This window comes from Manihot esculenta, chromosome 6, assembly GCF_001659605.2.
Source record: "Manihot esculenta cultivar AM560-2 chromosome 6, M.esculenta_v8, whole genome shotgun sequence".
In the NCBI taxonomy this organism is placed as follows: domain Eukaryota; kingdom Viridiplantae; phylum Streptophyta; class Magnoliopsida; order Malpighiales; family Euphorbiaceae; genus Manihot; species Manihot esculenta.
Genome location: NC_035166.2, coordinates 2,957,657 through 3,101,835, shown reverse-complemented (window position 1 = coordinate 3,101,835; position 144,179 = coordinate 2,957,657). Strand labels below are relative to the sequence as shown.

The 144,179-nt window shown below is 30.5% G+C and overlaps 8 protein-coding genes and 1 long non-coding RNA gene across 12 annotated transcripts in view; 7 read left to right on the top strand and 2 right to left on the bottom strand.

Moving 5' to 3' along the window:
- Positions 1-12,078, top strand: part of LOC110617126 (mannosyl-oligosaccharide 1,2-alpha-mannosidase MNS1) — a 24,077-nt gene extending 11,999 nt beyond the window's left edge. The window contains exons 10-14 of one of the 2 annotated variants that reach the window (XM_021759736.2): positions 7,918-8,026; positions 8,109-8,207; positions 9,482-9,562; positions 9,640-9,810; positions 11,433-12,078. In XM_021759736.2, the coding sequence (XP_021615428.1) occupies positions 7,918-8,026; positions 8,109-8,207; positions 9,482-9,562; positions 9,640-9,810; positions 11,433-11,663 (691 nt within the window). In that variant the 3' untranslated portion in view covers positions 11,664-12,078. The remainder of the gene's footprint in view (positions 1-7,917; positions 8,027-8,108; positions 8,208-9,481; positions 9,563-9,639; positions 9,811-11,432) is intronic. The other variant, XM_021759737.2, reaches the window with a different exon arrangement.
- Positions 12,079-26,706: 14,628 nt separating this feature from the next.
- LOC110618200 (protein SMAX1-LIKE 4) lies at positions 26,707-31,177 on the top strand. The gene is made up of 3 exons (XM_021761302.2): positions 26,707-28,313; positions 29,262-29,475; positions 29,557-31,177. Exons 1-3 carry the CDS (start codon positions 27,031-27,033, stop codon positions 31,078-31,080), a joined length of 3,021 nt encoding a protein of 1,006 aa, XP_021616994.1. The 5' UTR covers positions 26,707-27,030; the 3' UTR covers positions 31,081-31,177.
- Positions 31,178-34,741: 3,564 nt separating this feature from the next.
- Positions 34,742-52,329, bottom strand: LOC110617572 (protein TRANSPARENT TESTA 9). 2 transcript variants are annotated; one of them, XM_021760450.2, is made up of 21 exons: positions 52,059-52,329; positions 51,503-51,554; positions 51,341-51,417; positions 51,121-51,254; positions 50,904-51,000; positions 50,677-50,734; positions 45,381-45,489; positions 45,165-45,288; positions 44,907-45,084; positions 44,436-44,755; positions 41,862-41,950; positions 41,714-41,784; positions 40,185-40,295; positions 37,880-37,945; positions 37,585-37,722; positions 36,887-36,992; positions 36,725-36,796; positions 36,550-36,608; positions 36,017-36,176; positions 35,618-35,784; positions 34,742-35,389 (listed from the first exon to the last, which is right to left on the bottom strand). In XM_021760450.2, the coding sequence occupies exons 1-21, from the start codon at positions 52,109-52,111 to the stop codon at positions 35,069-35,071; spliced, it is 2,562 nt and encodes an 853-aa protein (XP_021616142.1). In that variant the 5' UTR covers positions 52,112-52,329; the 3' UTR covers positions 34,742-35,068. The 2 variants fall into 2 exon arrangements, with proteins under 2 accessions (XP_021616142.1, XP_021616143.1); XM_021760451.2 differs by having other exon boundaries at positions 44,436-44,749.
- Positions 52,330-62,671: 10,342 nt separating this feature from the next.
- On the top strand, positions 62,672-69,674 carry LOC110617667. The gene is made up of 3 exons (XR_002488418.2): positions 62,672-62,958; positions 64,037-64,118; positions 69,155-69,674. It is a non-coding gene; the product is annotated as an uncharacterized LOC110617667 (long non-coding RNA).
- Positions 69,675-83,747: 14,073 nt separating this feature from the next.
- LOC110616447 lies at positions 83,748-84,273 on the top strand. Its single transcript, XM_021758792.2, has one exon. It carries the CDS (start codon positions 83,800-83,802, stop codon positions 84,004-84,006), a length of 207 nt encoding a protein of 68 aa, XP_021614484.1. The 5' UTR covers positions 83,748-83,799; the 3' UTR covers positions 84,007-84,273.
- Positions 84,274-93,132: 8,859 nt separating this feature from the next.
- Positions 93,133-93,641, top strand: LOC122723779. The gene has a single exon (XM_043957233.1). The coding sequence runs from the start codon at positions 93,164-93,166 to the stop codon at positions 93,365-93,367; it is 204 nt and encodes a 67-aa protein (XP_043813168.1). The 5' UTR covers positions 93,133-93,163; the 3' UTR covers positions 93,368-93,641.
- Positions 93,642-100,598: 6,957 nt separating this feature from the next.
- LOC122723899 lies at positions 100,599-101,168 on the top strand. Its single transcript, XM_043957863.1, has one exon. It carries the CDS (start codon positions 100,637-100,639, stop codon positions 100,856-100,858), a length of 222 nt encoding a protein of 73 aa, XP_043813798.1. The 5' UTR covers positions 100,599-100,636; the 3' UTR covers positions 100,859-101,168.
- Positions 101,169-108,456: 7,288 nt separating this feature from the next.
- On the bottom strand, positions 108,457-110,948 carry LOC110617347. Its single transcript, XM_021760079.1, has 4 exons — positions 110,725-110,948; positions 109,786-110,628; positions 109,363-109,680; positions 108,457-109,276 (listed from the first exon to the last, which is right to left on the bottom strand). The coding sequence occupies exons 1-4, from the start codon at positions 110,946-110,948 to the stop codon at positions 108,457-108,459; spliced, it is 2,205 nt and encodes a 734-aa protein (XP_021615771.1).
- Positions 110,949-119,853: 8,905 nt separating this feature from the next.
- LOC110617677 (suppressor protein SRP40) lies at positions 119,854-127,601 on the top strand. Of its 2 annotated transcripts, none has more exons than XM_021760632.2 (6): positions 119,854-120,258; positions 120,337-120,401; positions 121,472-122,321; positions 123,233-123,322; positions 123,414-123,475; positions 127,253-127,601. In XM_021760632.2, exons 1-6 carry the CDS (start codon positions 120,046-120,048, stop codon positions 127,356-127,358), a joined length of 1,386 nt encoding a protein of 461 aa, XP_021616324.1. In that variant the 5' UTR covers positions 119,854-120,045; the 3' UTR covers positions 127,359-127,601. The 2 variants fall into 2 exon arrangements, with proteins under 2 accessions (XP_021616324.1, XP_021616323.1); XM_021760631.2 differs by having other exon boundaries at positions 121,469-122,321.
- The last annotated feature ends 16,578 nt before the right edge of the window (positions 127,602-144,179 follow it).

Genomic DNA, 144,179 nt, shown 5'->3' with positions numbered 1-144,179 from the left:
TATTTGGGTTACCCATAAAGAGTAACTTTTGGAGACTTAGGGCTCTGTTTATTTGGGTTACCCATAAAAGAGTAACATTTGGAGACTCAGGGTCTGTTCATTTGTGTTACTCATAAAGGGTAACATTTAGAGACTTAGGGCTCTGTTCATTTGGGTTACTCATAAAGGGTAATATTTGGAGACATAGTGCTCTGTTTATTTGGGTTATAACCCAAAGAGTAACATTTGGAGACATTTAGAGACTTAGGGCTCTGTTCATTTGGGTTATTCATAAAGAGTAACATTCAGAGACGTAGCGCTCTGTTCATTTGGGTTACTCATAAAGAATAACATTTAGAGACTTAGGGCTTTGTTCATTTGGGTTACTCACGTAGGGCTCTATTCATTTGGGTTACTCATAAAGGGTAACATTTGAAAACTTAGGGCTCTATTCATTTGGGTTACTCGTAAAGGGTAACATTTGGAGACTTAGGTCTATGTTCATTTGAATTATCCATAAATGGTAACACTTGGAGACTTAGGACTCTGTTCATCAGGTATTGTTCACGGGAATTATTCATCAAGTATTGTTCACGGGAATTATTCATCGGGTACTGTTCACGAGTACTGTTTCTCGGGTACTGTTCACGAGTACTGTTCATAGGGTACTGTTCACGAGTCACGAGTACTGTTCACAGATTCGAAATTCTATTCACAGTAAGGCGTTTTACCAAGTTGAGAAAATGTGGTCTCCCGTTCTAGTGCTGAACCTGAATGTCGAGTCATGGCAAAAACCGTTTGTGAAGTTTTGTGGGTACGTCAATTATTGGAAGAAGTTGGGTTTACAAATTCGGTGTCTGTTAAGTTGTATGGGACAAGTTGATTATATATGTAACAAGTTGAGCATGATTAACATTTATGCTCCAACTTGAGGGGGAGTGTTATAGATTATAGGAAGTAAATATATTAATATAGGAAGTAAATATTGATAGATGGGTTAGTTGCTTAATCTTAGGGATTATATAATTATAGACTTGATTTTCTTTCCTGTTTAGATACCGTCTTTTATATATAAATAGGTTGTAATCTTTATTATGAAATACAACAATAACAAATAAATATTATCTTTTTACAGTATATAATAGTTAGCACGAAACTACTAAATAACTTAGTTTAACCATTTTGGGTCAAGTGAAAAGTGGATCATAAAGTTATTTGGGTCAATTTGGGCCGGACTGTTTCAATTGGTATCAGAGCTACTCTGGGTCAGAAAAATTGTGCAGAGCTAATGAACCTATGAGGAAAGGTCTACCCGTGTGAGACGAAGTGAAGCCGCCGAGGTACTAGCGAATCACAAATTCCAAAGGTCTGGACCTAATTTAGCAACTGTATCCGATTCAGTCGTCGCAAATTTAGCAAGAGTGAGTGTAATGTTCACCTGTCTGCTTGTGGGAAAGCGTCCCACATCGACGAAATACGGCAAATCGGAATTGTATATAATAGATAGCACGAAACTACTAAATAATTTGGGTTAACCATTTTGGGTTAAATGGAAAGTGAGTCCAAAAGTTATTTGGGTCAGTTTGGTCCGGACTGTTTCATAATGTTTCTTTATTCTTACATCTTAAAGGTGTAACACATAGATACATGGAATGTGGCATTCTCGAGTCATGGTACGTGTGTGTGTATAGTACACGTTATACTACCTAATTAGATATAGGGTACATAATGGGTAGGCTGTTGGTAGCTCAATACACTACGTGATAAGCGAATTATATTTGTTCAGTACTTGAATTATATTTATGTGGAATGCTTCATTTTTCAATTTTACTTGGCATAATATATTAATAAAAAAATTAAAATATTTGATTTCATATAAATAATTAATTAACATAATAATATTTTTAACACAATAGACATATTATTCAAAATTTAAGTCATATTACTATTCTTTAAATATTAAAATAATATAATTTTGAATATTTAAAATATAATTAATAATTAATGGTATTTGTTAAATTTGGGCCAGGCCTAACTCACCCCAAAAGCTAGCTCAAGGAGGAGGAGTGCCTATGGCTCATATAAGGGGCACATTACCCCTTTCCATAACCGATGTGGGATTCAACACATCCCCTCACGCCCAGAATTTTTTACTGGTGCGTGACACATTTATGGGGCGCCCAATATCGGATGGGGAGGCTCTGATACCTTGTTAAATTTGGATCAGGCCTAACTCACCCCAAAAGCTAGCTCGAGTGCCTATGGATATAAGGGGCACATTATCCATGTTGAGATTATTTCTGTAAATAGCCTAGATTTGTAGTGGTAATTAGGGATATGATTGTGTGATATGATTGGGATATGATTAGGCTGTATTTAGAGAATTAATTTATTTTCTTACCTAGTGTGTACTCTTGTAAGTAGTATATATACCCCAATTGGCTTGAGGGGAATAATCAAGTATTTTCTCTCAAATCTTCTGCTCTCTTTTTCTTCCTTTCATCAAAGTTTCATGGTATCAGAGCCAAGAAATTTAGTTCACCTTTGAGTTGCAGATCTGACATCTTGCTTTGATGACTTTCTGGAAATCAGTTAGTCTCACCACCCAGCCCATTCTCCACGCCGGCCTCTGATCTACTTTCCAGCGAAGCACCGCCTCCAGACGCGCCTCCACGCGCCACCTCGCACAGAACTGTTTCCGACCACACGCCGGCGCATGCACCACTTTTCGGCGACCGTTTCACGCTGGTGATTCTTCTCCCCGCTTCGCCCGGCGCCGGCGACCAAAGCCCAGTTGGTTCGGTCGTCAGATCAGCTCGCCTTCACACGTCTTTCACCCACACGCAGATGCGTGCCCCACTTTCCGGCGACCGTTTCACGCCAGCGATTCTTCCCCCAGCTCTGCCCGGCGCCGGTGATCAAAGCCCAGTACGTGCGGTCGTCAGATTTATTGTTCACAGGCGTTCTTTTTGGCAGATTTGGCTCCTTTTTGCAGATTCGGGTCCCTACTCGATCTCTTGTTGTTTTAGAATCTCTCGACATGTCTGAGAATCAAAACACCCTCAATACAGATTCAGATTCAGTCTCCATGGCTCAATCAAATATTGCCCATTCTGGTAATTCTTTTACTTATCTAACCAAGTCTTTACCCATTGGTTCATGGATCCTCGACTCTGGTGCTTCTGATCATATCTCTAGTAATCCCTCTCTTTTCTCTACTCTTGTTTCACCTTCCACACCATCTAAAGTCACATTAGCTAATGGTTCACAAACTCAAGTTAAAGGGATCGGTAACATATATCTCCTTCCTTCTATCCCTTTGACTAATGTTTTATTTACTCCAGACTGTCCATACAACCTAATCTCTGTTAGCAAATTGACTAAAGATCTTCACTGTTCAGTCATTTTTACTACTGAATCTGTGGTTGCAGGACCGGAGTACTGGAAAGATGATTGGAGCAGGATATGAGTCACAAGAATTGTACTATTTTTCCACTTCTAACTCTCCAATTGCTTTTATGTCTTCCACCTCCGCTGAATTCATTCATAGTCGTTGGGGACATCCAAGTCTGAACAAGTTACAAAAATTGGTTCCTGGCCTCTCTTCCTTGCCTTCTTTAGAATGTGAGTCTTGTCAACTCGAGAAGCAAACTCGAGCTTCTTTTCCCAAGCGAATCAATAATAGGGCTAGTTCTATGTTTGACATTGTTCATTCAGATATTTGGGGTCCAAGTCGGGTTAGTACAACTCTGGGATTTCAATATTTTGTTACCTTTATTGATGGCTATTCTCGTTGCACTTGGCTTTTTCTGATGAAGAATCGTTCTGATTTGTTCCCTATTTTTCAAAAGTTTTATGTTGAAATCCATAATCAATTTGGTGTTCGCATTAAGATACTGCGAAGTGATAATGCAAGAGAATATTTGTCTTCTTCACTAATTTCTTGTCTACTCAGGGTATTGCTCACCAAACTTCTTGCTCTTATACTCCACAACAAAATGGAGTTGCCGAACGGAAAAATCAGCATTTAATTGAAACAGCCCGCACTTTACTCCTACATCACAATGTTCCGTTACGTTTTGGGGGGGAAGCTGTCCTTACCGCCTGTTACTTGATTAACCGAATGCCTTCCTCTATTTTGCAGCATCAAAGTCCTCATTCTGTCCTATTTCCTAACCAGAATACCACCCAGTTGTCTCTGCGTGTTTTCGGATGTATATGCTTTGTTCATGATCATACTCCTGGCAAAGATAAACTCCAACCCAAATCAGTTAAATGTGTCTTTCTTGGCTATTCACGGCTTCAAAAAGGTTACAAATGTTATGATCCTACTACTAACAGATATTTTGTGTCTGTAGATGTCACCTTTTTTGAAACCTCTCCTTACTTTTCTTCTAGTCCAACACACAAAACTTGTCCCTAGCGCTTTGCCTGTACCTCCGGCTCCTATTTCTTCTTTGCCGCAAGTGTGTCCATCTCTCACTCCTATGCCACCTCTTCAGGTCTATACATGTCGGTCTCACCCATCTGCTAATAACAATGACATTTCTCTCCCTAATGCAGGTACTTCTAATGACTCACCTCCCGTTCTGTCATCACCTACTTCGGTCATGCCTTCGACTACAGCCGCTACTCCTCCTCTTGCTCTTCGAAAAGGTATTCGCTCTTCCCGAAATCCTCATCCCATTTATAATTTTGTGAGTTACCATCGTTTGTTTCCTTCTTATTATACTTTTGTCTCTGCTGTGTCTGCTGTCTCCATACCCAAGACAGTTAGAGAAGCATTAGATCATCCTGGTTGGTGTAATGCCATGGTTGAGGAAATGACTGCTTTGCATAACAATGGAACTTGGGAACTGGTATCCTTACCACCCAGTAAGTCTACTGTTGGTTGTCGATGGGTTTACACAGTTAAGGTGGGACCTAATGGCAAAATTGATCGCCTTAAAGCTCGCCTTGTAGCTAAAGGTTACACAAATTTTTGGGCTTGATTACGGTGATACTTTCTCTCCCGTAGCCAAAATAGCTTCTGTTCGCCTCCTTATCTCATTGGCTGCAATTAATCACTGGATCCTGCATCAACTGGACATTAAAAATGCCTTTCTTCATGGAGAGCTCGCTGAAGAAGTTTATATGGAGCAACCTCCAGGGTTTGTTGCTCAGGGAGAGTCAGGCTTAGTATGTCGTCTTCGGCGCTCTTTGTATGGGCTAAAACAGTCTCCTAAGAGCATGGTTTGGACGATTTAGCACTGTAGTTCAATAGTTTGGAATGTCTTGAAGTAATTCTGATCATTCCGTATTTTTTCGTTATAATGGTGATAGATGCATCTACTTGGTGGTCTATGTTGATGATATTGTCATTACAGGAAATGATCATGATGGAATCTCTCAGCTTAAGCAACATTTGTTTAGTCATTTCCAAACTAAAGATCTGGGGAAACTGAAATATTTCTTGGGAATTGAAGTGGCACAGTCTAAAACAGGTATTGCAATTTCTCAACGGAAATATGCTTTGGATATATTGGAAGAAACATGTCATATATTGGAAGAAACAGACATGTTACACTGTAGACATGTGGACACTCCCATGGATCCAAATGTTAAGCTTGTTCCTAAACAGGGGGAGCCACTTAAAGATCCTGCTAGATACAGAAAATTAGTCGGCAAGCTCAATTATCTCTTTATCACACGACCAGATATTTCCTTTGCTGTAAGTGTGGTTAGTCAATTTCTTCAAACTCCATACAGTAGTCACTGGGATGCAGTCATTCGCATTCTTAGATATATCAAAGGAGCTCCAGGACAGGGTCTACTCTATGAGGACAAGGGTCACTCACAAATTGTTGGCTATTCTGATGCAGATTGGGCAGGTTCCCCTTCAGATAGACGATCTACTTAAGGAATTGAAATATAGTGATACTGGCCAAATGAAGTTGATATGTGATAATCAAGCTGCCCTCCATATTGCATCAAATCCAGTTTTTCATAAGAGGACGAAGCATATAGAGGTGGATTGCCATTTTATTAGGCAAAAGATTGAGTCCGGATGCATTTCTACTAGTTTTGTCAACTCAAATGATCAGCTAGCTGATGTTTTCACAAAATCACTTCGAGGACCACGAATTGAGTATATTTGTAACAAGTTTGGAGCATATGATATGTACGCTCCAACTTGAGGGGGAGTGTTGAGATTATTTCTGTAAATAGCCTAGATTTGTAGTGGTAATTAGGGATATGATTGTGTGATATGATTGGGATATGATTAGGCTATAATTAGGGAATTAATTTATTTTCTTACCTAGTGTGTTCTCTTGTAAGTAGTATATATACCCCAATTGGCTTGAGGGGAATAATCAAGTATTTTCTCTCAAATTTTCTGCTCTCTTTTTCTTCCTTTCATCAAAGTTTCAGTATTTATGTTTTCAAAATATTTTCCAATAATAAGTTAATTAAAAGTGTTTATAGTTTATTGTATACCAAGACTATCTCAAGACCTAAAACACCCCATGTACATATAATACCAAAGCATAGAAAAGAGCAAAAAATAAAAAATAAAAAAACCACCATTTTGGGTGCTGCTATTTGTTGCTGCTTGTCCTATGCATGGCTATTGCTTCTTCTTCAGTCACAGCTATTGCTACTGCTGCTACTTCTTCTACTTCTTCTTATGTGCATGGCTGCTATTTTCTTCATCTATACTCATCTTTTTCCTTGTTCATCCTTTTTCCTATTCCTTTTCTGCCAGAACTCCAACTTTGGAGACCTGAGTTAAATCCCCTAGCAATTTGGGACACAAGCGTTCCGTGAATTGAAATGTATGCCTCAGATTGGGTTGGGGGTACCCAAGGGTGTGACTGGTGAGTGAATCTGGTAACTATGGATCAGTTGTTATCGTCCCTTGCAAATTGCAATCTATCGATTGAGAAGAGTTATAAAATTAGATATACATTGATAGCAACCATCATATGTAGCACTTTCTTAATCCAACTGATTTAACTTTCCTTTCACTTTTCCTTTGAGCAAAAGCTCTTCCTTTTGCTGATGTTGGTTTAGTAAGGTCGAACAGTTGAAGGAAAGGTAGCTGCACTTGCTTGAGTGCAGTCAATTGAGGCTGATCTGGTTCTTTCAGGTTTGGTTGTATCTATTTTTAAGTTGTTCTGACCTGGTCCAAAGCTTCTAGAATACGAAGTAGAGCGACAACCCTACACGCTCTTGTTCAGTGGAAAAGCTTTTCTTCAAATCAACTCTTTCCCCTTATTTTGGTTTCAGCTTTCTTTAGAGGTCAAATCTTGCTGTGATGAGGTTTATTGCAGCTGGTTTGGTTTCCCTTCTAACCATACTTTTAGGGGTAGATTTCCCTTAATAGCTTTTCTAAGAAAGAGAGAAGATATGATCAAGTCAGAAACATTCTGACATATCTGATACCAGATAATGGCTTGAAAAACCAGATGACATCTGAATTGTGTTGATCTCCTCTACAAAATTCACAAAGGGGGAAGGCTGAGTACAGCAGTATTACTGTATGAGGATATTGCATGCAGTGTATTACAACTGTAGAGTTTGGATGTTATTGTCTTTCTGGGAATTATTATTTACCGCGCCAAGTGGATGGATTTTAGTTCATAGAACACTATGCTTAGATCACAGAGTTGCAGCTGCCGTTTGTGTTATTTCCTATGCTGAATTTTTTTTGCATTGGCTTATCATCCTAGCACATTAAGCTTAAAAGAAAACTTGGGATGAAGTACGTTAGTTTCATTAATTAACCATTGTAATAATGTGATTACGTTCAATATTATTAGTACTGTCACATCATTATTGTTAGCACTGTCACATCATTGCCGTTCTGTTCTTTGCCCCATCATCTTTGTTATTTGGATAACTCTTGAATGAATAGCTATGTTGATATAGTCTGTGCCAATGAATACTTGCAAATAGAGAAATGTGGGAGACATCAATGAAAGGTCTGCAAAGCTTGGTTCGAAGAACAGCACCATCATCCTTTGCATACATATGTGAGAAGAATGGAAATAGGATCTCTGACAAGGTAGTCTATTTGGAGGAATTCTTTAGATCATTTGATTTCTGAGTTGTTATTTGTGTTTCATATCCTTTTATTGTGTGTGCAGATGGATGAATTGGCCTGTTTTGCCCCTGGCATGTTGGCTTTAGGGTCTTTTGGTTATGACACTGGAGAAGCTTCAAAAATGTTATCACTTGCAGAAGAGGTATCACTATCAATAGTAGTTATTTTATTTTTATACTCTTTTCTAGTCAATATATATATTTTTTTCAATTAGCATTGCAACAACCTGAATAGAAAAGCACTCTGCCAATTTTCTTTTCTTCCCAACCCTTAGCATTAATGCTCCGACATTATTATTCTACCTTCATTCCCCTGAAATTTGGATAAGGGATCTGCTGGATTGCTTCAAGAGAAGACTGTTGTTGGAAAAGCGTGAAGTCCAAAACCTGAAACGCAAGAGTGTGGGAATGTATATTATTGTCTAAGCAAGTAGCTTCAATCTAGTCCAGAAAATCAAGAATTTTATGAAATATAACAATGTTGCATTCCACATTTATGTAAAATGACATAGCAAAAAACTTGACTGTTAGTGTGTAGGGCTAGGGTTTGTAGTGCCCAAGAATTAGGACTTCTGGAATAGGAGACCTGATTTCCTTCAGAAAAACCCTTTTAAGAGAGGAGGGGCCACTGGCAAGAAAGCATAAACTATTCTAGGGCTTGAATAGCATCACAACTCAAAAACAAAAGCATAATTTCTGGGATTTTATTCATTGTAAAACTGAATGAGCAATGCAAGCATATGTATCCAAAGACTAAAATGTATTCTGAAACTTTTTGACTTTTCTTTTACTAGGAATTTTAGTACAACAGACTCCTTTATTTGGTTAGTATTTTTTCTACGACTCAAAAGAAAAGTAACCTAAAGACCTATAAAACTAATATGGAACTGACAATATTACAGAAGTACCCATGCTGAATGTGCTCTGTTGAATCCTCCAAACTAATTAATCCAGCTCCCATATGGTGTTGCCTTATTTTCTATGTCAAAATGCAAATGTGTCTTTCCTTCTCTTTGGAGCTATTCTTTCTCAAGTGTTAGTGAGAACCCGAGGTTCTGGTGGTGCCAAAGTGCAAAATGTATATTTTAGAATATTTGGATATTTCAGAATAAGGTATATTTTTTAGCATCATTTAAGCTTCCATTTTTATGGGCATGAAAGAGATCAGTAAACTAATCTAATTGGTTTATTTCTCTTGTAAATATGTTCCAATTAATTTCAGGCATCATACAAGCCAAAGTGTTTAAAACAATTTGTCCAATTATATTGCTTCCTAAATCATTGCACGCATGTTGATTTGTGCATCTTTTTGTTGTGTGTTTGTACGTATGTGTATCTTTCCAATCTGCACATTTATTTTTAGCTTGGATGCTATTTCTGCTTCACGTTTGACTGGATTCCTCTGGCTGTCATGAAGCTTGCATGGACTTGTTATAACTTCTACCAGTCGACAACTACAAAATTAGCTGGAGAAAACTATTTCTTTCATGCTGGACAGGTTTCATACACTCTCCTACTCTACAAAGTTGTTTTAAATATCTTGTGCTTGGCAGTGAAAGATCATAAAAATTGTAGGACATGACTGTTGGGACCTCATGGAACATTTTGAGACCTGAGACTGTTGAGTCCCTCTTTTACCTGTGGCGTTTTACTGGCAACAAGACATATCAGGAATGGGGTTGGAATATTTTCCAAGCATTTGAAAGGAACTCGCGCATAGAGACAGGATATGTTGGACTCAAGGATGTAAGAGTTTTCAAACCCATAGATTCAATGTTAATAGTCATTGGTCTTGGACGTGCACACACAGAAACACACTACTGATCCTAATTGAGGGCTCGCTTTGTATAGTTCAAATTTTTTTCTGTACTATACTTAAATAGGACACAGTTTTGATCGCGTCTCGGGAAGGGTATGACTCGACATCAGTATTTGTTGTGGATACTTCAATTACATATTTGGAATGTGGTAATGTCAGTTCTCAACTCCTGAACACAGTTACTCGCCATGCTTTATGGTGGTGTAGTGACCAATTTTCTGGCAGGCAGGCACACTGCTTACTTAGGGTTCAATTTGTTATTCATATGAAGTGTGCTTGAAATCACCAGTGAACTATATGTGTTGGTAATCCGGATAATCATGGGATGTCATATTAGTTTAGTCTGGAGCACGTTGGTGCCCTCTCATTTGTGTTCTACGGGTAGAAAATTGGAGCACAGGGGTTATTGAATAACCTATCCAGCCTATTGGATTGGAGATTTTCAAAATCATGTTAGCTAAGGTTGTTTGAAGTAGGAAATTCTGAACTTGAGTCTTATGTTTATCCATGATTTGAAATTCTATGTAAAATTTCAAATCAGGGCTCAACATATACCATTAATATGTTTGTGTAATATCCACCTGTGCTATGTACATGCATGCAATGGAAGAATCTACCTTTTTGGCTTGTTAGTTTTTAGTGTCACTTTTGACTTGTAAGATGATTTTGCTTTCGGAAACTACCCTTTTTAGTTTCTGTAGGTCATACATATCAAATTTAAAGTCAATTGAATATTATAAGGCCAAAGACATAAATTGGCTCATGAACTTTGCTTGAATAGTCTTCTGCACCCTCGACTTTTATTATGATCTATTTGACCCTTATATTTTTATTTTTATAAACAGTAAATTCTTAATAAAACAAAAATTTATTCTATTTGTTGCACACATGCTAATATGTAAAACATACTAGTATCACTGCTAATTTCTTTTGAACTTTTAACCTTATTCTGCACTTGCTTCTCACCCATTCTCAAATAGCAGTTTTTAACCACATTGACATTATTAAAAGGCTATGTTAGCATTTGTGTGACAATTCACTTGCCTTTTATGTGTGAGCATTTATGTGATCTGTTAACCTAACAAATTTGTATGTAATAAGTACAAAAATAAAAGTTGAGACAGGTTTAAAATGGAAGTTTGGGGTGTTGCCAGACCTTAAAGTGACAGTACAGAGTTAATTATGCATTTGGCCAATATTAGGAAGTATTTCAATTTGTGCATTCGGCCAATATTAGGAAGTATTTCAATTTTTTTCACCTATCATATATCATTCAATATGAGGAGCTGTATAGGCAGTGTAGTTATTCTGATTTGCATAAATATTACCATATCTGTCTACGTAGTCTAATGTTTGGTTGGTTACAAGAAGTTTGAATTTGGTACATGTTGATCCTTTCGATTTTGTCTTCTACTTCACTAAATCATAGGGATAATGGCACTGGCAAATGCTTTTTCCATGGTTTTGTTTGATGATGGCTTCTGAATTGGTTCCTACGAATGAAGCAATCTGATATTTCACACTAAATTGCTCTTCCCTGTGTTCTCAGGTGAATACAGGTGTGAAGGACAACATGATGCAGAGCTTCTTCCTTGCCGAGACACTTAAATATCTCTATTTGCTGTTTTCACCTTCATCTGTCATCTCCCTGGATGAATGGGTGTTTAACACCGAAGCCCATCCCTTGAGAATTGTGACTCGTGATGAGAACGTTCAGTTTGATAGACAACAGGAGTTGCCAACTCGGCTTCGTGGCAGGAAGGAGGGTCGATCAGGATAAAATCAGTTTACATCCTCTCAAAATTTCGGGTTAAGCTACGGTGCTTTTCTGAATGCACGTGGTTTAACCTCAGGATAATTCAGGTCTCCCATCCCATAAAGATTGGTGACTGCTAGGATTCATATCGACCTTATTTAAGCAGCAGGCAGGTCTGAACTCTTGCGGCACCATTTAATTCGAACTCAAACTCAATGAGCATGTAGTAATAGAAGTTGAGTATTACCTTGCAATGTTTCAAACGATCATCGAGCTGTTTTGCATGAATATGGAACTCGGACAAGCATGTTGTAATAGCAGTAGCTGAGTATTACTTGCAATTTTTTACATAAACAAGGGTCCGAATCTGTAACCAATTTTTCTGCTGCTTATAAAACCACAAATATATGAATCTAATGTTGCAGATTTGTGCTTTCAATTGAATTTGGATGGAGAATTTGAAAATCTTGTCCCTTGGATTGAAAAACAAAGATAATTTTATGTAATTATTTGGCAGCTAACCTCAAAATCAAACCAGCTAAACAGAATGAACGATTCATTCATGCTTGTGTAAAAGGAAAAAAATTTCTGGAATAATGAATATTATATGTATCATAATACTTTTCACTTGCATTTGTCTATTTTCTTTGAAAGGGGAGAAAGGAGAAAGGAGAAAGGCAATTAGCAAATTTGCATAAATTTAATTATTAAAAAGTATATAAATGCATGGATAATATTCATAATACATATGCCAAATTGTTCCATTCCTTTTTCTTTTGCTTCATTTCACACACACTCACATGCATATAAAGTTAAATCCATTGCAGTCCCAAGGCAAGTGGAGGCACAAAGATTGAGAAGAAAAAAAAAAAAAAAAAGGAAAATTACAAACTGAAGCAAAGAGACATTCCTTCAACCCCACCTAAAAAAAAAAGAGAAGTTATTAAGAGCAAAAAGTTAAAAAGCAGCCCACCACCACCTCATCTGCAATGATGACACTAAGAGTGGGAGTGGGCTCTCACTGCTCTTTTTTTTTTTTTTTTAAATATATATATAATATATAAAAGAAAGAAAGGATCTGATGATATATATTATTCCCATGCAAAATAAAAACAAGATAATATATATATATTAAAGATGATGAAAGGTGAAAAAAAGTGTTGAAATAGAATCTAGTACTATCTCTTGAGAGCTGTGATGGGTTTTGGTCTGGCAAAGAGAATCCTTGTTGGGTCCTTGAAAAGGTGAGCCCCCAGCCAAGCCTCCCACACACAGAGAGTTTTGAGAGAGAGAGAAGAGGTGTGTTGTGTCAGCTTGGATAGGGCATGCGTTGTGAGTACAGAGTTCAAAGGAGAGTAGATAGGTAGGAGAGAGGGTGGTGGAGCTAATGAAAAACCAAAGGTGGTGTTGTTTTGTTTCAGACATTAAGGAATTTGATTAGTTCTGTGTTGTTTCCTTTTGTCGTTTTATTGCATTCCTTATTGTTCCCTTTCATTCCTTTCATTCTCTTTTGCTGTCCTTTCTATCTTTCTCTCTATTTTTTTTTTATATTTTTGTACTATTGTCTCCCTCCTTACATATATAAATTTTTGTATATACTACCCATATCATATGAGTTTTAATTCTTTTGTATTACAATTATAAATAAATCTTTTACTATTCAATAAAAATTTAATATTTTTAAGTGGATATAATAAAAAAATTATTTTTTAAATATATATAAAAAAGTAAAATAAATAAAAATTAAGAAACCGATATAGTATAAATATTTAAAATTATAATAAACTGATTAATTTTTTTTTATAAAATAATTAAAGTGATACGGAGTAACTAATTTTGAATTTTACAGCAAACTTAAATTAGTCCAAATTTTATTGTCGATATTTAATGGAGATATATAATAATTTTTAAAAAAAAAAATTTTGATATGCACGATTTTTAAAAATATGGCGAGAGTCACGGGTCTATGATAAAAGGAGTAAATTTTACATTTTAATTATTTTTTAGATATCTTTATAATTTTACATATTAATATTTTTTATTATAAATAGTCTTTTTTTACTATTTAAAACTCACTTTTTTAATTTATAAAAAATTTCAATAAAATCTTTTAATTTCTAACCTCTTCGTTTTTTTTTATCATTTTAATCAAACGATATTAATTAAAACTCCTGACGGATTCTAATTAGTCTTTTATCACGAACAGTTTTATTTAGAATATAAATCAAGTAAATTATAAAAAAATAATTTATTAATTTAACTTAAAATAAAAATGTTTAATAAATATGGGAATGAAATAGAATATTTGAAAAGTTATTGAAATGAAGTGTGAAAATTGTATTGGATAGTGAGGAGTGGGCAGTGGCATATAGAGACCTCAAAGGAATAAATATAGAGATACGAAAAGAGCTTTTATTGATTCGATCCTCAAATCCAATGATTTAAAAACAAAATGAAATTATTTCATATTTTTTATATTAAAAAAAAAATAAAAAAAGTATTCAATCCATAAAAGCTGCACTTAACTTTTGACTATAATAGTGCTCTTTTTATTCACCTTTTTCCTTCTTTTTTTTTATTTCTTAAAAGCTTATAGAAGTTATTTTCTTATGATGATGTTTTGCCTCCACTAATTTAACCCTTTTCTAATTACTCATTCTTACCTTTCAAAAAACATTCATTACAACAAATACAAACTTTTAACCCTTCTTATTACAATATGAGAACTTATTAGGGTTTACAGTTTTCATCTACTGTTTGAAAAAGCATATTTTCCACGTTTCAAATCGATAAAATTAATCGAATTAAATTAATTTAAAAATTTAATTTGATTTTTTTATTTATTTCGATTCGATTCGATTTTTAATTTTAAAATTTTTAATTATCTGTTGAGTTTAATTTTAATTAAAAAATTAAAAAAAAAATCAAAGTGATTAATAATAATAATATATTATTTTTTATAATGTAGAGAGATTAAATCATGTTGAAATATTTCAATTAAATTTTAAAATACTAAAAATAAAGTTTAAAATATAAAAATCCTATTAAAAATCACTAACCGATCAAATCAAATTGAATTAAACTGAATTAAATCAGTTCGATTCAATTCAGTTTTTGCCAAAAATCAATTGGATTATTACAAATACTAAAATTTTAATTTTCAATTTATTTGATTTGGTTCGATTTTAAACTAAACTGATCGAATGATAATCACTAGTGATAAAAAATTAAAATTATTTTTGAATTATTTAATACGAATTAAAAATACTAAATTTGATTTTTTATTTAAAATTATTTATGAAATATCATTAAAATATCAAATAATTCATATTTATACAGTAAAATTGTGATAATTTTATTTAATTTTTTAATACTATTTTCATTCCATAATTTTTTTTCAGTTATTTCAAAATTATTATCTATTCTCATTGGTATGTTTATAGAAAAATGATTATTTAAAGAAGAAAAAAGAAAATCTGGCAGAAATGATGATTAAGGACTTATGAGGAAATAATTTGGGGAATTATATAAAGAAACTGCTTTTTGGAACTTAGAATAATTACAGCTGTTGCAATAATTAAAGGTATGTGTATATATACATAAACTCACACTTTCCATTTCACAGCTCAGCATTTCAAAGGCAAATATATATAAAAATAAAAAAAATTACTATTTAATTGAAAAACTTATTAATTAATTTTTCGATTCTGAAAAATATATTAAAATATTTAAATATGTTGATTTTAATTTTAACAGTTGAATAATGATAAAAAAAATTTAAAATATCATTGATATAAAAAAAATTAATTAGTATATTTTTTATAAAACTGATAGTAGACTGAATATTCAGTCGGTTCGCAATGAAAAATTAAAATTTTAATATTTATGAAAATCGAACTGAATTGATTTTAATTAGAAATTGAATCAAACTAAATCAGTCTGGTTTAGTTTGATTCGATTTAATTTGATCGGTTTAAATTTTTAATAAATTTTTTATTTTTTATATTTTATTTTTAGTATTTTAAAATTTAATTAGAATATTTTAACTTAATATATCTAATCTCTCTATATTATTGAAAATAATATATTATTTGATTGAATTTTTTCCATTTTTTCTGATTAAAATCAAATCATACGGAAATAATTAAAATTTTTGAAATTAAAAATTAAATCGAACCGAAATGAATAAAAAACTAAACTGAATAAAAAATCAAACTGAATTTTTAAATTAATTTAATTCGGTCGAATTTTTAGATTTAAACTGAATAGTATTCACCCGACTAATGAGTTTCGTTTTGAAATAGAGACTAAATAGTGAAAAATTAATAGTTAAAAGTAATGAAAGGATTAATTAATAGTTTTTTTATTTTAAAAATATTTTAATATATTTTTTAAAATTGAAAGATTAATTAATAAATTTTTTTATATTATTGAGACTAATTAATAAATTTAAAAAATAGTTGAAATTACCATTAGAACTTCCACTATATTGTTAGGATATTATAGAATGTGGACTCAAATTCAACAAGTTTTATTATTCATACCAATTTAAATTGTATTAGCAAATTAGACATTATAAATTTTATTTCAATCTTTTAATTTATATTTATGTATAATTTGTTTTTAATTCACATAAAAATTTAAAATTATTTAAACTCAAACATTTTAAATTTAAAAATTTATTTGAAAATTAATATAATTATTCATATAATTGATTCAAAATTGATACACATTTAAATTGGTTAAATAATTTAACTTTTAACCCAAACATTATATAAATTAATAAATTCATATAAAAAATAAACATTTTAGTTAGAAAATTTTCAAAGTCCATTATATGTCACTTTTCTTATATTTAGAAAAAATAATAATTTTTTTTATTTTAAAATAAATTGATATAATTTTACAAGAATTTATTTATTTTTATATATATAAAATAAATAAAAAAATAAAAAAATAGTATGTGATTTTATCATTTTTCACTCCAAATTCTGTGACTCAATTTGTATCAAAATAATATCGGTGATAGAGTCTAAAACTTTTCTTATTAAACTCAATTTAGCCTAAAAATTTAAGAAATAATTTTTTAATTAAATTTTCTTACAATTTCCTTAATTTTTTATTTAAATTAAGAAAGCAAGAAAGCTAATTCAAAATTAATTTTTGATTTTTGAGCTGAATTAAACTCAAATTGAAATTTTTAGACTAATTTAAATAAATAATTAAATTGATTTTTATTAAGCATGGAAGTTAAATTGAATTCGCACATTTTTCAATTACTTTTTTTTTTAATGAAGTAAAGGGTTGAATATAAGGAATGAGTTATACAACAGAAAAAAAAAAATTTTATTTTTATTATAAAAAAGAAATATCTCAAATAAATAAATAATAGAACTGACATTGAGATTTCATCATCTTTTTGCATCTAAAAATAAGAAAAATTAAAAGAGTTACGGATGCGTACTATTCGAGTCAAACCGAAAAAATTGATAGAACTGAATTAATTTAAAAATTCAGTTTGATTTTTTATTTATTTTAGTTCGGTTTAATTTTTAATTTCAAAAATTTTGATTATTTTGATTCGATTAAGTTTTGATAAAAAAATCAAAAAAACCAAATCAAACCGATTAATTTCAATTAAATTTTAAAATACTAAAAATAAATTATAAAAAATAAAAAACTTATTAAAAATTTAAATTGATCAAACTGAATTGAATCAAACAGAATTAAACCGGTCTGATTCAATTCAATTTCTGATCAAAATTAATTCAATTTAATTTTCATAAATACTGAAATTTTAATTTTTAATTTATTTAATTCAATTTGATTCTACCGAATGATCAAGAGTTATCCATAATTGGCAATGTTTTCCAATTATTTTTAGTAAAAGAGGAATGTCCTTTCATTAAATATATTGCATAAAAATTACAAAGATGTACTTTTATTTTCTTTTAATTAAAAAAGTGTCCATCTAAGATAAAGATTCGGATCAGATTAATCACATGTATTAAAGATGGAAACGGAAGAAAAGGAGTTGATTAAAAATTCATGGTGGGACCCACTGTTGAAATGTGCTAAAATTGGAATTGGGTGTATTGTATTATTAGAGTATATAAAATTTAAGAATTGCAAATCCCCATTTTAACAGGTTATGTCTCACTCCATTTATGGCATAAAGTTTATGCTTTTACATAATCCAATGTGTACACTAAGTTTTCTTTTTTCTTCCTCTCTAAAAAAATTATATTTTTAAAACACGCTCTGTAATTTTTAAATTTAACACTACAGTCTCTATATTTTCAATATTTTCAATTCGTTACATTGAAGTTCTTTCATCAAAATAATAATTTTTTTTATTTAGAAGCGTAGGTGTTAATTTTAACATAATATAATACTCTTTCTCATTTTATAATTTTTATTTATTTTATTTTATATATATATTAATAAAAATAATTTTTTATTAATTTTTAATTATATATATTAAATATATTAAATTTTATTAAATATTAAGCGATGACTATTACATTTTAATCTTTAGACAATAATAATTTAATAGCGATTATGAAATTGTTATTTTAATACTTTTAAATTAATAGTTTGATAGTAATTTAAAATTTTTATAAAAAATTTCACTTTTTTACTATATATGATATTCTGAAATCCAAAAAGTAGGTTTACGATGGTTGTGTGAGCTTAGATAGACTTATTTTTGTCATTAAAGTCCATACGTACGAATGTGTCAGAGCCCTTCTCCACGTCAGATGGCCATTTAATTCCTCCTGGCGTGCATGCATAGAGCTGCGAAGTGAGTGGACCTGATCTCTTTCCTCTTATCACATCGCTAGGCTGGACTTTTAAAAGGGTCTGTATGTGAGGTCTGTCCGGTCTGACTCTCTCGATTGGACTGAGACGCGCAACGAGAGCTGGTTCACTTCAAAAAGGGTTTTGTGGGCTTTGGGCCTACCTTCCTCATTAGGGCATAACCTTGCCCCAGGTGTAGAAGATCCGGCGGTCATCAATATATAATAAGATAAATTATAATTTAATTCCTCTAATTTAATAAAATATCTACTTTAATTTCTGTGTTTTTAAAAACATATAATTTAATCCTTCATATTTAAAAAAGTTATAATTTAGTCCCTACCACTAGAATTAGAGTTAACTTGCCGTTACTTTTCATTAAAATGATCAAAATACCCTTAGTCCCTGTTGCCTGCTGAGAGAAAATCAGAAAGACTAAACTGTTAAAAAAATTTCAGAGTTTGGTTCACGATGAACATCGGCGATGTGATCCAACTAATGCCCAAACTTAACGCTATATCAATGTGTATTATCGCGCAGTCGACGGTATGGCCTAATCAGTCATTGGCGCAAGTGGATGCCGGGCTGCTTGTTCTTGCCGGTGAAACCACCCGAAATGAGTTTCAGTTTCCTTCTTCGTGATTTCGACGATCGCGTGAGTAGCGATGTGACTCAACTAGCGCCCAAGCTCAACCAAGTTCGACTGTGGGCCATGTCGATGCGCACTATTGCCACGCAATAGTTGACGACATGACCTACTCGAGCATTGACACAAGGTGAACACCATGCTGATTGTTCTTGCCAGCGGAACTAACCGAAATGAATTTTAGTTTTCTTTGTGATTCGAAGAGTATTTTAGTTATTTTTATTAAAATAAACAGTAAATTAACTTAATTTTAACAGTAGGGATTAATTTGTTGTTTTCTTCAAATGTCAAGACTTAAATTATAAGTTTTTAAAAATATAAAGATTAAAGTAGATATTTCATTAAATCAAATAACTAAAGTGTAGTTTATCTTATATAATAATATATTTTAATAGAATTGATTTTATGTTTAATAAAAAGATTTATTTTATATTTAAAAAAATTATAATTTTAACCTGTTGTCAAAAAATAAACAAATTAATATCTTATACTGAGCAACAAAAATAAATGTTTACTATTGATTTATGGCTATAATTAAATTATATAAGATAATAATTTAATACTATTGATTTATGGCTATAGTTAAATTATATAAGATAATAATTTAATACCACTGTCTTAATCTATTTTTATAATGATAAATGTTAAATAATATTATATATTTAAAAGTATTTTAATAATTTAAAAGATAATTAATAAAGAATTAAATGGGAAACTTCTAATTTAATAAAGTCAAAATATAGATTAATTTATTAAATTTAAAAGTAAAAAATATATGTATTAATTTTGATATATTTAACTCACCCAAAAATAAATTTTGGTGAAAATTTAAAATCTGAAATGACATATTTTTAATTATTAGATTAAGTTAAATTAAGTATTTGGTTTTGGTATGAAATTAAGTATTTTTTAAATGTTATAGTTTAATCCCTATAATTTTATATACTTAAAATTAAAATAAATTTTAAGAGATATATTTCTTTGTTTTTTTTTTAATTTCTAAGAAATATAATTTTCAATTTTTTTTTAATAAAAGGTGTTCATGAAATTTTATAATATTTTAAATGTTTGATTTTTTTGGGTAAAGTATAGAAGTTCAATAAGTAAGAAAGAACATGTGTTAACAAAATTAATAGTTAAAAAAAAACTAACAAATTTGATTTCAGAAATACTAAGGACCAAATCATTTATTTAAATAAGCCTTATAAACTAATAATAAGGTTAAATTATGATTTTATCGTTAAAAACCAAGTTAACACATCATACAGAACAACTAGTTTTAAACTTTACGATAGATTTATATTCGACCTAATTTTTATTGTCGACATTCGATTAAAACCCACAATAACTTTTGGGGAATAGAATTTTGAGATGCATGACTTTCAAAAGTGTGACACGAGTCGTAAGTCTATCACAAAGTTCGTGATAAAAATTTCACAATTTATAAATTAATTTTATATTTTAATTATTTTTTAAATATTTTTATAATTTTATATGTTAAGATTTTTTATATATTATAAGTAGTTTTTCCTTAATTATTTAGAACTCACTTTTCAATCTTTCAAAACTTTCATAACACTTTTCGATTTCTAACCTCTTATTTCTGTTATATCGTTTTAGAACGTTATTAATTAAAATTCTTGTTAAAACTTTATTAATTAAAACTCTTAACATAATTTAATCGGTCTTTTATCAACATCCCATCAAATCAGAATCAAATTACAAACAATTTAAACTCATTTGCATAGTTTATAAAGGGATGTGAGATAAAAATTCTAATTGGAAAATATGTGCTTTTTTTTTTTAAATTTAAATGGTTTATTTATTTACCAAAAAATTATTTAATTTAGTTTTAGAATTATAAGAATTTATTTGACATTTTTTAAAATTTTGAATGATTTGTTTGGACCTATGAAAATTTTAGAGATTAACTTAAGGGCTTAAATAAGCATTCTGTTTAATTAAAATTTAGGTGAAAATTAATATAATATATTTATTAAAACTATATATAGAAAAATATTTTTTATAATAAAATTTTAATCTTGAAATTAGTTAAATTATACTAAAACTGATTTTTTTTTATATAAACAATTATGGAAGTATATTTTTCGATAGAATCAAATTATTATTTATAAAAATAACTGAAATCTATAAATGAATAATGTAAAAATTAATCAATATTCTTTTTATTTTTTTAGCCTTACATTAATTATAACAATTAATTAAAGGATAAAATTATAAAAAAAATAGTTAATACTTTTATAATAAATTACGTAATTATTTTTATTAATTTATAATTTTTTAGTAAATAATTGAATTATAAATTTAAACTATAATGATATGATTGTGGATAGAAATTAGGGTTGTGGGGCTTGATTGTCCCTTTTAACGTAGTTTGAGATTTATCCTTTTTGTAGCTTTGTTGAAAATTTGTATGGAAAATTGCAAACCAAATCATTGAACTCTAAAAGAATTGAACACACTTTCATTTCTCAAAGAAATTGACCTCTCTCTCTCTCTCTCATTTTATCCATAAAGAGATACTTTTCTTCCCATTAGAGAAACCATGCATTTTCACTTTTACATATATTCACATGCATCATGCATTCATGATTTGGGCACCCACAATAATACCATTATTTTTCAAAAATTTATAATTTAATTCTGAAAAAATTTATTAATTAATCTCTCAATTTTAAATAATATATTAATTAGTCACTCTATTAATTTTAATCGATAAATATTATAAAAACTATCGATAAGGATGGACTAAGTAGAAAGCTTTTTATAAATTTGAGAGACTAAATAATAAATAATTTAAAATTAACAAAAAAGTTAATTTGATAAATGACTAATTAGACTCGATCAATAGTTTTAATCAATATCGTTTGATTATGACAATACAAGAGAAAAAATAGATTAAAAATTGAAAAGTCTTATTGAAATTTTTTAAAAATTGAAAAGCGAATTTCTGATAGTTAAGAAATACTATTTATAATAAAAAAAATTTAATATACAAAATTATAAAAATATCTAAAAAATAATTAAAATGTAAAATTAACTTTGTAAAATTTTCATATTAAATTTTGTGACAGGTATATGGCACTTATTATATTTTTAAAAGTTGTGCGTCTCGAAATTTTTTTAAATTTTATGACAGGTATGCGGTCCTTATTATACTTTTAAAAATCGTGCATCTCGAAATTCTGTTTCTGAAAAGTTATCGTAAATTTCGATCGGACATTAACAGTTAAAATTAGATCCGATCTAAATTTATCGTAAAATTTAAAATTAATTGTTGCTTATTATAATTAATTAATATTTTTTAAAATATTATAAATATTTTAATATATTTTTTAAATTTAATTAAATAATATATTTTTTTAATTTTTAAATAATAAATTTGCCCGTTTAAAACCCACTAACTCGATTAATATGAATTTATAATGGATAATGCATTAAAATAATAAATTATTTTTTCTAAATTTTAAAGGGTTGATATTTAATACTCCAATTTAAGACTTTTAATAATAATAATAATAATAAATTCTTGTACCATCTCAACGCTAGTGATATCATTATTTCTTTGGGAGAAAGGCCAATTGATTATCCATCAATTAAGCTTATCATTGTCCAATGCAAAAAGCATGAGTACTCATTATTTTCACACTATAGATATAATTACTCATTTACCCATCAATAAATGCAATATTCTATTTATAAATTTTAAATGCGTCAAACCAATATGAACAAATGAGATTTTTCTACATTATTTAAAGAGAAATTTTTTTTTTAAAAAAAAATAATTTATTTTATTTTTAATTATAATTTAAAAAATAAAAAATATTAATAAATTTATATACAATTATATAAATAAAATTTTAAAGTTCAAAAAATAATTCTCTTTAAAAATTTAATTTCTTTTCCTATATGACCAAAAATAAAAAATCGTCTTATATCAGTAAATGTGAAACTTTAAGCATGAAAAGATGTAAACGACAAGAGCATTAAGACAGAACGACATGAGTTATGATTATGATAGGTTAATGTATTAACACTTTTACCACCAATCAAATCATGTTATTGGCTCCTCAAGTATAAGACTAATTTTTCTCACGAATTTTATAAATTATTTAAAATTATTTTTGATATTTTCTTAATTTAATTTATTTACTTTAATATTATTAATATAAAAAAATAAAATAAACAAAAATTATAAAACAAAGTAAATGCACATCATTTATTTTCCCATTAATTTTATTTTATTTAATTTTTAACTTTTAAATCGTAAAATAATTTAAAAAATAAAGTTAAATTACGGCTTTGGCAAGAAAACAAAAAAGAATTTTGTAAGGGAGGACACATATTTATTCAACTTTACTCACAAACCATGTTGGGATGCTTTGTTATTAAGTACTTTTTTGACCGTTGATTCAAAAGGTTTCTGATAATCGAAGTAATCAAAAGAGTATTAGGATGTAGCATTTTATTAATTATATTTAATAAAATTATAATTTTAATCGTATTTTTTATTTACCATAAAAAAATAATTAAACCGTTATTATATATTTAAAGGCAAAGTCAGATATAACGATTTTTAAAATATTACGGTTGATTCATGATATTACGGTTAAAATATATAAGCAAATAATTTACTACTGCTATCTTAAATATATTTTTATATATTTTTATAGTATTTATCAACCATTTGAAATATTTATTATTAAATTATTGATTATTTATGATAAATATTTAGTAATTATTTTTTATTAATTGATTTTTTTATTAAAAAATAAATTAATGTTCTTTTTTAATTTTTGAATATGCTTTTGAAATACTTTAATCAAAGCATACTTTAGCAAAATTTCTTTTGGCTACTTTTAATGCAATAACAGCTTGGGAAAAATAACCTTTGATCCATCTTTTATGTCCTTGTGGTGTATGCTATCCTTGGAAACCACGCTATTCAAATTCTTCCAAAACTTAGATCTTTTCCTCCCATTTTCAATTCATTGTGCTATTTATTTGTTTCTCATTTTCTATTTCTTATTAAGTAAAATTTGATTTTAAAACCGACTCGATTTATAATTTGATCATGATAAATAGATTTGAATCGATCAAAATCGATTGTATTTTAATTTTTTTATATAATTTAAAGTATAAATTTATATAAATGTTGAATTTTTATTATCTAATCAATCTCTTAAAATTTTTTGTGTGTGTGAAGAAAAAGTGAGAGAATAAAAATGGGTAAAGATAGGAAACATGATTAGGTGGAAGAAAGAAATTGCAATTAAAAAGAAAATAACTTATAGTAGTAAGAAACAAAAATAACAAAAAATTAATTATTTAACTTTGCTTCATTTGGTAAAGAAAAAGGAAAAAAAAAAAAAAAAAAAACTAAGTGGGTTGTTGGAAATGTGATGGAATTAAGACAAAAAGCTATTGCAGAATGCAGGAAGGAAAGAAAGAGAGAGAGAGAGGAAAAAAGAGATAATAATGCTTTGTAGGAGAGCAGACAGAGGGTTGCTTTTTGAGTACTTGGGGAATAAAATGCTGTCTCCCTACGAGGATTGGCGTGAAGAGAGAACACAGAAGAAAGAAAGAGAGAGAAAGGGAGAGAAGAGTCCTTTCCTTTCCTTTCTTTTCTTTCCTTTTCTTTTCTTTGTTTTTCTATATCAGAAAGAACAAACAAAACCTTGTGTTGTGTATAATTTACATACAAACAAAAAATAATTATTACTGTGAGAAAGTGAAAGGAGAATGAAAAATAAAAAGAAAAAACAAAGAAAAATTCTAATTTCCTTTCTCATCACCCAACACAGTCTGGCTTCTTTCTACTTTTCTTTTCTTTTCTCTTTACTGCTTTTCTTGAATTTCTGCTGGCTTTGTCTGTCCATTCAAAGAGGGCTGACGTGGAAAAAAGAGAAACTCTCTCTCCCTACCTCAAGTAAAATTTGAATTTGTGGGTCCATAAATAAACACGAAACTATATAAATATTTAATCCAATTTTAAACCAATACAATTCATTTAACTAGATCATTAGCTCGATCGTTGGATCGTTGGTCTGATCATCTGGTGATATTACATCGATCAAATCTTGATCATACCATAATATTAGATCGGTCACTAAATCAGTCGCTCCATATTGTTAGATTATCAAATCGGTCACTAAATCAGTTACTCCATATCGTTAGATTATAGAATCGTTCACCAAATTCTCAAATCATATTATTTAATCGTTTACGTTAATCACTAAATCAATCGCTCCATATCATAAGATTATCGAATCATTTATCAAATCATCGGATTATATCGTTTGATCGCTGCCAGATTGCTAGGTCATTAAATCATCAATTAACATGTACTTATTTATATTTTATTGTTAATCGATAAATCGTCGGATCATGATAATGTCATTCTTTTTATGATTTATCAAAATTTAAATTTAATATATTCAGAAAAATGAATGGTTTAATTTTTGCATGTTAAGAGTAAAAACTTGGTAATTTAATTTAAAAGGAAAAAGAATTTAAATATTAAGAAGGTAATTAATTAACCAAATCACAATTATCAATATATTTATTATTTGATTGAGATAATAAACACAAAAGGGTAAAAAAGAAAATAGGTAAATAAGGTAGATTGGAATCATCTTTTGCAGCTTTTGATGATCTTGGGACAAAATTTATCTGATAAGTCGATCATGCCATTCTTTTTTTTTTTTTTAATTATAATTTTTTTTTACCATTTAATTGCAAGTCCCAACAAAAAGAAATTAATTATTAAAAGTAACACTTTTTCTTTACCCTAATTATCACTAAAACAAAAATCAAGTGACATATTAGAGTAACACTTTTATAGTAACATTGAGTGATATAACTAAAAAGGTTGTGCAGAGCACTGCAGTTTCAAAAATGATTTTATATTAATAAAATAATAATATAAATTTATCAATTAAATTATTAAAATAAATTATTCATTATTTATCATTTATTTAAAATATTAATAATAAAATTATTAATTAATTAGCTATGAAAATTTCAATTATTATATGTAATATTTTAAAATTTAAAAAATAGAGTTTAAAATATGAGAGTAAACTTAGTCGGAGAGAAAATGTTCGTTATTTTTATCTTTTTTTTTTTAATTTATTTGCTAGTGATGTCTAACTGCTTATATACTACGGTAACACATGTTTCTGTCACTCGAATCCGTACGTACGAATACAACTGCGAAATGACTGGATCTGTTATTCTTTTTCACGTCATGTTAGCAGACTGGATTACTTTTTGTTGAACTTGGGCTTGCGGTTAACCTGGATTGCCCCGCGTATCTGGATCAAAATTTGAAATGCTGGATCGATCGACAAAAAAAGATTTCATGAGTTTTAGATCACCGTTATTTTCTTGAAGCCGGGATAAATAAGGAAGGCTGTTATTGATATATATAAATGATATCAATTTGTTACTAAAAATTTTTGCATGCAGAGTAAAATTTACATACAAAATAAATAAAATTTATATTTTTATATTAGAATTTAAAAGAAAAATGGAAAAAGAAAAGGTAATGTGTATCAACTTCAACAAGTATAAAGAAGGTGTTCTGGTATCTAAAATTCTACTACATTTCTCTTAGAGCTAGCTTCACTTTCAGAGAATCTCACTTTATAGATATATATTTGATATTTCCATATCTGAGCTCATCAGCTAGGTGGTAATTTTCTGTTTGGTGTAATCACAGGAGAGGGAAGCTAACAAGCTTTTGATAACAAAGCTTGCTTCAGTGATCTACATCACTTTAAGGAAGAAGGAGCTTGGGGGTGGCGTTAGGGGGAGAGAGAGGATAAGGGAAGAAAGAAAGAGAGTCGAAGCTTTGATCCTGCAAGAACCAGTGGTGCTCAATCAAAGGGGGTGGTGCGGGGGGTGGGTCTTAGCCAAGTAATGCGCTCAGGAGCTTGTACGGTCCAGCAGACCCTCACCACAGAGGCTGCTTCAGTTTTGAAGCACTCTCTTAGCTTGGCGAGGAGGAGAGGCCATGCTCAGGTCACTCCTCTTCATGTAGCTGCTACGTTGCTAAGCTCAAGAGCTAGTCTTTTGAAAAGGGCTTGTCTCAAATCTCAACCTCATCAATCTTCTCATCCTCTTCAATGCAGAGCTCTTGAGCTTTGCTTTAATGTCGCACTCAACAGGCTACCAACTACTCCTGGTCCTTTACTTCATGGCCAGCCTTCTCTTTCCAATGCTTTGATTGCTGCACTCAAACGAGCTCAAGCTCATCAGAGAAGAGGCTGCATCGAGCAACAGCAACAACAGCCTCTCTTAACAATCAAGGTTGAGTTAGAACAGCTTATAATCTCTATATTAGATGATCCTAGCGTTAGTAGGGTTATGAGAGAAGCTGGGTTCTCTAGTACTGCTGTGAAGAACAATATTGAGGATTCTTCAGCTTCTTCTGTGTTTCAGTGTTACACCGCCGCAGGCGGTGGTGGTGGTGTTTTCTCTTCACCTTGTTCTCCTTCTCCTGGTGAAACTCAGAGAGAGATCATCAACCCTACAACTTTCTGGCAAACCCATTTCTTAACTTACTCTTCTGAGAAAAACCCACTTCTATTTTCTCCTCAAAAGAAGCTCTCAAGCCATTATTTCACAGATTTAGCTTCTGTGAAGGAAGATATTAAGTTGGTTTTGGAGATTTTCTTGAGAAAGAAGAGAAAGAATACTGTGATAGTTGGTGACTGTGTGTCTATAACAGAAGGACTTGTTGGAGAACTGATGGGAAGAGTAGAGAGAGGAGATGTTCCAGTGGAGTTGAAACAAATTCAGTTTGTTAAATTTCAATTTGCTCCAGTTTCTTTGAGGTTCATGAAGAAAGAAGATGTTGAAATGAATATTTCTCAGCTGAAACGGAAAGTGGAATCTGCTGGTGATTGTGGAGCCATAATCTACACAGGAGACCTGAAATGGACAGTTGAAGAAACTGCAATGAATGGAGAGGATTCAGCAGCAACTGGTGGTTATAGTCCAGCTGATCATCTAGTGGTGGAGATAGGAAGGTTGATCTCTGATTATAGCAACTCAAACAGAAAGGTATGGTTAATGGCTACTGCAAGTTATCAAACATATATGAGATGCCAGATGAGGCAACCTCCTCTTGAGATTCAATGGGCATTTCAAGCTGTTTCAGTTCCCTCTGGTGGACTTGGTCTCAGCCTCCATGCTTCCAGGTAAATCATCAACTCTCTCTTCTTTCTTTCTTTTTTTTTTTTCTTAAAATTGTAACCTAGAAAAAATTACTAATAGGTCCCTAATTTCAAAAAATATATTAAAATATCTCTTAAATTTAAAAAATTTTACTAATTAGTCCTTCTATTTCACTTTTAATCTCTGTAATATGAATTTTTTTATACTATAAAAATTAAATAGTAATTTTTTTTTTGTAGTAATGTAAGGTGTGTGCATAGATTAATTTGCAGAGACACATGGCATGAATATATTCTGTATTCTCCATTGATGGTGATCCATTAAACTGAAGGATGAAGTTTTTTTTCATTTTGGATTGTAGTTTGGTGTTATTTGAGTGACTTTATGGTCTGAATGAGACCAAAACAACTGTGAAAGAGTGTGGTTGGGTGAGACAGAATAAATCACTTCACTGTCCTTGCATGTATATGCTTTTGCATTGTTTTGGTGTCAGAATTTATCAGCTGCATATTGCAGATTTTGTAATAAAACAAGACTGCAAACAAAAATAATTGGAAATCCATGGTAATGAGTTCTATATTCTTCTCCTCCTCTTCCTCCATCTCTGAAAAATATGAAAAATTTATTAATTAATTTTTAATTTTAAAATATTATTAATTAATCATTTAATTTTCTGTTAAATATTTTATTATTTAACTTTTATAATTTTAAAAAATTTATTAATTGATCTTTATTTATAGAGGGTAAGAATTGCATGAGACCCTTTTCTTTTTCTTTTTTTTTTTGCCTGTCAAACTCAGATTTAACTATACACTGTAACTGAAACATGAAACCATTCACTATTTTTGCAGACTCTTCTACTTTAATCACAAAAATGCTTTAATTTTTCTCTCAAATGCTTTATTTTTTCTTTTTCCAATTTTTTTTTAAACTTTATATTTACTAACAAACTAATCAATTTTTCTTTGCAGTATCAATGAATCAAGGGTGACCTTCTCCCAAAATCCATCTCAGTTACTGGAAACAAAACCTTTCATTACCAATGCAAAGGATGAAGAAGATAAGCTAACTTGCTGTGCAGAATGCTTCTCCAGTTATGAAAAAGAAGCTCAACTCTTAAAACCAGGCCACCAGAAAAATTTGCCTTCTTGGCTTCATCCACAAACCACCAATGCCAATCAAAAGGTAACCCACTTGGATTTTCACCAAGAAGTTCAAGTTTCCAACATTATTTCAGGATATTATACAGTAATTTGAATTTTTCAGGATGAATTAGCTGAGTTGAGAAGAAAATGGAACAGAATCTGCCAAGGTCTGAATCACCAAGTCAGGCATATGCAAAGCCATTTAGGATCATATTCATATGCTTCTTCATATCCTTGGTGGTCAAATCAAAACAATATCGTCCCAGATTCAAATTCAATCTCCTTCAGAGATTCAATTGTGAAGCCTAATCAGATTTCCAGTTTTGTGCCCAAATTCAGAAGGCAACAATCATGCACGATTGATTTCAACTTTGGTAGTGAAACCCAGAAGCAGATTCAGTCAGGGGAACCAAATTTGGATTCTCTCAAGAACACTGAGGGTAAGGAAGTTAAGATCACACTTGCTCTTGGAAATTCTTTTTGCTCTGATGTTGGAGAAAGGGATAAAGAGAGGAATGATTTGTTTAAGTTGCTGCAAGAGAATGTGCCTTGGCAATCTGAAGCAATTCATTCTATTGTAGAAGCTTTGATTGAGTCCAAATCAACAGGCAAAGGGACTTGGCTGCTTATTCAAGGCAATGATACTCTAGGAAAAAGAAGATTGGCCCTTGCAATTGCAGAGTCTGTTTTGGGATCTGTTGATTTGCTACTCAGCATGAACATGAGGAAAAAGGAGAATAATGAAGACTCATGTTTTTCAGAGAAAATTGAAAAAGGTTTAAGAAATCAAGAGAAGATTGTTGCTTTGGTGGAAGATGTTGATTTTGCTGATACCCAGTTGATGAAACTCCTTGCTGATGGATTTGAAACTGGAAAATTTGGAGAATCAGGGAAAATTAGCCAATCAGTGTTCATTTTGACAACAGGTGGCAATTTCATGAGCTTGGAAGATGGGAAGATGGATCAAGATTCTGTCATCAGGATGACTATGGAAGTGAAGGAAAAAGCTCAAACCAACAACATGGGTTGTAAGAGAAAAGCTGAGTGGGACATTTCAAACAACACCAAGACTTCAAGAATCAATGAAAACAAAGATGTTGAAAATGGAAACATGAAAAAGGACTTCTCAAGGCAATCAAGCTTCAACACACTTGATCTCAACATCAAGGCAAATGAAGAAGATGAAAGTGAAGAGAAACAAGGGGAATATTATAGCCCGATTTCGAGCGATTTAACTCGTGAGACGATCTCTGATCTAGTTACTCAACATGGGTTTCTCGATTCAATAAAGAACAGGTATGTTTTTGATAGAAATCAAGCTCAGGAAAAAGAGATGACAAAGTCTTTATCATCCAGGATGAAAAGGGCTATGGAGGAAATATTTGGGGATCAAAATGTAAATGGTTTTAGCATTGAAGAGAAGATATTAGAAGAGATAGTAGATGGATATGGTTGTTTTGTTAACAGTTTGCTTGAAAGATGGATGAAAGAAATCTTTCAATCAACTTTGCAAAGAGTTAAAATTGGGGAGAAAAAGAGTTTGGGAATTAGGGTTTGTTTTGAAGGGAGAAGTGAGAGAAATTTGGAGGATGGGTTCATGGGAACATGTCTTCCAAAGAAAATCCAAGTTTCTTTCATGGACTAACTAAAGTTTAAATCTTTTTTCTTTTGTAAAATCTTTTACCACAAACAATCTCCTTTGTGTAACTGCTAATTTTCATAATAGGTTGTGTTTTGGTTTCCATGTTTTAGTCTATCTCATTCTGGTCCACTGCCTTTATTGCATGAAATTGGAGCCTTTCTTTAAGAAAATTTTTTTTTTCTTAAAAAAAAAGGAAGGAATAAATCATCATTTTATATATAATTTTTATCTTTTAAAAATAAAAATTCATTTAAGTTCAAAAAATTATTCTTGTTTTGTTTCAAAATATAAAAATTAATAAATTAAATTTTTATAAAAAAATAAATGCACTAATAACTTGACTAAAATTTAAATTTATTTAAACAGGATTTATCAGTTTCGCTAGTTCTACTTACTCGATTGTGAACTAAATTACGTTTTAATGGACTATTTTAATAGATTTTGAACTTAATTCTTCTATAAAACTCGACTGTATTCTGGATATTTGTAATCTAACTGTCATAAAAAAAAGAAATAGTTAAAAGATTCGTAAATAATTTCATCTACGACTGAAATTATAAAAAAAAAATTATAATTTTTTATTATAAGCAGCTGATAATGGCAAAGGTTCATCAAATCCATTCATAATGAGTAATTAATTAATGAATTAAGCATAATGTGTTAATTATTAAGTAAAGGTGAGAGGGAAAGAAGAGAAAAAGTAGGCATTGTTGGGTAAGTAATGATGAGTAATTTGACAAATTGACATTCCAAGATTTTAAATAATAGCAATATGGCAAAAACTATAATATCCAATTATCATATTTTAATAAGTGGATGATTTCTGTGGAGAAGATGTAGAATTGTAAAAATAAATAAATAAATAAATAAAAGTTGATTATTTTTTTATTAAATAGCTTTCTACTGAATTTATAAATTTATGTATATTTAATTTATAAAAAATTATGTTATTAGCAGTAAAATTTAATTAATTATTATAAAAAATATAATTATAAAAATATGCAATATATGAATTTTTATTTCAAAAGTGGCTCCCATGGCCATCAGAAGAAGCCAAAAAAACATATCACTTCAATTTTATTTCTTTTAAAAAAACTAAGCATCATTATTTAGACCCAATTAAAGGCTCAATAATAATAATAATAATAGCAAAAGGGCATAATTGCATGAAACGGCGGAAGTGGGACCTGTAGCCCTATCATACAACATGCAATTATTTCATGTTCATTCTTTTTATTATTTATTAATTAAATTAAATTAAATATATGTTCCACTCTTACTTTAGAAAAAGGTTAGGCAAAATTATGGCCTATTATAGAGGAATGATAGATGCCATGCCTTTGAATTTTCAATGATTAATAGTCATATTGCCTATTTAAAAATATATTTTTAAATACAACTTTAACTTATATATTTGATCAAATTATATTTAAAAATAATATTTTTAAAAATTTAAATATTTATTAAGTCACATAGTGAACATTTTATACATTTGAAAAAAAAAAAAAAAAAAAGCGTGACGAATATGGATTTTGGATAGGAGTGATACCTCCAGCATTCTTCTGCTGTGTAAAGAGATTGTTTCTGCGGCTTAACCAATAATCTGTTGTCACAATTGGAATTGGGCAACTTTACCATTACACGAAAGTCGCCTTCATTAAATCACTGACTCAAACGACAACGGACCACCCATTTTTATTTTTCCTTGAGTTGGCAGAATAAGTTGTTTAAATTCTCTAAGAATGTCCCATAGTTTCAGGTTGTATCTTAGGTTGCAATAGAATATATGATGAAAGATCCTCTACAAAGGAAATGGACCACTCAATGCGTTGAGAGAGAGAGAGAGAGAGAAGACTGCAAAAGGTTCTCCATCAATTAGGTATTAATCATCTACTACCCAAGTACACAGCAATCATGAGATATTATTAATCAACCGATTCTAGAGAATGATGTTTTCCTCTTTTCAGGTTTGAACCAAGAATCAATCATAGAATCACGGAGCTAGCTCCATTGATCTACTAAAGAAAGACATCAAATAAAAATGATCTCATCACCTTTAATTTCAATCCCCAAGCAGCAAAAGCCAAAGAGTTGGGGCGGATCCACACAGATTTAACTATACAATCTAAACCCAAATCATATTTGCAGATCCATTCCTATTAAATTGCAATTACAAGATATTCACATAATTAACTTTTAGCCCATAATTTTATTGTTTTGAGCAATGAAATCCGATAATTTGAATAAAAGCCCAAAACCCAATGCCGGCGATTCAATCAGAATTAGAATTTTGATTGCCCAAAAATAAAATTTACAAGCTAATTTCCCCACAGAAATAATTTCTGGTGATTTGTCCACACCCTAAGAATTTTGTAAAAATTTAGCTTAATAATTTCTTTTCTAATCATTTTCTTAATTTAACTCTTTAATTATTTTTATTTTTAATTTTATGAGAATTTATTTAAATTCTTTCCTAATAAAATGAATCCTGCCAAACGTTGAATAGGCACATTGCTAGTTTATCCCCTTTTTATAACAAAGGAGGCTTTTGTCAAAAGAGATTCAAGAGGGAGAATAAAGCATACTTCCAACCTAATCAACAGACGAATGAAAATAGCAAAGAATTACTAGAAAGGGGAAAAAAATAAGTGCTCCCAATCATAAAGATACTCTGAAAACAAAACCCCCAAAGCAAAACCAGCAAAGATGCCAGAAAACCCACCACCACCCACAATAAATTAAAGAATACCCTGAATTTTAAAAACGTAAGCATTCTTCTTTAACCAAAAATACTCCATAACACCACAGAGGAAGGAGATAAAGAGAAAACCATAATTGCAAAGCTTTCGCTTCACTTTAAACCAAGTATATATATATATATATATATATATAGAGAGAGAGAGAGAGAGAGAGAGAGAGAGATAACTTCAAATGGCCTAAGCAACCTCAACAGGTAAAGGGAACAAGAATGAGACACTCACTACGCTTACAACAAAAGCACCAACAAGAAAAGAAAGCCCTGTTAGTCCTAGGTGTCATATTCTGCTAGTCATGGTATTCTAGCTTGTGAATTGTAAAAACTTAACTTTCCAAAATTTGTCAGCAAAGTTAGAGGTGTCTAAAGTCATTTCATTAACCCACTTCCAATTTAAGCCACATAACAGTGCTCCAAGAAATGCTTTTTTTGCCTGCTTTCTCTTCAAGAAGTTGAAGGGCACGATCACCTTTTCTCTCTCCTGGTTCAAGTCATCATGGCAAAATTTTGACCAAGTAGCTTCCGCTTTGGCTCAATCCTGAACAAACTCAACTACCTTTTCAGCAAGCTTGAACTATACTTATAACAAAGCTATGCTCTGACCTAAGCTTCCACTCGTGTTTGAATTGCTCTTGAGCTAAAAGATGGAGCCGCTCTTAAGTTTCTAACCGAGTTTATCTTAAAGAGTTAGATTTTGTGCAAGATCAAATCATATAATATTTAAATACACCGCATCAATTCTACATCACCAGACAGTAAAAGATCTCCAAAATATGAGAGATCATAATACGGAACTCATCAAAAAGCAGAGAGAACATACTTTTTAAGTTACCGGGAAAATGATAACTCTTGATTAAAAAAGGATTTCAGAATGCAAAATCCATCAAGAATTGATGATTATACAACAGATTTTATGAGGCAGTGTACAAAAGCTTTTACTATGAACTTGGCTCAAATATACACTTATGTTACAAAGGTTTGAGATTACAAAATTATAACAATGAAAAAACAAAGCCTAGGGTTAGAACTAAAAAATCATTGGAAACCCCCACTAAACTAACAAATCACAGCAAAAGAAGCTACAGTACAAAGAATGGCACTAAGTTGGGTTCTAATCTACATTTTGGATATACCTAATAATTCCTTATAAACATATACAGAAGGGTGAGCAGACAAAATATTCTCACCCCAAGCATATAGCAACAAATTATTCGAAAACTCAAGCCAATTGCAAACTTACAATGAATTGGAAGGTGTTGAATTGGTAGACAAGGCCTCAGAATGGTTAAAGAGATCATCTACATCTCCCTGAAAATCAAGTAAAGGTCTTAGCCTTCTCTCAACCTCACTGCTTTGTAGATTAATCTCTTCGAGAATCATAGACAAAGCAGTCTTGCAAGATTCCTCATTCCTAAATGCTAGGGTCCATCTCCCATCAACCAAAGCTTTTGCCTTCGTCTTTCTTAAGGTAACAGATTTAGCAGAATCAACAAAGGGTAGAGAGGATGGACGGATACGCAGGTGTAACCATCTAGAATGCTTGTCATCAATTCTAGGCTGCAGGAAGGGGAAAAACAGCAATTGTAAAAAAATTATTCACATTGCCAAGCCCCAAAGAGAAAATATCAATACTGATGAATATCAGTCTGGAGGATTGTCATCTGGTTTGGGCTAGTGCACAGTAAGAGAAAAAAAAAAGCCTTTCTGCACAAATATGCCAAAATTTTTGTTTTTTAGGATGGAATGCAAAAAGGACAGCAAGAATAAATGAATAAGAATACATACATTGCAACCAGCCAAAGGGGCGACAACACGGACAACTCCGTAATGCTGCTTCAGAGGTAATTCTTCTAAGAGGAGGATCCACCCAGATGTGCCCAAAGAGATTGCTAGAAAGCAAAAATGGCGTTCTTTGCCCCTCTCAAAAGCAATCCGACAAGGCACGGCATCAACTGCATATGGCAATGACCAGAGAGATTTGAAATATTTGATCACATAACTGCAACATTATGTCTAAGAAATAAAATCATACTCCGAGGCGCAAAAACTTCAAATTCTAAAAGGTTGGAAATATTAATAAGACATGATAATGGAAAATTCACCGAGCCGCATGCAAGTTCATGCCAACAGGTATAACACATATAATGATCATAAACTTTACTAAATGCCAGATGGAGAACTAACCAAGTCTCAATTCAACACCAGGTTTTGGGCCTGAACCCTCCAAGCCAGCAGTGCTTGCACGGGAGCTTTCAGGAGAATCAGTTGGAAGATATGTAGGTGGCTGCTCAGGCAAAGCCCTACCAAGTGAGAAAATTTGAAGTTGATGAAGAAGCACAAACACCTGGGGCAGAAAGCCTGAAATTATTAGAAACTATAATAATGCAAAATATATCATGACAATAGACAGCAAATTCAAATTCTTAACAATGGTATATCAAATGACAAAGTATAATTATGGTTTGGGCACTTTCACCTACCAGTGCTTCCCTTGTGTGCATGTGCTAATATACCATTCCGCCTTATCCAAACCACAGGTTTAAGATACAATGGCTTGTGGTGTCTCTTAATGTATACTCAGAAGAGTTTAAAAAATGATCCTAAACTAGTAACTCAACCAGAACAGCATCGTCAAGCATGCTATCAGGTTAAAGGGATCTGATCTATCATACACTTTACTTGATTAGGGGGAAAACATTCTAAAATAAGGCACAAACCTTCACTAACTCGCACATGCTTTCACCAGCAAACACTGATGACTCACTAGGAATAGAATCTGTAATCAGAAAAATATATTCAGTGAATGTACTCAGCAACTCTCCAACTAAATAATCAACAGAAAGCAAAGCGTTATTGATGTGTGTCCAATTAAAAAATATTCAATTTACTAACCATCATAAGAAGACTTCTGCAATGGCAAGAGTATGCATTTTGGTTCTTTCCGAGGAGATGAAGCTTCAATAGCTGCATGTACAACATTTATCATTCAAAAGCATAAGCAAAAACACATAACAGCCTAACATGTCATTGATGACTTATGAGTTCATTCAACACCTCTTTTGCATTTTTTCCATTCATCACACAGGACTGTCTCCAGTAGGTCAGGCCAGATACCTCTGGTCTCCTCTAAAAGAGCACAAGTGCAATTGTTGTATGAATCCTGTGCCATGAGAAGTATTTCATTACAAAAGCACTAATTGATGATTCCCCCAATAGAAAAAGAAAAAAAGAAAAGATAGAGAGAGAGAGAGAGAGAGAATCCGTGTATGTATAGAGGAAACACAACACAGTCCATATATCCATAGATCTAAGACAATAATCATCAATCTAGCAAGTTTAACATTGCATTTCAAGATTCCAAAAAAAGAATTAACAAACACATAAAAAGCCATGTATTATCATTCAAATTTGCATCCTTCATTGTTTATGAGCCATATGTCTCCCAATTAATGGTTACCACAAAGGGGCATCTATAGGGGGCAAAAAAATAAATAATAATAATAAAATCAAGTTTCTCTGTGTTATAGTAATGTCAAATATTACAACGTTACAATATTTGCTGACAATTAATTTAAGTTCCACCAACTTGATAAGATATCAACAAAGTTGGAGAGGTTATTTCATCTCTCCATTAAAGACCATCTACAAAATTGAGTATATGAGAGGAAGGCTATTAATTAGTAGGGAACTTAAGCTTGTTACAGACATATTAGACCAACTTACAACATATAAACAAAAGCGATGCCACTTACCTTCAGCAATTTCAGATGCCGATTATTGAACTCTGCCTTACTATAAGGAAGTAGCTGACGCAAAAGCCAACCACCATCCCACAATATCTCTGCAGATATATCTGACCGGCAAAATAGACCGACCAATGCATCAAGAACCTAGAAAACATATTTCTTTTCAGGAAAAAAAAGAAAACATGGAACTCCTTAAACTTAGAAATGATGCTAACAAACCAGTGGAAGCAAGGAAAACTCCATGTGTAGTAAATTATAGCACTGAAAAAATTCCCCATATTGCTCCAGAAGAAAGACGTACCTGAAATCTATGAACACGAGGACTTGTTCCCACCTCCGGGAAATAGCACACCACCCCAAACTGCTCCTGTGAAATAGTAAACAGAATATGGAACATATAATTAGATCACATGGAAGAATTCATACATTCATTTCTTAAAGAGAATAGGAGCACTATGAACTATTAGAACACCTTAAATTTGTTATAGTGATTAATGGGCGTCATATTCAAGCTGATTGGACTGGATCTGAGAATAGGCAACAATCCATCTACTATGAGCTTGTAGCCCCTTTTACATGAAACTTTGCTTAACCTACTTGAACTGGACTAGGGATGAGTAGTTTTAAGGTATAACTGAAACAAAAGAACCAAACTGAACATTGAACGATCTATTGGTTCACTTAGTCGATTCAATCGATTAGGTTTGTGATTATAGTTAATTTTGGTTTGGTACTGTTGAATCCCACATTGGTTTGGGATAGAGTAATATGTCCCTTATAAGGACCTTGAGCACTCCTTCTCCTTGACCTAACTTTTACGGTGAGTTAGGCTTTCCGTAAATATATCACGCAAGAAGTGTGTTGAATCTCACATCGATTTGAAATTGGTTTAAAATAGGGGCAATGTGAGGGCCTTAGGCACTCTTCCTCCTTGAGCTAGCTTTTGGATGAGTTAGGCCTGACCCAAATTTAACAGTTATTTCAAATGGAATAACAAAAAGAAACAAACTAATCATTTTTAAGCCTTAAGATCTTAGCCCACTATTCCCACAGGTCCAGCAATACTTAACCCAGCCCCCTTCCTCCTTTTCCCATGCCTCTCTCTACAATCTCACTCCCCTCACTTCTTTTTGTCAACACTGTTCCCTTTCCTTGCATATGTCACAACTGTCTCTGTATTTCCTACTTTCTCAGCTTAACCTCGTCTCCATCTCACCCTTGATGAAGCAACTATTGCTGTGCAGTTACAATTCTGGTTTCAGTTTGGGGTCTACCTAGGAACTGAAACGGCAACGAAGTTCTGGTTTAATTCTTCATTATTCCGATTTTGGTTCGGTTCTCAATTCTCTTTCCAATCTGGTGGTATGTTGATTTCGATTCAGCTCTTTAAATAATTTTATGTAATTTTTTCATGACAGATCACACTTGGATTACCATTTTTAAGTTCTAAATTTGGTTATTAATACAAATCACACTGTAATTTTGACCATTTTGTTTTAAGTTTAAGATCAACTGAATTCACTCAAAAAATCAATAAAATTAAATTCTTGCATTATTTGATCTTTTCAAACACAAAAAATAAGATCACAAGAATGCAATTTATTTGCATTCCCGCAAAATAATCCATTAAAAGTAGAGTGGAAATGCTAATAAAATAAAGTTCAATTCAAAAATTGAACGATAGACCCCAAAGTTTCAAAGTGGAAAAAAGACATGGAATTTTGTACTTTTCCTTTAAATTATGCATACTAAAACATAGCTGTCTCAGTTTGAATATGCATACCCTTGTAGCATATTTTTACACAAGGGGGTTTCTATATTCCCATTGTGTCAAAAATTGAACTATGGGCCCCAAAGTGTCTAAGTGCAATGCCTCATGGAACTTTTTGTAGTTCTCCTTTAAATTATGTGTAAAAAAACTTAGCTGTCAAACTAATATAACTCATTCAAACCCTAAATAAAAGAGGCTAAGAAGGTGCTAGAGTAACAAACCTAAAAAAGCACAAACATTGTAACAATAACTTGTGGGCTTAGAGCATTTTCTAGAGCCAGATTACGTAAAGCATGGATCTCTTTTGCACATGGAATGAAGATGGGAACATAGAACATCCTTGACTAAACAAATGCTGGAAGGATATGCTTTTCAAATTGTGTAGGAGCAAAAAATAAATTATCCTAATTGCAAAACACATTTTGAAAGTGCATATGCCAATGAAATATATATAAAACACCAAACTATGATGAAACATAATTACCCATGTATTTCTTATCAAGTATAACAAGGTAGTTTGAATTTAGTTCAAAGGGAAAAAAGTTTCAATTAAAATGCTTCGTTAACTAAAGGCTCGAAATTTGTAGCACAATGCCACAATGATAATGAGATCATATATAATTTGTGACTAGGATTGGGTAACTCTCCTACTCAAGTTTGTTTACATCTAGGGGTGTTAATTTAGCATTCCAAATTGTTCATTATCCATTATGCAAATCACAAAATCTATATTGTAAATCACTAAATATATAATGGTTTTGGTAAAGTTAGATATTTGAGTTGGGGGATGGGGGGATGGGGGGAAGGAGGCAGGGAGCAGGGGAAGCAATATTACCTTCAATTTTTGTAGATAGACATCAAGATCACTACTAAAAGTCTCTCTTCTAGGGCCAAATTCTGAAGCAAAAAGTTGATCTTCACCTGAACCCTCACCAACTAATGCTTGCTGCAAAGTAAGGGGGAAACAAATTTAGCTCAATCTCCTTAGCCAATCAATGCATGCAGTTATTTTCTCCGAAATATTATTATACTGAAATCAACTATAATTTGATAAAAGAAGTATATGCTTTCAAAAACAATTCATTGTTGCCAATTAAAACCAACAAATGGAAATTTTAAAAAATATATATATATTATGAGTTAATGACCAAGGCCATCCCATACCAGGGCATGATTTTCAATTATGGAAAGTTCTTTAATTTTTCAATCCAATAAAATAACAGGAATAAGTGTTGCAATTACAGCCACCATTAAGTCATTGCCAATCAAAGAACTAGATGTTAACAAGGAGTTCTTAACAAAACATAGATTTCACCAAACTATATGTGTGTGCATGTGTTTCTTTTATTACTTTTGAATTATATTATATTAATAAATAATTATTAATGTATAACTATTGCAAAGAAAATTATCAAAATTCTTTACTTCACTCATTTGCAATTTTAGCAATTAATGTGTCAATAATTTTCAATTAATATGTTTAAAGTATTGCGAATGATCAATGATTGAATTATCTTTCTATAGTATCGCTACCTTTATGCAATAAAAAGTAATATACCTCGAAAAAGGAAACTGTATTGATATTGGATATTGAATAAAAATATTGTAAAGAAAACTTCTCTATTTATTGTCTTATATAGATTTATTATATTAGCAAAAAATTCTAATTATTATGTAAAGTGTAATTAAAATTTTAAATAACCTTTTAGAAAATATTTACATAATAAAGTTTAACTAAAATTATTTTAATAATTATTTATAAAACATACAAATGTGTTAATTATAATACAGCATTATTATTAATTTTATTAATTTTATTATACCATTTAAGCTTAATTCGTCTTCGACCCTGATTGAGCCTTAAATTCTTAACCATTTCCGCTCACCAATTTAAGAACCTAGCCAAATTTGAAAACCTTGGATGAAACAAACATAACTTAAACAATTAACATATTATATAATAAACCTTAGGATAAAGAAAAAGAAACGGCAAATGAAGCTATTGAAATCTCTTATTCAGCCTCAAGAAAATTTTATTTGTGCGTCTTATTGTGATGGATATTAAAGTATCCAACATGAAGATTCAACTTTGAATGATATAATAATTTTTCATCGTACACGTTTTGGGAGATCAAAATATTTAAGATGTGTCCAATACAAATTGTCTCATGAGGTGAACACTATCTGTTTCGTAGTCCCATGATGAAGATTCACTACAATAAAAAATTCCATGTAGAACAATTTAAATTCATAAATTTGGCAGCAACAAGGAGTATTCTGGCTAACATTCGCAGAGTGACTGGTAATATAGACTCAACAATACTGCTGTCAAAATCCAAGGGAAAATCTATTCCTACAACTTACCAGCAACAGTTTCTTATGCTGCTTGCGTTGAGGCAGAATACCAAGAGCATCTAGCATTGTTTCATCTAACTCTACAAATGGCAATATTCCATGAGTTAATGGCAACAGAAATCAATAGCAATACAGGCTTTAATAGCAGTGCAAAAACCTTTTGTTTGCAATAGTGTAGCCATCACACTCAAGGAACCCAGAACTTGTAGATCATTGCCACTTGTAATGTAAGAAAGTAAGGCATCCCTAAATGTCACAATCATCATGACAAAAAATTAGAGATACAAAAACATGTGGCACATGCAAAACAAAATTCATAATATACCACTGACAAGGTTAGGCAAAAAAAAAAAAGAAAAGAAAAGAAACCTAACACACTGGAACTATAGGTCAGATTAGTAATAGCATAAGCATGTGCACAGTCAGATAGAAAATGCAAGAATAAGAACCTTCTGCCATAGATTAGCATCAAGAAACAACGAAAATGGAAAAAAAGGAAGGATAGCAATTTATAAGTAAAAGGAAAAATAAAATGCAGAAAGCATAGAAGAGAAGTTCCCCACAGGAAGCAACTTTTCCAAGCAAGACTTAGTCACTCCATATGAGTTTCAGTCATGGTTTCAACACTAGTATCAGTTCTGGTCATCATCACCCTATCAGTCTACACCACATTGTGGCTGTCATTGCTATTGTGATTTTTTCTTAAAAAATTAGCAAAATGACTTGAATCCAAAGTTTAATTGTATATTAACTAAATGAATACACATTAATACTGTGTACATCTTAAAATAAATAGTGATTATCCAGTCATCATTGACTAATAATATTACCAAAAAATTTTTAAAGGAAAAATCACTAAACCTTGATATTAAGTAAAATTCATAATGGCATCCTTGCTTTCTCAAAACTGAATTCCCTTTGTTTTGGGAAATATATAATTTAGTACTGTCATTGCAATTTAGCCGCCCACTTTCAGAAAAAACAACTTTCAGTCTCTCCCATGTTAATATATAATTAATATTAATAATTAATAACATATATAAAAGTGGTAAGGGGGAGAAGGAACTTTGGGGTTACCAAAAATGTCCTTACATAGCTTTAACAATAACAAATTTCTTTCATTTTTTTTTATAAAAAAGAGCTATTTCTTGTTCATAATGTCCCAAATTCAAAGCTTCATATAGCTAAAACAAGAGTCTACAACTTAGGATATATTTGCTTTGTAGCAAGGAATTCAGGAAGTAGAACTCCTATGTTACTAGGGCTAATGCCATATCCTGTAAAAACAAAAGGCATGTATTATTCTTTTGCTTTTCATAATCATCAAAGCAAGTTAGTTGTTTGATGAGTAACATCATCTTTGGTCATAAAGTTTACTAACTCCTTTGATTATAAAGAAAAAATTTTTTTTCACCTATCCAAAAAGAGATGACTTGTGAGTCTATGGGAAGTTTGACCAGACAGGGTTTTGTTTCTTCATAGAATCATATTTGTTCCAGCTTATATTTATTTAGGCGAAAAAAATTGCTATATTGGTTTTATCTCTTCACCAAAATTGGTTGGCACAGAAACAATTTATAGCAGCTCTACTTAAGCCCACAAGTAATCAATGTAAGATACAGGATTCTCAGTTGAGAAAAGCGCTGGACATCCAACGGGGATTACTCAAAAGACTGGAACATAAATTCAGACTGAAGTCACTGAAGGCAAATTTTATGGCCAGAATTTAGAGATAGCAAGAACCCATAATTGTCCATTGAAAAATAAAACAATAAGCTAGCAATCGGATCAGGTTGGGCAAGTTAAAGTTAGGTCATTTCTTAATCGATTCATTCCAGGCAGGTCATTTCTTAATCGAGTCATTTCAAGCACCATCAGGTGCCTCTTTTTCAGGCAGGTTTAGGCTGTTTTGGTGCTGCCTCTTGCATTTTAAGTGCCTCACCACTTAACTGGGTTTGCTTAACGTATTGGCCAACTTTAGGGAATTCCTTTCAAGGGTTTTCAAGTCATTTTATAATTCTTTTGGGCTGTTTTCTAATTTTAACATTTTGGTTTCTTTTGTATTTTTTTCATAAGTTTTATTGTTTCAGGTTCAAGACTTCAAGCAGTTCTACCTCAAATTTCATTTTTGGTTCAATACAAGTTCCATTAGGTTCCTAATTCTGTTCAAAAACTGCAACCTCAAATAAGAAAACTTAGCATCAAATAAGTGATGTATAATTAAGTAATTATTCTAAACTTCATTGTTTTTGGGTAGGAATTTTGCTGGAGGGAGGCTGTTGGCAATAAGGTGCTACAGCACAAGGAGAAGTCAGAAGAGACTCGGTTTCCAACCAAATAAGCAGCCAAAGGATTCTAGGATAGAGAAGTCCACAACGACAATTAAGTCTTAATTGCAAACCAGTTGAAGAGGCATAGAAAAGTCTACTTGAGAAAATTTTCAGACTACAACATATTAGAAACAGAAAATCTCCCAAAGAGACAATACAACAATAAAGGTTTGAATCTCCCTTCAAGAATTAAAGTTGGAATCCTCCTGAGTGTAGTTGAGTGAAGTGGAGGGGTTATGAGAAGGGGAAAGCTACATCCTATTATATACTTGTTCAATATTCTAATAATCCCATGCATCAAAACAAAAGGTACCAACAACATATTCTTTTTGGGGGAGGAGGGGGATTTAAATCAGTGGTACAGTACTGTAATCATAATGAACACAAGTATCAGTTCATACCTCAAAGGCCCATGTGAGCAACCACAATCATTTTGTGAGATAACATCCTCAGGATGAACTTGTGAACAACCAGCCAAGCTCGGCAAAGACACTTTTAGACGAGCATCAACCTCTTTCACATTATCTCTTTCTGATTGTTGGATGTCATTCATATAATTACGTTCGGACACATGACCATTGAGCTTAGCTTCAGATTTTTGACTGAAGACCTCTAGGGGACAGAAGAGAGCAGCAGCAATGGTATTTGCCAAATCCTTTATTTTAACAATCCGTAAGATGCAACAAAGTAGATATAGAGAAGTGATAGCACCAAGCTGTTCCTGCATTTACAAGCTACATGGGTTAAGTAAGAAAAGAGCATGTTATGTAATCAAAAGGTGCTTCAGCAAGCTATTAGAAAAAAAGACGAGCTCAAGCACAAGTTTTGATCGATGAAGGAATGAAAACATGCAAAAAGATCAAGATCATTACATTAACAGCATCCAGCCGTAAAGATGGAAGAAGAAAGGGAATAATCAAAAATTGCAACATGTTGTCTGTTATGACATCAGGAATCCCAGCAGAAATAACATCACTAAAATAGTAGAGGTTGTCCTCAATTTCATCCACAGCAGCAACAACTGCATTGGTTCCATCTGCGTCTGAGGTTCTGTCTCAGAAACCAAACAGTTAAGAAATATAATGCTGTCCACTCTCTTTCATAAGAACTTAAATTTTCACAACTCTTACCTTAGAACTTCAGAGACTAATACATTCAGATCAATGCACTGCTTCCGAAAAAATGTCACCAGATTTAAAAAATAATCAGCTTGAGGGGCCTTGGCAACAAATCTGTTTACAGATTCATCTCCAACTGAAACAGGATAACATTTGAAACTAAGACTTTCAGCAGATGAGACATTATTAGGTTGAGGGATAAATAAACACGAGCAAAAAGTAAATTACCATGATAAATATTTAAAGTCAAAGCACGTACTGCAGTGCGAATCATATTTTCTTCATGAAAAGCAAACCGTATTGCTTCAACATACAGTGGAAAAGAGACTACTTCTCCCTACATTCACAAAGAAGTGAGACTAACCAAGAGACTACACATAACCAGACCCCAAAAAAAAACAAAAAAGAAACAAGCACACATGCAGCCAGAAGGACGAGATTTCCACTGCAGCTACTACTAGGTATATAGATTATAGACACTACTGCAGAAGTGCATAAATGATGAAACTGTGTAAGAGTGTGTTAGAATATGCATCTTTTATTGTTGCAAAAGTATGCTAAGTACTTATGAGAGAATAAGTTAAATATTGAAGATAAATAGGTTATGAGTTTTGATTTGATTTGATAATAGTTATTAAGATTTTAAGTTGTTAAGGTTCAGATTTTTTTTTATTATGTTGAGATTTTTCAGTTATATTTTGGTTGTATAAATATCATTATAGTCAATAAATTTGATAGACCATTCAGTAGCAAATCTCAATACATCTTTTCTTTCCCTCCTCTCAAAATCAACAAAGTAGCATTACAGCTAATTTGGTGAGAGCCTGTAAAATGAGAGATTCAAGATGAAAAAAATAAAGAAGACAACCACAGCAGAGAAAATGCCTAACAAATTAGGGGTAAGCAGAAGGAAGAATTAACAAAAGAAATCCATGGAAGGTAGGTGGAGGCAACCGAGTATCTCTAATAAGACAAATCAAATCAGCTATGACAAAACACCAAGGGACTGAAGCATATCCATAAACTCTAATAAAAAAATGATGATGAAAAGACTGGCATGTCTCAAAAATGCAACAATTTAAAAACAATGTGGCAAACAAAAAGAAAAATATAAAGACAATGGAGAGACCAGCGTGTTTCAAAACTGTAATAACCTTAAAATACATTAGTAAGTCACTAAACAAAATAGCTAAAAGAAGCTTTATAAAAAATAAAAATAGAAAGAGGATCTCAAAACAACAGCAAAAGATGCAAGGAGGAGTATTAAAATATGCATATTCTATAGCAAAAAAATGCTAAGTAATTATAAAAAACAAGGAAAAGGTTGAAGATAAATAGGTTCACTAGTGTTGATTTGATATTGTTAAATTTAGGTCAGGCCTAACTCACTCCAAAAGCTAGCTCAAGGAGGAGAATTGCCTATGGCCCATATAAGGGGCACATTAGCCCATATAAGGGGCACATTACCCCTTTCCACAACCGATGTGGGATTTAACACCCCCTCACGCTCAGAATTCCTACTGGTGCGTGGCATATTTATGGGGCGCCCAACATTGGATGGGGAGGATCTGATACCATGTTAAATTTAGGTCAGACCTAACTCACTCCAAAAGCTAGCTCAAGGAGAAGGATTGCCTATGGCCCATATAAGGGGCACATTACCCCTTTCCACAACCGATGTGGGATTTAACAGATATGATAATAGGTCTTAAGATTTTAAGTTGTTGATGTTCAGATTTTTATGATTTTGTTGAGATTTTTCAATTACAATTTGGTTGTATAAATACCACTATATTCATAAATTTGACAAACCATTCAATCTCAACACATCCCATCTTTTTCTCCTCTTAAAAGTCAAAACCAACAGGGTGGGTAATGCAAAGTGCCAAAGACTACGAAATAACCCATGCAAGACCCTGATAAAATTACAAATTACTTATCACCAGCCACTGACTACACATGACCATACTTCTGTTGTAATAACTGTAACACAGCAAGCAAAAAAAAAAGTGATTGAAATGTCGTTAATTAGTACTAGTTTTGTTGTGTTTATTTGCATTTTTAGGGTGTAATTCAGTTGTTTAAGCCATTTATTGGTTTTTGTTTTAACCTTATCTTTTGTTAATTTTTATTATCTTTTAGGAGGTTTACTTTATTTTGTCTTTCATTAGGAAAATAATCATTTTCGGAATTGGAAAAGAGGTATGAGCAGCTGTGCAGAGTTGAAAGTCAAGCAAAAAGTCGTGTAGGCGCTAATGACCTATTTTCAGAGTCAAACATAGACTGGACTACGTGCAACATGAGCACATGCCCATGCGACTAATTGATTTCCAGCAGCATTCTTTTGTTTTTACTGATTTCTTTCCTTTTCAAAAAATATACATTTTGAGATATTGGAGGGATTCTACTGAGGAAAAGTCATGAATTTTGAGTCGATAAAAAAGGTAAGAAAAATATATATAATAGAAATCATCACTTTGGAATAGGAATACTGAGCCGCCTACCTTGGAGCAAGAGGAAGAGTATTTTCTACAAAGTGAAGCAAGAAGATCCTCACATAAGTTTGAATTTATTGCTTTTTTTACATATTCATCGTTAGGCTCGAGTGATGGATCGCGTCACGAGATGATGGGCAAGGAAGGAGCTCATTGTAAGAAGCTCTTATCACCTCAAACTCATTAATAAGATCATTTTTAATCACAAAATATATTTGTAATTAATTTGCTTGTTTTATTACTCATAAACTAACCCCATATATACAATGAGGGCTATACAATAACATAAGAATTCCTAACAAATTAAAAGTTCTATGATACTTCATAGTAACTAAAATGTTTATCCTAATCTTAATAATAATAAAATATTAACAATAATAAAAAAGTTTATCATAATCTAAATAATAATAATGATTAACAATAATTAAAATTAATTGGTTCTAAAAAAAATAATATTTGGATTTTATTGAAAAATGGATTTAGTCTATCTAACATCCATAATATTACTCCCTATAAAAAGAGTTTGTCCTCAAGCTCAAATTAGAGACAAGCTTGGCTAAAGTGATATAGAAGTTTCCTTTTCGGGCCTTTATCTTCTATCATGGGCATATGATTCTCTTGCTCCTCCACTTCCAACCAAAACATTTCTTGCATTGATAACCAACAAAATAAAATTTATCACTATTGTAAGAAAGACCTTTGACCTTCTTTCCACCATTTCTATTTTGATGAGCTTCTTAATGAATGGAGAAGTAATACTTCCTAATTTGAAACTCAACATATTGCTCATATTAGTGTCAGATGACCCATGTGTAATGTCAGAAGGAACTTATGTAGTAGATTATACAGTGAACAAAGAAATTGTCTTCCATTCACTACTTTTGGCCTATTGTTTCTTGCATACAAATGCTAGTGCTAGATTCATGGTAGCCATTTCTCCTATCTAAGCACAAGTTCTATCTTTAATTCAAATGCCACTATTCAGAACACCATTGTTGCTACGTGTACTTGTGTCCAAGTCTTTATAGCAAATATCATTGGGATTACTAAAATATTTTTTTAACAATCGAAACAAATTTTGCAACTGATCCTCTATCCAAGACTTGAATTGAGCGATTCTACTTCCATCCTTGCTTCTACCTGAACCAATCTAGTCTCATTTTGTGCCTGCAATTCGCAAAGTAAGGATTTCATTTCTTCACTTAAGGTTGTGAAATCTCCTATGACGATTTTCTCTAATACCAATTTGTAAGATTCTCATGTCAAGGATCACATCACAAGATGATAGACAAGGAAGACGCTTGTTGGAGGGAGCTTTGAAGAAGTCTTAAATCTCAAATGCATTTGTAATTATTCAACTTGTTTTATTACTCATGAACTAATCCAACATATATAATGAGGGTTATACCATAGCATAAGCATTCCTAACAAATTAAAAGTCTTCCAATGCTTGATAACGACCAGAAAGTTTATCCTAATCTAAGTAATGATAAAAACCGATAATAACCAAAAAGTTTATCCTAATCTAAACAATAATTATGATTAATTGATTTGGAAAGGAATTCTTTAATATTTGGATTTTTTTGAAGAATGGATTTGGTCTATTCGGACATCCACAATATTCGTGATGTACCCTTCTTCTTTCTTCTTCTGTTTTCCCATTTTTAGGATGAAGTAGATTCTTTTGTTAGGAAAGGATGAAATCCCAAATCTATGGTTTGCTTGTCTCAAAGATTAAGCCATGCATGTGTAAGTATGAACTAATTCAGATTGTGAAACTACGAATGGCTCATTAAATCAGTTATAGTTTGTTTGATGGTATCTGCTACTCGCTAAATTTATATTAATACAAACTTTTATTTCTATGAGATCAAGCATATATTGGTTCTTAATGCTTTATGTGTAAATGATTGAGTAATTGTTCTAGTGAACTTTTTTTGTCAAAATTCTAGTGAAGTTCAAACAGACAAGCTAAGATTTATTACCAGAGAATAGACCCTAGAATTAGTGTCTGGTTCTTTTAATCTATAACTGAATAGGGCAAATTAAATGTAAGAGATTCCAAATCTTGATGCCTCTAAAGTATTGACTACCTAGAATAAGAACCTTTAGTTTAGATGAATATCCAATTTGAAGAAGGACGATTGGCTAGACTGAAGCTACCATCTCATGATTTAGAATCTGCATTGGATTAATTTTCATATATAAGTAAGGTCAAAGCCGTACCCTAGTGACATTTTTATCCATATGGGGTTTCTTCAATTAAATTTACTTGCTTTATTTTTATTTTATTTTTAATCATTAGTTTCACTCAATTAGTCAATTCAATTATCAATTTCTCAAACATTAAGGTAGTACTACTTTAATTACAAATAGAATTTCATATCTTCATACTCTACCGCACTACTCTACCATGAACACAATTAGTGCACTTACTATTGTTATTTACATTGCACCAAAGTTGTTCTAGTAAACAACAACTTGAACAAAAGGCATACTCCGATCGTCCTATTTCAAATTTCTTTTAAGGTTTTTGCGCAAGAATTTAAATATATATATATATATATATGATTGGATAGCATCATTGTTACTAAAAAAATATTTAATAATTGACTTGTAGTATCCCTGGTTAATTTTCTAAGAGATAAATAATAATAAGTGACTACGAGATAAATGCACTAGAAACAAAGGTAAAGTTGGGGAACAAATAATGCTTCCTTAAATTTTTAAAATGGCAAATAAAGTGCGAAATAAAAAAAGATTGTAGAATAAAACTTGAAAAGGGAACAAAGTGGATACTCTAGACTCTAGTGCAAAAAATTATGTGGTGGATATCAAAAAAAAAAATGTTTACCAAGTCTCTAATTTAGTAGAACTTGTACAAATCTTAAAAAACTTATGTAGAATGTTTTTAACATCAACTATGAAAAGCACAAAGAAAAATATAAAACAAAATGGAAAATTAGCCTAATTGAGAGAGAGATCAATTGCATGGCCTTAATCAAAAAGCAATGAAGATATGAACTTACATTTTGAGTCTTTACAAGCAGAGAAATAGTGTTCCTGTTCAGCTTTCCACTTATTGCCCTTCATGGACAGAAAAACGCCATTGGAATTCAAAAAAGAGAAAATACCATCAAGAATAATAGCAAGATTCAATATATATATATATATATATATATATATACACATACACACACACACATATATATATGATCAACCACAACCAGGACAACTTAAATGATAGAAAACACACCTTAAGAATGAAATGTAGTAAGACAACAGCTCTTCATTGTGAAAATCAAATGCATAAGTAATTAAGAAGTTAAGGTGTTCATTACTGAACATGTAGTCTGCAAAATTTTCCAGAAGGAAGTTCAGTAAGAGAATCCACTTTGCTTTGGAAGTGATATAAATATAACACAAGCAGAAAGAACCTATCCTATGAAGTTCATTTTCATGAACCAACTTACATATGGCATGTTCACTTTTTAGATTCTGAATCATAATGCTGAGTGTCTGCAACAACTGAAGTGAAACGATCACTGATCTGCAGATCTTTAAAATTCGTACAAACTCCCCCATGACTTGCTTCTCCATAAAATATCTATTGCAAGCAAGAAAGCCTAAATTACTGATAAGTGATAATAAAACACAAATTTGAAATGACTACTGAGGATTAAGAAGTCTCACTCAAAATAGTTTGAGTCATGCTGATCACCGTAAGTCATCAACTCTGCTATTGATCTCAGTGCCTCAATCACAAAATCCTTAGAAATGGGAAACAGTTTTTATGTTTTTATAATATTAGATACTTTTTTTTTTTGGGGGGGCAAGAAAAATAGCTATACTCACCTTATTAACGTCATTTATAACTTGAACTTTTTGAAGCTGATCAGTTAAATATCTGCAAAAAGAAAAAGGGCAAAATTTAACTTAAAATAGGTATAAATCATTATCATACATGACTGAATGCTATAAGGACACTAAATATTTAGCCTGTTCTTGATAAAGAGGGCATTAGACTCTAGTGAAATTTAAGAGCTTGATCCTAAAACACAACTGAATTGGCAGAACAGAAAAGAAAGATTGAATAAACTTCCAAAAGCAAATAAGCAATGTTGACCACACTGCAAAAACTTGATTACAATATGCAAATTAATACAAAATTGGTCTTTCAACATATTCACATGAAATAGCAAAGATTTTACATCTTAAGAAACAAACTCTAAATTCTAATTTTACTCCAAATTAATTTCACATAGAACCTAATTCTCAGCTCTAACACGCAACGAACCAAACTCCATACACTTCCCCAACTTCACATTTTTCATACCCTAAAAAATAATTAAGGACAAAAACAAAAAAGAAAAATAAAATAGCGTAACTTGAAATTGGGAAAGAAAAAAACCTGAGTTCATCCAAGGAGAATCGATCTCTAGATCTCCAAAAGGAAAACCACATGATTGAACGATCAGAGCATAAAATAAAAAATAAGTTGGCCGGAATTCATTCTCCGACTCCGATTAAACTCAAATCAGAGCGACAAACAATGCATCGGATGGCAAAAGCCGGCACGTACTTGGATCGAAGATAAATTCAACTAGAATTCGAAGATGATTAGCTGTGGGTTTTTTTTTTTTTGGGGGGGGGGGGGGGGGGTAAATTTTGCAAAAGGGAAAAGTGGCTGGAATAATTATTTGTAATTTAATGTTATAATGATTATCAATGTTTCAAATTTTCCGGAGAGAGTTTGCCAGAAAAGCAAGGGAAGCTGTAATAGAGTGGGAAGTGTGCGGTTAGGCTTTTACGGTGTTTACTTTTCTTCTTCAGCCCAGTAGCCCATTAGGCCCCTTCTGCCCGCAGCCCATTTGTCTCTCTTAGCACATTAGGTTAATCGGCTCGAACCCAAATCGACAATTTATCGATTCTTAACATATTAATTTAAGTGAATCAAAATTAAAAGAAATTAAATTCAACCGAAATCAAAATATTTAGATAATTTCCGATTATAATTGAATCAGTTGAAATGATATATATTAATTAATACAAATAAAAACTATATTAATATTTTTTTACTATAAAAATAATAAATATAATTTAATAATAATTATAAATTTAATATTATTAATAAAATTATTTAAATAATAATTATAAATATAGTTATTTTAATTAGTTTGATAATTAAAACAAAGATAATAAAAACTAATAATAAAAACCAACTAGAAATCGATAATGAAACTGAATTACGTATATTTTTACTAAAATAACTAAATTTCATCCTTTCAATTTGGTTATTCAATTATAATCAATTAACGTTTATCTTGAACTTCCATTTATACATATTAAAATAAAAAATTAATTTTTAATTTATATGAAATATAATATTATAAATAAATAGATTAAGAGTGAGCAATATTCGATTCAAATTAAAAAATTCGACCGAATCGAGTTAATTTAAAATTTTGATTCGGTTTTTTATTCATTTTGGTTCGATTCGATTTTTAATTTCAAAAATTTTGATTATTTTAATTTGGTTTGATTTTAATCAGAAAAATTAAAAAAATTGAACCGATTAGTGATAATAGTATATTATTTTTAATAATATAGAGAGATTAGATCATATTAATATTAAAATATTTTAATTAAATTTTAAAATATTAAAAATAAAGTGTAAAAAATAAAAAAAATATTAAAAATTTAAACCGATCAAACTAAAATTGAATCGAACCGAATCAGACTAGTTTAGTTCAGTTCAATTTGATTTATGACTAAAATCGATTTAGTTTGGTTTTTATAAATACCAAAATTTTAATTTTAAATTTATTCGGTTCGATTTGATTTTCAATCGAACTGATCAAATGTTCACTCTTAAAATAGATTAACGTGAACATTTTCATAATACTTAATTTTTTTTTTATATACAAATAATGGATAGATCTTCAAAAATCTAATCTACTGTGACTTTAGGTCAAAGAACACCATAAAAAACTGCAACCAACTAAGGAAGAACTTCTATAACCAAGTGCCACAAGAAAAGTTCAATATAAGTTCAATAAGCCACAATATTGGAGATTTATTGGATAGATACAAAAAATCATGTAAATAATAACTTTAGAATCCATATTAATATCCACCCATCAAAAAGCCATTATACTAAGCAATCTCAAGACTGCAGACTAATACAACAAGCTTAGCTTGAATTAAAGAACATTTACTTGAATATAGGGGTTAGCAACATTTGATTCAAATAAAAAAAATTAACCGAATCAAATAAATCTAAAAATTCAATTTGTTTTTTTATTCTTTTCAATTTGATTTTAAATTTTTAAAAATTTATGTTATTTCAATTTGGTTTAGTTCAATTTTAATTGAAAAATTAGTAAAAACAAATTAAACTGATTAGTGAGTAATATTATATTATTTTTCATAATATAAAGAGATTAAATCATAACCAAGATTGAAATATTTCAATTAAATTTTAAAATACTAAAAATAAGGTGTAAAAAATAAAGAGTCCATTAAAAATCTCAACCAACCAAACCGAACTGAATCAGACTGATTTGATTCGGTTTAATTTTTACCCAACTTTAGTTCGGTTCGATTTTTATAAATACTAAAATTTTGATTTTCAGTTTATTCAGTTCAGTTCAGTTTCGAACCGAACCGAACCGACCGAATGCTCAACCCCTATCTGAATATATATGCCATCTCTCATTATTGTCACATAAAACGCCACTAGTCCCACTCCTCAAGGATCCCTTATAGCCATCTACATTAAGCGTTATGCGACTTTTAATAAGAGACTCAATGAATTGATTGTACCTTGTGCTAAAAGGCCTTATCTGAGCTAGCCTCATAAAGCAATTCCAAGCCAATTAAACCTCAGCTGAGAAGTGAGATAAATTAGTCAAACACTCAAATCTAATACCTCATTGCAGAAGACTCTAGCACTTCTCCATTTTTAGAGTCACCAACACATAACTGCAATGATTTGAATAGAAGAAGCATCAACAACAAGACAAAATATAAATTTCTCACTGTTATCAAACTAGTCTCACACACATGAAATTGAAGTTCCATGTCCAGCCTTTTTCAACTTGTTTTCTATATGTTTTCTCATGTATTTATAGGGGTTTCTTGGGGTAGTTTTTATAGTTGTAAAAATTATGTTTAGTCTCTTATTTAAGTCCATTTTTGTAAGATTGAACTTGAAAGACCGTAGAGACTTGCAGTGAGATAACTGTTTCAGAGTTAGGCGTGCGTCAGCCAGATGTGAGTACAACGAAACTGAACTATTATTTTAAAGAAATCAAACGTTTTAAACATGTTCATGCATCACAAATACCATGTATATATGAGTAGATTGTTTTGCATTAGAATTCACGAATATGATGCATTGCACAACTAATTGTTATTGTGGATAGATGTTGAATGACCCACTAGCCATTGAGTATGTTATAATACGTTATGACAGATATGGAAAGACCAAGATTGCCCATTCTATGCCTCTGGTACTGTGGATATGTTATGTTATGTTTAAGAGGAAGTCCTGAGAAGCACCCGTTGTGGGTTGGACACTATTGGATTTATGGATGGTTACTGGTGACAAGTTCATCTTGATGTGAATTATTTGTTTTGTGGCGCATTTATACAATCATGTATTCTACTAAACTGTTTTTGTTATGTTTCTGCTCACTAAACTTTTGTAACTTATCCCTTTTCCCTAACCTCTGGTTTGTAAAATCAGAATTAACTTGGGAGGCTAGCAGAGTTGTTTGGTATAGACCTGCTGTAATAGTATAGCTGTGGACATGTATTAATTTGTGGATTAGAATTGTACTTTGCCTGAGATTTCTTTTATAATCCCTTCTTTATGATCTTTTATGTAAAAGTTTTAAAGTTTAAAATATGTTGAACCAAGCTTGAGACATGTGATTTTGACCATACTGGAGCATTTGATGAGGCTCTAATATGGGTTTTATGTTTTTCAGTTATGATGCATGCACATATTGAGCTTTGATTCATGAAATGTACTGGCATATGCTATTAGCCGGAAATTACTCGGTAATTTATCTCATATCTTAGTAGAAAGGAGACGAGTGGTGAAAGAGTTTTACAAGTTTGTTAATGAAGATTTAGAGCTGGAGTTGTTTGGTATAGGTGCTTTGGTAGCATAAATGAAAGTGACATCTATGTTTCTAGAACAAGTAGCATAGAAACAATATGAGGACCCAGAGTTAATGAAAATAGCAGGATCAATTCAACAAGGTAAGAACGGTGATTTCAAGTTTGACAACAGAGAGATTCTCCATTACATGAACATATTATGTGTACTAGATGACATAGGATTCAAAGGAGACATTATGAGAGAGGCTCATAATACCAAGTACAATGTCCACCCTGGAGTCACCTAGATGTATCAAGATATAAAAAAAGTGTATTGGTAGCCTTCCATAAAAAGAGAAGTGGCTCAGTTTATGGCTGCATGAGAAGTGTGTCAAAGGGTGAAATTAGAATATCAGAGGCCAGCCAGAATGCTCAACCCACTACCGATTTCAGAACGGAAATTGGAAAACGTGGCAATGGATTTTGTAATAGGGTTATCAATGACGTCCAACAGACATAACTCTATATGGGTAATAATGGATAGATTGATCAAATATGTTCACTTTATTGCTGTTAATAGTGGTTACTTTGTGGACAAATTGGCATAGATCTGCGTGGAAGAAATCATCAAGCTATATGGGGCTCCAGTTTCTATAGTATCGGATAGGGGACCCAAGTTTACCTTCAAGTTTTACCAGAGTCTGCAAAATAATATAGGCAAAAGGCTAGATTTTAGCACTGCTTTCCACCTCAAACTGATGGACAGCCAGAAAGGACCATCCAATCCATAGAGGACATGTTAAGGATGTGTGTGCTAGACTTTAGTAGTTCTTGGAGGCAACATCTACCATTGGTAGAGTTTGCCTACATAATAGTTACCATGCTAGCATTGGAATGGCTCTCTATAAAGATTTATATGGGAGGAAGTGCAGGTCGCCTGTTTGTTAGGAGAAGTAGGAGAAATGGCCTTAGCGAGGCTAAAGTTAGTAGAGATCACTAACAGGATAGTGCCTATCATCATAGAAAGAATCAGAAAAGCTGTGAGTAGGCAGAAGAGCTATGCAGACATCCATAGAAAGTAAATTGTCTTTCAGGAGGGAGATATGGTATTGCTTAAGGTGTCTCCTATGAAAGGGGTGATTTGATTTGGAAAGAAATGTAAACTAGCCCCAAGGTACATCAGACCTTTCGAAATCTTGTAAAAGATTGGGAATATATCTTACAAGTTAGATTTACATACTTCCATGGAGAGAATTCATTTGGTTTTCCATGTTTTTGTGTTACGAAAATTCATGTCAGATCTGGACAAGGTTCTTATTAAGCCTGATGTAGAGATCCTAGGAGATCTCATCTATGTTGAGCAGCCAGTATGAATTATAGACACACAGATAAGAAAGCTAAGAAACAAGAAAATCACGATGGTAAAAGTTTTGTGCAATCACCATAATATGGAAGAGTATACCTGGGAGACTAGAGAGTCGATACTTAAGCAGTACTCTATCTCTTTTGAAGTAAGTTGTTAGATGGTTTTAGGTGTTTTCTTGATGTATATGCTATGTTGCTTGTATAGTTGAACATTCGATGACGAATGTTCTTCAGGGGGAAGAATGTAATATGCGGCTAAAATCTAGTGTCATAATTTCAATTTTCCAACAGAATCTCCATTGAAATCTGGAATCTCGAATCAGAATCTTTAAAATGGTAAAATGGAGTTTTTATAAAATGAATTTGAAGCCTTTTATGAAGTGTTTTTTTTTTTTTTAAAAAAAAAAGAGATTTTCAAGTCATCAAGGTTCGACCCCCGAACTTCTCATGTTCGACTGCCAAACATAAGTTGGCAAACCCAGCTATAAAAGGCCCTCAATCCAATTTTGAGAGAAATTCTTCTCTCTTCTTCCGGACAAAGATAAGCCAATGATCCCTTGATGATTTTGTTTGAGTTTTCTTCAAATCTCCTAGAAAATTCATAAGTTTTATCTTCTGTTTTGAAGAAACGAGCCTTGTTTTTATTCGAGTTCTAGCTTTGGAATCTTCAGAGCTTTATCCCTTCTTCTCCGAGATCCTTCCTTTGTTGCTGCATTTGTGTGTTCTTTAAGAGGTAAGCTTGTTTTCTCAAAAACTCGTTGTTTTGGACTAGATGTGAGTTCTGTGAGTTTGAGTTGCTAAATGAAAATCCATGCAAGGTTTATGCTTTTTTCATTTTGTCTTGAATCCTAAATGTTGATATGCTATAAGTGCTTGCATGTTGTTTTTTGGAAAGTCTTCTAGTTGCTTAGAGGATCTTAAGTTTTTTTGGGGTGTTTGTGAGCTATTACATGTGAGTTCTATGGTGTTTTGGTGGATATGGAGGTCCTTTTGGCCGCCTAACCTGCTTCCGAAAGTTTGACATTTAGATTTGTAAAGGGACTTCAGGCAGCCGAACCTGCGGCCGAAAATCCCCTGTCCAACCTTTTTCAACTTGTTTTCTACATATTTTCTTATATATTTATAGAAATTTCTTTGGGTAGTTTTTAGAGTTGTAAATGTTATGTTTGATATCTCATTTAAGTCCATCTGTGTAGGATTAGACTTGGGAGACCGTAGAGACTTGCAGTGAGATAACTACTTCAGAGCTAGGCGTGCGTCAGCCAGAGGTGAGTAGAACTAAACTGAACTATTATTTTAAAGAAATTAAATATTTTAAACATGCTCATGCATCACGAATGCTATGTATATATGAGTAGGTTATTTTGTATTAGAATTCACGAATATGATGCATTGCACAATTAATTGTTATTGTAGATGGATGTTGGATGACCCACTAACCTTCGAGTATGTTATGATATGTTATGACAAATATAGAAAAATCAGGACTTGTCCATTTTACGCCCTTGGCACTATGTAAGGGAAAGACCATGATTACTCATTCTACGCCCCCGGCACTATAGATATATTATATTATGTTTAAGAGAAAGTCCTGATAAGCATTTGTTGTGGGCTGGGCACTATTGGATTTATGGAGGGTTACTAGTGACAAGTCCATCTTGATGTTAATTGTTTATATTGTGGCGCATTCATACGATCATTTATTCTATTAAACTGCTTTTGTTATGTTTTTGCTCACTAGGCTCTTGTAGTTTTATCCATTTCCATTAACCCCAAGTTTGCATGATTAGAGTTAGTTCGAGAGGTCAGAAGAGTTGTTTGGTATAGTTCTGTCGTGATAGTATAGCTATAGATATGTATTAATTTGTATATTAGAATTGTGTTTTGTCTAAGATTTCTTTTATAATCCCTTCTTTAAGTAAAAGTTTTAAAGTTTAAGATATGTTGAACCAAACTTGAGGCATGTGATGTTGACCATACTGGAGCATTTGATGAGGGCTCTAGTATGAGTTTTATGTTTTTTAATTATGATGCATGTATATGTCAAGTTTTGATTTATGAAATGGAAATATTTTTATATATTTATGTGATCATATATGAGATTATATCAGGTGTAACAGGATGTATAGTAGATTTACTACGGATTTCGATGAAATCCTAAGGCCTATAGCGTTCTGGTCCCGAATCTTTATAATTCAAACATACAGAGTTTCCTTCTCGCTCTTTAGGAAGAAGGTCTTCATTTACCTCTTGCCTTATTGTTTCCATAAAATTACTGTTATTAGTTACAATCATATGATATCCAACATTTACAGCATTATTAGAAATCTTACTAACAAGTTTTGAAGATCCTTCCCGAAACAAGAAATGCTCACTATCCTTTGAAGGCCCATTAGCTAACTTTAATGCCCCATCATTAGCCTAAAATGTCCATTCCAAGGTCATGTTTATGCTTTTTTGTAACGAGTCGCAAAATTGGATTGAAGGGAGGTCTTCTTAGGCCCTTTGCTCCTACCTAATTTAGAGGTCAGTTTTAAAACAATAAAGACCAATGGGCCATCTATAACACACCTAACACTAGACTCTCTTATCTGTAAAACCTTTTCTAAAGGCTCATCATAAGTCATAACTAATACCAAGAATCTAGTTCCCCTAGTACTATCCAAATTATCACTTATTTTCTTGTCTTTAGATTGCATGATTGATACATCTTTTTTAATTAAAGAAGTCTCCTTAGCAGAGGGCTCCACTACCTCTCCTTCCTTTTTTCTTAGCCAACATCCACAGCCCAAATCTATCAAAGACTTTCCCTAAAATTTCATCCACCAATAAGAAAGAGTCCTTCACAGTTTCGTTATTTTCTTGTACTGTCTCTATCACTGTGGAAGCATGATGTTAAGGCTCTTGGCATAACATTAAATTTTATTTAAAATAAAATTTTAACCATATCAAATAATATAAATAATGAAACCGAATTAAATTAAATCGATTCGATTTGATTTAAAATTTTAATTCTATTCAAACTCAAAGTCTTTGTTAGTCTCAGTATACAGTTAGATTCACAGTAAATTTCAAAAGAACACAATACAAACTATTAAAAAATTTTCCATTAACTCAGAATTGATAAACAAAATTCCACGAAATTAAAATCATAATCATCCAAACAAAGATAACATTACAAAAACTAGATTAAAAAAATATATTGAAGGCACCTTACCATTTGGATTGAGGAACATCTGAAGGCACCTTGCCGTTTGGATATTCATCCAATCTATGACCATATCGACTACACTCAAAATATACTAGATAAATGCCCTCACACTCAATAGAGTGCATCTTCCTACAAAGTCTTAATTTAGAAAGAAAGGGCCTACAGAGATCAATCATCACACATATGTGCAACTCTCCCTCTACTCACACTGAGAGTATTATCATCTACATGCATAGAGACACTAATTTCCTTTTCAACATAAAATAAAAAATTCTTTGCATAACTTCAGGAGTAGTTTAGGAAATTCTTTGCATAATATTAAAATAATATTAAAATATTACATATTAAGTTTAAATTTTCAAATTCTTATTATTATTTATGTAAATTATTATAATTAATTTTTTATTATAATTTAAATTTATAATATATATATATATATATATATAAATAAATAAAATTTAGAAATATTAACGAAGATAACACTAGTCTAATTTAAATGGGAGGAAGGCAATACATATAAATCATTACTTACTATAGACCTCCACTTGATTTGAATTTCTATTCTAATGCTTGTTCAATTTTAATTGGAAGCAAATTTATATGATGCAAATTTTTTTCCTTAAAAAGATTCCAAACAAAATCAAATTAAATTATATACTCAAAACCTAAATTGCAATTCGATTTCGATAAAAAGAAAATAGAAAAAAGAGATCAATATTTGCCTTTTCTAAAAAAAAATTTGACTTAATTACTTTTATTTAAGTTAATAAATTATTTTTGAATTATCGGTTATCTAGAAATTGAAATTTTGAGTGAGAAGCATTCGATTCAAATAAAAAAATTTGATCGAATTGAATCAATTCAAAATTTTAATTTAATTTTTTATTTTTTTCGATTCAATTCGATTTTTATTTTAAAAAACTTATTTGTAACCGATGCAACTTCACAAATGGACATGTTAAAAATATTTTCTTTATAAATGGATTTTACGTCCGTTTATGAATTTATTTATATCCAATTAATTTTACAAACAGGTTACACATCTATTTATAAATCTATTCGTAACTATTTAATTTTATAAACAGATTATATGTCCATTTATAAATTCGTATATATTGTTTTAATTTTACAAACAATTACACTTACGATTTCAAATCTATGTGTATTCATATAATATTACAAACGGATTATAAATCCGTTTATAAATTCATCTATGTGTATTTAATTTTAGAAACGATCTACACATCCTTTATGAATATATTTGTATTTTTTTAATTTTATAAATAGTTATATTTCTATTTACAAATATGTTTATCTATCTAATTTTACAAATTGATTACAATTTCGTTTGAAAATTTGTATATGTCCATTTAATTTTACAAATGGATCACACGTCCATTTATAAATCCGTTTGTAACTATTTAATTTTATAAACAAATAAAATTATACGTTTTCAAATTCGTAGGTGGTTTTTTAATTTCATAAATAATAACATTTCCGTTTATAAATTCGTGTGTGCATTTAATTTTATAAACAGATTATAGGTCTGTTTGTAAATTTATCTGTATCTATTTGTTATACTTTTATTTGTAAATTGTAACTCATTCATTTGTAAAACTGTCTATATTTATTTAATTTTATAAAATCATTTATATTACACTCACAGACTTAGTTTTGTGATAAATGCATATGAGTAAATCTGAGATATTTCAATTATACTCCCTTAATCTCTAATTTCTATTTAAAAAAAACAGACAGTCTATATTTATTTAATTTTATAAATAAATTAATATTTATTTGAGAAAACCGTGTATATTTATTTAAATTTATAAATGAATTATTTGTTTATTTATAAGTTTTTTTTATATCTATTTAATTTTAAAGTTATGAGTATAATATTATCTTTGTAAACTAAATTTTTTAATTAATTTATTAAAAAATATAACTATTATTATTGATTGATTTAATCAATTTGAATTTTAATAAATTTTTTATTTTTTATAATTATTTTTAATATTTTAAAAATTAATTAAAATCTACTTTCAAAAAATTTAATTAAAATATTTTAATTTTATTTAATCTCTTTATATTATTAAAATAATATATTATTATTATTGATTGATTTAGTTCCTTTTTTTAATTTTTTTTTCAAAATTGAATTAAATTAAAATAATTAAAATTTTTAAAATTAAAAATTAATCTGAAATGAAATAAATAAAAAATTAAATTAAAATTTTAAAATTAAAAATTAAATTAAATTAAAATAAATAAAAAATTAAATTAAAATTTCAAATTAATTCAATTTGATCGCGATACTGTCAAACTAACCAAAATCATCATCAGCATTTTCACGGAAGCAGTGTCTTTAAACCAAACCCGCCTATATCCATTCTTCCTCCCCCGTAGCCACAATTGACAAAAATGTAGCACCTCCACCACCAAACCAGACCCGGCAGCTTCCCAATCTCATAATCTTTTCTCGCATTTCATCGGCCCCAATCAAAGCAGAATAGTTATCTTGCGTCCAGGTGGCAGCTGCAGCTCTTCCATTGAAGGCCTGTTTTGCCCTTTACCAGAAATTGTCGATCTCTCCTCTATTACTGGTTTGGATTTTTGGTGGCATTGGGTAAAATTTCAGTCAATTATACCTTCTTTGATCTCTTGTACCGAATTGATTATTTGGTTTGGACAATTAGTTTATTGTTTCAAGAGTTCTATTGGTAAATTTCTATTTTGTTGACCAAAATAGGTTGCCTATACCTTGATATTAAACTGCTGTGAATCTTGCTTTATTCATCTTGCCTCTGCTGTCGTGTTTAAAATGTTTAAAATACATCTAATTTATTTTTAGGTTGAGGTTTGAGGTCTTGGAATTTATTAGTATCGTTAGATTTGAGTTTTAGCCCTCTAGGATACCCTTATAAAGAAAACCGATAATTTTGAGTCAAATTTTGTTTTCTTATCCTGTACTCTATTATAGCAACAACTGGCTAAGGTTGCCAAGAACTAAGACCAGCTTAAGATTCTAAATTTAAGCTTTTGAGAGTTTTCTTTGTAAAATTAAATAATAAATATCCTAGCCATTGCATAAAAGATGAAACAAAAGGGATTGGATACTTGTTATTAATGAAAGGGGTAAGCTGGTATAGACCAACTGTTACCCCAGCTGTTATTTCATCTATGTGCTGTTAATTGAATGTAACTAATAGAATTAAGTTACTAATTTGAAAGCATTGGACTGCAGAGCCATGCATTGAAACTGGATAAAAATGTGCTTTTTGCACCTACAAGTGCTACACCAACATGTTAAATTATCATATATAATTGTTCATATTTTTATTTTATTAATTACTATTCAGTTATGTTATTTTTGGGGGAGGATGATGGAAAAGTAAATCAATAATAAATTTTATTGAACTATTGGAAATGGACTTTGATCCTGCTGCGTGGCGCGGGTGAAATGGCTTGTGTGGAAGGAAAATGGGATAAAAAGGGGTAAAAAATTAATCTTTTGTCATAATAGTTTTAGGTGGAAATTGGGGTGAAAATGAGTAAAATTAACCCTTTGTCCATAATACAATTTGAGAGAGAGAGAGAGAGTTGCAAGCTATTTGATTGATTATAAAAAATGCTTACTGTTTAACTTACTGATTTGATTTCCATGGATTAATGGTTTCTTTGCTTAACTTTAATTTCAAATGCAGTATATCACAGGCATTCATTTAAATCTTGATGTTCCAAAGTAGATGAGAATACTTTACTTGGACAGGCTCAACTCATATGCAGGTAAACTAGACCCTTTTTTAATTGTTTACTGATAAAGATAATGCTCTAGACACTAAATAGTACTAAATAGTTTGAATCTATCTTAATTGCTGTCAGTAAAACATCTCTGTTTTTTTTTAGATCCATATTTGGATAAAAGAGGATCTCAAATTACAGCTCTACTGCAGGAAATAAATTGTCTGATTTTTGAGTTTTTAGGGAATAAACTAAAAACTCTTCATGATTTATTAGAATGCTTTATAAATTTAGTTATTAATATACTTAAATTAATAGTCTACCTTTTAAAGTATGCTATTGAGGTTTTACCATATATTATGTGAATATGAATGTTACTTGCACCTAAAGGAAAACGCATCACAACTAGTAGGTCAAATAAGCACTCTTCTTGCAGTAGCTCTCCATTGAGTCCTTCCTACCATGCTCTTTTACTTTACTATTCATAAATATATAAAGTGCTTGTAAGATGACATTTTCAGCATGCTACGTCAGTTTTACTCATTTTGTATTATGAGGCGGTTGGTAGGTATAAGAAAAAGTGAGTATATGGATTAGGCTCACAAGCATTTGCATATTTCTATTTAGAATTATTCGTGTTTGGATCTTACTCTTAAACACCACAGAAAGTGCAAACTCAAAATGATTATGAAAACTTGAGACATTATATTGAGCGCATTGAGATTGAAAATGATACCTTATAAATAGAAGTGAAGAAAATTACAAGCAACAATGCAAACTGAAAATCTGTTTATAAAATTACAAGTAGATTTGCAAACAAACATTTTGTTGCATTTACAAATGGATTATCCGTTTGATTCACAAATAGATTTTGTAAATGGATTAGCCATTTGTATCACAAACAGAATTATAAACTATTTGACCGTTTATAATACAAACAGATTATAAATAGACTAGCCATTTTAGTCATACACAGATTTGCAAATGTATTATCCGTTTGCACGTAAAATTCCATTTGTAAATAAGGGAGAACATGTAAACGAAAAATACAAACTGATATCAAATCCGTTTGTATCACAAACAGATTTATAAACAGATTAACTGTTTGTATTACAAACAAAATTACAAATAGATGAGCCATTTGTATTACAAACAAATTTATAAATGGATTGCTCATTTGCACGTGAAATTTCGCCTGTAAATAAGAGATAACGAAAAATACAAACGGATATCAAATCCATTTGTATCATAGATAGACATTTCATTTGTGAATCCGTTTGAAATGTAAATGGTTTATTTTCCATTTGAAAAAAATTTACATATGAGGTTTACACAAATGGACTAAAAGTCTGTTTGTGATCCATTTGTAATTCATTTTACAAACAGAATTTTATAGTTTATCCATTTGTAAATTTAAATTCGTTTGTAATTCATATTACAAACATAATTTTATAAATCCGTTTGTAAATTTATTTTTTTTTAGTATATGAGTTCTATCCATATCACTATAGCATTGTGTTCTAATAGGCAGAAAGAAAATAAAATTAGAATTTAATTTCTTCAATTTTTAAAATTTTGTAAAATTCAATTGAATTCTAAATTTTATGTGTTTAATTTGTATAAAAATTAGAATTTAATTCCTTTAATTTTTTTTTCAAAATTTCTTCTTTCGACTGTGTTTTTGGTGTAATCAAATAATTCTACTATCTCTTTAGAAATATTACATAATGGAGAAAGATTTTTATCCATACTTTGAGATTAGTAGCTTTAGGATTATAAGGTTGAATTTTTTTATTTATTATATTTATTTTATTAGTATTTTTATATGATTAGTTTCATGATATAGAATTGCATTGGTGCTATTAATGAAACTCATATTCGTATTAAAGCTTCAAAAGCAAATAAGTCAACATATTGCGGAAGGAAAGGATTTTCTACCATGAACATTTGCAGCTTATACATTTCATTCAAAATTCACTGAATGTCCTCTATTTATCAAATATGTTGTTGTGCTACTGCATTTGTCCAAAACATTTTTGGCAGCCCAGCATGTAGCCTCATGCTTCTTGCTCGCTCATCCAATGTTTTGTTCAAACTTTCAGCAATCCCATTTTGTCTTACCTAGTTAGGAACTGTCCTGGTGTACCTGATTCCTTTATCAACACAAAACTTCTTGAATTCTATAGAATTATACTCTCCTCCATTATCTGACCTTAAACATTTGATCTTCAACCCAGTCTGATTTTCAACTTGAGCCTTCTATCTCTTAAAAGTGGCAAACACATCTGATTTGTGTTTCAGAAAGTAAGCTCATACCCACCTACTGAAGTCATCAATGAAGGTAACATAGTATCTCGAACCACCAAGAGAGGAAACTGGGGATGGCTCCCACACGTCTGTATGTACTAGTTCTAACCGTTCTGCCTTTGGTTCTTTGATAGCCTTTGTGAAACTAACCCGTTTTTTCTTTCCCATAACACAACTCTCACATAAACCTATACCAACAGATTTCTACCCTTATAGATACCCTTTCGAAGCTAGCATATTCATTTCCTTCTCGCTCATATGTCCAAGTCTGTTGTGCTACAGACTTGAATACGATGTACTGTCAATCGCAACAACCATGTCCGAACACTCTGCAGTAGTGTATAAAGTTTCAGATTTTGTGCCCGGTGCTATTACTATAACTCGTTTCACAATTTTCTAGGAACTCCGACCAAACACTGTTCTGTAACCGGTACTATCCAGCTGGTCAATAGAGATCAGATTCTTCTTCAAGTCATGAATATATTTGACATCCTGCAGCTTTCACTTATCCCATCTGAGGGTTTGGATACATACATCCCCAATTCCAGCAATTTCTAAGGCTTTATTATCAGTAAGATATACCTTCCCATAATTTTCAGATTTGAAATTATGGAATAAGTGTCTGCTCGAAGAAGAATGAAATGATGCACTCAAGTCAAGTATCCATGAGTCAATCGGACTGTCCACACTAAGAATTAAAGCATCACCAATGTCATCTGTAAAATGTACAGAATCATCTTCATGAGACTTGTTCTTTTGGCCTTTCTTCTTCATAGGTTTAAGGCAGTCCTTTTTAAAGTGTCCCTTTTTACCACAGCCCCAACAGACAACCTCGTTTCTGCCATGAGATTTCTCCCGCTCCTTTGACTTCGGTCGACTATGTTTACTATGGCCTCCTTTCACCTTGCTCCGGCCTCTACCGTCGACACTGATTGCGTTATCAGATGAATCCCCGATTTCTTTTTGCTAATGCTCTCGCCTATGACAACATCCTGGACTTCATCAAACTTTAACTTCTCAGATCCACGTGAACTGTTAATTGCGGAAATAACAGTATCCCACGACTCAGGTAGAGAGGATAATAATATTAGGGCTTTTATCTCATCATCAAAATTAATCTTGACAGAGCTTAATTGACTGATGATCATATTAAATTCGTTAATATGATCCGTGGCAGATCCATTTTCAAATATCTCCAAATTAAACAAATGACACATCAGATATACCTTGTTAATGGCCGACGGTTTCTCATACATATTCACCAGAGCTGTCAACAATCCTACAGTTGTTGTCTTCTTAACGATATTAAAGGCAACATTTCTCGACAACGTCAAACAGATCAACCCTAGTGCCTTCCGATTCTTCAAATTCCAAATCTCCTGTTTCATAGTTTCTGGCTTCTCCCCTGATAGGGGTTCATGGAGGTTATTCTGATACAGACAATCTTCAATCTGTATCTTCCAGAAACCAAAATATGTTCCATCGAACTTCTCAATTCGAACCTTTGGGTTTTCCATCGTCTTTTTAGATTAGTGTGATACGAACCAAAAGCTCTGATACCAATTGTTGAGAATTGAATAATTACAGAATCTAAAAATAAGCACGAAAAGAAATTAACACATAGATTTAACGTAGTTCACCAATTTGGTTAAGTCCACTGCGGCTAGGGTTTTCTTAATTCTCTGTGAGTTTTGGAATCGAATATACTAGGAGAATATTATATATTTATATATCTAGGAAAAATACAAAAAGATGAAATAGCCCTCAAAAAAATTTGCCTTGAGGGCTCTACCCCCGAATCCCCACCTTCGGGTGGGGGGACACCCCCGGCCAACTCAGCGCGGAGTTGGATCCGCAATAGTTGGGTATGATGTACAATCCATAATATATTATTAGGCTCCATATCTTAACAAGAGAAACAAAGGTTGAATGAGTGAGAGAAAGAAGTGGGATGGCTTAAAAGGATGAGTAATGTTAGGGTTATATATATATGGATAAAATCGATTAGTTTGGTTTTCTAATTGATTTTGGTTTATTAATCTAACTGAATTGAAAACTGAAATTCTAAGAAATTAATAATCGAATTAAATTGAATAAGATCAAATAACCAAACTAATCGGTTCGTTTTTAAATCGAAAACTACTTAGACCTATTATGTTGTTGATACAGTTTTAGAAATTGTACTTGTGTGTTGTATTTTGTATAATTATCTTATGATGTATAATCCAGGTGAAGATATTTTATACCAAATTAATCAAGAGTTGAAGGAAAATCCTATTGAAAATTCATGATGTTGAATACATAGGTAGAGATCCAGATGTTAGACGAGGAGACAAATAAGAGATAATGTAGTTTCTTATATGTGGAGTTAATATATATTGCAATCTTAAGTTTTTCCATGTGATTGATAGTTATATTAGAAAAGTATTAATTTTTTGGGTTATGTATTGCCATTGTTTAGTTTTTTTTTGGGAGGTTTATAATTTAGTCATTGAGTATTACCGTATTACAATTATTAACGAGTCAATCCCTATATTTTGAGAAACTCGTTAAAATGTCCCTCATTTTTACCACTATTAACTCTATAGTCCTTTCGTCTATTTTCACCGTTAATGCACTAATAAAAGACTAAATAACCTTTATCTTCTAAATTAATTCCCTATCCCTTAACTCTGTTAAGTTTTAACCTTTTAATTCTCTCTCACTTTTTCATTGATGCCTTCTTCTCTTCTCCTACTATCCTTCTCTCTCTTTCTCTCATCATCCTTCACAAGCCACTTGAGTTGTGTATGTCGCGCCCTTTGACAGCAATGGAGAAGAACTCTAGTGTAGATAGAATTCCAGAGATTGGCATGGACTAAATCATATCAAAGGGAAACTTTTTACAAATTGCAGAGGCTGGTACAGAGACATCTCTTTGATGGCAAATCTTGGTGATGATGGAATACTGGGTCCAACAACGAACTGTTGAGGAGCATGGAGGAGAGCACCTGACTAGTGTAAAATGTAATTGGAGAGAGGTCTGATTGGATCTAAGCGAGGGGGAGGAGAAATTTGCGAATGAAAATCATGCAGATCTTTATACCATTTTTTCATGCCATTTATTCTTTGGATCATGTAGATCTCCCTCTCACCATCATCAAGACCTGAGTTTACTTCTTGGATTGATGTGAGTTCTCCATCTTACTGTAGATTCTTTTCATTGTATTATATTTTAGATTTTATTGTATTTTCGCTTATTGGATTTTGTATATCTACATATTTTAAGATCTGTTGAATTTTGATTTTGATTTAGTTTTTGTGATTTTGTGATTCATTGCATTTATTTGGTTGAAATTTAGGGCTATTGACACTAAAAATTAATTTATTATGCCAAAATTAAAAAATAAAGATTATATCACAAAACGACATAAATATCAGAATTTTTAGTGCTAAAATTTAACAGACACTAATTATTTTCATTTTATGATATTATTTTTGATTTAGATTTTTAGGTAATTCAATTCAGAACTGAAGGAATCGAATGCTGACTCTTATTTAAAATTCACTTTTTTTAAAAAATGTGGATAGAGCAACGGTACTGCACTTTTCCTTGTTCTAATTTATTAAAAGGAATTTATTCAGTCATCTATTATGATTTATTTATTTTTTTAAGTTTAAAAATTAATCTTTTAACTTTAATACTTCCTCTCTACAATATGAGGAAGGAGACGAAGGGAATAGGAAAGCCCAATGGGCCTCACTTTTTCTTATAGTAATTTATTGATTTATTAATATTGAATTTTTTATTTTGAGATTTTATTTTAAAAATATTTTTTACGCATTTAAATCTTTATAAATGTTTTAAATAATAAATTATCCAATTATACGCTGACATATAAGAATAATTTATTGGTGATCATAAAGAAAAAACTAATGTCTTTCTAATTAGCGCGAAGAAAGTTGAATTAATTTGAAATTTTGATTTAATTTTTTATTTATTTCGGTTTGATTCAATTTAATTTTTAATTTAAAAATTTTTAATTATTTCGGTTCGATTTAATTTTGATTAGAAAAAATTTAAAAAATCGAATCGAATCAATTAATGATAATAGTATATTATTTTCACTAATATAGAGAGATTAGATTGTATTGAGGTTAAAATATTTTAATTAAATTTTAAAATATTAAAAATAAAGTATAAAAAATAAAAAAATTATTAAAAATTTAAATCGATCAAATCGAATTAAATTAAATCGAATCAGACTGGTTCGATTTGATTCAATTTTTAATTAAAATCAATTCGGTTTGATTTTTATAAATATCAAATTTTTAATTTTTAATTTATTCAATTTATCTCAATTTTAAATCAAACTGACTAGGTGGCTCACCCTATTTCTAATTCTTTTCTTTTTCGCATAAGCAATCTTAATCCTGCTTTTATATTACTTCTCCACATAAGTAATTTTAATTACTTAAAATAATATCAACGATGAAATCATTTTTAATGATAGATAAAATAAAATAATGTTATTTTATAATTTATTTTTTGGAAGAAATAATTGGATTTAAAAAAAAATATTTATTATAACAATAAAGGGTTAACTTTACTGCTAAAAAAATTATTTTAAATTTATTATTTAAATTACTTTAGAGTCAAACATAAATTTAAAATTAATTAAGTTTGTATGATAATATAAAATAAAGATGTTTCATAAAAAAATAACTAAAATAAAATCTGAAATTTAATGTATTCTTATGAAATTAAGTTCTTTAATATAAAAAAAATTAATGTTTAATTTCTATAATATAAAAAAATTTAATTTTAAAAAATATATTAAAATATTTTTAACGTTTTAAAAAATTTAAGAATCAGTTAATTTTATCTGTTCCAGGAGGAAGTTACTTTTTGAATTTTAAAATTTTTATATATAAATTTTATTTTAAAATTAAAATTAAATAATAAAAAAAATTATTTCATTGAAAAATATCCTTTACAGAAAATATTTTTTAAATATAAGTTATTTTTTATAAATAAATAAAATTTTTGTATAATAATATAATTATATTTAAATAAATTTAATATTAAAAAAAAAAAACTCTAAATTTTAGGATAGAGAGGAAAGACAAAGGAGGGACAAAGTATATATTTAATATAACTAGCTTTTTTTAAAGCTGTAACACACGTCATTTATACTCTTTATAGTCTTATGATTTAATTTTTAATATAAAAATTTTATTAATTTTTATATATAATACAATATTACTATAATATATAAAATGAAAAAAATAAAATAAAATTCAAAAATTTGTAAAATTAGAAAAATAGAATGCTAAATGGAAAGATTTCTCCTATTTAATATTCAAAATTGTAATTAATATTAAATAAATTAATAATATTTTTTAGACTTTAAAAATATGTATTGGTCCAATTAAAATGATGAAAAATAAAATAAAATTAAAAGAATTTATAAAATTAGAAAAATAAAATGCTAAATGGAGAGATAAAGCTTCTATTTAATTTTATTGTATTTATTAATTTATATCTGAGAATTTGATTTTTTTGACTAAGTTTAAAATTAACTAAAATAATAAGATTATCATCCATTTTAAAATAATAATATTAATTTTATCATCTAAAATGAAAGAATTTAATTTTTAATTTACAATTTTTGTTTTAAAAATTAAAATCATATATAATTTTATTAATTTTTTTTTTCTTATAAATAAATCGCTGCAGATCAAACTTTGAAAAATGTTATTTGAAATAAAAGTTTATAATTTAAATTAGTCAAATAAATTTTGAGTTGTTTATACCACAGTGAAATTTTAATTTTCAATTTACTATTACATTTTAAATTTTAATTTTATAAAGTATCGATTATAAAATTATTATATTATTATTATTAAAATAACAGTTTCAAAATAATTTAAAATTATTATAAATAAAATTTAATTTTTTATTATATAAAATAATATATTTTAATAAATAATTTATTTTATTTTTAATTATATAAATATTAAAAAAAAATAAATATTTACGGTAATTTATATTTATAATGAACAAATTTAAATTTTGAATGATAAAATTAAACGAATAAAATTGAATTTATATAAATTAACGGTAAATTATAATAATAGTTTTTAAAGTTTTATATTATTAATAAAATATATAATTCTTTAATTTAAATTTATATTAAAATTAAATATATTTTATATTTATTATATGTAATATTAAAAATATTATATTGAATAAATATTAATTAAAAACAAAATTTTATTATATTAAACATCACATTAAATAATATATATTAAAATATTTCATTAAATATGCATACTTTTATTTTTCTATTAATAATATTCTAAATAAAATGAAATATAATATATTTAAATGGTAAAGTTTTATTTTTTTATTTTTTAAAATTTTATTAATATTTAAACAGAGGGTGAATAACGAGATTAATAAAAAAAAATTATATTGTTATAAAAAAATATATATTTAAAGATTATTTTATTTAAATAAAAATTTAAAAATTATATTATAATTTACTATTAACTTATATAAATTTAATTTAATTTTTTTTTGAAATAGAAATTTAATTTAATTTAATTTTATCATTCAACATTTAAAATATTAAAGATAAATATAAATCATTATAAAGGTTTGAAATTTTGTATTCAATTGTCTTTTATAATATTATAATTTTAATTGTATTTTTTATTCAATGTAAAAAAATAATTAAATTATTATTTTATATTACAATAATAAAAATAAATATTGATTATATTTATAGTCTAAGTATATAAAATATTAATTTTTTTTATTTAGTGATTTTAAAGTTTAATTTACTTAGTGCAACCAATAATAATAATGAAGAATCTTTAATCACGAAATTGATTAATGCTTTACATCTTATAAATGTGATTAATTACAGCTAGTTTGAACATTTGAAAAATGAAATATTTGAGTCATTTTTCACGTGTTTTATTTACCAATAAAACTAGGAAATTGTCGGTGCATATATAGCCAATAATTATTTGAATTTAAATATTTTTTTTAATTGTAATAAAGGAATATATAGTAATATTTTAAATTTATTTTAATTAGTTAATATTTTACATATATTATTATCTTTCAAGATTTTTTAATGAAGATTTCATAATAATGATACTAATACATTTTATTTTTTAAATTAAAATTAAATAATATTTTTAAAGAAATACAAAGTAGCTTTTTAATATTATTATATTTAAATTTATTAAAATATTTTATTTTTTAAATAAAGCTAAATAATAAAATGAATTATTTTATTAAAAATATTTTTTAAAAATACTTTTCATAAAATATTTTTCACACATAATTGGAGTTTAATGTTCATTCTTCCCCATGTCAATTAGTTTTTTTTTTTGGTCAATATGTTGATGAGTTCTATAATGTCAGTCCAACATTAAAAAAACTTATCTCAAACGAAAGAAAAACATTAAAATATCAATTTTATCCTCTCCCTACCTTTTCCCTCTTTTAAGCTTAATTCAAGCCACCGCTATTGAAGTGTTGAAATCAATATATTCCACCTAACAACAGTAATAATAATGGTTGAGATTTATAATTTAATTTTTAAATATTGTCATTATTAATAAATTAGTCTTTATATTTTTAGAAATCTATTAAAACGTTTTTATCTTTTTTCTCCATCAACGAAATAGTTTTTTCATTTATTTTTTCTGTTAAAAATATAGCAAAATATTAAATTACTCTCTCTCTTCTCCTCTTCCTCCTCTTCACTTCGATTTTTTTTTCTTTTTTAAAAAGGAGGAGAAGGAGACGATTCTTTTTCTTCATTATCATCATCTTCTTCTCCTTCCTCTTTTTTTTCTTTCTCTTCTTCTTTTTTTTCTTCTTTTTTCTTCTTTTTTCTTCTTCATCGTCATATTCTTCTTCTTCGTTTTTAAAAAGGAGGAGGAAGAGAAGAGACTATTTCGTTGACGTAGAAAAATAATAAGAACGTTTTAATAAATCTGAGAAAAAATAAAGACATTTAAATAAATTTTTAAAAATATAGGGACGGACTTGTTAATAATAACAATATCTAGCAATCAAATAAGGGATTTTATTTAAGGGTAAGATTGAGTTTTAAAAATTTTCTCTTTCATTTTTTATCTATTTTTAACGAAAAATAAAATAGAAGAACTATTTCGTTGACGGAGATAAAAAAATAAAGACATTTTAATACATTTTTAAAAATGTAAGAATTAACTTGTTAATAATAACAATATTCAGAGACTAAATAATAAATCTCCCTGATAATAATATGAGAATTTAGAGAGAAAAAACTCTAAACTTCAATTTCAGAGGATGCTCTTGAACTTATATAATTTAAATAGATAACCAACTATTTATAATGCAATTTAGTTTAATTAATATTATTTTTTTAATTTAATTTATAACTATTTAATTTTATTTATTTTAAAAAATGACGTAAATAAAAGTTTTTCTATCGATAATAAGCTTGAATGATAGTAGAGTAGTTACGTTTGTTTGGTGTTTCATTTACATTTTCTGTGCGCACTATCACTCTATGAGCTACTACCACTCATCAATCTCCGGCTTTGAATGCAAAAGCACTCCCATCGAAGTCCTCCATTCGCAAGCAAGCTAGAAGAAAACCATTGGTAATAATCACATATAAACTCGATAAATCTTAAAAATTCAGCATTTTTTCATTATATTTATCAGGAAACCACGTAAAAGCATAAAAAAATAACGAATCTAAACATTTCCTTTCTATAAATATTCATCGAATCTGCTTAAGAAAAATAAAAAATTATATATACACAATTTGAAAGTGTGCAGAAAAACTCATTTTCTAAATAAAGAATGGTGATGGAAATTTCTCTTGTCCAAATGAAGTCGGGAAAAGCTAACTATGCAACAGATGAAGCGAGCGAGAAAAATAAAGATTTAACTTTATTGAAATTTAAAAAGTAATCAAGGGGCATGTAAATTATCGATAAAAAAATATTTCTGTAAATAAAAAAGACATTTACATATCTCTACATGAATCAAGACGTATCAAATTTCAAAATACACGTTTTTAATATTATCTTTATTTCATATATTATATATAAATATATTGATGACCGCATGATTTCTTCACCCCGGTTTGGGTTCAGGCCCACGGTATCAGCCCATTACTTGGAGGCCTTTAAGCCTCTCGCATGAGTCAGGTCCAGTCCATTCAGCTTTAAGACCGGTCTCCAGCTAGTTTCCCCCATCAGGCCGGCCCGACTCTTTCGGTCCAACAGATAGGTCTTCTCTGGACTCAACCTTTATTTTATTTTCCGGCCCAGCCTGAAACCAGGAAGGAAACCAACCCATTTGTCCGGTAGGTCCATCCACATGCACATTCAGGGAGAATTAGAGGCCGTTACGCATGGGGCAGAGATCTGATTTCCTCGCACGTTCATATCAACATTGCAGGGACAGGTGGACCAATAGTAGACAGTCTGTTATACGTCACTAGCAGACAAAGGAAATAGATAAAAGGGGAAATATCCCCTTCTAGGTCTAAGTTTTTCTCCAAGCTTATAGAACTCCTATAAAACTCTATTTTTTGGGATCTCAGATCATCATATATATATGTGTCGTTTAACATTTATTTATCCAAACCGATAAAACTAATTAAAAACTTTAATTTTAGAAAAATTCATAATAATTTGTGTAAAATACTATTTAAATGATTATGTTTTTTCGCATATTAATAATATAAAGGAAAATAAAATTAATGTTAACTTAAAATGTAGATAATTTGAAATAATACAAATTCTTTAAAATGGTAATTATTATAAAATAAAGATAACAATAACATAATGAAGGAGAAGCAACACCAACGCAACAGTCAAGAGAGAAATAACTTTCTATTTATCTTCATTAAAGCTCAAAAGGTGGTTGAGGGGGCACGCACATGACCAACAAAGAAGTTTCGTCTGTAAGTGAAAAAAGCCATTCACACGTCTATGCATTAGTCAAGATGTATAAAGCTTTTAAAAACATGTCTTTTAATACTGCATTAGTCCCACAGTATCAGTAGTTTAAGTTTTATTTACTCAAATCAATAAAATTAATTAATAATTTTAATTTTTAAAAAAATATAATAATTTATCTAAAACATCCTTTAAACGGTCTTTTTATATATTAGTATTAAATGATTAAAAGATTAGAAAAAATATGTATAGAAAATAAAAAAATTAATATACCTTAAAAAAATATGATTAAAAGTTTTATTCATTTTTTTAATTGTTTTAAAATTATTATTCTTTTTTGTTTTTTAAACTATATAACATATAAATTGAATATTAAATCCTATTTTATTTTATTTTATTTTTAAAAAACCTCTTAAAATATTTTTTAGTATTTAATAAAATTTAATATATTTAAAATGGATATAATTGAAAAGTTAAAAAAATATATATATTTTTTAATATATATAAAAAAAATGTCCAAAATTATTTGATGAATCGAGTATCGTTCATTAAAATTAATTATTTGTTGTTTATATAAAAGTTCAATTGTTTTATTTCTGTGGAAAATGTTAATTAATTTGTTATAACGATTAAATAATATGAATAAATAAAATTATAAGTAGTAATAAGTTTTGTTATTTATTTCATAGGTGTATTGTGTTTAAATTAAAAAAAAAAAAAAAATATATATATATATATATATATATATATATATATATGAAAATATGTAGAATTATAAAAATGATGTTGCTGAAAATAGGATTGTGCTATGATTAGTCAATCTTGCAAAAAAAAAGGAAGGTAAAATGGTTGGCACTTATGGCAGTCACTCCGATATTTAAGTCAGTAAATTGAAGAATGAGGTAAGAATATAGTAATGCTTGGAACTCAAAAGTAATTGTGCAAAAATTGTATACTTTTATTTCTGTGATCATTAATTTTTATACCGTAAGAATATGGATTTAACTATGGTATTTCCTGGAAATTTGGTAAGCATGTGGCCGACTAATTAATAAGAGATCTCACCGGTTGATTGATCGGTAATTCTATGATTACAGGCATAACGGGGACTTGCTAGATTATATCTACTAACGGTAACTTTATGTGAATACTCGGTTTCTTTGGGAGAGGACGAGTCTTAATGAAAAACCGGGTGCTACGGTGTCTTGGTTTTCTTTTCTATGGACAGAACCATATATTTGTCTTATAAGATCCTTGCTACGTGATCTAGTCTTATGGTGACAGCTCATAACTCGCTTTGAGCGACTGTTGTGTTACATCAGAGGTCCCCCATTGGCCTTCGATTCTTCAAATTCGAAGGTGACAGTTGTCTTCACAATCTAGGACACGTAGTTAAATCATATCGGCCTCTCCCTGCTCATATCGCTTCGCTTGCTCCTGCCCCTTAATGATGGTTACCCTGTTTCTCGAATTACATTTAAAGCTTGCCGTCGAAACTACCATATAAAATCCTTATTCTTCTCCAAATATCACTTTTGTTTACATCTGACATCCTTCTTTAGAAAAGGCTTGGCCATTCCTCTTTTTCATTCACACTCCCTTGTTTTTAAGGTAATTCCTGTTTGTTTTTTGCTTTTAAAATAAATAGGAATACCTCCTCTTATTCTCCTACTTTTGATGAAATTTTCACCTTAAGCTCCTCCTCCGATAGCTCCATCTGTGCCCTTCACCCATAGTTCCCCTACGGGCGGCTCATGAAAGTGAAGACTGTAATACCCGGCTAGAATCCGGCACCGAAATTCCTGTTGTCCGGTGGAATTCGGGGTGTCGAAATTCTAGAAAAAGGGTAGGATTTATGTTTTACTTTGATGTTTTAAGGTTAATGGAAGTGAGCATTGAGTTGAAATTGACCTAAGGCAGGTGAGCCAAGTTCGGCCGCCGAAGGTAAGTTCGGCCGCCGAAAGTGCTCAAGGTTCGGTTTCCAAAGGTAAGTTCGGCCCCCGAAGGTTGCATGACAGGAAGACCAGGTGCTCGATTCTACGCCCTGGCACGGAAGTTACTGAGGCTATGTGGTGACAGGTTTACTCTTGATGTGGCTTGTCTGTGTTATGACGCATTCCATGAGATCATATTTTATGACTGATTTTGTTATTCTACTCACTGGGCTATAGAGCTCATCCCACTCCCTTAATCCCAGTCTTGCAGGATTTCAGTGTACAGTGTACAGGGGAAGGTCAGAAGAGTTCAGAGATAAGAGAAGAAACTTGTAATAGCTTAGGGTGGACATGTAATATTACCGAGATATGTTAATTGTGTTTACAGTTAGAATTGTGCTTGACATAGTTGTGTTGTAAATCTTTGGTTGTGTACATGATCTGTTTATGTATATATTTTGCTGAGTATGTGAAAACCCAGGCTTAACAGGTATGAGATAACCCATCTAGAGCCAGCTCTAGTCAGGGGTACAGACAGAGATAGTGCATGCATAGGTTAAGCCTTGGATCAGGAAAAGAGTTTTTATTTTCACATAAAATGTATGATCATGTATGAGATTTACAGGTACACAGAGTGTATAACAGGCTTGCTACGGGTTCCGGCGGCCTTAAGCCGACCTGAATCCTAGCGCCGGTGACGGTCCATTTTGGGGTCGTTACAAAGACAGCCTGATCAGTGAAATCCCTTCTATACTATCAGAGAGAGATGTAGAACGCCTTCACATTAAATACGAAATTTCTCGAGAAACCTTCTGCATTTTCGCTCCATCCTCGAGTGTTCGCGTAGATGACCAGATCTTTGCAGAGGATACCATCATAGTCTACAAAGAGCAGCTAAAAGCGAGTCTTCGATTCTCCATGGACCCATTTTTCGTTGAGGTTCTTTGCTTCCATAAACTTTTAGTTGCCCAGCTGTATCGCAATAGTTGGAGAATCTTGGTGGCGTTTCGGTTTGTTTATTTCAATAACAATATTAAGCCAAGTGTGACCCTATTCTCTCAGCTATATCACCTGGGCACTCGAACAAATGAGGAGTTCTAATTTTTTAGTGGGAGGAAATATCAGATACTGTTTGATCGGACACCTTCTTCGCTACAGCGATAGAACACCTTATTCGCTAATGATCCTCCATCATATGGGTGGAGTTGAGGATGGGTCCAACCATGAGGGAATGAGGAGGAGGCTTTAATCTTCCTCCAGACGATAGCCATGTCCCAGAAAATGGACATACCAAGGTGGTGAGGAACCATCATTGCCTGAACTCTGTCGAAAAAGAAAATTTCTACGACAACATTATCCACTCCACAATGATGGAGAGTGTTATCTGGCCAAGGAGCACAATACGGCTCTGAGGTGTGAGTTCGGTGTACAAGAGATGGATAAAAATCTCCTTCAGGAGGAGTGCTCGAGGTGAAGGCTCTGGTTGATGAGGTAGAGGGCACCATGAAAGAGACTTTGGAGTCGGTGGACAAGCTCCAGGCAGACTTGGACCAGGCAAATACTTCCAAGATAGCCCTTGAGAATCAGGCGAAATCATCCGAGAATCAAGTGGTCATACTTCAGTGCCAAGTCTAGGAGTTGCAATCTCAGGTTAAGGAGAACCGGGCTGCTTCCAACAAAATTATTGAATTAGAGGCTAAGCTTTAGAAGACAGTGGCCTTGGGAAGGGAGATGTTCGTCAAGGGCCAAGACTCAGTTAAGAAGGAGGTGGTGAAATGGTTTTTTATGGGAGATGAAGGCGAGCAAGAGGAGGAGGAACAAGTTGAGAAAAATCTCATCGACCGGGTTTTTCTGCAGATAATTTCATAGATGTAGAAAATACTGGTGTAATAGAGATTCGGAAGGAGGAATCTGAGAATAACTCTCCTCCTATTTAATCTTCTATGATATAAATACAAAATATTTTCTCAAATCTTGTTATTATTTTCACTAAGTGTTTTTATGCTTTATACTCGTCCTCATCCCACTTTTTCAAACCAAATCTGAATAACTTCTGAAAAATTATTAAGGGGTCAACACCCAACTATAAGGCCTAGTTATTGGCCTAACTAGTGACTACAAAATAAATAATTTGAAAAATTTTTCATAGTTGAACCAACACATGGATACCTGCCTTGTATCCTAGGCATAAAAATATTTTAGAAGCCTTTTAGTGAAACAAGGCCAACATCCAGTTGCATGGCCTGGCAAACACGTGCCTTGTAGTCTAACGTAAAATGCCTTCATCAATAAATATGAAACTCACACCGGGACATAGGCCTGGCGGATATCCACCTTATGGCCGGGGTATAAAGCGCCTTTGTTAGTGGGACTAACACTCGGTCATGCAGCCTTACTAACACTCGCCTGGCATAAGATGCCTTGTTTAGTAGGACTAACGCTCGGGTTATAGCCTGATGGATTCTCACCTTGTGGCCCGGCATAAGATGTTTTGTTTAGGGGGACTGACACCCAGATTATAGCCTGATAGATTTCCACCTTGTGGCTTGGCATAAGATGCCTTGTTTAGCGGAACTAACACCTGGATTATGGCTTGATGGATTCCCACCTTATGGCCTGCCATAAGATGCCTTGTTTAGTGGGATTAACACCTAAATTATGGCCTGATGAATTTTTACTTTGTGGTCTGGTATAAAAAGTCTTATTTAGTGGGACTAACACTCAGATTATGACCTGATGGATTTCCACCTTATGGCCTTTAATGAATACTTTTTAATCTTTTTGGAGAAGGCAATTCTAAATTTCTTATTACTGAACAACACAACATATGAGAAAAAAAACTCATTAACTTATTATTGGTAAAATTTCCTTAGATTACAAATATTCTAGGAGTGGAGAATGACTCGGCTATCTAATTTGGTTGGCTTATAAGGTCTGGATGAATAACCTTCGAGATCCTGAATGGTCCTTTTTAGTTTTTGCCAACTTGCCAGATCCAATATTATCGCTTGTTACATCCATCCCTTTAAGGACTAAGTCTCCTATATTAGAAATACATGACCTGAATCTTCTGTTGAATACTCAGGACATCTTCTATGATTCGTTTATTTTACCATCGTTGGATCCTTCTGCAATTACATGAATAATCCTTATAAGTTCACGGTCAAGGATAGTTTCAGGAGTTGTTACCTTAGGTTCAGGCCTTCTCTCTTCTCTATTCTTTCTGGCAAACTTTTAAAGTCTGTCATCTCTTATTAATCTCTCGATCTTGTCTTTTAGCTGCCAACACTCCTTCATTGTATGTCCGTGGTCTCCGTGAAAATGGCAGTACTTGGTCCTATCTCGCCTTTCGACTTTCTCTGGATTGAGATTGGGAGGCCACCTAACTTCCTTATCGTTCTTCCTTATCCACATTAGAATGAATGTTCATAAGTCATTTAATGGAATATAATTCTTATACTTACTTTGATCATCTCTTCTTCGAGAGACTGGGTAGCTTCTGTGGTCTAATTCGTATCCTCGCCTCTCTAACTTTTAGTTTTATTTTTGGCTCGTCCTTCTCTTCTCTCAATACTTGGACTTTATCGTCAGCCTGATGTACTTATAGGCTTTGTCTATTGGCTGTTGGTATGTAGCTACTAGGTTCTTGATTAGGGAATCCATGAACTTAATATTGCGTGTTCCTTACTTTAATGCTTCACATGCTATCTCGTTATTTAACTCCTCCACCTGTATTACTTTTGCATTAAACTGTGAGATAAAACTCCTCAAAGATTCGCCCTCTTCTTGGCAAATCTTCCACAAGTCAGAGAAGAGTTTTTTAGGAGGTATACAAGTAATAAACCTAGATTTAAATAGCATAGTAAATTGCATAAAGTTCTGAATTAAATCTGAGTTTAAATGTTTGTACCATTTTTAAGCCAAATGTATGAGTGTTGACGGAAACGCTCGGTACAATACGAAATCGTTGACTTCTTAAAACTACATAGTCGTCCTAAAGATTGTCAGGTGACTTCTGAGATCTGTTGTTCCATAATATTTGTCCAAGTTTCTCAACTTGAACTTAGTTAGAAAAGTTTTTGTTAAGATTTCTTCTGATAGAAGCAAGACACTGTTCAGACCATAATCTTTCTTTTGCTCTTTCTGGAACCTTTGAACAGCTCATATCAACTTCCATTCGATATCCTTTGGAGCATTATCTGACGAATCTTCTTCTTCAAACTTAACATTCCTTTTGAGCCGCATCTAGATCACCTCTGTTCAATAACGATAACAGATGATTGATCACATAATTTGACCCATCATATTTTCATAAGATTATTCAATTAATTTTATTTTCATTCTATTTTTTATTTTTAAACTGAAAATAATTTAATTTTTACATCGTAAAGTTTGTGTATATTAATTTTTTTTTAATTTTCATAAATAGATACATACAATAAAAATAAAATTAAAGAAATAAAATGATTTGTAGCGAAAAGGTGGTTGAGTAAATTATACAATTACTTACTGAATAATTAACAATTTAATTTTATAAAATATGAATTTATAAAAATAATCTTTTGAAAAATAGTTAAATAATTAATTTTTTTAAAATATAAATTTAATATGAAAATATGAATCGTGAAAATTTTTTTATTTTAAACAAGTGATTATGTATAAAAAAAAACATCTGATATTATTTCAACCGCTTTCCATATGTTATTTATTTTTATATTTTATATTTTAAAATTTTAGTACTACATAATACAATATGTAATTAATAATTATAATTTCATTTTGAATTTTAGTTTTTTAATAATAAATAATTAATAAAAGTGTTAAAAACATATATCATTTAATTTAATTTTTCAACAAATTGATTAATAAAATAATTTAAATTTATTAAAAATAATAAAATAGTAAAAAAAATGTAATTTTATAGTATGTATGGACTAATTTTCAAACTAATTGATGAAAATTTGTTTACCACTGCCATAGAATCTCATAGCTATTGAATGTTAAAGGGATATAAAATGAAGATTAAGATTCTAATAATGAAGATTAGATAAAATCTTAATTATTTTTAGAAATGTAATCAATTTTTTAAGAATTAAGCGTTAAATCATTAAAATGTTAAAATCTAAATTATTTTTATAATTAGGTTTTAAAATAAAATTTCAAAATAAATTTTAATTTTCAATTATAAATTTTAATAAATATTAAAAAAATAAAATTAATTAATATTTTTATAAAATTAATGGATTAACTAATGAATTTTTCAATATTACACCATCTGAATAGTAAAATACTTATTTCTATCAAAAATCAATTTATTTTTAAAAATATTAAAATTTTTATTTTCTATTTATTCGATTTGATTCTATTTATTCGGTTCGATTCATTTTGAATCGAAGTGACAGATGTTCACCCTACTTATAAATATGCTATCTGCATCATTCACATTACTTCATATTTTCTTAACGTTCATACTCATCAATTTTATTTAAAAAAAAAAAGAGAGATTTTTTTTTTTTTTCAAAATGTGTTTGATTTTTTTCTTGTATAATGTAGAGGAAAGAGAGTTAGGTAGGGGGCAAGCTTCTGGATCATGTCCTTACTGTGGAGGAAAAGTTGAAGCCATGGATGTTGAAAGAAAATGGAGTTTCTGCTCTTTGCCCCTTTGTCACAAAATCAAAAGAAACTATTCTTGTTCTTTATGTTCCAGGCGTTTGGAATCATACCATTGAAATTCATCATCAGCAGAGCTTTGCCTAACCATGAATATATAAGCTTCAATGGTGATAATTTCAAGAAACTGTGTTTCTCTTCCTCTTCTTCTTCTTTGAATTTGTTCTTTGTTTAATTTTTTGAAGTTTTAGTTAACTTTTCTCATACCCATTTCCACAAACTTTCTTGGGTTCTTGCTTAAATTGATTAATTGTTTATGGAAAATTATAAAGTTTTGGATCTGGTGATGGAAGAAATTAAAACAAAGGGATCTGAATATTCTGAAATGGGTTTTCTTTGATCTGTTTATTATAATATTGACTGTGTGATATGTCTATTTAATTTACAGACAAACATTCCTTTACTATGAACAGAGATTTTTTTTTTTCATTTATTTAAAAAAATTCAGATTTTTTAAGTCGAAATTATTTAATTGAGAAGAAAAGATAATGGTAAAAACATCACAAGTTATATAACATAATCTAATTATATTTTATTATCATGTTTTTTTATTAAGACGGTTTGTTTTATAGAAAATATTTTAATAAACGGAAAATATTTTTTTATAAAAAAATAATTTATTTTTCATATCTTAATATATTTATTAAGATTTTTATATATAAATTTATTAATAAATTTAATTTAAAAAACTTAAAATTAAATAATAAAAAATAAATTATCACACTAAAAAAAATTTCTACCGACAATATTTTTATTAAAAAAATATTTTTCACTGATAATATTTTTTAAATAAAAGTTATTTTACACAAATAAACTATGCTGAAATTTTGCTATATAAGCATTATAGAAAGCATTATAAAAAGTAAAAATTATTTTATTTTAATTCCCAATTAAACATTCTAATCTTATATTGTGATGATTTCTTTTCTTTTTTCTTTTTCAAATTATGAAAATGCAAGTTCTTGATTTTTTTTATAAGCTAAAAATATTTTATTAAAAAGAAAACCATAAAAAAAAAACTTAGTATTGTTATTTTTTATTTTGATTTGTGAATGGCTTAAATGATTTTGTTGTAAGAGAAATACTCATGAAATTAATACTTTGAATATGGGCTCTATTGTTTTTGTTATGTTGAATGATTTTCATGATATAAATATTTATTGTCAAGGATTAGAATATTTAATTTATTTATTTATTATGAGATATTATACGATAAAAATATTAAATTTAACGAAAAAAAAGTAAGAATAGAATACAATTAAATGAAATAATTTAAAATAAATGTGTTTAGTTTAAAAGAAAATTTTTAAAAATAGAAAAAAAAGTTAAGGTTTTATTGACCATTACTCATTAGAAGAATCATCAATTAATTGAAAAGGAAAAAAAAAGAGTTTTGGAAGCTATTATTCTTAGGTGATCATTTAATCGATTCGATTTAAAATTAAACGTAATTAAATAATTTATAAAAACCAAATTGATTTTGATCAGAAATCAAATTAAACTGAATCAATCTGATTCGATTCGATTTGATCGATTTGAATTTTTAATAATTTTTTATTTTTTACACTTTATTTTTAGTATTTTAAAATTTAATTGGAATATTTTAATTTTAATATGATTTAATCTTTCTATATTATTGAAAATTAATCGGTTCGGTTTAATTTTTTTTAATTTTTTTATAATTAAAATCGAATCGAACTGAAATAACTGAAATTTTTGAAATTAAAATCGAATTAAACCGAAATAAATAAAAAATTAAATTAAATTTTAAAATTAATTTAATTCGGTCAATTTTTTCAATTTAAACTGAATACTGCTCACTTTCAATCCTCCGATCTTTTTTGCTTGTCTATTTATCATCTTCTTCTCATAACATATGACTAATATAAAAATAGATAACCCTAATTACCATAACAATAATAATTTTAAAGCCTCTACACTAGAGCTTCTATGAAACCTCCATTGCTTCTTCCTCTCCTGGATTCTGATCGTTGCTGGGAGCTGACCCATAAAATCCAACAAGGAAACTTCTTCTTGAATCTCTTTAACATGCATAACTCAATCGCAAAATCATTATTTACACTCTGGATGTATATTATATATCAAATAAAAAATAAAAAAAATAAAATTTCATTAATGAAAAATATTTTTCTATTAAAAAAAATATATATATATCATTAAGAGAAATAACTTTCTTTTTCAAAAAGAAAAAAAGTCATTTTTAATACATGAAAATTCTTATTAAAATTTCTTTATATAAATTTATTAATAAGTTTTATTTTTTAAATTAAAATTAAACAATAAAAAATAAGTTATTTCGTTAGAAATATTTTTATAAAAATACTTTTCACTTAAAATATTTTTCATGAAAAATATTTTTTAAATATAAATTATTTTTTACAAATAAACCAACTTTAATTTTTTTTTTAATTTATTCTTTTTATTCAGCTTAATTATAAAAGATGTATGGTCATAACCTCAAATCCTGGGTTTTTTATTATAAATTAAAAATTGTTTTTGAATTTAAAAATATATTTATGATTAAGTATTTGTTTATAATGAGTTTTATTTTTTTTTTTAAAAAAAAAAGACAATTGCAGGCGTTTCAGTTTTTTAAAACCTTAAATTTGTGTTTTGAAAACATCAAATTTTTGGTGTCTCATACTTAGCATTAAAAAAATATTTAAAAGAACTGAGGGTTTGGTTTTAATTTTATTTTATTTTTTAATTTACAATCACTTTTTTCTGAAAAAATAAGAACAAGAATTAAACGTATAATAATTATGTTTAATTATAATTTTCATTGAAATATATAATTTTCATGTTGTGTTAATTAATTAAATCATTAAAAAAATACATTTTTAATAGAACCAAGAAAATTATAAAAAAAAATTAACTTTTTAATAGAACTAAAAAAGAAAAAACAAATTTTCAAAAATTTTTATTTCAATATCTATAAATAAATGAGATCGTATCTCTATACAACGGTCAAAAACCCTTATATAGAGCAAGGGATGATAACAAAAGAATCCCTCATTTTTTACATACTTCAAAGAATAAAAAAAAATTAACATAGAATTAAAGTAAAGTACAAATTACAGATTGGTCCTTTGTTAACATCACTGTAAAGGAAAATATTTAAATTTAAACTGAATATTACAACATAAAGAATATTACAAAAACCGTTTATCTTTACACCCCTTTAAATTGGAGTTGGACGGGTGACAGAATTAATTTGGAAGCTAGATATTGATGTTGCCCAGCAGTGAGGGGATTAGTAAGGAGGTCAACTGCTTGTTACAGAGTGGATAGATGAGTTGGTCCCATATGAGATGATAGTCAATGGCTATATGTTTTGTACGCTCATGAACTACAGGATAGGCAGCTATATGCAAGACTACTTTGTTATCATAGTAGAGAGGAATTGATAAATGAATTGAGACCTATAAATCTTGAAGAATGTAAGTAATCTAGAGGAGTTCATAGACAGTACTGACCATGCCTCGATATTCAGGTTCAGTTGAATATCGAGAAATAATAATTTTTTTTTATTTTTCAAGAAATAAGGGAATTGCTCAAAAAAATGCAAAACTCGGTTAAGGATTTGCAAGAGAAAGGGTAGGAAATTCAGTCAAAATCGCAATATGCTTAAAGATGATAATCAACATAGATAGGGAAGTATAGGCCCTAATATAAAGTCTCTTTAAAATATCTTACAATATGTAAAGCTACCTTCAGCGAGACTTGCGAGGGATAGTCATAAAATGATTAAGGTATTGGACATCATAACTAATATTTGATCTGGTCAAATTGACGTTGAGGAGCCTGCCAATGAGTTTCCTGTAAACTAGAGACTTAGAGAAAGGATCATACAGCAGGCAATTATCGGAGCCTGATACATTTTTAATAAGCGCCAGGCTTCATTCAACGGCTAGACTTGTTTAATAAACGCTAGATTCTGACACTTTTAACCGTCGAATTTGTAATTTTTTTTTAACTCATAATAATCAATTTTTTTCTTTCCCAATCTCAAATTGACAAAAACCCTAGAATCTCTCAAAATGTTTTATTGGTCTACTTAAGAAATTATATGGTAAAATTATGATTTTTTTGGACTATTCCCTTTTGGATCCGATTCAAATCCCTGATAGTGAGTTGAATTTGGTACCAAGCACATCAATAAAACTTTAAATAAATATACAAAACATAACATTTTTTTATTTTTTTAAATTATAATATTTGTATTTTATTTTATAAATTTATTAAAACATTACATATTTTTTTTGATAATGTAGTTATTTTTATGAATTTTTATTAAATTTACAAAAATTGACATTTTCAAGAAATGTAAAAAAATATAAACACTTTAAATTTAAAGATAATAAATAATATAATAAATTTTTTTTATGGCAATAATAAAGAGTTGAAGGGATTTAAAGGTAATCCAATTTTTATCTTTATGGTAATGCCAACTCTTTATTGTTCACATTAAAAAGTTTCCCTTTTGTTAATTTTGAACTCAGCAAAATCCATACATTTCTCTTTTTTTTTTTTTCTTTTTTTTTAACAAAAATGTGATTCTCTAATTGCATATTGTTCAATTTAGAAAAAAATATTAATTTAAATTTATTTAACAGTTTATCTAAAAATAAATTATGAGAAATATTTTTTTTATCGATGCAAAAATAGAAAGATTTTTTCAAGTCCCTTAAAACAAAGAGAACAAATGATCTAAAATAAAATCAGCCTAAAAGTACAAATTAAATTCATTCCTATCATAATTTAAAAAATCAAACCAAACTCAACAAATTAAACAAAATAGTCTATATTATTAATATGTTAATTTTTATACTTTTAAAAATTTATTAAAATATCTTTATTTTTTATTTATGTCAATAAAATAATCTTTCAATTTATTTTTATCGTTAAAAATATAGTAAAAAATCAAATTACTCATTATTTTTTTTATTTTGATTTTTTTTTCTAGACATTTTCTTTTTTTTTATTTTTTTATTTTAATTTTGATTTTTTTAAAGTAAAATAAGAGATTATTTTGTTAATAAAAAAATATTTTAATAAATTTAAAAAAATATTGATTTTAATAAATTTTTAAAAATTTATTAAATCAATTTATTAATAATAATAATATTGAAAAATTAAATAAAAAATTTTATTTAAAGTTAAAACTGAATTTTAAATTTTTTTTATTTTTTATTTATTTTTAGTGAAAAAAATTATTTTCTTGATAAAAAAATAATGTAAAATTTAATTTATTAATAATAAAAATATTTAAAAATTAAATAATAAATTAAAAAAAATTAATGCGGCGCCGCCAAAAACTTAGAGATGACCAATGAAAATAATTATGGCAAAAAATCAGCAGCCACACCTCCAATACGGTCGGATTCTGATCTGCCATACCGCAGATTTCGGCGGTAACTTTTTTTCCAACGTTTTTCACTTTCCTAATTATATTGGTAAAGAAGTCTGATACGTAACTAAAATTGAAGATTTTTAGAATTCAATAAATATAAAAATCATTCAACGCCATCAAAAATATAAATAGGAATTCAAAAATACTTTGGTGGGACTCTTCTCAATCTCACTGGCTATTAGGGTTGAACATTCGGTCGGTTCAGTTTAAAATCGAATTGAATTGAATAAATCAAAAATTGAAATTTTAGTGTTTATAAAAATCGAATCAAATCGGTCTGATTCGATTCAGTTTAATTGATTTCATTTTTAATAATTTTTTATTTTTATGCTTTATTTTTAATATTTTAAAATTTAATTAAAATATTTTAATCTTTATATGATTTAATTTCTCTATATTATTGAAAAAACATATTATTATCACTAATCGATTCGGTTCGGTTTTTTCGATTTTTTTCTGATCAAAATCGAATCAAACCGAAATAATTAAAATTTCTAAAATTAAAAATCAAACCGAATCGAAATGTATAAAAAACTGAATTAAATTTTCAAATCGATTTGATTCGATCAATTTTTTCGATTTGAACCGAATACTGCTCACCCCTACCGGCTATACATGTTGGGTTAATTGTTATTTTTAAATAAATAAATTTCAGATATTAAATAGAATTATAATAATTAATTTATACATGTGATTATAGTGTAAAAAATAAAAATAAAAAATAATTTTAAGATAATTAACAAAAATTGAACAAAAAAATATTTAAATATTTTATAAATAAAATTGTATTAAAAATAAAAATAATTATAAAAAATATTATGTAATTTGACACATTTTTAAATAGAATTTTATATTTTAATTTATAATAAAAAAATACTCATATATTTTCATACGATTAACAATACAATATTTTTTCCTTTAATATCATTAAATAATATTAATAAATTATAATTTATATTTTTTAAATTTAGTTCTTCCGAGTGTTGTTTGACTAATAATAATTTTTTAATTTAAATTTTATATTTTTAATTAAAATTAATCCTAATATTTTTATAAATTAACTTTTAAATATTAATAAATTCTTACATTTATAAAGTAATTTATCCGTTTATTAAATTTTAATATTTTATATATAAAAAATAATTAAATAAAAAATAAAAAAATCTGTCATTTTATTTTTATCTTAATTAAATAAAAAAAATAAATTACTGAGAAGGAAAAAATTAGATGGAAAAAATTTTTTAACCTTAAATTTAAATACATATTATTTAATTTAATTTTATTAATTTATTGTTAAATATAAAATATTAAATTTAATAAATAGAAAAGATTAATTTATAAAAAATATGAGTACTTATTTATAAGCAATATAATATTTGGGATCAATTTGTAAGAATACTGAAATAAATTATAATTAAAGGACTATTTTATTACAAAATAAAATTTTATAATTAAATCTAAAAATACATAGATTAATATATATATTTTTATAAAATTTAAAAGATTAGAATATAATATATCATAATTAAAATTATTTTTAATTAATTTTTAATCATCATATCAGCATTTATCAGTGATATTAAAGAAAAAAATTTCACTTTATTAATAAAATAAAACTTCATGATTTTTTTTTATCATAGATTAAATTATTATGACTTAACTTGAAAAAAACACTAAATTATAGATAAATTTCTTTAATTATCTTAACTTGAAAAAAACACTAAATTATAGATAAATTTCTTTAATTATCTCTAAAAATAAAAGGAGGGAATAGATAATAATAATAATAATAATAATAATAATAATAATAATAATAATAATAATAATAATAATAATAATAATAATAATAATAATAATAATAATAATAAGATAAGTTTGAGTTAAGGAAAGACCCAGAAAAAAAATAATTTAAAGGTTAAATGAATTTTTGCGTTTATATTCTAAATTCAAAATTTTAAATAATAAAATTAAATTTTTTATATTTATTTTAATTTTAGTCAATAATGGCTATCAATTTTAACAAAAAAAATTCAATCTTTTTTAATGCCACGTATATTATTGTTTTTAAAGATAATAATAAAAAAAATTTAATTATTCATATTTTTATAAATATACTCTAAATTATAAAAATAACTAATATATTCTAAACTAATCATTTAAATTTATTCTTACTTTATGTTAAATTTTATAATTAAATTTAATAAAAATATCATATTATCATCTTATAAAAATAATATTTTAATATAATTAAATAAATAATTATATAAAAAACCTTAAAGTTTACCAATTTCTATAATTATATTCTCTTGTTTTTAATAAATATATTTCAAATTAATTTTTTAATTTGATTTACTCAAAATTTTAAATGATACATTTTAAAAATTTATAATTTTTTTAATTGACACATATAAATTTTTATGTAGTTATCGATTATAAGATTATAATAAAAATATCATTATTATGATTCTTGCTATTTGAAAAATTAATTATATTTATCTTATTCTCGTAAAGCTAAAAGTTAATAATTAATTTAATTAATAAAAAATAGCTAAATTCAATTTATTAAATTAATTATTGATTTTAACCTAATTAAAATGAAAATAATAAATATAATTAATTTTTCAAATGGAGAAAATTGTGTTTATTGATTTATTAGAGTTAATATTATCACAACACTTATAATTCATAATTATATAAAAAATTACACTTATCAATGATAAAAATTATTAAAAATTGACTTATCGGTTCTAAAAATATGACATCTCAAATTATAAAATAAATTAAATTAAAACTAAAAATCAAACTAAATTAAAAAATTATTTTGAATATATTTATTAAAAAAATTAATATATAATTATTGAAATTCATAAAATTTAGGATTTTTTTTAACAATTATCAGTTGTATTAAAATAATAATTTTTAGTCCTGATTAGGATAATAATATATCATTTATATTAAATTTAACGTTAGAATATAAATAAATTTAAATAGTTAATTTATAATATATTATTTACCTTTTATAGTTTGGATCATATTCATAGTTTAGAATTTTTTTTTTTGCCATTATCTCTTATTTTTAAGGTTTATTATATAAAAATTTAAATATTTATATTAATTCATATTTATATATAAAATTTTAAATTTAAAATAATAAAATTAAATCTTCTCAATTTATTATCTAAAAAAATTAAATTTAAAAAATTAATTGTAATTATAATATAGTTTTTAAATTTTAATATTAATAAAATATATAGTAATTTAAATTAAAGTAAATTTATTTTACATTTATTAGATGAAATATTAAATATATTATATTAAATAAATATTCATTATAAATAAATTCTCATCATATAAAATATATATATATATTTTTAATATATGAAAAACTATGCTTCATATCCATAATTTTTTTTAATTTTAAATTTTTATTAATATATTATACATATAAAAATAAAAATGAAAAATAAATAATAAAATTAACAAAAAAGGATATTATTAAAATAACAATATGTGTTGATGTGAACACAAGCATGGAATGTAAAAGAAGAGGAATAAGTTAGTATTATCTCAATGAAAAATTTTAAGTTTAGGTATAAATACGAAATTTTCATAAACTTGGATTTTGTTGTCCATAAGGAAAACAATATTGTATTGTATTAAATTTAAAGCTGACAAACCTGGTTTTGCTTCCTTGAGCCTACAAATACTATCGACAGCCCTTACATCACTTCATTGTTTTCTTGGAAAAAAGGGAGACAAAGAGAGAGAGAGAGAGAGAGAGAATGTGTTGGGTTTTGTTTTGTGACGAAGAGGATAAAGAGTTAGGCAGGCAACAAGCTCCTGGATCATGTCCCTATTGTGGAGGAAAAGTTTTAGCCATGGATGTTGAAAGAAAATGGAGTTTCTGCTTTTTGCCCATTTCTTACAAAATCAAAAGAAAGTATCTTTGCTCTTTATGTTCCAGGCGTTTGGAATTATATCATTGAGTTCATCATCAGCAGAGCTTTGCCTAGCCATGAACCATAAGCTTCCGTCAATGGTGTGATAATTTCAAGAGCTGCGCTTGTTTTCTTCTTCTTCTTCTTCTTTGTTCTTTGTTTAATGTTGTCAAGTTTCAGTTTAACTTTTCTGATACCCATTTCAACAAACTTTATTGGGTTCTCGTTTAAATTGATTATTTGTTTATAAAATTTATTTAAGTTTTGGATCTGATGATGAAAGAAATGAAAACAAGTGATATGAAAATGGGTTTCTTTGATCTGATTGCCTTTGTTATTTGCTTTAATTATCATACAGATTGAGATTGCACGTACCATTTTCTATCAGCATTATGTGGGTTAAAGGAGAGGGCGATTTGCCCCAGGAAAATAATATTATTTTACAATGAAAGGATTTATTCCATTAATTAATAAAAAAATGCTCCATTGCAATTTTTTTTTCCAGAAAAATTTTATTAATCATGAAGAATAATCAATCAACATGCAAAATAAGAGAGTTGGGAAACTCTTCTGAAGTTGTACGTAGCATTTTCAGTTTCAGGCTCGTGGTGGAGTCAAACGCTTTCCATTGGTAAGGCATCAGGCGCTTTCTATTGGTAGGGCATCAGCGGTTTTCTTTTAATAGGCCATCGACTGCACCGCTGTGGCACCGGCTGCGCCGCTGCGGCACCTTCAAAGTATTTCGATTGTCGGTACAGTATGTGCCACTTCCGTTCCTTCCCTCCGCCTTTGGATTGGAGGTCCCACTGCCGCACGGAGCTCAGGCCGTCATCAATGGAGCTATAACGAGGGCATTGCTCAACATTATAAAAATGTGGTCAATTAGAATTCACAAACATGTTTGAACTATAAAATTCTGGCCTCTTTTTCAACTTTTGCGGCTTTGCCTCGGGATCAAAGCTGTCCTGCTTTTTTTTTTTTTTTTTAAAGACTTTTATGTTATTATATTTATAAATAAAAAACGACTGCCTTATTATTTCAAGAATATTAAAAAACAAAAAAGTGGGTAAATATGTTTTTTTTTAACCATGAAGTGCAAAAGAAAGTTCATCAATTTATATTTTTATGTTATTATATTTTTATGAAAAATTTTTTAAAAATAAAATTTTCACATTTTCTGATATTTAAGATACTCAGAAAAATTAATTAACGTAAACCCTCTTTCCTTATCAAAAGAAAAATTAAATTATTTTAATTTATAAATGATTTTGTAAGAAAACGATTTAAATAAATTCTTACAAAAATTATTCATTATTTTATCTCTATAAAATTTTCAAGTTAGAAAATTTTAAATTCTCTCATTCCAAACAAAAATTAAAAAAAAATACTTAAATTAAATTTTTATAAAAAATTTTATTTTAAACACAGAATTAAAAAATTGAGTTTTTTTTTTCAATAAAGTTTTTATTCCAAACACAAAATAAAAAAATTGAGTTTTTTTCCGATAAAGCAGATCATTTTCGGTACTGTGAGAATTTTATTAAGGTTTTTATATATAAATTTATTAATATATTTTATTTTTTAATTAAAATTTAATAATAAATAATAAATTATTTTATTAAAAAATAATTTTTATAAAAAATTTAAGTATAAATTATTTTCTGCAGTTAAATTATATAATTTTATTTTTTCACTTATTCATGTTAGTGCTAATTATCCATATAAGATGGTTCAAAGACTTTTTTGTTTTGAACAATGCAATTAAGCTTGCATTTCATCACACGTGCAACAACAAAAGAGATTAAACAAAATCCAAGCCCACCGTTAAAATTCAGCACAGCACCCAAAACCTGGCCTAATCTAGAAACTATCTGGCAGCCGCACACCGTACCGCGCATACCGCCTAAGACCATGGAAACCACCGTCCAACCACACAAGCCGAAAAATATCAATCGAAGATCCAACACTCGCCAATTCAAAAAAAAGGAATGGAATGATTTAAGTTCTATGTAACTAAATTTTTGCCAAAAAGGCAGTTTTGCAGGCGCATACACAAACAAAGAAGCTTCTTCTTCAAGTAAGAGCCATCTAGATGTAGAGGTGAGCAATATTCGATTTAAATCCAAAAAATGGATCGAATAAAATTGATTTAAAAATTTGATTCGATTTTTTATATATTTTGGTTCGATTCAGTTTTTAATTTCAAAAATTTTGATTATTTCGGTTGGATTCGATTTTAATCAGAAAAAAATCAAAAAAATCGAATCGAACCGATTAATGATAATAATATATTATTTCAATAATATAGAGAAATTAAATTATATTTCAATTAAAATATTTTAATTAAAATTTAAAATATTAAAAATAAAGTGTAAAAAATAAAAAAAATTATTAAAAATCAAAATCGATCAAATCGAACTGAATCGAACCGAATCAGATCAGTTCGTTTTAATTCGGTTTTTGATCAAAATCAGTTCGGTTCTATTTTTATAAACACTAAAATTTCGATTTTTGGTTTATTCAATTCGATTCGATTTTAAACCAAACCGATCGAATGCTCACCCCTATCTAGACGTCTGTGTACTATGTATAATTTATATAATTCGTCCTTCAATTTTGGATGCTATAAAATATTAATAATATATCTCCATTTTGGATAATATAAAATATTAATAATATACGAAATTTAAATGAGAGGTAATATATGAGAATAGGTAATTATATTAAGAGTTAATAGCAAAAAAAAATTTTATATTTTATTTTGTTACAATTATATTTTATATTTTTTTTATCAATTAAAATCTAATTTTTTAAAATTATTTCGTTTGTTATTTATACTATTAAAAAATTAATAAAATTACCACCTCACTCGTCATGTTAATGCCATATCATCCCACTATATCAGTAAAATTTAAAATTAATTAAAAAAATATATAATTTATTTTTATAATAATTCTACTCTATATTTTATTTTTTCAATTAAACTTTATTTTTTTAATATTTAACTAAATGTATTCTCCCTTATTTGTATAATTGAAAATTTATAAAATTATCAAGTTACTGTTCTTTTACTATTAAATATATTTAAAAATTACTATTTATATTATTATTTATTATTTTTTAATTTTTATCAATAATTTTATAATAAATAATAATTTATTTTAATTTTATTTTAATTAAAATCATTATTAATCAATTCTTTTTAAAATATGTCTAATATCCTTACTATTTAGTATTATTTTAAGAAAATAATCTTATTAAATATATTAATTATGAATTAATTTAAAAATAATATTTAACGTGATTCTATTTAAAATTAATAATAAAATAATTTTTTAGAATATTTTTTTAAATTATTCTTTTAACTCTTAAATATAATACTAATTCATCACATTTTTCTAAATTATACTAATATTTATAGTGTATTTCAAAAAAAATTAATAAGATATAGATTAAATATTTAATTATTTAGTCTTACTTAGTTAATTGACTAAAAAGGTATGTAATTTATCTGAAATTATAAATTCAGTTTTTATTTCTCTATCTCTTAAAAAAAATAATTATTAATAAAATAAATAATTATAAAAAAACCCTATACTTTTAATTTTATTATAATTTTATCCTAAAATTTTAAATTATTATCAATTTTATTTTGAAATTTATTGATGTATGACAATTTTATTATAAATAACGGCAGAATATAATTAAAATAATTTTAAAATATTAAATTTTAATTGAAAAAAAAAGTATAATTGGAACAATTCAAATTCTAAAACTCAAATAAAACTTTTAAAATTCTAAAAATATATTAAATAAATCCTTATTTTAATTTTCTTTTTTCATATTCTATTTATTACTATATGATTAAGATCTTCGATGATGCTGTCTATCAATTTATATTGTTTACTAACTTTATAATAAAATAATCGATTATATATTTTATTAGAATTAAATTATATTAAACTAGTGATAATAACTATAAAAAAAAAAGCAATAAATCCATAAAAAAAATATTTCTGAACCTTTTAACATAATTTACTTTATGATATAATCATCGTGATGTTATATACTAGATATATAAAATAATGAACTATTTGTATAAAAAATTTAAATTTTTTACTATTTTATAATTTAATTTAAAATTTAAAAAATTGATAAAATTATCTAAAATTAATCTTTCTATTATCATATTAAATTAATCTTTTACTATTTTAAAGTTTTAAATTAAATTATAAAAGGATTAAAAATTTTAAATTTTTTTTATCAATAATATTTATCTACATGAGATATGATTATAATAAAATAATTCACATTATCTTGCCATGTCAGCAAAACACAGATCTTCTCAATTTAAATTTTAAATTTAAATATAATTACAATAAAATTTATAATTTTAAATAATTTTATCAACCTTTAAAGTTTTGAATTAAATTATAAAATAACAAAAAATTTTAAATTTTTTATATAAACCGATCTAAAATAATTTATGAAAATCTCGAACACTAACAAATTTTCATCCATAGTTTTACCTAAAGTTGAAATGAAGTAAATTAATTGAAGGATTTATTTGTCTCATTTTAAAATGTTAAATGCATAAGACACATTTAATGTTTTAAAAAACTTAAAAGATTTATTTGATTTATTTTAATAGTTGAAAAGCCTATTTAAATTAGGACCGAAAATTGATTGGTTGGATTCATTATTGAAATGAATCGATTAAAATTAAATTAACTGATTTTATAGAATATAATAACCAAAATGAACTAAACACGTAAGAAAATTAAATTAAATCAAACCGCACTGATTCGATTTAGTTTAAAGTCGGTTTTGAGCTTTTCATGAGAGATTGAGGGTGACTCAGGCGAGTTGCTGGCTATGGGACAACCCAACAAGTGAGCAACGCAATAGAAATAAGAAAGAAATAAAGAGAAGAAAGAAAAACAAATAAGAAGAAGACACAAAGAGATTTACGAGTTCGGATCGATCTTTTGAGGATCATCCTAAGTCTTGAAAGAGGGAATTCTTTATTCACGATGAGTTACAGAGAAGAGAAACAACCACAAGAGCACAAGCTCAATTACAGATCAACAAAATGGTAGAGAAAAATAATCTTGGCGTTTTTTCCCTTTTCGCACTTTTTTACACCCAAGGCAGAGGAACCTCTACTCCTTAAATAGAGGACGCAATGACCTTGACCCATGAAAAAAACTGAAAAGCCAATTAGTTCTTTTAAATGAAACCTCAAGAAAAAAATATCGTCAATTCTTTTCTCCTAATCCTCTCAAACCTTTCGAGCACTTTGAAGAATCCGTACACCTTGAGCTTTCGGGCACTCCAGCCCTTCTTTCATCAGGCCTACCTTACTCAGCCCTACTTCCATCAGGTAGGTCAGCCCTTCCTTCTGACAGGTCGTCTACTGATATGATAGAGTGTAATTTTACTAAGAATACTTCATAAATCATTTATCAATAAATGCATCAAACTAATATGATAAACTTTTTAAATTATTTAAAAAAAAAATTAAAATAGATAATCCAAAACTGATAATTTATACTATCTTACAATAATTTTTCATCAACTGATTCATTATTGTATTTAGAATAACAATAATAAAAAATGATAATGGATAGAGGACTAATTTTGGGAAGAAAACGGTTAGGAGTAGATAAATAATTGTTTCTTCTCCAAATTAATCTTTCTTATCTATTACTTTGGTTTTTTATTATTAATCTCTTTGTTTAAATTGTATTATCTCCTGGCTGCAAAGAAAGCCATCAACCAATTTGTTTTTTTCTTTATTCTAGTGTTTTGGCTATAGATGTAGCTGCTGATCTATTGATGTATTGATAAAATTTTTACTATTTAAAATTGAAATATTGAAATATAAATATAAAATTGCGAAAAGATTTGGATTTTTTATTTATTTATTGGGATATAATGTGAATTTATAAAAAATTTAGACTATTTTATTTAAGAGACTAAAAATATAATTAATTAAAAAATAATAAAAATTACATGAGGTAACATGTAGCGAACTTAGATTTTAATTAAAATTAATTAGAGTTCATAGTTAAAATCAGAATAAATCTTAAAATTTTTTGATTTAATTATTTAAAATTAAAAAATCTAAAATATTAATATAAATAGACAAAAACATTTGTATTTTTGAGTTAATACACCTAATTATAATAATAATTAGCGTAAACTGCAATTTAGTCCCTTTGATTTAGTGAAATATAACCTTTCATCCCTCTATTTTAAAAAACCTTCAATTTAGTCACTGTGATTTTTAAAAACTATGCCATTGGTCCCTCCCGTTAGATTTTCAGTTAAATCACTGTTAATTTTAATTAAAAGACTAAAATACTCATAACAGCTTCTTCACTCCTGACCTCACCTGCTTCCTTCCAAATGGCCACTTCGGCATTCAGGTCCACCACCAAGCGAACCCCATTGCGAAATCCTTTTCTTCCAATCGATTGTTTTCTACTTGTGTTTTTAATTCTCCACGTGTCAATATCCAGTGTACTTTGGGGTATTGCAAAAGAGCTATGTCGTGGAGGAGAGCGACGAGGAAATTGAGGATAAGGAAGGTCCACAAGCAGAGCCTGAAGAGGAAGAAGAGGAGATGGTGATAATTTTCTTAGCTTGGGATTGGTGTGTGCTTGCTTGTTTTGATTGTTTAGTTTTGGGTGTACATGATATTTTACAGTTACTGTTTACATCAAAATGAAGAAACCCAATGCTGCTATCCGGGATGCCAATGCTGCTCTTGAGGTTGTTGCTTTCATTAGCTTATTTGCACAGCTGCTTGCATGAAATCAAACACAGAAGAAGAAAAAGAAGAAGAAGGAGGAGGAGGAGGAGGAGGAGGAGGAGGGAAGAAGAAGAAGAAGAAGAAGAAGAAGAAGAAGAAGAAGAAGAAGAAGAAGAAGAAGAAGAAGAAGAAGAAGAAGAAGAAGAAGAAGAAGAGGAAGGAGAGAGAATGAGTATTTTAGTCTTTTTAACTAAAACTAACGGTGATTTAACTGAAAATCTAACGAGAGGGACTAATGACATAGTTTTTAAAAATTACAGTGACTAAATTGAAGGTTTTTTAAAACAGAGGAACGAAATGTTACATTTCACTAAACTAGAGGGACTAAATTGCAGTTTACCCTAATAATTATTATTATTAGAAAAAAGAATAATAATACGATAACTTTGAGGTAAAGAAAATAATATTCTATTAAATCAACCTGGCCTTTCTTCGGCTTATAAATACTATACAGCCTTTACATCACTTCACTTCTTCTTGATTACACAGTCATCAATTATATGAGAGAGAGAACAAAAATGTGTTGGGTTTTGTTTTGTGATGAAGAAGAGATAGAGTTAGGTAGGCAGCAAGCTCCTGGATCATGTCCCCACTGTGGAGGAAAAGTTCAGGCCATGGATGTTGAAACAAAATGGAGTTTCTGCTTTTTGCCTGTTTCTTACAAAATCAAAAGAAAGTATTTTTGTTCTTTATGTTCCAGGCGTTTGGAGTTATACCATTGAATTCATCATCAGCAGAGCTTTGCCTAACCATGATTCTGTGCTTGCTTTCTTCTTCTTTGAATTTGTTCTTTGTTTGATGTTTTGAAGTTTTAGTTAAATTTTCTTATACCCATTTCAACAAACTTTCTTGGGTTCTTGTTTATATTGATTGATTGTTTATGCAAAATTATTTAAGTTTTGGATCTGCTGATGGAAGAAATTAGAAGAGAAGGATCTGAAATGGGTTTTTTTTCTATCTGATTACCTTTGAATACTTGCTTTAATTATCATAAAGATTGAGATTTTCTCAATACCATTTTCTATTTGATTATTGTTGTGTAGAAAATTAACAGTCAAATTAGGGTAGTAATATTTGATTCAAATCGAAAAAATTGATCAAATTGAATCAATATAAAAATTCAGTTTGCTTTTTTATTTATTTTAGTTAGGTTCTATTTTTAATTTTAAAAATTTTAATTATTTTGATTCAACTTGATTTTAATAAAAAAAATAAATAAAATCGATTAGTAATAATAATATATTATTTTTAATAATATAGAGATATATTATATTAAAGTTAAAATATTTTAATTAAATTTTAAAATATTAAAAATAAAATATAAAAATAAAAATTTAAATTTATTAAATTAAATTGAATTAAAATAATTTAATTTTTATAAATATTAAATTTTTAATTTTTAATTTATTTAATTTAATTAAATTTTGGATAAATGACCAGGCATAACTCAGCATTCGAAAAGTTAATTGCTTTTTTTTTGAAATGACTGTAACCGGAAACAAAATCCAACCTTTTGGGCTCAGGGAGAGAGAGAGTTCTGTGAGTTAAAAGAATAGGCGATTTGCCCAAGAAAAAGAAAATAATTCCTTTACAATGAAAGGGATTTATTCCATTAACTAATAAAAAACACTTTATTCTATATTTATTTTAGATTAAATATAAATTTTCAGGGAACCTTTAACTTAAAAAATAAAAAGGAGTTACAAAGTCTTCAACCTATTAACCTACTATCATCTATAAAGATTCTTTACTGCTATGAGATATAATTTGAAATGTGATTATTTAAATATATTTATTTGATTTAGTTTATTTAAATTTTTTTTAAAATCGAATTGAATTGAATAAATTAAATTTTTTAATTTTAAAATTAAACTGAATTAATTTATTATATAAATTAAATTAAATTATTAAATTGAATCGATTCGATGAATTTTTTCAGTTTAAATCAAATAGTACTCACCATAACAATCATATTTGAATTTGGAGTGAGAAATATTATGGTTTTAAGTTCTTTTTTTAATTAGGATTTTAAGTTAGTTGATTAGATTTTAATAAAAAGTATTAATATTAATTCCTTTAAAATATAATAAACATAATAATATATTTAATTGAATTTAAAATTTAAAATTTGAAAAATTTAGGTGTTAAATCAATTAATATGTTTTTTAATTAAAGAAAGAGAAAGAATAAAGTATAAATTAAAGAGAGATAAAAAGGAAAGAGGAAAAAATATATTTTTATTTTCATTAGCTAGAAGCTTGAAATAGCCGGTAAATCAGAGGAATTTTATATAAAAAAAAAATAAAAATAAAGTTGAGCTGTTTAAGTGAAATATAATTAAAATTAAAAAATTGCATACAAGAATGACTTTTAAGGGAGTATTCAAGTCGAATAAATTGAAAATTGAAATTTTAGTATTTTTGAAAATTGAAATTTTAGTATTTATAAAAATTGAATCGAATTGATTTTATCAGAAATAAAATCAAATCGGTAAATTCAGTTTGATTTCATTTTAATTCATCGATTTAAATTTTTAATAATTTTTTTATTTTTTATATTTTATTTTTAGTATTTTAAAATTTAATTGAAATATTTTAACTTTAATATGATCTAATCTCTATATTATTGAAAATAATATATTATTATTATTAATCGGTTTGATTTTATTTTTTAATTTTTTTCTAATTAAAATCAAACTGAACTGAAATAATTAAAAATTTTAAAATTAAAAATCGAATCAAACTGAAATGAATAAAAAATCAAACTGAATTTTTAAATTAATTTAGTTTGATCAATTTTTTCAATTTAAACGGAATACTGATTCTTTAATTACCTCATATTTCGCATAAAAACAAGTGATTTTAATTAAAAAATAAAAAATTTATATTTTGTGTATTATATATAAAAAAGTAAAAACATAACTTCGATAAGAAAAATGATAATTTCATTATTTATAATTTTAAATAGTTAATAAGTGATTAATAATTTATTTTAATAATTATTTTTTTAATAATTTAATCAATAAATTTTATATATAAAATTAAATTAAAAGTTTTATAATAAAATTATTGTACATAAAATTTTATTTATTTTTTTCATAAAACATTACCTGATATATATTATAATATCCAAAAAGAGATAAATTATTTATTTGTCTATTTAGAGTTGTCCTATCATACTGTAGGATTAATATAAAAATAGACAACCTTGATTAAAAAATGAATCTCCTTATTTGTCTGTCCATTATCTATATTGCCACATCACATGACTAGCATAAAACAAGCAATCCTTGTTGGAGAATGAATGACCATTGATTTAACTTGTTTCTTCTTTTCCAATTATATAGTGACATTTTAATATTTAATTGTATAATTAACTTATTAAATAATTAAAATTTAATTAATTAATCATTTATTAAAATAATTTTTTATTAAATCAAGGGAAAAACTAGCCAAATCTTATCTGGGGATAAACCTAACTCTATGTAATTATGCATGACAAAGACACTAGCTAAATGCTTAAAGCTTAAGACATGCTCAAAACATAATTCATTTCTCTTGACATTGATTTTCTAGCAACTTTCAAACTATTCTAATTCCCATGTCCTAAATCTGATGAAGGTCGATATGCAGAGCTCGCATTTTTGCCATATCAGCTATCAGTTTCCCTTAAGTTTGCCATAAACCTCGCCACCCACTTTAACTTATCATATTCCAAATCACCCTGTCTGTAAAAATATTTAAAAAAAGTTAATAAATTATTCAACAAATAAATTCTTATATATGATTCTAATATATGCATAGAATGATAGCACAACAGAGTATTGAGACATCCACTTAAACATATGCTCCTAGCGGAAGTGCTCCTGTCTTGATGACTATCGTATAGACAATGATGATACAGATGATGAGTTTGCTAATTTAATTTAGTATGTATATTTTATTTGAACCATTTCATAATTTTATTTTAATTTAGATCTATTGTACAAATTTAACATATGTATTATAATTATAAAATATTATAAGTTTTTAAAAATATTTTAGTTTATATAATGATTGATTTGGTTCTTACATACAGGGGCGGAGGGAAGGTACGGCAAGGGGAGGCACGTGCCGTACCGGCGACTGGAAAATACTTTGAAAGGGATGAAGGTGCCGCAGCGGCGCAGCCGGTGCCCTACCAAAGGGAAGCTCCTGACTCCGCCACTGCTTACATATATAGTTGAATAATATAGCAAGCTGATAATGAATATATATGAATATATATAAATGTATAGGGATGATGGTAGACAAATATGAATGTACTCTACTAACGTATTACCAACAGATTTCTCGTTGGTATTCCTAATAGAAAGAGTCGGTTATAATGAAAAACAATATTATTTTTTTTATTAACGCATTACTAATAGAAACCATAAAAATAGTAAAACTCATATTAAAAATGTATTATTTCACTAACGAACATGTGATCTATTAGTGACAACAACGGAAGTGCCCGTTGTTGATCCGTTAATAAATTTTGAAACCATTGATAAATAAATTACCAACAAAGTTTTTTACAATCGAATTTATCTATCACTGATCCATTGATAAATTGTTTTACTAACGGAATTTCAATGTTTACTAACAGAAAAAATCTGTTAGTGATTATTAAAATTCTTATAGTGTATTCAAAAAAAGTGAATTGTAACTTTGTATTTAATACATATATATAGAGTTTCATCGGTTACAATGACGAGATTTAACCATCCATATATATTCAAATGATATGTTATTTCGTAAGAGTATATATTTTGATAGAATTGGGTTGATCCATTCCAATTTCCAACGGAAGTGCCACAGTAATACTTTCTTTCTTCTCCGTATGTCTCTTGCAGCAAATTAATTAGAGCTTTAGTAAACACTATTATTTCAGACCAAACCAGTATCAATACGCCTTCCACATCACATCCAGTTTCTTATCTATAAAAATAGCCCCATTATGTCTTTGCAAATCCACCAACATTCTACTCTAAAGATCATCTTTCAATGACACCAATTTGAGAGCTTAGCTGGGCAACTAAAATTTTTAGTAAAATCAAATCATCTTTCTTTGAATAGGAGAAAAACTAAATCTCATCAACTATTCCTTGAATTCAGCATCTCAAAATACTTAAATTCGAGCTTTTTTTCAATTAATGCATAATAAAGAAATTAATTATCAATTCATGCAAAATCTAAAAATATTTTCAGATTTTGTGTGCCAAAAGAACGTGTTCGACAGTCATATCGCCGAACATGCTTGTTCGACACCCATATGAATAAATTCGGTAGTCATACTGCACAAAATATGAAGATGCTTAGACTCGAAACAAAAATCTGTATACTTATATAAAGTAATAAAAAAAAAGCCATGAACATGTTCATATTTCATGCTAGTTTTCAGCATTTGTATACTTGTATAAATAGAATTAATTTCCACATTTGAACCCAATTTTTTTATTTACAATGATTGTTGGAGTCCCATAATTTTTTTAATTATAAAATTATTATTCACATCTTTTTTACATTATAATTACATAAAAATTAATTATTATAACCCTATTTAATTTTATTATTTTTTAAATAAGCATTTAAAACATTTACTTTATTTAAAATGACTATAAATATTAAATTATTAAAAAAATATTTTTTAAATATGTATAAGAAAATAAAATGAATAAAAATTATGGAATGAAAAAATATAGTGTTTTTCATTGAACTCAAAACACTACAAGAATTTACAAATTTACCAATGGAAATTTCCATTGGTAAACACTGATTTTCCGTTAGTGGAGTTTTTCACTAACGGATCTGTGACAGATTCATTCCGTTGGAAAAATCCTCGTTGGTAAATTATTCACTAACTGAATTTATATCCGTGAGTGACACTGACGAACCATCAACGGAAATTTCCGTTGGCGGAAATTTCCGTTGGTGACACTGACGGACCACCAACGGAAATTTCCGTTGGTGACACTGACGGATCACCAATGGAAATTTTCGTTGGTGACACTAACGGATTTCTTGGTTAGTAATCCGTTAGTGAATAGAAATGGACACCAACGGAAATTCCGTTGGTAATCCGTTGGTGATCCATAAAATTGCAAACTCACCCGTTTATTTTCATACATTATGCATTATGTACTTGTTATGCACATGTACCATGTACATTCATCATCATCCTTCATCATACTGGATAATAATAATAATACTATATACGTAATAAACAAAAGTACTCATTAAAATATATTTAAAACTAAAAGAATTTGTACTACATTTATAATTTGAAATTAAAATTAGCAACTGGTCATAACAAAAGATACATACTAAACTAAACTAGCTAGCTCATCATCTGTATCATCATCACTATCTGTATGATGATCACCAATGACAGGGGCATCATCACGCCACTGCTGTGGAGACGGAGCAGGAGGTGCCGTAGGATCAGATGTCTGAGTGGATGTCCCAATACCCTGTTGTGCCATCATCCTATGCATAATCGTCTGCAACTCGTCCAACCTTGTGGTAATTCGACTATTCTCTGTCTCTAGCCGATCAATTTTATTCTGCATCCTGTTCATTGTTTCAATTGTAGGAGGATCCACTGGGGTTGCAGACGTGTATGATGCAGAACAATGAGATGGCTCATGAAAATATGCTGAAGCCTGGGACCCTAACCCATAAACTCGACTCTTTTTCTGTCCGCCAACCGCTTCGTAGTACAGTTGGGCCTCATTTATGAGCGTCGGCTCATTGCTTCCCTCCTGTTGATGTGTTGCAGCCTCCTTCAGTTGTACGTATTTATCCTGCATTATAAATTTAAAGTAACGTATAAGTAAAACAATTTAAGTCAATCAAAATTGTTAATAACTACATTTAAGATTAACTTACATAAATAGCTTTTGACCTCGCATCAACAAACTCCTCCGTCCCCTTTCTCTTATGTGTGGCCTCAAAAAGCTCATGAGGATGTGGTTCTCTGCCTAGTCTTTCGCTCTGTTACCAATTATAAGAATTCTAGCATTTATCATCGAACCAAAATATTTATAAGAAGATAATTATAAAATAAAAATTTTAACAAATACCATCCTCCGCTGGTGGGTATACTGTGAAACAGAACCGCATGCGTGCCTGAAAATGCCAGATCCTGACCCTCCAGCCTCACTGCGCCTATTGACAGAAAACTTCTCACACTTCTCTTTGTATTCAGAAGTGTTCCAAGTTTCCTGCCACTTCCTCAAAACAGAATCAGGGGTAGCAAGATTCTTCGTCTTCCCTTTCCTGATTTCCCACATTAAGCCCCTGTATCGCTCACCTGCCTTTTTCTGCCATGCAATTTTTACCAAGCTGTCAATTGTTTGGTCCCATATGAAGTATTTCTGCAAAAAGATTACATTTTATGAGTAGTTAGTAATTAAACATTTCATAAATATATGACAAACTGCTAAAATAATTATGCTTCACCTTGAATTCCTGCCAATAAAACTCCTTAATTTCATTGGGCACAGTCTTCCAACAGTGGCCTTCCTCGATCGATCTTTCTTTCACTATCAGAGTTATCCTGCGGCTGCACATCTCCGACGGATGTAAACTACATGAACAATGGTGAGTAAGTAAATGGTAACATTTAAATTAACCTTAATTAATAAACAATTAACTATTACTTGTTGTTAATGAGTGAAATAGTCTGTCGGAATGACTGTGTTCCGCCTACAGCAGTGGTCGATGCAGCTGATGCTGGAGCAGATGCAGGAGCAGATGATGGAGTAGATGCTGATGCAGATCCTGTCCCTCTAGCTGATGCAGTACCAGAAGGGGATTCAGGATGAGGTGAATGTGTATGTGATACCATTGGTCGTGGAGCTGCAGTAGGGTGGTGAGGATGTAAACTGTGACGGTGAGGAGGTGGAAGGGGACGGGGAAGCTGTACATCGGCACATGGTGGAACTGGTGTATATGATCGATCTCTATGAGATGGCTGTACACCGGATGCAAGTGGTACCCATATCTGAAGTTCCGTATCCCCAAGTCCCGTCGGTGCCCGTGGTAAATGCGGCTCATGCTCTTGTCCGTCATCTGTATTCGCGTCCTCTTGACTTGTACTAGCAGGAAGTTGAACCGGTCCTCTGGGCTTCTTAACCCTTCCACGTCCCCTCATCTGTGAATAAACAAAAATTGTCATTGCCAAAAATAATATAAAGTTCATAAACATTATATTAAATATATACAAATGTATTAAGTTACTCACTGAGTAATAAATGAAATATACAACTCCAAACTGATTTAGAATATAGATGAATTTAGTCTGATTCACATGAATTGAACTCATTATCACCATCTGCATCTGCATCAAAATCAGGGTCACTAAGGAATTCGTCTTCCTCTGTCGAAATGTCATCATAAATCTCAGTCATTCCTCCGCTAGAATCATTCAGGCAGTGTTGTTGATTAATATCATCTATATTTACTTCAGCATAATCTTGGTCATCTTCTTGAAAAGGTTCATATGTCTTTGAAGATGTTTGAGATACTTCAACAACGGGTCTACCTTTAACTTTCATCACAGCCCACCAATCATTTTTGTCACGACGCTTGCTCGGGTATGAAGCATAAACGACTTGTGTTGCCTGAGAGGCCAATACAAATGGCTCGTACTTACTATATCTATGCTTATTGTTAATATCAACAATTCTATACTGTCTATGCACCTTGGTGCCCGTATTTGGTGTTGGATCAAACCAATCACATTTGAAAAGTACAGTCCGCTTAATTGGTAGCCCTGGATACTCCAATCGCAACACCTCGACCAACTGTCCATAGTAGTCACTTTCTTCAGAACTGTAATTACTCCCTTTTATACATACACCAAAATTCATTGAGTTTCTACTTGAACTTCTATTGATTGTGTTGAATTTACATCCATTAACACAATACCCATTAAAAGTGGTGACACTTCTGAGTGGTCCCTTTGCCAGATCTTGTATAAGCTGATTTTGTACATTGTTTTGCAATTCATGGGCATACTTGTAAAACCATTGGACAAACTCTCTCTCTAGTTTTTCATCAACAGCTGCATCTGTGATATTTGGTTGTGCCAACTTTACTCGCTCCACATAAATGCTATACATACAAAGAAACAAGTAATGTTTAACAATAATGTACAATATAAGAGGTATTAGACTATTAGTATAACTACCAATACTTACTCAATATATGTTTTCACCTCTGGACAATTTAATAGAATATATGTTTGAGCAGCTTGGATTTCATCTTCAGTCATATATCTAGATTTTCCTTTTCCGATAGTTCTACCTGTGCATTTGAATATGCTTAATTTACCCGGTATGTCATCATCAGAGACAAATTCATGCAAGTTGCGTGGAACCTTTCGATGTCTGGTCATTACATGTGCTTCAAAGTAATGAGCAGAAAATGCACCTGCTTCTTCTACCAAGTAAGCATTGCATATTGAACCTTCAACCCTTGCTTTATTTTTGACATTGTTCTTTAACTTTCTCAAGTATCTAGTGTGTGGAAAAAAAAATTAGATATGTATACTAAGTAATTCATCATGCTAAGGAGTGCGAGTAAAGAATTAGTACGTGTACCTCTCAAATGGGTACATCTACCGATATTGTACTGGTCCTGCAATTAATGCCTCATATGCAAGGTGTACTGGTAAATGTTCTATTGAATCAAACAGACTTGGAGGGAAAACTCGTTCAAGCTTACAAAGGATCACAAGAATTTGTTCATTTAACCGTTGCATGTCCCCATTAGTAAGTGTAGTTGAGGTGAGTTCTCTAAAGAAATTGCTAAGCTCTGTTATTGGTTGCCAAACATTATTTGGTAAGAACTCTTTGAGAGCTATAGGAAGAATTCGTTGCATGAAAACATGACAGTCGTGGCTTTTCATACCAAAAAGTCTAAGCTTCCGACTATCAACACATCTCCCTAGATTGGAAACAAATCCGTCAGGGAATTTGAGTGTTTTAAGCCAATCACACAGTATCATCTTCGATTGGTTATCCAAACAATAACATGCTTTTGGATATTTTCCGCTAATTGGATCTTTCTTCAATTCTGGTCTCCTACATATTTCATTTAAATCTTCCCTTGATTTTATATTGTCTTTTGTCTTCCCCTCCACATTCATAACTGTATTAAAAATATTTTCAAATACATTCTTTTCAATGTGCATTACATCAAGATTGTGGCGAATCATATTTGAAGACCAATATGGCAAATCCCATAATATGCTCCGTTTACGCCAACCAGTTCTTTTTGAAAGCCGACAATTTATTTCATGACTATCAATGTCTATAACCCGCCTCAACCCAATTTGGTCAATTTCTTTTAGCAAGTATTCCCCAGTTCTAATTGGCGACGATGACTTCGATACACTTCTGTTTTTAATAAAAGATATCTTGTTTCGACGGAAAGGGTGGTCGTCAGGCAAGAACTTCCGATGACTGTCAAACCATGTTTGTTTACCCCCCCTTCATAATGTAAATGCATCTGTGTTTTCCACACAGTAGGGACATGCAGTGTGTCCTGCTGTGCTCCACCCTGAGAGCATTGAATAAGCAGGGAAGTCACTTATAGTCCAAATTAATGCAGCACGCATAGTAAAATTGTTCTGCTGGAAAGCATTGTAAGTATTCACACCAATTGCCCAAAGTTCTTTCAATTCTTGCACTAATGGTTGCATGTACACATCAAGCTTCTCTTTCGGATTCTTGGGACCAGGTATTATAATTGTCAGGAACATGTACTCATCTTTCATACACATACCTGGTGGCAAATTGTATGGAGTTAGTATTATTGGTCATGAAGAATACTGTTGCCCAGATTGACCGAATGGTTGAAATCCATCAGTGCAAAGGCCAAGTCTGACATTTCGGGCCTCCAGTGCGAAGGTTGGATGAGTTTGGTTGAAATGCTTCCAAGCAGGAGCATCTGAACAGTGACGCATCACCCCATCCTCAGTTGCATGGTCATTGTGCCAAGTCATATACTTAGCTGTAACACATGATGCATAAAGTCTTTGCAAACGTGGTGTAATGGGGAAGTAATACATCTTTTTGTATGGTATTTGACTCTTCCCTTTCCCCACGGTGTGCCATAGTTCTTGCTTAGATGCATTTAACATATCATACAGTTTCTGTGCAGCCGAGTTTGGCATCTCATATGTATCATTATGCATTACATGACAACTTGTTGCATCCATTACCATGTCCTCAAAACGATTGAAATTTGGGTGATTAACACTGTCAGAACCATAAGACATGTCTAATAGTGTATCACCATATCCGTCATGCACTTCAGTTTCACCGTGCAAATACCAAACAAGGTAATTTTGCACAAAACCATGCTTCATTAAATGATATTTAACTGTATTTTCATCTTGAAAGCTACGGTTTTGGCACTTAAATCGATTGCAAGGACAGCGAATCTGATCGCCATTTAAATATTCTGTGCAGGTCTTAGCATTCTCTATAAATTCATTAATACCCTCTAAATATCTGGAATTCAGTAAACCATCTCTGAGACGGGCATACATCCAACTTCTTTCAGCAGTTATATTAACTACAATAAATATGCTGATATGAAAACAAAAAACTTATAAATCCTATCTTCGAATAGAGCCTGAAAACCAACAATTAAATTGTGCATTATATCTAAATGATAATTTGATAACTACATTCATTTTGGAACAAAATATTAACATAAATTTGAACTTGCCTGATATCAATGGCAGTATCTTCTACTGGATGGGGAGGTGGCGGGGCAGTATAACCAGGTTGGTTAGGCTGTTAATGAGAAATTATAACAATCAATACATGTATTCAGCCATCATCCATATCAAAAGTGCATCATGTTTGGAATATCTACCTATCCAACCACACTTAGTGTAAATTCAAACACATGCACAAAAAATTTCACAATGCAATTAGAATTCAATTCTAGAGTAACTTTGAAAACTTTAAAATGGGACATTCCATGTGAATATTCAACATCAATTCAAATCCAATAAAAATCATGAAAATTTTCTCTTTTTTTGACACGACTTTGAGGCCGAATTTATTTACAAATTTGCTGGAAATTGCACCTGCTGGTGCACTTGGCCAAGTGCACCAAGTGCACCAGCAGGTGCAATTTCCAGTGCATCTACTGGTGCAATTTCCAGTGGTGCACCAGCAGGTGCAATTTCCAGTGACACAAGAAATAAGCCACCTTTAAACACCTTAATTGCTTTATTACTTACTGGACTAGACAATAGAAAAGATAGGAAAATAAAAATTTTGGATTTAAGAAGGGAAAGTTTTCAACTGACAATGGTTGCTCTATGCTAAGGATTAGTCTAGCTGAATCCCTATAGTACAATGTGACAATTTCCTCCACAAAATTTGGATTAGCATCAACTTGAAGTTCCTCAAGCTGAAGAAATTGTTCATCAAGAAAACCCTGAAAGATGGTCACCCATTTAAATTTCAATTGCAAGCAAAAAAAAAGGGGTTGAAAAAAAAAATCTAAGAGGGGAACGGGTTGAGCAAAAAATTAAACAAGCATAACTGTAATAATAGTTCGTGTGCATTTATTTTAATTTCTTGAAGCACATATCTGCATTCTCAAAAGTGCGCACTGTATTTTCTTTGTTCTCTATCTTTTTTGCTGTTTAAAGGGGAGAAATGTCATGATCCTAGACGCACTTGTAAATAGATAAAGAAATTGAAGCAAATAGTTTTCCAATAAAGAACAAGTTTTCTGGAGGAAATTTGAAATCGTGGAGTGGGAAATTTGAAATAGATGGCGGTGAACCTTTGATGGAGGCAGACGTTGGATGCCTGCAGCAGTGAACGACCGTTCCGTTGGACGCAAGTTCAGATTTCAATGAGCCCGTGGACAGTGTGCCGAGAAAGGGCGTACTTATCGACGGTGGATGGCGGTGGACGATGGATGCCGGCGGCAGTGAACGACCGAGAGGTTGGAGGCAAGTTCAGATTTCAGAGTGATTTTGATTTTACAAGCAAACGATTTAGGGATTTCATTTAGGACTGTGTATTTGGCTCCACAAATTCACTTACGGATTTCTAACGGGAAAAGGGTCCGTTAATATTTCACTAACGGATTTCTGACGGATGGTTCCATTCGTTGGTAGACAATACGATTAAAATATTCCGTTAGAGTTAACCGTTAGTATCACTAACGGACTGCAATCCGTTGGTGAATCGGTTAGTATCACTAACGGAATTCAATCCGTTGGTGAAGTCCGTTAGTGATCTATTGAATTCTTGTAGTGAAAGCTACAAAGCTAAAACCTACGATTGACAATAATTTATATATTTTTATTAAGTTATAAAAATAAATTATTTTATAAAAAGAATTAATAATTAACTGAATTCTTTACGGTACTTTTTACATTTATAATAATAAAAATGATCAATAATTATCTACTTGCTTCTTCATACAAGTTTTTTTATTATGACCCACCCTGCCACATATGAAACAATAAACTCTAAACGTTTCTTTTATTTTGTTCGACCTCCAGTCCATCTCATTGTGTATCCTAGAAGACATCGGTCGTCCCTTTTTCCTTGTTCTAGAAATGTCAGACACAAGAGGAAGTCCATCTGCTGCAAGCCAATAGTCAGGATGTCTAAGAGGATGGAATGTGTACGCATAACATTGGATAGTACACTACAATTTATAATAATCAGATACAAATTGTTCGTAGTCAATTGAATGTGACATGCATGCAGCAATAGCATGTGAACATTGTATACTTGTCTCTTGAAATTCGCCACATGTGCATGTTTGATCTATGAGTTTCACCACTTGTTTTTACCTACCTTTAGCAGTAATTATTTCGCAAACCAGTGTCTGATTGTTGAACCGTCTAACTCTATGTCAATTTGCTTTAATTGTGTTGGCACGCAGTGTTTTACTGCAAGCTTGACTGGAAACATATCTCTTACTTTGTTGATCCAAAAATGTTGTCTTCCGCGTATCAAAATAATGGACACATTGGAAGAATATTTTCTCAACCATTGCCGTTATAGGCAACGCTCAAAATCCTTTCATCATGCCATTTAGGGATTCAGTCATGATTGTTGTCATCACGCCATACATTTATCCACTATCGTGTGATCTCGTCCATTTCTCTAAATTTATCTTCACTGCCTAATCATATGATTCAGTGTACACCTCACGAATATTATTCATTGCCTCGTAAAACTTTCTCTTCTGATTTTCATTTGCTGATATAAATGACAAGTTTATCAAAATAAAATTAGCATTAGCCAAAATTGATATTAAATTAAATAAATAAAGTCAACTTCATATTAAAACATGACGCATACCTGCCCTGCACAACGATTCCTTTATTGTTGCATTTTTTAATGTATTGTTGTAATTACTCAAAACATGTCTGATGCAGTAACGATGATGACCTGCTGGAGGTTGCCACCAATCTTTCTGCATCGCCTTAAGAATTCCAGCATGACAATCTAAAATTGCATACAAGTCTTCTCGATTGGTCACAAAGATCTTTAAGCAATCCATAAACCACGACCAATTGTCACTGTCCTCCTTATCAACAATGGCAAAAGCTAAAGGAAAGAGTTGATTATTTCCATTGAATGCGGTTGCACACAATATACACCCGGTGTATTTTCCATATAGGAATGTCCCATCGATTGAGATTACAGGTCGACAATGTTTAAATCTCTCAATCGATTGCTTAAAAGTCCAAAACATACGATCAAATACACGATACATCGGATTTAATCATTCATTTATCCAATGTAGATTATCTTCAATCATGTATATTGTTTCTGAGTTAAAATGATGAAGAGCAATCATAAATATATGCAAACAACTGTATGATTCATCCCATCCCCATAAAGCCTTGCAATTGCCTTTTACTTTGCTTTCCATATTTTTTTATAAGACGAGTACCCAAATTTATTCCTCACTTCGGCTTGTAGGGCAGCAATTTTTATATCAGACTGTTGTTCAATTAATGCAAAGATGAATGAACAAATGAAATTTTCATCCAATTGGCTATAGTTTTTCGTCAACTGAGGATTTGCATATGTGTGCGGTCCACTATATCTCGTAATTTTCAATATATTCTCTCCTTCTTTCTTGGATGCTCGAAGCCTCCATGCACACCCACTGTCTTTGTCTTTACATTTTATAGAATAAGTCTTCTGTCTTGTTCCACGGTAAAAAAATTGATGATGATGTCTTATGTGATATTCTTTTGCAGCCGTAGCCACTGCATCTCTTGAATAAAATATCATCCCAACTGAAAACTCTTTAGATGAGTCCCAGAAGGAACGGCCTTCTGGCTTATCATAAGGATCCATCCTAAGCAAATCGAAGTATATTTCTGCGTATGGAGGAGGATGAACAACAGGCACAATAGGATTAGAAAATTAAGTGTTGTAATATCGAGACTCACTATCCTCCTGACCATTATCATCATCATCATCCTCAGTAGACATCCATGAATCATCTCCATCCTCATCCTCATCCTCATCCTCTACTCTATTAGATAAATTATTTGACGGTCCTTCAAGACTATCAAATAAATCATAATCATCTACTAAATTTTGCTCTTCACATTGTTCAACATTTGATTCCACAGCAGTTCCAAATGGACCTATATCAACATCCTCATTCGTCGCATCAATACAGCGAAGTATGTTAACATATATTTTTATACAAGGTAGACCACCAATTTAATATAAGTAATTAAACATACCAGATACATCATCTTCACCCTATATCTCCATGCATTCAAATTTTAAGGATACATCCACAATTATAGGCTTTCTAAAATTAATTGTCTCTATATATTCATTTTTCTCAAATAATCCAATTGCACGAGTAATTTTTCCAACCAACTGATTAAAACTTATCTTTTTACCCATTGGAACAACTTTTGAAAAACCTCCATCGTAATCATATCCATAAGAACCATTTATAATATTTCCGTCCAATGAATATTAGCATATGCAGGAATTTCCATTTTCCTGATAATAAATAAAAAATAATATGTAAATTCAATATTTCTATAATTGATTAAAAAAAATTTTATTTTTTAAAAAATTACAATAAATTAAAATTAGACACAATAAATATGATATATTTATTTAAACAAATTGTGATTTTTTATGTACTTACACTGTATCACATTTTCACCGATACGACCAATGAAATAAAATCTTTCAATTCCTGCAAAAAAAATTATATTAAGAATTTATTTTTCTTTGCAAATTTTACTATAAAAATAAAAAATAATTTAAATTTAGAATGAAAAATATATAAAACTTAGTGGCATTTTCTTTTGCAGTCAAGTCAAAACAAGTAGATACGATAATTTTATGAAATTTGTAGAGGAAAAGAACTGAGTTGCATCAAAAATTAAGTAAAAAATATGTAAGATTATAGAAGTAGATAGCAAATAAGAGATGAGAGGGAGTAAAAAATAAGCCAGATAAAGATAGGAGGGTGATTGTAATTGGGTAAGGAGATAGCAATTTATAGAGACGGGGGCGGGTGGGTAGCCGTTGAAATTTTTGGGCCGTTGGTGTAGTTCGTCATTAAAACTGCTGAATTACCTGTTGGTGTAGTTCGACAGTAAAATTGTCGACCGTTGCAGGGACATGTCCGGCATACAAATTGCCGAACATGTCCATTGCATGCAATGTCACAGGGGTGCATAGATTCTTTGCACCCCTTGGCTAAGTGCTGGACAGGCGTGTTCGGCACCCAAAGTGCCAAACACGCCACGCATGCAGCCACGGGAGCAGTTCAAACTGCTCCGTGGCAGTTCCACATCCATAATGTCGAACTCTCCATTGTTTAACACCTATGGTGTGGAACAAGCGTGTTTGACAGTATGATTGCTGAACACGCTCCTTTGATATACAGAATCCGAAAATAATTTTGGATTCTGCATGATTTGATAATTATTTTCATTATGATGCATGAATTGAAAAAAAACTCCTTAAATTCCTCACAATCCCAGAGAGCATAGAGCCCTATTTCCTTCTATACAAAGCAAAAGGGTAGAGAGAGGATTCATAAAGCTCTACTTACCAAAAGGAGAAGGCATAAAAATAGCTTTATTCTTTGTGGACTAGTCCATGACCAAATATGCTTTCACTTACCTTCAAACTGCTTTGAAGCATCATTCTCCAATGAAAGATAAGCTAACTTTGCTAAAAAAATTTCATTCCAGCTTTTCTCCCAATGTACAATATCTTCTTCCTGAATATAATATGGTGGAATAACCATTGCTAATAGAATAATTAGGTGAGAGATCCTCAAGTAAATTCTATTTCAATTGCTCCATGTCATTCATAAAATAGCAATTGGTTCATCGAGACACTCTGGAGGAATTTCTTTGATTGCCAACTGAGCAAGCACTGAGTCATCTAGCAACCAATTATTGCTCCAAAAGTTTGCCCTTTTTCTATTTTCCAATGCTCGTCGAATATGTGGAAGAGTCTCCAACTAAGCATCCATACAGTCGCGCAATGCAGATGTGGGCTGCAAACAAGCGGTCAATGCAGAGGTCCGACGTATGACGATTCATAGTCGTGCAATGCAGAGGCGGGCTGCAAATGAGCGATCGATGCAGAGGTGCAACGTATGGCAGCTCACAACACAAAATGCAGTGGTGTAGCGGCTCACAGGCGCGCGATGCGATGGTGGTGCTGGCGCGACGTGCTGCTGCATAGGCGGTCATCGGGTCCTCTAGTTGAAATACAATGATGGTTGTTGTAGCATGATTAGCTTGGGAGAAATGTGATTATTTTTAGTAACACACCAAAACTACGTAATTTTAACAAAAATTATGTAGTTTTAATGAAAAATATATTTTTGTGCTATTAGATAATTTAATTAATGGGTTATAAAAATATTTTTTAATATAATTAGAGGATTTCATTTAAAACTATATTTTTTAATTAAAATTATAAAGTTTAGTCAATAGATTTTATCTGAATAATTATGCAAATATATTCGCAATGATTAATTAGATATTTATAGTAGTATTTGGAAGGCACCTATAAGATCACCAATGATTTTGCTTTGAGCATTTAACTAGTTGGGTGACAATCCATCCATTTATATGGATCCAAAATGGCAACATGCTAAAATCAAGCTCCTCCGGAGTTAAGTCATGTGGCCAAGTGGCTATGGCTATGGCTATGGCTATGAGTTGATTTTGAATACTTCTAGGTTTATTTTCCAACACACATCTCGCATCCACTTCCTGTTCAAAATACAACATGAAGACGTTAGTCTTCTTTGATGTGATTATAAACCCTTTTCTAGTGGCTTAGGACTTGGTGATAGAGAGAGTGGGCTCCTCACAGTGGAATTGCTAAGCCCTCTTATGCGCTTACCTGTCTCTTTTAAATGGTTTCTTTTTATGAAACATTAAAAATTGAAGTGGAGAAAATAATGAAAAGATAAATTGTATAGTGTAAATTATTAAATTATATATAATTTTTTATGCAAATTTATATTTAGTTTTTAAAATAAAATTAAAGGAATTCTTGATAATTTTGATAATTCTATAGCTAAGATCATGATTTTTAAAAAAGTTTTAAGTTGGCTCAAGAACTGTGATTGGTTTTCGGTTATTATAGAGTCAGTCACTCAACTTTTGGTTCGAGTTATAACTGATTCCAATTATCAGGATTTATTATCATTTGATAGTATTTTTTTTTGTAAATCTTTTATCTCAGAAATAATTTATATTTCTGATAAATATTTTTCTCCTCCTACTCCATGATAGATTTGACTTTCTTCTTGGTCCATCATATGGGTCCATCAAATGGGTCTCTCAATGTTCTATTTGATGAAAAAACCTGCAAAATAAGAAAAAACGGTTAGGGGTCTACTGGGGATGCCCCGGTGGGGACTCTCCGACGTTCAAGTCAGATTTTATGAATTAGAATAGTATATTTAGGCAATAGTTGCATAGAGAAAATAAAAATGGAGTCCTCGAAGGAGAGGGAAATCAGAAGCCCCGAGCCTCCCGAAGAGAGAGCCCCCTTGAAAGAGATATAGTGCCACCTGTCTATGTTACTCAGACCCGTACGTACGGACGTGTCAGATCTCTTTTCCACGCCAGACGGCCATTTATTTCTTCCTGTCACGCATGCGAACAGGGTTGGTGAGTGAATGGGCCTGCTTCCTTATTGGGCCTGTGCTCGCATCTGATCCGAATTGCCCTGGGTTGCTGGTTCCGGGCTTGTGAAATCGGGCCGTCTTTCAAGCGTATAATCTGACGGGTTTTGGATTTGTGGCCTTCTTTTGGATCCATCCTCTTTCCTGGACTAGGAAAGCCAGACGGTTATCAATTTCTATTAATTTTGTTCATAAATTTGCAAATGGTGTAATTTATGTGCTTGTTCGAGTTAGTTATAGTATTTCGGGTTTGATTGAGTCTTTTTCTCATTTTGAGCTGCTTATAATATTTCGGATATGATTTGAATCTTTTTCTCACTTTCTGATTCAATCTGAGTTGATAGATCTTGAAACTTAATAAAATTTATATTTTTATTTAAAAAATAACAAATTAAATTAAATTACCATAATTAATTAATTAATTTAGAATTTAGTTTATTTTGTTAATATTTTATACTTTTCAGGGGGGAAGGAACAATTAAAGAGCCCATGCTTTGACTGTCGTTTTAATCTCTAGAGAGAGTCTTCTTTCACCTATTTGAGGATTTCCTCTTACAAAACCCTAAACCCTTCGATTGCCGCAGCCTCACCACTTTGAAATTTGAAACCCTCACAGCAATCGCCGTTCTCCCTGACAATCGCCGGCGCCCCTTCGAAACCATTGCCGTGTATATATGCTTAAAAGCCAAATTAAAAATACAGCAAACGTAAACTCTAGCCTTCTAGCATTTAGACCTCGCCAAGTGGTGCTCCGTAAGCCTCCTCCAAGCATGCAGCAAGACGATAATAAGCAGAAGATCCTTCTCATTTGCTCCATAGCTCAGTATCTTGCACGGAGTGGCTTCCCCAAAACTCTAAAAAAGTTCCGATCAGAGGCCAAAATTCAGGTCTCTCTCAGTTTCTTTGGTAATTCATGCGTTTTTAGTTCGTGTTAAATGTCTCATTCTCATCGCTTCATTTTGCAGGAAGATGATTTGAAGGATTCCTCATTGGACTTGGAAGAGATGTTCTGCAAGTTTTTGGACAAGAAGTAGGAAATTTAACAAATGCCTTATTTTATAACTTCCCTGATTAATATTTGAAAGGGCCTGTGCCTGTGTTAAGGGTATATTTATAGCTTTACATTTACACGTTAGAGATGCGTATTCATATTGGCATTGCTCTAAGCATGCAAGTTAAGAATCTCAAAAGGGTAGAATAGTTGGCTAGGGGAAGGGTGGGTTTGTTTCTCCATTTTATGCATTGGTTTCTATTGCTAGGTTGAAACTATGATGACAAAATATTATTTAAATTATACAGAATTCATATTTGTTTCCCTTTTTTGCCTTCTTATAATTTGGAGGCATGAACTTTGCGTTAATATTGGCAGGTGGACCGCCTTCACCACCAAGTCAGATGGCATCTTCTCAAAATTACAATTCATCCTCTATTTTGCTTAAATTGAAACATTTTTATCTATTTTGGTGATTTATCATGCCAAATATTGATTATATTCCTACAGTTCCTCTTGGACAAATAAAATGTTGTGATCTAAGGATTAGTTTTGACTTTTTAATAATAGAGAACCACAACAAAAATTAAGCATTCGTAGGGAAATGGTATTGCATTAGTTTTACTACTCCCTTTCATTTTTCATTGAGGCTCCATTTTTCGGCAGAAAATATTTTTCACATTTTTTGATGTTTTGAACACTTAAGAAAATTGGTCAATAGAAGATAAATTTTTTTTCTGGTCAAAGAAAAAATTAAGTCATTTTCTATGCATTGAGAATCTTATTAATAGTCTTCTATTTTTTAAATTAAAACTAAGCAATGTAAAATAAGTAACTTCATGGAAAAATATTTCCCATGAAAAACATTTTCCACATAAAATATTTTTCATGGAAAATATTTTTCAACTATATGTTAGTTTTTGCAAACGGAGGCTAAATTCCTTTTTATTTTTCTCAATCCATTTCTTATATATATATATATGTATGTATGTATGTATGTATGTATGTATATTCTGATGTATTGTTTTTGCTATTGATGTTGTTGTACTGTACTTAATAGAGGTGATTATTTTAAAATAATAGATTTTATACTTGCAATTGTTTAGCAGTATCAGTGTGGGAGAGAAAAAGAGGATTGATAAGAGTGCTGGTGATAAACGTAGCAATTCTAAGAATGCTGAAGAGACGATGACACATGATACATTGCCTGTAAAATCTAAAGAGAAAAAGAAAAATAAACAAATCTCTTGCTCACTTGGTGAAGAAGAACAAGTCAGCAAAAAAATTTCAAAGGAGTCTACTGACAATGATGTGCATGAATCTCCTGTCAAAAAATGCAAGGACAAAAAGAAGAAATGCCTCTTGGATTCAGAATCTGTTATTGATAATACTCCAACAGAATCACTGCCTGAGGCAGTTGAGGAAAAATCTAAGGATATAGTGTTTCAAGATAGTAAGAAACTACCTGACACAGAGACAGATGTTAAATCAAAGAATAAGAAGAGGAAGAAAAACAAGCAGTCTTCTGATTACATTATTGATGATGGAAAAACAAATGAAATTGATTCTGAAAAAGGGGATTCTAAGACTTCAAGTGCAAAGGACGATGCAGCTTGCAAAGAGAAAAAAGGTTCTAAGAAGAGAAAAAGGGTGGCTTCTGAAGAAGATGCTGGTCAACTTCCTGGTGATAAGCAAGATGAAGGATCCAAACATAGAGAGACAGAAGAATCCAAACGTAGAAAGAAAGACAGTTTTGAAGAACCCAAGACAAAAGGACAGTCTACGCAGTTACAAGTAATCACAACAACTGAAGGGAAAACTCAGAAAGAAGAAAGCAGCCAAGTTGGTTTAGGTGATTGTAAACAGATTAATGGGCAGTCAAATGGAAATCTTGAAGAAAATGAAGAGAAATCTTCCGTCCAGAGTACCATGAAAAAGAAACAGAATGGTTCAGCTGAGGTTTGGATTTGAACACTTCCATAAGAATACTTTACTTTATGAGTTTCAAAGTTTGAAGCATCTTACCCTCAAAATTCAAATTCCAAATATCATTGGATGTATAAGCTATCTTTTTTTTTTATCACCTACCCATTTTTAGTATGCTTTTGCAAGCCTGTTGTGATCCTTTTTTTTTTAATTCTTGGGCATAGTCAATTTAGAAAAAAAAAATCAATTTTGTTGTGCATGATTGCATAATGTTCTGAAAGATCCAGATCTTTGCTCACCTTAATTTTGTTAAATTTTTCATAAGTTATCCAATAGCTTCGAGGCATGTTTCTATTATTGACATGGTGTTTTTGGACTTTTAACAAAATTGCCTACTCATTTGATGTAGGCCTCTCTAATGCCTTAAGAACTACCAAAAAGGCTTGCAAAATGTGCATGGAGCCCTTCTAAGCCTTGGGGATTGTATCCTTGCCTTGACATATTCCATAAACCTTATATTTGTCTTGGCTATTGAAATAGTTAGTTACTAGTTGACTGGTTCAGAGACTGAACATAATGTTAGACAAAAATATCCCAGTTTCATTCTGGAACTCTTTTATGTTTAACTTGTTGATACCATGATGCATGCGCCAAGGTGATCATTTAGGCACTGGAGCCAATAAAAAATTTTTGATTTCAGTGTGTCTGAAAGAGACTAGCTTTTGTGGGTGCTTATAGAATAAAAGTCCATTGCATTTGGATTATTGTACATTTGCACCTCATCAGTTGACATTTGACAACTTTTTTGGTGACTTGATCTGCTTTTTTCCTCTCATTGTGTTTAATGGTTGTGTTGCTTTGTGCTTTTTGTGGTAGCATGAATAAATCTGCATTCAAGAATATCCTTGCTTCTGTGTTTAATTACCTGAATTATGCAATTGCAGCTGAAGACTGTCGATCATTTTCAAAGAATAAAAGTCGATGAGGTGGTTTTCTCCTCTGGGAAGCTCAAGGATAATTCATATTGGGCAAAGGTTTGTTTCCTTTTTATTTTTTTAGCTTAATTTTCATCTTAGTTTTCTATGTATATTGTCATTCAAGTTATTTACCCTAATTTTTTTTTAGGATGGTGCTGAGAGTGGTTATGGTGCAAAAGCACAGGAAATTCTTGAGCAAGTTAGAGGAAGGTACGTCTTTTAGTTTAGGGTTCTTTTTTTCCCCCTCCGTTTTTGGTCAATGTGAGATGCGTGCACCTATTAATATAAGGTATGTGTTCATGATGGTTTGCTATAACCTTACTGCCAACGAAAACCAGAACAAGTATCAGATTAGTCAAAATGCCCAGTTTAAATTGAATGGCTTGGCTGTTCTATCACAAGCATAATCACAGACTGTGTTGGCAAATTGGATTAATGATCCTATTATGTTAAACTGAACCTTTAGTGCACTGGAGTCTAGCAATTTGTAAATCATGCAGTCAAATACAAAGAAGTCTTGTTTTGAATTAATTTTTTATTTTCATATTGTAGACTTTTCTTTTACATGTGTGCATGTGTGTGTAGAAGAATTCTGTAATAACCAGTATTGGAACCTTTTTATGTAAATTTAGGAAACAAAAGGTTTATCATGGTTCAGCAACTATTGTTTCATCAGCAAGTTTATTTATTTATTGATTGATTGATTTGGCTTCGTATTTACTGTTCAACAGAAATTTTCCACATGGGATGACTACTCTTATAGGAAACATCAGAATCTCTTTTGGATATAAAGTCCAATTGAGCCCCTTACTCAAGGGCCAAATAATTCCAATTCAAAATTTTAGGCCAATTAAGCCCCTGAAGTGTTATTCAAGAGTCAAATAAGCCCTTATCTAATATAATATTATTTTTTAATAATATAATATTATTTTTTAATAATAAATGATAAAACTTTATTTTTGTATTTTTAAAAATTATTTATTATATCTATATATTTTTTAAAATTTTTATGATAATTAAAATACTAAATTTTTGATGTTTTAAATTATAAAAAATAATGTTTTATTATTAAAAAAAATAATATTATATTAAGATAAGACCTATTTGGCCTTTAATAAAAGTACGGGAGCTTAATTGGCCCAAAATTTTAAATTGAGTTTATTTGGCCCTTGAATGAAAGTACAGGGGCTTAATTGGACTTATTTACAATCTCTTTTATGCACTAATTATTTTTTTAGGCTTATGAATATGTAATCTTTGAGTATTTTCATTTGGTTTGCAAAGACTTTTACGTGTAGTTTGTTATTTCTTTCTATCTCCCCTTCCCTTCACTTGCACACTTAATATTTTCATTCTCCCTCTCCTGCTAGAAGAATGCAGCAACTTGTTATTTCTATTCCAGCCCTTTGTGATCAAATCCTGACAAAACAAGGCCAAGCTTATTTCTAAATTCAATTTCTAATCTCAATATCATAGCATAAACTCTAAAATTCATCGATACTTTTGAGTTGATCCACCACTGCAAGAGCACTAGTCGGCAGATTACTCAACTTGTTCTGCACAATAGAGTGCCTAGATTTATTTCAATGTTTATTATCTTTAGCTCAAAGAGATTCAAATTGCAAAGTTTGATTTTAGAGCTGTTGTATGAGACCAAAGAATGACTAGAGCAGAGAAAATCAAGATACCCTTGAAAGAAAATACTGCTCCTAAAATAATTATGATATTGAACTAATTTCCTTTATTTGAGGGCATGTGCTTTATGGAACTATTATTATTATCATCCTGTCAAGAAGAGTTTGTATGGTAGAATTCAATTCAAATGATTTTATAATAGAATTCATGCAGTTTGAATAAATTTTGAAGTGATAGAATTCATTTGATCATTATTGTTTGGAACAGAAGTAAATCAGATGTATTTATTTTCCTGTTTAACCATTACTAAAATACAGTTAAATTAGTTAAGTTTGTTTTTGGGTTTTCAATAATAAGACACTAAATTAATTGAATTGTTACGGCATTACACCACTTTTTGTGTGTTTCTATTTCTTCAAAATTACTTTTTTAAGTTAAAGCCACAACTTAGCTGTTATTTACTTTCCAATGTGAAAATTGATCAAATAAAAACAATCGAATTGAACTTGTGCCCTTTTTCCCTTTACAGATTCACATTATTTTCTTTCATTCACTTCAACTTTGGTAGAGTTGATAGGTTGTAATTAGGGGCGGGTGTTCATAGCATAGTTACCAGAGACTCCCTCAACCCCTGAGAACTGTGTTCCAGGTCCTACATACTGAAAAACAATAGTTTTGCATCCCAAATCATTGGGAGACGCAATTCGAGTCACCAAAATAGAGGTTCTAACAGGAAATGAAAAGATGGGAGGAAAGAAGAAAGATAAACAAATCTACATGTATGCAATAGCATGTAGGCACAAGGAGAGGAAGATCGGGAAGAAGAAGAAGAAGAAAGGCTATAACAAAGGAAAAATAAAAAGAAGAAAATACATTTTAACACACTTTAAGTGGGGTAGTGGATTTAAGTGTTAGTGGAATAGGTGGCAATGTTAATTTGGGAGTATAAATTACTATTTTATCAATTAAACTAAAATAATTTTAGAAAATATAAATATTATCAAACTATTAGTCATATATTTAATCATTTAAACATTATGTTATATTGCATAAATATAATTTACATGCCCAAAATTAAATTGGTGTACCAATTAAATATACCACAAGTCGACGTACCTACTAAGCTTACCCCTACATATCCTATATTTCAACTATATTTCATTAATTGGCGTACCACGCACCACAAATGAAGAGAGTACCACAATCCATGTAAATATGGTTGATGGTTCATAGATTCAATTTGGTTTGAAAGTCACCAAACGAAAATAACCAAATTTCCCTTAATTGTTAACTGAATTGAGCTGAACGGAGAGAATCAAACTTAAACAAAATGAACAAATTCTGTTTGGTTTGTTGGCTTTTTTGAGAATTGAGCTTAATGCCTTAATCATTTTGGTTCGTACTCTTCTTCTTCTCCTTTTGTTTTTTTTCCTTCTGAACAATAGTAGTAAAATGAATCCATTTCTCTCCTCTCATGTCTTTCCTCTTTCCTAACAACATTACTAAAATTGATATCAGTCACTATCCCCCTCTTTCCCCCTGCCCCCTTCATTGGGATCCGCATCTTCCTACTTCTTACTTCTTACTTCTTACTTCTCTCTTCCCTTTTTTCTTTTTTTTGTTTTTTCCTTTTCTCAGTTACATATTTTGGTTATCACCAAACTGTGTCTCAAAAAAAAAAAATATTATTTGACTTCTGATTCCTAGTTAAATAATATAACAATGGATAGTGCTAAAAAATCTCTGGATTTCATATGAGCTCTTTTTCTAAGTATTTGTTTTGAACTTATGACATTGAAATGTTATAGATTAGAGAACAAATGAGTTCAAACTTTTTTAACCCAATCCAAGAATATGTGTTACAAGGTTTACATATCTTTAAAAACATTTTATCAATTTTAATCCTTATGATGTTCATTTGGTGCTATTTCTTCTTGATGGTACAGATTGATGCTTCGAAAATTGTTAATTTTTGTCAATTCTATCCTTGTGTCAGATCTCTCAGGCATGCACAGCTTTAATAGTAATTTGCACTTTTAATAATATATGGAATATGGAAGATTGTTGTTGTTCCTTGCTTATTATATATGTTATCAGCAGTTACAAGCTCTGTGAGATTGAAAGGCATTTCCCATTTATGATAGGAACTTTATTCCTTAATTCATTCCTATATTGACAGATTGTTGCGATGTTCACAAAAGCATTCGCTTTCCTTTTGCTGTTTATGGTCATCTTTTGTAATCTAAATACTAAGAAAACATATGAATATTGCAACTAGAGCTATATGCATGAATAGATATGATATTTTTAATGGGATTGTCATTCTCTGTCCTAACTATTCATCTTCTGCAGGGGTTTTAGGCATGAAAAAACAAAGAAAAAGCGTGGAACATACAGAGGAGGACAGATTGATTTGCAATCCCATTCAGTTAAATTCAACTATTCTGATGATGATTGATTCAGTAACTTTCTTCTTCAGATTTTGGGTGTTACTTCCCTGCCTGGACCAATATGGTAATTTAACTTTGCTGTATTGTTGCCTTTTTTTTTTTTTTTTTTTACTTCTTTACCGTCATGACAACTTTTCCCATTATTGAACAAACTCGAGCAAACTGAGGAATTTCAAATTTATCAGATGTTCCTTCCTCACGCCTCCTTTCCATTCATTTTCATCTTTCAATATTATTGAACCGTTATCCTCTGTTTGGCATAATTTATTTTGCAAGAAAAAAATTTAAATAAATTCTTGCAAAATCATGTATGTTTTTTATTTTATTTGAAAATGATATTTTATAAGTTAAAAGAGAAATGAATTCCTTCCATTCTGAATAAAAACATTGATAGAAAAGAATTGAATGGAATTGAATTCTCTCGAAATCATCCATTCTAAACAGGAAACTATAGTTTGTCTTGGAAAAGTGGTGTTATGAGGGATTGATATTGATGGAGTTAGCTGGTTCGGTTATGTTACCTAACATATTTCAAATGTCCATCATATACTCTTGCTTCTCTCATTGTCGTGTTACGTTAAACAGACGGATGCAAGTGAGATTTTACATTATGGTTTAATGCTCAATTTGCAAGTTTTTGTTTAGAAGTTTCGGTTTAAGCTTAATTTAGCTCAGAAAATTGAGAGAATTAAGAAGAGCTTCTTGATTTAAGTAAAAAAAAATTTAAAAAATAGCTTAATAAAGCTGCTGAGAGCTGTGGAGTTGATAAGTTAACTTTGACACTGAAGCTTAATAAATCGCAAATTATTTTTCTTGTGCAACAAAATAGCAGAAAAGGCGAAGGAGGTGAAAATGAATATGGATATAAAAACAATTAAATTCAGATAAAATAAGTTGAATTTAAATTTTTTATTCAAGGATTAAATAATCTCAATTTTAATTTTTTTCAATTAAGTCCATATATTTTTATATATATATTCACTTAATACAATATATTTTTTAATAATAAAATGTTTTTTAATAATAAAAAATTTTTTTCATTTTTATAATTTTAGAAATTGTTTACTATTTCTATGTTTTTTATGCTAATTAATCATATAATAAAATTTTATTTTTATAATTTCAAAAATTATTTACTATTTCTATGTTTTTTATATTAATTAAAATACTAAATTTTTTATTTTTTACATTTAAAAAATAATATTTTATTATTAAAAATAATATTATATTATGTTGTGATTTATTTTTTTATCCATAATAAAAATATATGAATTTAATTAAAAAAAATTAAAAATACATTTATTTAATATAGGATAGGATAATTGCACTTTGTTTATAAATAAAAATCTAACTGGGAGTTTACCTAAATGCTCGTCACCAAGCCTGGCCAAGGGCCAATCTGACTTGCAGATCAAATTGGATTACAACTTTAAACGGATCAATTTTGGTTTTAGTTTACGTATAGGCCTATAATTACTCTCCCTAATGTAAAGTTTCAATCAAATTCATAAATCAAAATTGGTTAATTAGTCAAGTCTTGAATTTGATCGATTTGTTTTATGCTCAAACTATTGTAATCAGGCCTGGTTGTTACAATGTCCTTGTTTTGAAATCGTTAATTCTTCAGCCACAATTATTTTTCTCTGTTTTTTGGTTATATGGTGTTTAATAGGCTGTGCACAAGTATCAAATCAATTCAAAATTGTAACGGAATGATACTAAAATAAATAAATAAAGGGTAATTTATAATTTAGTCCCCGAGTATTGCCATTATTAACAAGTCAGTCCCTGTATTTTTAGAAACCTATTAAAACATCCTTATATTTTCTCTCCGTCAATGAAATAGTTCTTCTGTCTATTTTTGCCGTTAAAAATATAATAAAAGACTAAATTACCCCCAATTATTTTTCTCCTCCTCCTCCTTCCTTTTCTTCTTCATCAATTCTTCTTCCTTTTGCTTCTTCTCCTTTTTCTTCTTCAGCTTCTGTTTTTTCTCCTTCTTCTTCTGCTTCTTCTCCTTTTTCTTTTGCTTCTTTTTCTTCTTTTTCTTCTTTATCTTCTTCGTCTTCTTCTCATTCTTCTCATTCTTCTTCTTCTTTTTCTTCTTTTTCTTCTTTCTCTCCTTCTTCTTCTTCTTCTCCTTCTTCTTCTTTTTCTTCTTTCTCTTCTTCTTCTTCTTCTTCTTCTTCTTCTTCTTCTTCTTCTTTTTCGGAGTCGGAGGAGGAGGAGGAGGAGGAGGAGGAGGAGAAGGAGGAGGAAGAGGAAAGAAAAGATAGGGACTATTTTGTTGATAAAAAGAAACAATAAGGATGTTTTAATAGATCTGAGAAAAGATAGGGACTATTTCGTTGACAAAAAGAAACAATAAGGACGTTTTAATATATTTCTAAAAATATAGGGAGAGACGATTTCGTTGACAGAAAGAAACGATGAGGAGGGACTATTTCCTTGACTTAAATAAACGATAAGGATGTTTTAATAGATGTGAGAAAAGATAGGGACTATTTCATTGATGGAAAAAAATAATAAGGACGTTTTAATAGATATGAAAAAAGATAAAAATATTTTAATAGATTTTTGAAAATGTAAGGACTAACTTGTTAATAATTACAATATACAAGGACTAAATAAATGGTTTTATTTGAGAGTAAAATTGGATTTTAAAAATTTTCTCTCTCCTCCTTTATCTAATTTTTAACGGAAAATAGGACGGAAGGACTATTTCGTTGACGGAAATAAAACATAAGGACGTTTTAATAGGTTTTTGAAAATACAGGGACTGACTTGTTAATAATGGCAATACCCAGGGACTAAATCATAAATTACCCATAAATAAAAAACGATGTTATGGAAACGGAATTCTACCGAATAAACTTATTAGCTGTTTGGTTTTAATTTTGATTTTTTATAAAAAAATTGCATTAAAAATTAATTATATATATATATATATATATAGTAATAATTTTGCGATATTATAATTCTATTATATTAAAGGCTCTATTGTGATAGTTCCAACTTGCATGATAAGCATGATAAAGAATGTGAGATGGTTAGTAAATTAGAAAGAATGTGAGATGGTTAGTAAATTAGAAAAAAGAACAAATGTAATGTAATTATTTAAAATTAGTTGTATAGAAATTACATATATTTATATCTTAATCACGATATAAATCACTATTTTTATTATATAAAAATAAAGTTAATTATAATAGTTTTTAAAAATTCGATAATAATGTGATCGATTAATTTCGCCGACTAATCAATTGGATTTCAGTATAATAAAAGTCTGCTAAATTATGCTTGCCGACGGTAACTTTAATAAGGCTTGTTCTATATTTAAGAGGACGAGTCTTGACGAAGAGTCGAAACTTGAAGTGTTTGAATTTTTTTTTTCTCTCAGTGAGTAAAGTATTATTTCTTATGTGATTCTATTTTCGAATATCAATGTATAGCCTTCTATAACATCGACAATAATATATTATACTTATATTAATGACACATACATTTTTTAATCATTATATGATTAAATAACTATATAAAATATAAGTAATATAGTGGTTTAAAATTAATATTACTACTTATCTTAATTTTTTTATATTGTTATTTAATATTTTAAAATAAATGTAAAAATATTATAATTTTATTTATAAAAATCTAAAATTAAAATCAAAATCAGATTAAAATTTAATTCTAAATATGATTACTAAAATTAAAAAATCGAAATCAAATTCTAATTTTTAATAAGAATTATACCAAAAACCGAAACTGAACATGTCTAGTGCTTAATAAAAAAGTATTATTTTTTATAGTTTAAAATATCAAATTAACATGAAATAAAAAAAAATTAAATAAATTTGAAAATTATGAAAATGAAATTTTATTATATTAAAAAATTATTTTTACTATTAAAAAATATTATTTTATTATTAAAAATAATATTATTTTAAATAAAAATTTATTTAAACCTTAAATAAAAATATAAAGATTTAATTAACAAAAACTTAAATTAAATTTATTTATCCTTAAATAAAAAAAATTAATTAAACTCATATCCATTTTCATTTCACACGAATTTATGATAAATTTATTCTTTTTAATGATTCTGTTTCACCATTAATATTACTTGAGGCGAGAACAGAACAGTCATCTCAATTCTCAAAACTTTTAATACTAATATTTTCTCCTTCTCATAATTTTTATTTTTTTAAAATTATTATCTATTTTTTAAACTATTATAATATAAATTAATTATTATAACTCTATTTAAGAAATTTTTTAAAATATTTTTTAATATTTAATAAAATTTAATATATTTAAGATAGATATAATTAAAAAATTAATAAAAAAGAGTTATATTTCTTAATATTATGAAAAAATAAAGTGAAAAAAATTATAGAACCGGAAATAATATTTTATTTATAATTATTTATTTCAGTAATTAGATAATAAAAAGTTATTAAATTTATAGTTTATTTTTAGAATAAATAAATTTATATTATGTAATAATAAATTTTGAAATGAAAAAAATTTTAAAATTGTACAGAGAAATTCATTATACTATAATTTATATTGTGTGAAATGATTTTTATGTCTAATATTTTTATGTAAAATTTATATGTTAAGGGATTTAGGTCTCGCTCTTAGTTCTCCTATAGAATTTTTTCATAATTTTTTATATTTTAATGGTAGTTTCTCAATAAATAGATAAAAATTGGGAGAAAATCTTTTATTAATATGAAAGAGTCATGTGTCTGTATCTGTGATTGGCTTTTCTTTAAATTTTATTGATTTAGTTATTTTGGAAGGTAATATTTAATGGAGGTTTACTGGTTATTATGGATTTTCGGAATCGCAACGACAACGTCGCTCTTGAAATCTTATTCGAATTTCATTTCGTAAAAGTTCTCCTTCATGGTTTTATTCGAAAACTTTAATGATTTATACTAGAGAGATGAAAAAGAAAGAAAATATTTTTATCAAATTATCTTATATAGGGGTTTAGACGGGCACTTAAAGAACATATTTGTCAAATTATTTTATATAGAGGTTTGATTTTGAATAATTATAAATTTTTGTTAAACTATAGAACTGATATTTTTGTTAGATGGATTCGTTGTAATGTTACTCTAAGTGCTCATACTTTGGTTAGATAATCTATTAGCTATAATCGTCTCTCCATCTAGAATAATATATCTCTTTATTTGATAAAATTTTATTAATACAATCAGTAGTTTTATTTTAAAAAAAGCTCTAGGTCTCGTTAAAATATTTTTTTATGTGAAATATTTTTTTAAAAAATAATTTATTTTTTATTGTTTAATTGTAACATTTAAAAATAAAAATATTAATAAATTTATGTATAAAAAATTTAATGGTATTAATAAAAATTTCAAAATAAAAAAAATTAATTTTCCATTTGATTATTTTTCTAAATAATTTATTATTTATAATGCCATAGGCAAGGGTTGAATAACAAATGATTAAGGAATTGGATATCTTTATTATAGTGTATTAGGTCCATTTTTAATAAAATATATTAAGAAGAAGGAAAGAAAGTGTAGAATCGATGGATGTTTCCTGGAAGTTTCCCTTAGCCCCACTTTAAGATATCCTTAAAGTGACATTTTAATGGTTTTAAACGGTCGGTTTGATAATTATTTTCAAAATAGTATTCAGTATTTTAAATCAGTTAACGGCTATTAAAATAATTTGTAATAGCCTTTCAGAAAAATACAGAGAATATTTTATTTACTTTTAATTTATTTAAAGTTTACTTTTATAGTTTTAAAAAATTTATTTATTAATTTTTTAGATTTTTAAAGGATTTATAAATTAATCTCTTCTATCAAGAATATTTTAAATTTATTTATAATATTTAAAAGTTAAAATTAATTGAAAGATTATTAATAAATTTTTTAAAATATTAAAAATATTTTAATATATTTTTTAAAATCGACATTTTAATTAGTGAATTTCTCGATATTATAGAAACTAAATAATAATATTTTTAAAATTAAATTTAAAATTTAAAATTTTCCAATCAACTATCTGAATCTCCATTTTTTTAAAAAAAAAAATTCATATATTTTTTTAATATTTAGAGTTTTCTAAAAATTCAAAGCGTAAGTAACTTAACATATTTATAAATTTTAAAAATAAACCGACATGTTTATTTAATTTTTTTTAATTTATATATTTGATTTATGAGCTAAAAAAATGAGAGGACTAAATTTTTTATTTTGACATCGATAAAAATTAAATTTATCATATAGTTTGAGAAAATAAATTATCTTATTGCCCTTATTTGATTTTAAAATTTTATCATATATTTTATTTATCATCTCCAAAATTATTTATAAATTATTTATTATTATATATGGCAACTGTTTATTAGATATTTGTAAATATTTTAACTAAATATTAATTGTTTAAAATTTTAAATTCTTATAAACTTTAAATAATTTATGAGTATTAAATGCTTATAAACTAATATGAATAACTAAGTCCAACACTCTTTCAATTAAGAAAAACTATTTTTTTAAGTAAAATAAAAATTAAATCATTTTAAAAAAAATAATTTTTGTAGTTTTTTTTTTAACTTTATGAATCCCATTAATATTAGAGTTAATAAAAAAAATTTCACTCCTTTATAAATTCTTGCAATTATATCTTATATTATTTTTGTTGCTAATTAAAGCTATAACCTTCATTTTTTTTAAAATGTACTTTAATATTATCCTTATTTTTCCAAAATTAATCAATACAATTTAGGGTAAAATTAATAATAATTTCAAATTTCAAAATTTAATTAATAATTTTTTTAAAATTTAAAATTTGATCGTATATTTTTTAAAATTTGGAGTTTTTAGTGATTAACCGTAAATTTATTAATAATATCTATTTTTTAATATCATAGTTGAATAATAAAAAATAAATTATTTATTTAAAAAATATTTTTATAAGAAATATTATTTAAATATTAATATGACACAGTATTCGCTCAAAATGTATTATGGATTGTCATCACATGACAAAGTCACATGACAACATCCTAATAAGTTATGGGACGCGATTACAAAAGTCTCACCTATAAAAAAGAAAGTTAGTATCGTAACACTCGGTGTTCAGAATGCCAAAACTCACTCTCTTTTGAATAAGTTGAGTTTTCACATAAAGTTACCGTTAGTGGATATAATCTAGCAAATTCCTATTACACCTATAATTATGGGATTTTCTATCTATTGGCTGGTGCTAGTCGGATTTTCAGGAGATTCGATAACTAACTCCATCTTCTTACAGTATAAAAGCTAATGATCACAGAGATCAAGGAATGCATTCTAACACGACTACTCTTGAGTTCAAAACATCTCATTACACTCTCCATTTTCTTCAGTTACTAATTTGAGCGTCGAAATGGCTGTCGTAGGCACCAATCACCTCTCTTTCTTTTCTTGCAGATTACCAATCGCAGCATAGTCTCGTTTTAGCCACATCATTTGGTTCCATTATCGAGACTTTCCATTGGATTTTCTCTATTCAGTTGGAGTAGAAATCGGTCTTTCCTTCATTTTCTCCTAAAAAGAAACTTTTTCCTTTTCTGTTCTCTAAAATGGCTGACAATTTACAAGCAGTTACTAACAAGACTAATTATTTCCTCCACTCCTGGTAGTGGATAAAATACCCCATCAATAGTCAATGAGGCTGATTTGAGCAATCTAAATAATGAGCAGATATTTTAATACATAAAAAGGCTACAGGCCACTCTCGAGCAGTATAAAGCTCGGAAAGGGGCCTCCTTCATGGCTCCTAGGATAATGGAGGAAGTTTTCATCGACATCTCAAGGACTCAGACAGAGGAAATCTAAACATAGTCCAAGAGAAATACCAAGCTGGAGGAAGACGAGTCATCTGACGAGACTCCAAAAGATGTCAATTGAAAGCTAATACGAGCCATGCAAAGGTATTAGAAGGAGCATGAGGAGGATTATGGGTTGGACAATGCCTCGCCCCAGTCAGAAGAGATCTTGGCAAAGACATTTCCTACTAAGTTCAAACTTCCAAGTTTGGACAAATATGACAGAACAGTAGATCCTAGAAGTCACCTGGCGATCTTAAAGACAACCATGCAGCTTCAAGATGTCAACGATTTTGTGTTATGCTGAGTGTTTCCGTCAACACTCACAAGTTTGGCTCAGAAATTATATCAATATTTGAGCCCAGGTTCAATTCAGAATTTTACACAATTCACTATGTTATTTAAATATAGGTTTATTACTTGTATACCTCTCAAAAAGCTCTCCTCTAACTTGCGAAAGATTTACCAAGGAGAGGGTGAGTTTTTAAGGAGCTTTATCTCACGGTTTAATGCAAAATCAATATAGGTAAAAGAATTAAATCACGAGATAGCATGTAAAGTATTGAAAAAAGGAACACGTAACACCAAGTTCATGGATTCTCTCTAATCAAGAACCCAACCGGATGTTAGTCCCATTAACTAAGTCATTTTATGCCAGGCCACAAAGCGGGTATTCGCCAGGCCAATGACCAGGTGTCAGTCCCGTTAATTAAGGCATTTTCTGTCTAAGCCACAAGGCAAGTATACGTTAGGCCATGCAACCGGGTGTTAGTCCCGTTAACTAAGGCATTTTATGCCAAGTCACAAGGCCCGCTAAACCCAATATCTGAGTGTTAGTCCCGTTAACTAAGGTATTCAGGCTACAAGGTGGGTATCCGTCAGAACAATGACCAGGTGTCAATCCCATTAACTAATGCATTTTATGCCTAGGCCACGACGTGAGTATCTGCCAAGCTATGGAACTGGGTGTTAGTCCCCGTTAACCAAGCATTTTATGTCAAGCCACTAAGCAAGTACCCGCTAGATCCAATGACCGGGTGTTAGTCCTATTAACTTAGACATTTGATACCAGGCCACAAGGCAGGTATCCACCAGGCCAATGACCAGGTGTTAATTCCATTAACTAAGGTATTTTATACAAGGCCACAAGGCGGGTATTTATCAGGCCACGCAACGGAGTATTAGTCCCGTTAACTAAGGCATTGGCGGGTATCCGCCAGCCCAATAACCGAGTGTCAATTTCGTTAACTAAGGCATTTTATGCCCAGGTCACAATGTGGGTATCCACCAGGTCATGCAATCAGGTGTTAGTCACATTTTATAAAAAAATTTTAAAATATTTTATACCAGGCTACACAACCGGGTGTCGTTAACTAAGGCATTTTATGCCAAGCCACATGGTCAGGTATTAGTCCCGTTAACTAAGGTATTTTATGCCAGACTGCAAGGAGGGTATCCGTCAGGCCACGCAACCCGGTGTTAGTCCCTTTAGCTAAGACATTTTATACTAAAGTCACAAGGCGAGTATCCATCAGGCCAATGACCAGGTGTTAGTCCCATCAACTAAGGTATTCTATATCGGGCCACAAGGAGGTATCTGTCAGGCCATTCAATTGGGTATTAGTCCCGTTAACTAAGGCATTTGATGCCAGACCACAAGACAGATGTCTGCCAAGCCAATGTCCGGGTGTTAGTCCTAATTAATTAAGTAATTTTATACCAAAGGCACAAGGCGGGTATCCACCAAGCCGATGACCGGGTGTTAGACCCGCCAAGCTTAACTCAGACAAATCAGGCTTGGAGATAGAATGAAGTATTACCAATTTCATGAAGATCATGGGCACACTACAGAAGAATGTCAACAATGAAAAGATGAAATTGAGACACTGATAAGAGACGACATTGCTCTGAAAGTTTACTATAAAAGACAAAGAAGACAAGAGGTCAAGACCTAAGGAAAATACACCATTCAATTCTTATGAGAATGAACTCGTAGGAGTTATTCACGTAATTATAAAAGGACCGAGTGATAATAAGGGTCTATAGAAGTAGAATGACACAAATACTCAGCTCCTAAGTCAAATCCCGAAGCTTTGAAATTGGTCAAGATAGATAATCGAGTCTTTTAAATTATTCTTGAAAGAATGTTTGTAATTTATGTCAAAAATAAAACTATGATGTATTCTTCAATCTCTTTTGATTTTTAAGTCAGAAACGATGGATGGATGAAAGTGCAGAGACAAGAAAAAGGCCATAAGGTGGGTATCCACTAGGCCACACAACCGGATGTTAGTCTCGTTAACTAAGGCATTTTATATCAGGCCACAAGATGGGTATCCACCAGGCCAATGACTGGATGTTAGTCCCGTTAACTAAGTCATTTTATGCTAGGCCACAAGGCGGGTATCCATCAGGCCAATGACTGGGTGTTAGTCCCGTTAACTAAGGTATTTTCTGCCCAAACCATAAGGTGAGTATCCGTCAGGCACGCAACCGAGTGTTAGTCCTGTTAACTAAGGCATTTTATGCCAAGCCATAAGACGGATACTTGCCAGGCCAATGAGCGAGTGTTAGTCCCGTTAACCAAGATATTTGATGTCTGGTCACAAGGTGGGTATCCATAAGGTCAATGACCGAGTGTTAATCCCGTTAACTAAGACATTTTATGTTAGGCCACAAGGCGGTATCCACCAAGCCAATGACTGGGTGTAAATCCCGTTAACTAAAGCATTTTATGCCTAGACGATGATGCGAGTATCCGCCAGGCCACACAACCGGGTGTTAGTCCCTGTCAACTAAGGCATTTTATATCAAACCACAAAGCAAGTACCCGCCAGATCCAATGACCGGGTGTTAGTCCCATCTGGCCCTGCAAGAGCCTTCTCTCCCACTTCTTCCCAGCAAACTGGTGATCTGCACTTCCTCCCATACAAAGCTTCATAAGGAGCCATCCCGATGCTAGCATGATGGCTGTTATTGTAGGCAAACTCCACCAGAGATAGATGCTGCCTCCAAGAACTGCCAAAATCTAACACACACATTCTGAGCATATCCTCTATGGTCTGGATGGTCCTCTCTGACTGTCCATCAGTCTGTGGATGGAAAGCAGTGCTAAAATCCAATCTTGTGCTCATCGCATTTCGCAAACTCCGCTAAAATCTGGAGGTGAATTGAGGTCCTCTGTCTGAGACTACAGACACTGGAACTCCATGTAGCTTTACTATCTCGTCTACATAAACCTGTACCAACTTATCCACAGAATAGTTACTCCTAACTGGGATGAAATGAGCAGATTTCGTGAGTCTGTCCACAATCACCCATATAGAGTCTATCCTGTTGGACGCTGCCAGTAAGCCCACTACAAAATCCATAGCTATGTTCTCCCATTTCCATTCTGGAATCGGCAGTGGGTTAAGCATTCCAGCCGGCTTCTGATGTTCTAGTTTCACCCTTTGGCAAACCTCACAAGCTGACACGAACTGTGCCACTTCTTTCTTCATGGCTGGCCACCAATACACCCTCTTCAGATCCTGATACATCTTGGTGGCTCCTGGGTGAACACTGTACTTCGCATTATGAGCTTCCCTCATAATGTCGTCTTTCAGACTACTATCCTCTGGTACATATAGTCGACTTCCATAGCGGAGGATCCCTTTACTGTCAAATCTAAACTCTGCACTGTTGCCTGACTGAACAGTCCTGACAATTTTTACTAATTCTGGGTTCTCATGCTGTTTCTGAGCTACCTGCTCCAGAAACACTGGTGTCACTCTCATCTGTGCTATCAACGCACCAGTACCAGACAACTCTAGCTGTAACCCTTCCTCGATGAGCTTGTAAAAATCCATCACTACTGGTCTTCGCTCTGCTACTATATGGGATAAACTGCCTAGTGACTTCCGGCTTAGGGCGTCTGCCACAACATTCGCCTTACCCGGATGATACTGGATCTTGCAATCATAATCACTGAGCAATTCTACCCATCTTCTCTGCCTCAAATTCAGTTCTCTCTGACTTAGGATGTACTGCAAACTCCTGTGATCAGTGAAGATCTCGCATTTAACTCCGTAGAGATAATGCCTCCACATCTTGAGTGCAAAGATAACTGCTGCCATCTCTAGGTCATGGGTGGGGTAATTCAACTCGTGTTTCTTCAACTGTCTAGAAGCATAAGCAATCACCCTGTTATTCTGCATCAAAACACAACCCAATCCCACTCGAGACGCATCACAGAACACTGTGAAGTCCTCATTACTACCAGGCAAAGCTAACACCGGTGCTGATGTTAATCTTCTTTTTAGCTCCTCAAAGCTCTCTTCACATTTGTCCGACCAGACAAACTTCAGATTCTTCTGAGTCAGTTTGGTCATAGGAGCAGCTATCTTCGAGAAGTCCTGAACGAACCTCCTATAGTAACCTGCCAGTCCCAAAAAGCTTTTAATCTCTGTCACTGTAGTCGGTTTGGACCAGTTAGCTACAGCCTCTATCTTCTTGGGGTCTACCTCAATCCCTTCTGCTGATATTACATGTCCCAAGAAGGAAATGCTCCTTAACCAAAACTCACACTTAGAAAACTTGGCATATAATCCATGCTCTCTCAGTGTCTGCAGAACTGTCCTCAGATACTGGGCATGCTCCTCTGCATCTCTGGAGTATACTAAGATATCGTCAATAAAAACAATAACGAAGTGATCCAGATATTCGCTGAAAACTCTATTCATGAGATCCATGAATGCTGCAGGGGCATTAGTCAACCCGAACGGCATTACTAAGAATTCATAATGCCCATATCTGGTCCTAAAAGCTGTCTTTGGTACATCTGTCTCTCTGACTCTCAACTGATGATACCCGGATCTCAGATCTATTTTAGAGAAACAACCTGCTCCAGCTATCAGGTGGTAATCCTGGTAAGTCGTCTGGGAACACATCTGGAAATTCTCGAACTACTGGTACTGAGGCTGGTTCCCTAACCCGACTATCTAGCTCCCTCACATGAGCTAGAAACCCCTGACAACCCCTCCTAAGCAAACGACGAGCCTGAAGGGCTGAAATCAAACCTCTGGGTGTACCCCTCCTGTCTCCTCTGAAGACACACTCTAACCCATCCTGGTCTCTGAGACTAACTACCTTGTCTCTACAGTTCAAGGTAGCACCATATGCAGATAGCCAATCGATCCCTAGAATGACATCAAAATCTGTCAAATCTAGAACCACAAGGTCAGCTGGAAGGCATATACTCTCTATGAACACTGGACTGAAACGACAGACTGACACTGCCACTGATGGGTCACATTTGGGTCCACTGACCCAGAGAGGATACTCTAACTCAGAAATGATCAAACCCAATCTCTCTACGGCTCTCGAAGCAATAAAGGAATGAGAAGCACCGGGGTCCATCAAAGCATACACATCAGAACACCCTATGATGAGATTACCTGACACCACTGTGTTCGACGTGTTAGCCTCCTCCTGAGTCACAGTGAAAATCCGTGCTGGGGCTACCGGATTTCCCCCTCGGGAACCTGCTGCTGAAGTAGAGGCTAACCCTCTCCCTCTACCTCTGCCACTACTCTGAGGTATGGCTGGAGCTACTGGCTGTACTACACTGCCTGAACTCATCTGCTGGGATGGTGCCACAAAGGTCACCTGAGGACAATCCCGAGCAAAATGCCCTTCCTGTCCACATTTGAAACAAGCTGAAGATCCCAACTGACAAGCTCCCCTGTGTGGTCTCCCACATCTCCTGCATACTGGATTGCTCGCGCCAGAGCTTGAGCCACTACCCATTCCTAGACCAGACTTGACCTTGCTCCAGAATTTGTTCTTTGTTCCTTTTGCCCTTTCCCATCTCTTGCTGCCTGAAGTTGTTGCACTAGGGGCCTTAGAACCCGAAGCCTGTGCCTTTGACTGTTTTAATGTACTCTGAAGATTGGCACTTGCCTCCATTTTCCTGGCGGCATCCACTATAGAGTGGAAACTCTCCTTCTCTGCTGGAAGAATCAAGGAAGAATACCTGGGATGAAGTCTCATAGTATATCTCCTTGCCTTCTTATGGTCAGTATCATAGGCTTGACCCACATACTGAAGCAAATCCAGAAACTTATCTGTAAATTCATCAACACTCATCTCGTCTGTCTGTCTCAACTGTTCAAATTCTATTACTTTCATCTCCCTGGAACTATCAGGAAAAGCCCACCCTGCAAACTCATTGGCAAACTCTCCTCATGACATGCTGTCCATCCTGGGTTCCACATAATTCTTGAACCATTCTCGAGCTTTCTTACATTTAAGTGTGAACCCTGCCATCTCAATGGCTCGACTATCATCAGCTCCCAACTCATCAGTTATCATCTTCACCGTTCTAAGGTACTCAAATGGATCATCTCCTGTATTGAATTTAGGAGCATCCAATTTCAGATACTCTGTCATTTTCACCTTACTTCCCCCAGATGAGCTAGGTTGAGGTGCCTGGACAACAGGGACTACTGGTTCATATGGTGGTGGAGGTACTGGTTCATTTGGTTCTGGGTGTGCTGCACTTAGATGGATAGGTGAGGGTGGATACATAGGATATGGTGGGTAATAATGAGGATAAGGCATATATGGCATGTAAGTAGGATATGGGGCAAAATTAGAGTACTCCGACGTACCTCCCATCGGATACCCTGGGCCCTGAGGAAAGGCTGGATAACCAAATCCCGAGGCCTGAGCGCCTCCCTGAGACTCTCCCATACCTTCTTCAGACCTGCCTACTCCCATACTTTCATCTACTGACTGATCCACCTCTATAGCCTCCCTCACTTCCTCTGACCTTCCTCCTCTAGCTGTACCTCTTCTGCTCTCGTCTAAAGATCTTCTAGGGTCTATTGACGTACCTTCCCTGCTTGATCTTTGAGACCTTGCCCTTGGCAATGCAGGAGGACAAGCAGCTAATCTCTCACTATCTGGTGGGACTCCAGTCAATCGTGCAGATCGACGAGTTCCTCTCATCTTAATTCTGAAAAAACAAACACATAACATAGCACATCAGCATATAAAACATCACATACCAATAATGCACATGTATAAATCATGGCATAGCATCGAATAGACAGGACTCAACATCCTATCCTAGTGGACATGATTTCCTATTGTGCTTGACCACTTCTAACTTCTAGGAGCCCAACACTCTCTCTATAGGTCCGATCATTTGAACCTTGGGCTCTGATACCAATCTGTAACGACCCGAAAATTGGACCGCTACCGGCACTAGGATTCAGGTCGACTTAAGGTCGCCGAAACCCGTAGTAAGCCTGCTATACTCCCTGTGTACCTGTAAATACCATACATGATCATATATTTTCTGTGAAAATAAAAACTTTTCTCTGAACCAAGGCTTAACCTGTGCATGCACTTTCTCTGTACTGCAGAACCCCCTGACTAGAGCTTGCTCTAGATGGGTTAACTCATACCTGTTAAGCTTGGTTTTTCACATGCTCATAAAAACAGTTATATAAACAGACCATGTCTACAAAAAGATTTACAGAACAACTGGATCAAGCACAATTCTAACTCTACACAACTATTACATCTCTTTATATTATTACATGTCCACACTGTACTATTACAGAACTCTTTCCTCTTCCTGTACTCTTCTGGACTTCCCCTGTACACTGAACCTGCAAGACTGGGGTTAAGGGAGTGGGATGAGCTCTATAGCCCAGTGAGTAGAACAATAAAACAGGTCATTAAAACATGATCTTATGGAATGCATCATATCACAGACAATTCACATCAAGGGTAAACCTGTCACCAAAATAGTCCCAGTATCACTTCCGTGCCAGGGCGTAGAATGGGCACCTGGTCTTCCTGTCATGTATATCTATATGTGTATATAACACCTGTACTTACCATTGTGCCAGGGCGTAGTCAAAGGCTCCTGGACTTTCCTTATACCTGCCAGGGCGTAATCAAAGGCTCTTGGACTTTCTCAGAAACTATTTGGATCATTTAGCATCCACCCACATCAACAAGTAAGTATGCAATGCAACATATTCGTGGATTCTAATGCAGTCAACCTATTGCATAATCATGGTGCATGAAATATGCTAAAAGCATTCAATGTCTCAATTAAAAGAATTAAGTTTAGTTCCACTCACCTCTGGCTATCTCTGGACTGACTCTGCAAACTTTGAAGCAGTACTCACTGCTGCTCTCTTTGGTTCCTCTGATCTGTGCCTACACAGATAGACTCAAATGAGGGACCAAACTAGCTTAAAAACAACTCTATAAAACTCCCCAAGAATCCCCTTAACAACCCTAAAACAAACATGCAAAGTATGCAAAGGAAGGCTGGACAGGGCACTTTCGGCGGCAGGTTGGGCGGCCGAAAGTCCTCTCCAAAGCCGAAACTTATGCACTTTCGGCGGCCGAATCTCTACTTTCGGCAGCCGAACCCTTTCGGGGGCAAGTTTTGGGGGCTGAAAGACACTCCAGAGACAAAAGTCCATAACCTTCGGCGGCACCTTCGGCGGCCGAAACTCCCCTCCAGAGCCGAAAGTCCAAACTCTCGGGGGCAAGCTTAGGCAACCAAAGCCACCTCCTCAGCACATTCGGCGGCCGAACCATTCTTCGGCGGCCGAAGCTGGGTTCATCAGCAAGGCAGAACCTTGCTCTACTTCACACCAAAACACACCAATCTTTTCCAAACTCAAACACCACAATTCCTCAAGATGCATATACCCAAGTATATGCTCAAAGGGGTCATAAACTACCTTAAAACCCCAACAAAACAACATAAACAACACACATATACATGTTTTCATCTCAACACATCAAAAACACTCTATTTACCCTAACCATGCAACTCTCCCCATAAACCCCATAAAACCTCCATAAATCATGAAAAGAAGTTCAGGATCTTCACTTACCTCTTGAAACCAAGAAGATGAACGATCCTAACGTGGAGATATGGAGCAACTCTCCTTCAAAACTC

Excerpts from the sequence above, each read along its gene's own strand:
- LOC110616447 (XM_021758792.2), top strand. The coding sequence starts at position 83,800 with ATGTGTTTGATTTTTTTCTTGTATAATGTAGAGGAAAGAGAGTTAGGT.
- LOC110617572 (XM_021760450.2), bottom strand. The coding sequence starts at position 52,111 with ATGTGGTTTTCCTTTTGGAGATCTAGAGATCGATTCTCCTTGGATGAA. Across the intron at positions 51,418-51,502 it reads TTATAAATGACGTTAATAAG|GATTTTGTGATTGAGGCACT; the intron begins GTGAGTATAGCT and ends CCCATTTCTAAG. Across the intron at positions 40,296-41,713 it reads AGCATAAGAAACTGTTGCTG|CAAGCATTAGTTGGTGAGGG; the intron begins GTAAGTTGTAGG and ends CTTACTTTGCAG.
- LOC122723779 (XM_043957233.1), top strand. The coding sequence starts at position 93,164 with ATGTGTTGGGTTTTGTTTTGTGACGAAGAGGATAAAGAGTTAGGCAGG.
- LOC110618200 (XM_021761302.2), top strand. The coding sequence starts at position 27,031 with ATGCGCTCAGGAGCTTGTACGGTCCAGCAGACCCTCACCACAGAGGCT. Across the intron at positions 28,314-29,261 it reads CTCAGCCTCCATGCTTCCAG|TATCAATGAATCAAGGGTGA; the intron begins GTAAATCATCAA and ends TTTTCTTTGCAG. Across the intron at positions 29,476-29,556 it reads CCACCAATGCCAATCAAAAG|GATGAATTAGCTGAGTTGAG; the intron begins GTAACCCACTTG and ends TGAATTTTTCAG.
- LOC122723899 (XM_043957863.1), top strand. The coding sequence starts at position 100,637 with ATGAGAGAGAGAACAAAAATGTGTTGGGTTTTGTTTTGTGATGAAGAA.
- LOC110617347 (XM_021760079.1), bottom strand. The coding sequence starts at position 110,948 with ATGTGTATGAAAGATGAGTACATGTTCCTGACAATTATAATACCTGGT. Across the intron at positions 109,681-109,785 it reads GCAGGACCAGTACAATATCG|ATACTTGAGAAAGTTAAAGA; the intron begins GTAGATGTACCC and ends TCCACACACTAG. Across the intron at positions 109,277-109,362 it reads GAGGTGAAAACATATATTGA|CATTTATGTGGAGCGAGTAA; the intron begins GTAAGTATTGGT and ends TTGTATGTATAG.
- LOC110617677 (XM_021760631.2), top strand. The coding sequence starts at position 120,046 with ATGCTTAAAAGCCAAATTAAAAATACAGCAAACGTAAACTCTAGCCTT. Across the intron at positions 120,259-120,336 it reads GATCAGAGGCCAAAATTCAG|GAAGATGATTTGAAGGATTC; the intron begins GTCTCTCTCAGT and ends TTCATTTTGCAG. Across the intron at positions 120,402-121,468 it reads TGCAAGTTTTTGGACAAGAA|CAGTATCAGTGTGGGAGAGA; the intron begins GTAGGAAATTTA and ends GCAATTGTTTAG.